Raw genomic sequence first — 142149 nt, forward strand, 5'->3', positions numbered from 1 at the left:
TTAAAAAAAAATGAGTTAGTGTGCAAAACTCTTAGCACCGAACCCTGCACTTGTCAATAAATGTCCACCATCACCATCATCATTATCCTCAGTGTCAGTGTCTGTGGCTGTGACGCTGCCCCCAAAGGACCTGGCTGATTGTTTGTTTGTTTCCTGAAAGCCAGGAAACTTCTGTGCTATCACCCACTGGCTGTTCTTTGAAGTAGGGCGGCGTGCTCCGCCGGACGGAGGGAGCCATGTGTTACGGTCCTGAAACATATAGATCTTCCCCCGCAGATCATTAGGCTCACGTTTGTCACATTTATTTTAAGGAAACTGGTAGGCAGAGGGTGGGTGAGGTTAATTGCTCTGTGGATCCTGGGCGGCCCTGTTCTCCAGATGGGGGAGGTTCAACAAAGCCTGGAGTGACCCCAGAGGCATGGCCAGGGCCCCGGGCCTTCGGCCCGACCAAGCAGAAACAAGACCCAGCCTGGAGAGGGGTGGCTGGGATCTAAGCCCGCACCCCTGGGACACCCGGCTAAGCAGGAACCCCGAACGGTTTGGCTGTAGTGCTTACCAAAGCCTGGGAAGGTACCAGCCTTACTTCAGCCACAGCGAGGCAGGCGGGACCCCTGGGCCAAAATCCCAGGGCCAGGCAAGGGCCATTCAGTTGGAATTCTTTTCTGGCCTGAATCATTTCATAGGGCGGGGACGAAATGGCATGGGGCCTTTTGGGGTCTGACTGCTCGCCTTTTAGGTGGCAGACGGCTCCCCAAGACAGAGCAGCGAGGATGTCTTTTCCTTCCATTGCCAAGGTTCAGGCTTTCCACGTTTATGACACACCTACTGTGTGCCAGGCCATGCAAGGCTGATCTTCCTAGAGCCGCGTGACTCTGGGACACCGACCACCTCCCCCAGCCTCCATTTATTCATCGGCAAAACGAGGAAAATAACAGTTCGCGCCTCACAGACGTTTTTGAAGAATTAAAGCACATAAGCGCTCGATATGATGAATTTTTCAGACCATGTAAGGGCCAACAGTAGTTTTCTCCTGAGAACCTTTCGTATCTCTTAAGCCCTCCATTTTCCGAAAGAGAAAACAAAACAATCCATTAAACGGTATGCCTCAGCCCTTCCAGAAAATAATCAGGAGCACACAGCAGCCCCGGATAAATTGGTAGAAAACTCCCGGTGATTATAGGGACAGGCACTATGTCTACTCGATGGTGATTTTCTGACCACCAAAATATTCCTTATTACGGACTTGCTGGCGTTCTGTGGATTAACAGCTCCGGCCGCACTCGGGCACTCATTGCCCCCACCCCGGCAAAGCTCCCCAGGCCCCGAGAAGGTGTGACTTCAGACATAATGGTAAGGATGGGGGGGCGGGGGCGGAATGTAGGCCTGTGTGTGAGGTGATTGTAACCAGAAACACCTCGGCAGGCATCTCGCTGCTGTCCTGAGCGCCGCTGGCAGGCAGCCGGGCCCCCGGAGCCGGGAGCCGGCCAGAGGTGCCCTGGCTCGCCGCTGACCGCCCCTCCTGGGCCCGGCCGGCCGATAGCTTATCGGGCCCACTCGGGGGGCGCCCGGTGCTACAACCGGAAACGCAGCTGGAGGCCAGTGGATGCTGGATGGAGAGCTTTGCGCCAGGGTGCGCGCAAGTCCGCCCTTAGGCTGCCGGAGCAGGCCCCCGTGCATCCGGCGACCAGGTAAGGCACCAGGGGGGTGGGGAGCGACTGCCGTGCCTGTACCCTCGGGGCAGTGTTCCCTCTGGGCCTGCAAAAGGCTGGCATTTTCTGAGAGCCAGAGGGGTGGGGAGGGGCGTGAAGGGATGGCAGGGGTCTGTGCAACCTGGCAGCCCCGGGCTGCAGGGTAGGGGTGTTGTGAGGGCAGGAAGAGGAGAGGAGGTGTGCACCCCAAGTTGTCGGTAAGGGTGTGCCTGTGAGGTGTGCCCGACCTCTGAGGTGCGTTGTCACTTTCCCACGGCGGGGCTTGACCCTCGTGGGCTCGGCCAGGACCTGCGTGCACTCTCTTCCACTGCGACGTGAGCTCGCATGTTGGGGTGCCTGTGTTGGGGTGGAAGGGCCTGTAGTAAGAAGCTGATTGTGGTGTGTGAGAAAATGACAGGGATTTGAGGTCTGAAGCCCTGAGTTTGACTCCGGACTCTGCAGTTTTTACTGTGCACTCTTGGGCTAGTGGCTTAACTTCTCTGGGCCCATCCTCCTCATCTTGCAGCTACAAATGCTAATAGCGACTAAGTCGCTTGTTGGGGTTTAATAAGGTGATCATTTGAAAAATCGGTTTAAAAATAGAAAGAAAGAGCCTTATTTTGGGTGGTCTATTCTTAGAAACTTCAGGCACTGTCTAGATAGAATCAACCAGCAGCCCAGCTGCCTGGGATGTGCATTCCCCTGGAAGGGGACCCAGGTGGGATCGAGCAGGTTGAACCATGGCCTGCTTCTGCCCTGAGCAGGTGTCCCCAGTCCTGGGGGAAGACGTTTGGGAGGAATAAACCCCGAATCCATGAACTGCAGAAAGGCTTGGCAGACGCCAGCCAAGTGTGCCTCCACAGCCTCTAACTCCAGCACCCCAAAGGATTGCTTGGGAATGGGCCCTGGGAAATCGCGGCCAGATCCGGGCCCCCGGGAAGGCCTCTCCAGGGCGCGCCCTCGCGCTGCTCCAGCGCGCTCCCAGCGTTCTTCCAGTTCACTCGGGACGGCCAGGGACCCGCGGGCAGACGCGCAGACAGACAGACGCCGCGGTGCCGGGCGGTCTCCGGCTGCGGCCCGGGTCTGCGAATCAAAGGAGGGGCGTACTCCTGTCACCCTCTCCCCCTGCTCTGCTCGCCAGGGAGCACTGAGCGGGGCTCGGACTAGTCAGCTTTGCGAGGGGGGGGGGGCGAGCCCCTTCCTAAGGCACTGCTCAGAGTCTGTGCTCTATCTCTTCGCTTTAAGCAGGGGACCTTCACCTGTCCAGGGACTCTGGAAAATTAGATGCAAAATCGACTACCGAAGTGCGTTTTTTCTTCTTTGGTGCAGAGAAGGGCCATCTTTTTATCAGCTTCTTTTTTTTTTAAAGATTTTATTTATTTATTTGACAGAGATAGAGACAGCCAGCGAGAGAGGGAACACAAGCAGGGGGAGTGGGAGAGGAAGAAGCAGGCTCACAGCAGAGGAGCCCGATGTGGGGCTCGATCCCATAACGCCGGGATCACGCCCTGAGCCGAAGACAGATGCTTAACCACTGTGCCACCCAGGCGCCCCTTTATCAGCTTCTCAAAAGGTCTACATTGCCGGAAAGGTTAAGAACCCCCCCTTCCCCACCAGGACCTCAGGGCCTTATCCTTGGCGGGCAAGGTGGAGCGTTCCAGATTGGGGTGTTCTTCTCCTACATCTGCCTTCAAGGCAGCTGGCTGTGAAAGACAGCACATCAGTGCGTAGACATCTCAAAAACGTCCCTTCCAAATGCTTAAAGGGAAACTGAGGCCCCAGGGAAGGGCTGCCATCGCCTCAAGGTCGAGATAGCTAGTTAGAGGCTGAAAGCCAAGCTCAGGCCCCTTGGCTCTTAATCTAATGCTGGTAAGAATCCCCAAGTATCAGGAGTCCAAAATGGGGCCCAAATCGACCTCCAAAACGTCCTAGGTTAAGGTGCTGGCTTCTGGTCATTGTTAGTTTTTAATGACACGTGCTAAGCTGGTTTGAAGGACAAAAACTTGCATAAAGCGGCAGCTGCCAGCAACATGGGGAGGTAAGAGGCCCTGCTTTGCTCCTTCCTTAATTAGGGGGCCTTTAACCTTTTGGATGGCAAGGTATCCACAGACAAGCTGATGAAAACTATGAATTTTCTTCAGGAAAATACACCAAAGTTCCCAATTTCGGGCAGAGCATCCCCTGCTCTGCAGCCCTTTGACGGCCATCCATGTAGATCATACTAAAACCACCTCACTTTAACTGAAGGAAGATCGAGCCCAGGGCAGAGGCTGGTCTGGGGACCGCCTTTGGGTACCGCGTCTCTGGAAGAGGCTGGTCCCCAGGGCTGTGTGGGAGTCTCATCCGCACATGGGTGCGCGCGCGCGCACGCACACGCACGGTCCCTCAGCAGACCCACACCCGCGCACCCCGCCGTTATTGGCGTGGCCTCGCAGAGGCCTGGCTCCGCATCCACAGCCGAGCAGCGGGGTAGCCAGGAGAAAAGTTCAAGTCGCCAGCCCACGCTTAGCTGAAATGCTCTTTAACACCCCAGCCCCTCCAGCCTCATTGTTTATCCATCTGAGCGACTCCCCTTCCCCGGCCCACTCCCACCCCCACTTTTCCGAGGTCGACTATAAAAATAAACTATTTTTCCTTGTTAATAAATCTCCGCCCGGCGCCCTCTTTTAAAGAACTCCAAAAAAAATCACTGCGCCCCGTGCGAGCGAGCAGAGAGATTAATCTCGAAGCAGGATTTATGTGGCGCGGGCATCCTCAAACAATTGGAGTCATAAAGTGAAATGAGATTCGGAGGCGGGTGGGGGAGGGGGAGGACCTCGGGAACCACAAACACATTTGTGTAGCTAAACAATGTGGAAACTCTTAAAGACCCCTTTTTGCAGACATCTTGCAGCAACGGCGCTTCCCTGTCAACCCGCGGGAAAGGGAGAGAGATATATTAACTGAAGACACAATCTAAAATTACTTAGGGGTTTTAAACATGCGGGCAATGGGGGCGGGGGCGCTGATAAACTGTTGTCCATATTTCCTTCTCTCAGTGTATTATTTCCAAGGTATTTCACCCCCGTCACAATGCCCCCTCCCTCCCCACCCCTTCTTTTCTCTCTCCATTCATTACGCTGACTAGCGTGCAGTGGCCGGAGCCTGGCGGGACTGGAGACTGGCGGGCAGGATCTTGGTTTGCGCCAACGCGCCCGGCACAGTTGTGCCAGTGCGTAAAGATGCGGGTGCGGCACACGGCGCGACGGCGCAGGGCCTCAGATGGGTCACATCTGCCTCTGGGTGACCTTTCTCAGGACCCTTTTCGTTGTAACCTGCGGCCACTCTAGGTTCTTCGGGGGCTTTAGGGATTCTGAGCTGTATTTTTATGCGAGGCGTTGGGCCGGAAAGCAGAAAACCCTTTTCTTCTGCCTCAAGAGTTAGAGCGCGGGAACCCAGCAGCCTGAGACGATAGGGGTCCCAGTCCTGATCCAGAAGTTTAGGGCTGGCTACAGCCTCCTTCAAGCGTCTGGGTGTAGTCTGGCTGGACTGATTGGCTCCAGATACAGAACTGGGGGTGAAGCAGATTCTCCCTGCTGTTGGGAGGACTTGTGTAGGGTTGTTTTTAAAGTGTGGAGAAAAATGGGGGGCGACGGCAGTCATCGCACCCTGGACGCGACATCTAGAGCACAGGACTCCCACAGTCATGAATTCGCTCCATGAACCAGGTGGTCTGAGTTGTGTATTGGAGTCCTGCTTGCTCATCTGTAAAATGGGGATATAACAGTATCTACCCCTAAGAATGGTCCGGGGAGTAGATGAACATAAGGCTCCATGAAAAGCATAGGCGGTCCATGAGTGTCAGATGTTTTTGTGGTTATGACTTATTATGACTGAGTCGTGAGAGCCTGGCAGGGGCCACAAGCCTGCCCCCTTACTCTACAGAGGGGACACAGGCCAGGGAGAGACATGCGGAGTCCCAGAGGGGGATTATGATGCAGTTAAGATTGAAAGCCTGATTTCTGGATTCATCCGTTGATTCAATAAATATTCCATTGTTTTCAGGCACCGTGCTGGGCTCTGAGGACCCAGCTGTTACCGGGACGGTCCTCTGCCCTGAGCAGCCCGTCCATCACTGGGGGGAGACCGGTGTTGAAAATAACAGCGCCTCGTTCGGTGCCAAACTTTTGCCTGCGCGGTTCCGTAACGCCTTTCTGGTCACAGCTGGGGCGCTGCAGACGGAGCCCTGCCCCCAGGGGGCACACACATGGGGAGGGCACTGAAGAAGGAGAAGGGAAAAAAGGCCAGCGCGGAGAAGGACACAGTGGCCGCCGCTCAGCGCCTGCCTGTGACCAGCGGCGCAGCCTTGCCTGGGCTGCCGGCTGCGGCTGTCGCCCTTGCGGGGCGGGCGGCCAGCAAAACATTTCCAAACGTGTCTGGGCCCGATTCCGGAGTGTGAGGCAATCCCTCTGGCCCACACTGCCGGCGGACCCTTTATTTAGGCGCGTTTCAGCCGGGCAGCGCTCGTCAGCGCCACTTATGTCATCTTTTCTGGGTCCGCGCGGGTAAATCTGCTCTGAGCGCACCCAGCGACCCTCCCCTCCGAGTGGCCCCGTCTCCCGCTCCTCCGACCCAGGGATTTGCTCCAGGGGGGCTTAGCCGCCACCGCCGGGCTGTTCTCAGTGCCCCGCCAGTGTGGCCGAGGGGAAAATGCCAGCCCCGACCGCGCATTTTGAAATGAGACAAAACGAAAAACGCCACTGAGCTTTTTACTGAAATCGCCACCTTGTTACAAATTCCCCCGTCCCATGCCTCTGGCATTATACGGGCGGAATTGCCAAGTATCTGGATGTTAATATTGAATTGTCCAGAATTTCTTGGATTTGCCAACCGGTCAAAATCTGCTCTTATGGGGACAACTGTCCAGATTGGATTAGCAAGAGTGAAATATTGCGTCCCTGACTCCGAAGGATATACCGGCTCCCAAAATTTCCAGATACTTGTGATGTTTTTTCTTCCCTTTGACAAATTTTCCTCTGCCCCGAGGCTGGGATGGAGGGAGGAGAGAGGGGTCTGGTGAAGACGGTGGTGAGAAGGATGGTCAGCTGGGCTTCCTCTCAATGGAAGTGTCAAGCCGATTTCTTGGCCTAGGGAAGAGCCTCAAATTCGGCCCCAGGTTTCCCACATGGAGGCACTCGTAGACTCCCCCCGCCAACTCCCCACCATACACTCAGAAATAGAAAAATTAAAGAGCTCCTTCTAATCATGCAGACACTCGAACTCCAAACTTTCCCCAAATATCCAGATCGTTAAGTATATATAGGGGAGGGGAAGCTAAGCCCCAAATGTCTGGCTCATTGTCTAATTTTTTCAGCCCCATTTACCCAAGGAAGGTATAGATACACATTTTATCTTGAAAGGCAAACACAACACAACAAAACAAAAAATCCTGTATTCGTGTGTTCGGTGCAAACAACCCCCTCCCCGCCCTTGGCCGCGGTGTGCCCCTTCAACCCAGCGGAGGCAGTGGGCAGCAGGGACAGTCGGGCCGGGCTGGGGACAATTCTGTCGAATTTTTTTCAGCTTCGGAAGTGTCTGTCAGATCTCAGCTTCCAGTGGATACTGTTTTGTGGCAAAGGCGCCAATTTCTGACCCTTTCGTTTCCTGGAAGGCCCCTCTGGGGGAGAGGGTTTCTCTGGCATCATGTCTCTGGCAGAGCCTAAGGATAAAGGCCCATTTTACACTTACAAAGCCCAGTGAATTCGCGCGCGAAATTTCCCCAACCATTTGGGTATTTGGAAAGGAAACCCGGCCGGCCGGCCAGGGGCCAGGGGTCGAATCATCCAGGCAGGCTGGGTCCGAATTCCTTTCCCGGTCCTTCCCTTCCCGGGTGTAGAGCTCTGCTTGGCAGCAGGAAGGTCTGAAAAGCCAGGCGGAAAAGTCCCCTCCCCCAGGCGCTCCCTGAAGACCTAGGCAGGTTACGGTCCTCTGGTCCTGGGGGACATTTGTGAGGGCACAGTGACCCCTTGGCTTTCACAACTGGAGGGAGGGGATGAAACGGTGTCCTCCAGCAGCACACAAAGAGGAGGGGAGGTTAGGGTACATGAAGGATCAATCCATCCTCTGCTCCGTTGTCCCCCCCTCCCCAGGAAGCCTGCGGAACAGTAACCGAGTCACAGGTGAGGTCCTGGACCCCAGTCATGGTTCCAAAGGCTTGACTTAGGGTTCATGGACCTCCTTCCTCTTGGAGAGGAGATCCAGAGTTTTTATTGCCTCTAACCAATCCTCTCACTAAAGCCTGCTCTCCACCAGCCGGCTTCCACCTACCCTTAGACTCCGATTAAACCAGGATGCTTTGGGGTGGGGCTGGGAACGTAGTAAACAAAATCAAAATCGTTCTGGAGTCTGAATGCCTGACCGGAAACTCTCCCCTCATTTGCTGAGAGGCGTTGGGCAAACTATCTAACCTCTCTGAACTTCCTCCTCATCTGTGAACCAGGAGGATAACACACCTTCCCTCGAAGGGTTGTTAGGAGAAGCAAGCCATGTCTGCCCTGGGTTCTCAGCCAGAGGGCTGTGGAACACAGCCTGGCAGCCGCTGGTCTCACCCACCCGGTGCCAATACAATAAAATACATCTATATTTTTGGTCTCGTCCAGAAACAGCAGCACGGAGTGTAGGATATCTTCCTACCCAGCTGTGAGGGGGGAATGTCTGCTTCTCACCCCTACGGCTAGTCTTCAGGTTCTGGGTTCCAATCCAAGCCCTGCCCCTTTCTAGCTGGGTTATAATGCTGGGCAAACGCTTCTCCTCTCCGTACCTCCAATGCGCAGAGGGAGAAATGAGTCCCGCCTCCAGGGTCTTTGCGGGGATCAAATAAGCCAGTAGGTGCGCGGCACATGGTAGTGAGATTGAGAGATACAATATCACAGCACGTCGTAACAAACACATAAGCACAGCCTAACACAATATACACATCCTAATGGAAGGTAAACGCGGTATAATATCCGATATTACGATGTGTTATATTGTATTATAATTCTGGGCACACGTGTGCGCACTGGGAGGGACTGACTGCCTTAGCCAGGGCAGGCTTCGCCATTGCAGTGCCCGTGGGGGACACATGGGCTTGCTATCCCCACTTTTCCCCCAGTGGTTGCCGACCGGCGTTTGCAGCGCGCATCGAGCCCTTGGCAAAACGCGAGGACTTTCGCTTTCTCCCGGTGGCGCTGCTCTGGGCTGGATGCAACAGGCCCGGGGAAGTTTTAGGAGGCTCCCGGACACTGGGAAACCTTGGTAGGGTGTGGGCGCTCTGTGGCGGCAGCCAGTTACCCGTGGACACCTAGGAGACCGTGCGTCCGAGGGAATTCGCGAGGCGCAGCGCAGGGCTGTGCAAACGCACGCCGCTGCTGGAACGCACGGACCCCGCGGAGCGGCAAGTTTGGGGGAGGCAAAGAGAGGACCGGAACACACCCACCCTCTCCGCTTTCCCTTCGGCTCGGGGAGCAGGCAGCGCCCGCGGGGGAAGCAAGGCAATTTTTCTTTTACGCGCTGTTTCTCGGGACTTGGGCAGTCCCGAAGATGTGCAGTCTAACCCACCACCGAGAAACGATTTTTTGGAGCCCTTTCTTTGGCTCTGCATGGGCATCACACATCAGCACAGTTGTTTGCAGCGGCAGACTCATGGGCGCGAACACTAAATCACTTGCCCAAGGGACAATTTGCCCAAAGAATTATGTGCACACAGAGGTAGGAGCCCACCCCACCTAGCTGGCACGTCGGAATTATTTGCACATCAAGAACCGTTTGCGTATGCTGTTTGCACTTTCCGCGCCGCGGCTGATTTGCGCAATATTATCTGTAGACAGAATCATCTTTGCGCACACACGGTTATTTGCACGCGCGTTAGTGAGTACGCACTTCAGTATATACACGCAAATGAGGGCACACCGCCGCCATTGTACTTGTGCACAGCTTTGGCACGCACCCACACGCTCAGACCTCGGGGTGTTAAGAGGAGCGTGAGGTTGGGATCTCCTAATCGGGAAAGCCCCGGAGTTGAGAGGGAAAAACTCTCTCCAGTTCATGCTGGGTCTTTCTCATCGTTGTTCTTTTTTCCGGACGGAGGTCGGAAGCCAGACGATTTTCGCGCTAGGAGAGGCGGCGGGACAAAGGCCGGCCAGAGGGACGCGGGTTTTGAATAGAGGTCCAGGAAGGGTTCTAGGGTTCCGGGCAGCGCTCTGAGCGCAGAGCTCTCGGCGCGCCCTCCCCTCCTCCCCCCAGGCCCCAGAGCCAGGTGGGGCCGGGAGGGACCCAAGGCCTGCGCTCAGAGGCCCGGGAGTTGTGTTTATTTTCGAGTTATTCTTGGCCGCCGTCCACGCGATTATTTGGAGAGCGCAGGGACCTTCGGAGAGAGCTGGGGCCTTGGGGGTGGGGTGGGGGTCCCTTTGCCAGGCCCCACGAGTTTTATGGCGTCGGAGCTCGGGGGGGGGGGCGAAATTACAGGCGGAATCAAAATGTGTAAATTATAGGTTTGTGTTGTAAAGAGGCCTAAGCGCGCCCGCCGGAGAAAGGCGCTTGTGGGTTCCTAGCGGACCCGAGCCAGCTCCGCGCGCGCCCCTGCGCGCCGGGCGTTCGCGGGCTCCGTCCCCAGGCGCGGGCAGCGGGGGCGCCGGGAAGCAAGGCCGCGACGCAGGCCTGGGACTCTGTCCCACAGTGCGTGGCCTCGCCAGCCGGAGAGAAAGGGACCAGGCCCGAGGACCAGCGGCCAGGACGGCGGGAGCTGGGGCCGCTGTCGCCGCCCCCGGCCGTCACCGCCGCGATGGCCTTCTGACTGCAGCCCGGTGATGAGGTTTCATCGAAAATGCCGTTCCGTGCCCAGACATGAGAGGAGCGAAAGCTCATGTAAAAGTTGAGATGTCGGTGCCGCCACGAAAGCGGGTGGTAGCAGCGTGTTGGAAAGAGTTTCAGAAACATCGCCGTTCAAAGCTCTTCGGACTTAATTTTCCATCATTTGGCTTTTCCTGGGTCTTTCCCGCTTTCTCTTCTGTCTTATCTCTTCTTTCCCCCCTTTCATCACGTTTTCCCTAACTGTCGCTTCCTTTCCCCTCTCCCCTCCCGGGCCAGCCTGCCTGCCTGCCTGGCAGCCTTCCCTCCTGGATTCCCTCTTTCCCATTAGATGCTCAAATTTTTTTCTTCTTTCCTTTCTTTTTCTCCTCACAGTTGCAGGATTTCAACGCCCCCCCCCACCCCCCCCCCCCCCGGTCTTTCCGGTGTCTTTCTCCTTATTTACACCATTTTGCATCCCCTCCCCCACCCCTGTTTTCCTCCTCCCCTCCTCTTCGGCACCCCCCTCCCTTGTTCCTTTCTACTTTAGCTTCTGGGCTTAGAATGTGCTGCTGTTTAACTTAAACGTTCTTGACTATGGAAAACCCAACTGCAGCAGGTTGCATTGGCCTGGAGAAAATTTAGGAAGGGGAGAAGGACATTTTAAGAACCATCCAGAAGTCCTGCATTGGGTTAGCGCCAGCCTTTCCAGGACTGGCGTGTGTTGGAGAGGAGGAGGGGCTGCAAGATTACGAAGAGCTCAAAAGTTCCACAGTCAACTGGACTGTCCACTGGGACGGTTGGCATATCCAGTTACCAGCCCGTCCACCCCGTGGGTTACTGCCCATGCATGCATACCAGGCTCTGCACAGGCCCTCTGCCCATTTGATCCCCACCTTTGTTCTGAGAGCCCAGGAGAAAGCCTTGCCAACAGTTAGCAAGGGTTTCAAGAAGACAAACCATCCAACGTTAAAATCCTTCCTAAAACCACCTAGCTCCCTTCCTGGATGACAGATTTCTATTCCCCGCCCCCTGAGCCCACGCCTCCCCCTTTGCAACAGCTGTTCATCCATTGTTCTATTTATTAGGTAAATAGAAATCCCATAAATACACCTGAATGAAAAGCGTCATGTTCCATAATTCGCCGTTCAGAGCTACCAACATTCATCTTCCAACCGTTTCACTTCTTTGGTTTGACAAAGAGGGTAGGAATTCCACACTCTTGCCCCTTTCCTTAAGTGATGAGAATATTAACATCTGACCACACTGCCCCCATAAGTAGCCTCCACCCCATCTACATTTCCAAAGCTTCCTTATTAATAAGAGGTCATTTCCTCCCCAGGCCTTAAACTCTGCCTGCAGTGCAGACCAGAAAGGGAGAAAACGACATCTCTGAGCCTGTGGCAATACCAGGGTGATGGTAGCCTCCTGCGGGGAGAGGCTGGCTGGGGACCCATGCGGGGCACTTCTGCTTCTAGAAGCGGGAGAAACAGGTGCTCCTGTGTGGAGATCAGGGAGGGGCCTTCAGGAAAGAAATACTGGTAGCACACAGTTCATTTCCCAGAGCACTTGCTTTTTATGTCTGGCTTTCTGGAATGACCCAAGCAGCTGGCTGATGAGTCCTATTTCTTTAAGTCATGATTGCCTGGCTTTCTTAAAGCTTAGAAACCAGTAAGATTGGTAAAGATAAACATGTTTAATCAACACATGGTGCTGGCGAGGGTGTGGGAAACAGGCACTCTCAAAAGTCATGAGTGGGGAGAAGGTAGATGGTTGCAACCAACGGGGGGGGGAGTGGAATTTGGGATAGCCCCCCAAAACTGGAGAGCAGAGCACTTTGACTCAGCAATTCCACCCCTCCCCCCCAGATAGCGACTCTACAGGTATAATCAATTCTTCATATGCAAAATGACAGATGTATAAAGATATTCGATGCAGCACTGCTTTGATAGCAAAAAAAAATATTGATAGATTGATCGGTTTTAATGGCTAATTGCTAGATTGATCGGTTTAATGATCGGTTTTAATAATCTAATCTGATTAGATGAACTATGGTAAAAGGAACAGTAAAATACTATGCATCTGTAGAGAAGACTTGGGGGGGGGGGCGCCTGGGTGGCACAGTCGTTAAGCGTCTGCCTTGGGCTCAGGGCGTAATCCCAGCGTTCTGGGATCGAGCCCCACATCAGGCTCCTCTGCTGGGAGCCTGCTTCTTCCTCTCCCACTCGCCCTGCTTGTGTTCCCTTTCTCGCTGGCTGTCTCTGTCAAACAAACAAACAAACAAACAAATAAATAAATAAATAAATAAAAGAAGACTGGGGGGCTTCTGTCTGTATGTGAGAAGAGATCTCTGAGATATAAGTAAAAAAAAAATAAAAGCAAAGGGCAGAACGGTTTGTACAGCGTGTTCCTGTTTGTGGGAGGAAATGCGGTCATGTGGGCTAACGCGTAGACGGTTATACGAGACACTGTGACCCTGCCTCCAGTCTTACTTCTAGAGGCTAACTGGATGGGCAGGAGGGGGAGAATTCCTTTGACTCTATACTCCTTTGTACTTTTGCCCTTGTTTTGCCCTTTGCATGTCTTGCCTATGCCAGGAACAATTTTTTTTTTCTTTTAGATTTTATTTTTAAGTCATCTCTATACCCAACATGGGGCTCAGACTCACAACCCTGAGATTAAGAGTTGCATGCTCTGCGGACTGAGCCAGCAAGGGCTCCGGAAGTCATTTTTTTAAAAGATTTTATTTATTTATTTGAGAGAGAGATAGTGAGAGAGAGCAAGAGCAGGAAGGAGAGGGAGAAGCCGGACATGGGGCTCGATCCCAGGACCCTGAGATCATGACCTGAGCCAAAGGCAGACGCTTAGCCAACTGAGCCACCCAGGTGTCCTGCCCCAGAAGTTTTAAATGAATTGATAAAATATTAGAAAACGGTTGTTGTTCTTGTGGTTCCTTCTACTTCTTCTTTTTTTTTTAAAAAAAGATTTATTTAGTTGAGAGAAAGAATGTGGGGGTGGGGGTGCAGAGGGAGAGGGAGAGGAAATCCCAAGCAGACTCTAAGTGCAGGACCTGGTGTGAGGCTGGATCTCAAGACTCTGAGATCATGACCTGAGCTGAAACCAAGAGTCAGATGCTTAACCGACTGAGCCACCCAGGTGCCTTTAAAAAAAAAAAAAACCGATTTATTTATCTAGCGGTTCTTTTCTTAACAGCACCCCACCCCCATCATCACCTTCCCTGCCCCCCTAGCTTCAACATAGTAGTCCCCATCTGATGAACACTCACCACGGGCAGAGTCCTTTAAAAACATCTCATTTCAGGGGTGGCTGGGTGGCTCAGTTGGTTAAGCGTCTGCCTTCCGCTCAGGTCATGATTCCAGGGCCCTGGGATTAAGCCCTGGGATGGAGCCCTGCCTCTGGATCCTTGCTCCTCTGCCCCTTCCCCTGCTCCTGCTCTCTCTCACTGTCTCTCTCAAATAGGTAAATAAAATCTTTTTTAAAAGGCATCTCATTTCATCCCCACATCAGTTGTGCCAGAGAGACATCCTTAGCCCCATTTTACAGGTGGTTAAACTGAGGCTCTAGGGACACTCCTGCCCAGTCACATACTTCGTAGGATGCTCTCATATCCAGATCATCTGTTTCTGAAGCCTGATAAGATCCCTGCTTCAGCTCCCTCCTCCTCTTCCACCTTTTTCCTTTTCCCAATTGCTCAAGTCCCTCTCCAACCCCTTAATTTCCAGCCTACCCCCCCACCACCACTCACAATCAGTAAATGAAAATAAAATGCTTGCAAGAGGACAGCTAAGTCCAGACCAAAGTGAATCAACGGGTTCTACCGTGAATTCAAAGACGATTGGCTAGAACACACGGTGGCAGATGGCATTGAAGTCGATTTGACAGACAGAAGTCAGTCAGGCACACCCCTTAGCTGTTCACAGGAAACCCACCCGTGGACTCGGTGCTTCAAAAGGATTTGGTCCTGAGCCTGCCCTTCTTCCCTGCAGTTCCCATAAATCCTAGCAGGCCTCCATTCCCGGAGCCAGTGCTAAGCCCTGAAAGGTAATGGGGTGTGAGAATATGGCTTTGAAAATTGCTTGGTTAAGATCCGGATGTGGGGCTAAGATTCCTGTGGGGATCCCTTAAACATAGGAGCTGGGGCTGTTACCGAAATTCCTCTTATCTGAGGTTCGGGCTTCTGCCGTGTGATGCCTTCAAACTTCAAATGCATTCCTTCGCTACCAGAGCAACGCCCCAGGAAGATACCAGGAATCTTAGTTTTTTGGCAGGTGGGACTAACTCAAGGCCAGGTCAGCAAATAGCTCTTGAGAGCCCAAGATGTCCAAGCCGCTGCACACCCAGGATGCTGGAGTGTGTGTTAGTTTCACATACGCTTGTATATTGTACAGATGACATCTCAGCTCTTCAAAAAGTTATATAATGAGGGGTGCCTGGGGTTGAGCGCCTGACTCTTGGTTTTGGCTCAGGTCATGATCTCAGGGGCCTGAGATCCAGCCCCGTGTGGCACTCAGCATGGAGTCTGCTTGTCCCTCTCCCTCTGCTCCTCCCCTTGCTCGCTCTCTCTAATAAATAAATAAATAAATAAATAAATAAATAAATAAATAAAATCTTAAAAAAAATTTATATAATGAAACTATGTCTCCTGCTCCACTCCTCCCCCCACAGTCCAGTTTCCTTCTTCCCAGGCATTTCCAGCTGTGACCTCTCTTTGGTCTATTTTCTGGATACAATTTATGCACAGTTAATGTCTTCTGATTTGAATGGTAACCTTTCATACTTAACATATAGCCATGGCTTAGGGGGTGAGAGCCCAGGTGCCTGAATCCATATCTTGAGCCCCGACCTTTTTAGGTCTGTGTCCTTGAGCAAGTTCCTGAACTTCTCTGCCTGGGTTTTTCCCATCTTTAAAATGGAATTGATATTAGGACCCACCTTAAAGGTTTCCTATGAGGATCAAATGTGACAAAACACGCCAATACCCAGGATTTTGCCTGACACCTGGAAAACATGCAGGGACGATTAGCTTTTAATGTTTGCTACTAATATCAGAATTAATAATAAATAGTCATGCTCTATTCACTCTGCGTTGCTAGACCATTCTCCTTTGCCAGGTTCTTTCCTGATGTAGGTCATGGTGTCTTCTCCCATTGCTAGAAAAATAACTGAGGAATGCTTTTTATGGAAGAAGCTTACAACCTGTAACCTTTGAAAAAGGAGAAAGACACTAAAATTCTCTAATCCTGGCTTTCTCCAAAAGGATAGATGGGGGTAATGGCGTACAAGTAGAAGTGGTATTTCTGTGACTACTGTGTGTGTGTGTGTGTGTGTGTGAGAGAGAGAGAGAGAGAGAGAGAGAGAGAGAGAGATTGACAGTGGAAGCAAATGCCTAAACCCAGAATTCGGCCACTCCGAATGTGGGCAGACCTCAATAAGGAAGGAAGTTTGCATTAAACTTGAAAATGTTTGTGGTCATATTAAAAAGTAAGGTGGCATTTACAAATTTAAGGCTACTGCACGAACTATAAAAGGTCTATTGACTTTTGAAATGAACTTTTCTGGCTAAACACCCATTCCCTTTTATAAGTGCGTTGGAGCATTGTTTATTTAAATTAATCTTATCTTGGCAGAAACTATGGGTGTGGCCTTCGACAAAGGTATTTTCTCTGCGTTCCTTTGAGAGAGCTGCAGGTTGGCAAAGGAGAGGGGGCTGTGCGGTTCAGGGAGTGGTCGAAGGTCTCTATACCTTATGGAGACAACCTTGATCGCTGGGTTCTTCCCTGGAGATGTGTTTTGAAAGTGACTTCCTAGTTCTTTGCAAAGTTCATCATACTTTTGGACAGAGACTAATGCTTTTCTTTTTTGGTCATTAGCAAGTAAAATCCATCCCTCCTCCCCACCAGGAAAGAAGCCAAAGAAACAGGAGGATAGCAAGGAAAATCGCAAATATGCTGAGTGTGAGCTTCTCATAGCAACATAAACAGAGACTTTGTGGGCCCTTTCTTTACACTTGGAACAAATTCTGTAAATACAGAAAAGTGCACAGGTTATTACATCTAATGCCCGTGTGTTTAACACCCAGAAAGAAAACACTAATTAACCTGTGGTCATATCTGCTTCAAATCCTTTTTTAAATAACGGAAGTAAAATATTATAAAGCTGAAGTGCTTTTCCCTTTTCTGATACCATCGTCTTCTTGCTTCCACTCCTTAAATGTAACCACTATCGTGATTTTGGCAAATATCTGCAGTTGCATTTTTATACTTTCATAAAATATGCACTTCTCCAAGAGTGATATAAAAATGGAGTTTGTGTTTTTTCTTAGTTTGCATGAATCTCATATTGCGTATACGGTTCTACAATTCGCTATTTTCCCCTTCCACATATTTCTGAAAATTGTATTTCATTAGTACTGGTAAATAGATAAAATATATAATTGCAGGTATCATAAACAGGTTTTGCTCGTCCTAATCACTACCCCGCAAGTTATTATATAATAATAATTGCAGCTAAGGCATGCGTAGCGCTTTCCAGGTGCCAAGCAGTTTATTTAATGAATTTATGAAGTGCATTTATTTAATGAATTCTCACACCTATGAAAGAGTTGCTATTGTTACCTCATTATTCAGATGAGTAAACTGAGGCATACAGGAGTGCCTTGGCTGGCTTAGTCAGTGGAGAGTGCAACTCTTGATCTCGGGGTTGTGAGTTCCAGCCCCACGCTGGGTATAGAGATTACTTAAAATAATTTTTAAAAAAAATACAACCTGGGGCACCATTCGGCTAAGTGTCTACTCTTGGTTTCTGCTCAGGTCCTGATCTCGGGGTCCTGAGATCCAGTCCTGCAACAGGCTCCCTGCTGAGCCCAGAGTCAGCTAAAGTTTCTCTCTCCCTCTCCCTCTGCCCCTCCCTGCGTCATGCTCTCTCTCTCTCTCTCAAATAAATAAATAACTCTTGAAAAAAAAAACCTGAGGCATACAGAATTAAGTAACTAGCCCAAGGTCACTTTCTCTCTTGATGGGTATCTAGATTGTTTCCTTTTTTTTTTTTTTAATCATTGTAAACAACAATAGAGTAAACATCTTTATACCTGCTTCTTCATATATGCTGGTTACTACTCTCTGTGCAAGAGTTTCTATCAGGTAGAAGCCCCAGAGAAGTGCTGCCATTTAGAGAGGACGCCCTGCAGATTTTACTAAACATTTTCAATGCCATATTTGCATGTGTGACCTTGGGCAGCCTTGACCTTGGGCAGCCTTGACCTTGCCGATCCTCAGTTCCTTTGTTTGTCGAATGGGGACATACAGGCTGGCTTGCAAAGGTTGAGATGGAGATTGAAAGGGATGTCACATGGCACAGCTAGTCGTGGAGTGATACCCGTAGTACTGATAGCTGTTAGAGTCACCAATGAGAATATTACTGTTGCATTACGCTACGGCCACATTGGCCAGACTTTGGTCAAGGATACAAAGTCCAAAGTTGAAAAGTGGCTGTGAGGACCGAAAAGAAAAACTCTACTTAGTTACTGTCTCATTTTATAGGATTGAAAATAAGCCATAGGAACTTCCGGTAAATGTTTCTAGCAAACCACACCAAACACCCTCGAGGGTGTAAAATGAAGCAGAGACTTGAAAAACAGAAATGGGCCATTCTGGGCCAGCTGGTGGCTGCTGTGTGACCCTGGGCAGACCACTCGACCTCTCTGTGTGTCTAGTTCTCCAGATCTCAAGGAAAAAGAATTACGCTTTCTCGCCTTGCAACATAAGGCTGCTGTGAACGAGCAGAAATGGGCAGGTGAGGGCTGGTGGATTGAATGAATCCTTTTTGAATTATTGAAAATAAAAGATTTGGCGTATATTTATGTTTTAAAAGATTTTATTTATTTATTTGAGAAAGAGAGAAAGAAAGCATGAGCAGGGGGGAGGGGCAGAGGGAGAGGGAGAAGACGACTCCCCACTGAGCACGGAGCCTGAATACGGGCTTGATCCCAGGACCCCAGGACCCCAGCATCCTGGCCTGAGTGGAAGGCAGATGCCCAACTGCCTGAGCCATTCAGGCACCCCCAATCTGGCGTATACTTAAAGATATAATTTTCTGTACCTTAGACTCTGTGTACATATTTACAACATTCCAGAAAATTCTATCCTAACTTTTGAAATTGGTTTTCCTTCGGCGATAAAGAGAACACTTTCTATTAGTGTGTTATGGGATTTTTCTTGTTACTCTGCCGACTTCCGGTTCATGAAAATATTAAGGCTTTGTGTTCCTACATAACCCGAGGTAGCAGAAAGGTGGGAGGGAGGGGAAATACACAGACACGACTCAATCGAACAGTCGTTTTGCAAACAATTGGTTACTTGACGGAACTCTATTAGTTGCTTTCAAAACCTCGTGGCTGACCGAATTCAGTGTCTTTATCTATCTGCCACCAGTGCCAAGATGTTAACCACCCCCCCAACTAGTTGTGTTTAAGATTTCTTCAATCAGTTATCAGCTAAATTCAGCTTCTTTTTATGTCAAAAATAGCTCACTGGTCGCTTGAGTCAAGCCAGTTGGCATCTCTTCAAACTGGTTCGTCTGAGCCTTGGAGCGGCAGGAAATGCTCCGGTCCTGCTCCTAGCTGAGACCTCATTGATGTCAGTTGGAATGGGGCCATTTTCATTTGCTAATAAAGCCCCACAATCCACGGGGAAGAACCGATGAAAGACGCTGGCTGCTGCGGGTTACAGGGAAACAATACAGCAGATCCTCTGGGGAAGGGGGACGGTCAGAAGGAGACTGAACCGGTCATCCAAACCTCTCTTCCAGCCAAGTCCTGATGGTATCCTGGCTACCTTACTCCTCCGCACGCACATGGTGTGGGAAAAATCGGACTGGAGACAGGGCGTGGGTAAGGGGGAGAGAGAGTGAGGGAGATTGAAAGCAAGGAGGAGGATGGAATAGAAGTGTTCTGTTTGGGTAAATCAGCCAGGAGAAGACTGCGGAATGCATATCACTCAAACGCAGAAGAGAGAGCGTTGGTGCTCTCTGGCATGGAAAGTTCTAGAGCAACATCAGTTGTTCGTATGGTGGTTGTGCCATGTCAGGCAGAAGTAGGACCTTGTTACTGTTGCGTGGTGGGCATTAGATATGTTTTCAGGAGACGTGTGTCCGGGTGGGAAGCTGACAAGGCGTGGCTGTGGTGGCTTTGTGATATGTTTGTATGGAGTTGAATGTTACGGAAGTCACTCCTCCCCCAAGTTCAGTCATTGTCAAGTGAACTCCGGCATTTTTGCCATCCGCAAGACTTGCCCGCTCAATGGTCCTTTTTTCCACTCACCTTCCTAAACCTGAAAATCCACTTTGGACTCATCCTAAGCACTCATGAGTTTGGCGGATGAGTTTACTTTTCCATAACAATCATTCAAATGATTGTACAAGTGTTAATCTCGTTTTCCAAAGTTCATCTTGTGACACCGAAAATCATCTCAAGCATGGCCACGTTAGGGGAGACATTTCAGGGTGAGGGTAAAAACACAGGGTTTGGTGTCAGCCAGACGAGAGTGACACCCTGGGTCTTACACTGAGCCGCTAGGTAACTTTGTTCAATTTATTCAACCACTTTGAGCCTCAGTCTCCCCATCAGTAGAATGGAACTAATAGTGCCATCTTTCTTTTTCTAAGATTTTATTTATTTATTTGAGGGAGAGAGAGAGCATGTGCACAAGCAGGGGGGAGGGGCAGAGGGAGAGGGAGAAGAAGACTCTCCGATGAGCAGGGAGCCCAACGCGGGGCTCTATCTCAGGACATGGAGATCATGACCTGAGCTGAAGGCAGACGCGTAAGTGACTGAGCCACCCAGGCGCCCCAATAGTGCCATCCTTATGGGGCTCTCGGGAAAATGAAATGAGATGGGGGCATGTATAGTGTTTGCCGGGTACAGAATGACTCTAACGAGTCAGGAAAAGCCTGTCACCAGCTGAATTGTGTCCTCCCAAAATTCATATGCTGAACTTCTAACCCTTGGAAGCTCCGAAGGTGCCCTAGTTGGAGATAAGGCTTTTAAAGAGGTCATTAAGGTAAAACGAGGGTATTCAGGTGGGCCCTCCTGCGTGACACCTGGTGTCCTCACGGAAGAGGAGATTAGGACGCAGACAGAAACACACACAGAAGGAAAGACTGCATGAAGACCCAGGGAGAGGGAGGCCATCTGGAAGCCAAGGCGTGAGGACTCAGAAGAAACCAGCCCTGCCAACACCTTGGCCTTGGCTTCCAGCTTCCAGAGCTGTGAGAAAATAAATGTCTGTTGTTTAAGCCCACAGCCCGTGGTATGCGGGCTCAGGCAAAGAAGTATCAAGCAGATAGAATATAGGTGCCCAGGAGACTCCAGCTTACAGGCCTGGTGATGAGCCAGCTACAGACTGGGCCTGTTTAGATTCAAGACGCAGCTCGTGTTGTTAGATGTTTCTAACGTTCTCTCAGGCCTGAGAAATGAACGTTCATCAAAGAACGTGTTTCAGGCTACTCTCTCTTGGCACAATGCCACTGACCCCCCACCTCACCCCCACACGCCCTGCCAGTCACCAGCCAGACTATTCATATGACTTAATGAATTCCAAAAACACGGACTAATTATTATCACGTACCGGCGTGAACACACTTCACTCCCCACAAGCTGTGAGTGCCGTTGGCAAGGTAGGGCATGCAGTGTCTTACACCCCTCCTCACGTAAGTGGGTGCTTGATGGTTTGATCCCCATGGAAACAGCGGTCAATGAAGGAGGGTGAACTTGGCCCCTTCAGGCCAGGGTGAGATGAGAATTTGGATGGTGGAAAAAAGAGGAGAGGCTATTTCAAGCAAGGAGGAGAGGTTGAGGAAAATCAGATGGAATTGGATTGTAACTGTTACGTGTCCATCTCTTTATGAGACTGTGGTGAGACCATTACGAGTAGGGACAGGGACTCCCTCCTCGGTGGACACGGGTTGTGGCTCGCGGTGCCTGTAGCATAATGGTCATGCAGGAGAAGGTAGCAATAATCGTCAGGACCCTTGCAATCCTCCACATAGCTCACTTCATTGACGGAAACACAACTCAACCTGGTTGAGGCAAAAACACTTAAGAGGGGCGTGTTTTATTGGCTCGTGAAATTGGGAAGTCTAAGGGTGCCTTGGCTTCAGGCATGTTTGGCTCAAGGACCTCAACAATGGGTCAGTGCGCAAATAGTTTTCCGTTTCCTGAGCCATGCATTTGGACGTGGGTACAGACCTCTAGTTACCCCTCCATGGGGGTAGAACCCACCATTTGCTTTGAAAATAAGGACCTGCCTGGTCCTTTCCAGAACAGCACCTGAGAGAAAGCTAGGCATGATGCAATTGACCTTGACTTGCGCAAGCGCCTTATTCGGTCCTGGCTGAGTGCCAGGGTATTAGAACGTGAGCTGCTTGAGGGCAGAGATGATTATTGATTTGAGGCCCTGCTGTAACCTCAGCTCCAGGAACAGCGCTGGGCACACAGTAGACGCTCGGCCGATATTTATTTAAATTACAAGTCCCCGCTTGGTGGCCTTGGAAGTTGATTTTAGAATCATGTGGGGGTGGGGCGCCTGGGCGGTTCAGACGGTGAAGCGTCTGCCTTCAGCTCAGGTCAGGATCCCAGGGTCCTGGGAGTGAGCCCCGCGTCGGGGCTCCCCTGTTTCTCCCTCTGCCCCTGCCTGCCACTGCTCCCTGCTTGTGCTCTCTCTCCCTTTCTCTCTTGGTCAAATGAATAAATCCAATATTTTTTAAAAAAAGAATAATGGGTGATGCAGTCGGTTGAGCGTCTGACTCTTGGTTTTAGCCTCAGGTTGCGATCTCGGGGTCATGAGACTGAGCCCCTCGTCAGGCTCTGCGCTCAGCAAGGAGTCTGCTCGAGATTTTCTCTCCCTCTTCCTCTCCTCTGCCCTTCCTGCCCTGGACCCCCACACACTCTCTCTCTTCCTAAAATAAATAAATAAATCTAAAAACATTTTTTACGGAAGAATAACGTGGGGTTAGATCATTAAATGAATTCCAGGTATAGCTCAGATCTACATCTATGAAATGGCTTTGGGTTGGTCCAGAGAAATGGACGGAAAGACGCTCTCGGTCTTAGAACTGCGGGGCGGTAACTGAATGCCAGCCTTTGAGCTGAAGGGGGGGCGGTGTTAAAGGGGAATAACAGTGAACTAAGTCTTAGTAAATGCAGTCCTGTGGAGTCCTTGGTCTGATTCGCCACTTAGGATTGCAGTCCTACCCCACTGCTAGCGATCGGGCTTCTCCGCTGTGCCAGGCTTTCCACAGCCTTACCTGTCACCCCCGCCCTAGCCCTACAAGGTGGATGTTCCCTGTTTCATCTTTTCAGATAAAGAGGCTAGACACCAACTTTTCACATTGGTTTTCTCTTCCTATTAAAGGCCAGAACACGCTGTCGTGGGTTGAGGGAAGCACGTTCTCACAGTTCTACACACGGACCACAGAGAGGAAGAAGGGTAATTTCGCTACATCTGGTAGCCCTGGCAGTGGTGTGTTAAGTGTTATACATGGATTTCTTATTTAATCCTCTTGGCAATCCCAGAAGGGTGGTGTTAGCGTGTCCGTTTTGCAAAAGAGGAAACTGAGGCACAGAGAAGTTTAGTAACTCACCCATGGTCGCCCAAGTCTGCCTGTCTGTGCTCTGTGCCGTGACACGCGAATGCCCTTCACGGGGCGTCTGACTCCTGAGCTCTCTTGAAAACATGCTTTGGCATTGAGAATCCCTTGCCCACCCCTGCCAGCCTCCAATAAGCCCTTGGCCGAGAAGTCTTGGGTTGTTTTCCTATCACACTGGAGACCATCCCTCTTCCTCCATGTCGATGAAATGAGACATTAGATAGTGCGCGGAAGCATTGCCGTAATGCTCAGGAAATGTCCACTGAACCCAGGAGTGGCCCCATGAAGGAACCCTTCTGGGCAACTGTCCAGACAGGGGCTCCTGAGATGTGGCAATCGGGCTGTGGCTGCGGTGAGTGACTACCGGCTCGACCCTCTGGCCCTCCAAGCAGGTAGGAATGACGGTCAGTCGGCTCTGAGCAAGACTGGTCCCCTTACTGCTTACTAACCTCCTGGGGGTCCCTGGGCAAATTCCATCCTTGCACTGTGCTTTCTTTTTAGGGGTGTGGGAGGGGTATAAGGCTTTCCTATAAACAAACAGAGACTAGTATTCTGGGGCAAAGAAGACATGGTCCTTGTGACCCATGCAGGCTGAACAAACATCTTCTTTCATGAAAATGGAAGTGGTTCCAAGTAAATTACTGATGTTTCCTACGACATGGGTCAACACACAGTCACCCACTGTCTCTTCATATAAATCGAGGCATGGCTACCTGTTGAGTTATGAGGACGGGGGTGGGTCGGTGATAGAAAGACTCTACCAGACAGGGTATAGCTGTGCTGTCATGAAACGCGCCTAGATCTTTCCAGGTGTTTGAACCGACACCCTTGCTTTCGGGTTTTGGGCGGCTGAAGACATTTTACAATCTCAGCCTCGCTTATGGTCACTTTACAGACACTTCCGTGGGGAATGCAGCCTGAGCTGGTGTCTCATCTGGAAGTTTCCTCTTTCCGAAGAATGTGTCCAACCTTTCCCCGGAGACTTGAGTCGAGTGGTCTGCAGCCGAAATTTTGGGTCATTTGTCTTGTTCGAGGGGGCTCAGCTCCGAGGACGTGTACTTCAGCCGTTCTTCAAAATTGGGGTGAAAGCAAGGAGCAAGGCTAAAACTGGGGCGAGGGGAGTCACTAACAGTTACTGAGTGCTCCGTGGGTTGCAAGAACGTATGTGATGCGTGTCATTTAGGTGTATGTAGGTGACACATACTATTCAGATAGTCATTTAACTAACTCCCTAATATGATAAGGCGAGTTCTGAAATTATTTTGATTTTAGACATGAAGAAGCCGAGGCTCAGAGTTTGTTAATCTACCTAGGCCACGTAGTCTGTAACTGTCAGAGGCTGGACTTGAACCCAGATCGTCACATTGTTCACCAGCAACGTGCCAGGCACCTTCGTTTCCCCCCAGTCACTTCCTTTAATTCTTGCAGCATCTTCCCTCTACCACCAAGCTCATGTGACAGGTGAAGAAGGTGAAACTCAGAGAGAATAAGAAATTCATCCAGGGGCTCATGGCCAACGACAGGATCCAGGTCCAAAGCAGCTGCTCCCTCTTTGCTTTTCCAGAATGCCCGCCTCGGAGGCACTGCCCTCGTGATGTCCCTCTGACCCACCATGGCCGCGGATGTTACTTATCCAGACGCTGGAAATGTTCCTGTGGGTCTGGACGTGCGCTGTGGGTGATCACAGATGGTACCACCCCCTTGCTACAAGTTGAATTGTGTACCCCCTCCCATTCCTGCATTCAAGTCCTAACTCCCAGGACCTCAGAATGTAACTTTATTTGGAGAGATGTCTTTGGGGTGGTAATTAAGTTAAAAGAGGTCATTAGGATGGGGCCTAATCCAATACAGCACATATCCATATAAAAAGGGGAAATTTGGACACAGAGATGAAGCGAGAACACCATTGCCGCCACCTTGATTGCAGACTAGCTTCCAGAACGGCGCAATGAGAAATGTCTGTTGTTTGAGCCACTCTGTCTGTGGCCCTAGGAAACCAATCCAGCCCTGGAGGAAGGGAGACATGGAGGATGACCCTGAGAATGAACTTGATCCGAACTCCACTGATGCTCATTGCCCGCAGGAGCTCCTGCAGGGGCCACGTCTGTGCCTTTGGTGACCACAGAGCGTTCAGGGCGGCTCATTTCAAACTACCCTCTCTAGGGCAAGCCTTAGGACATGCCTGATTAGGGTCAGGAATCTCTTTTTTTTTTTTTTTAAAGATTTTATTTATTTATTCGACAGAGATAGAGACAGCCAGTGAGAGAGGGAACACAAGCAGGGGGAGTGGGAGAAGAAGAAGCAGGCTCATAGCAGAAGAGCCTGATGTGGGGCTCGATCCCATAACGCCGGGATCACGCTCTGAGCCGAAGGCAGACGCTTAACCGCTGTGCCACCCAGGCGCCCCAAAGGGTCAGGATTCTCTTTGCTTGGAAAGACCGGCTTGCATTTTTACTGGCGCATCTGGGAGCACATGCCCTCGGATATGTTTACCGGTGTCCATGTGCACATGGAAAGCATCAGAGAGACACTTCCAGATATCTGCTCATTTTGAGTTACTGGTTAAATGTCAGAGACTGATCTAGCCCAGTGATTGTGCCAAATGATTCACAATAGCTAACATTTATGGATCGCTCGCCTGGTACTTTTCATTGATTATCTCATGAAACCCTCACCACAATTCCATAAGGGGATGCAATTATTATCCTCTTTTCACACGTGAGAAAACGGAGTCCTAGAGATGCCAGAGCCCTTGCCCATTTGGGCAGGCTCTTCCCCATTGGTGAGGAATAGGCTTCCATCCTCCACTATTTCTGGAGAAAGTCCCCCAGGAATCTCTGATTGGATAGAATTTGGATAAATGCCCATTGTTGAACCAACCACTGTGGTTGGTGGATGGAAAAAGCTAGTGGCCATCTCCCGGCTAAGAAGAGTGAAAAGGGGGTTATTTCCCAGAGAACACCAGGGCGCTGTGGCCAAGGGAGGAAAAGGTTGTGGTCCTCTGTGGCATGGCCCCTTGTGTTAGGGAAAACCTGCCATTGTTCTTCTCAGGAGTTCACGTGTCCTGTCTCACTAAACCCAGGTCTGTGTGTTTTCCATGAACCAGGAAATTGGTTCAGTTAGACCTGGCCTTACGGGAATGATCCCTCACTTCTTGTCCACACTAGTTTCCATGGTTTGAAGCTAGAAGCCCCAATCTATTTCTTTTATTTTTATTTTATTTTATATGTTTTTAGTTTAAATTCAATTCAGAGCTAGAGTTCAGTATTTATCAGTCTTATATAACACCCCGTGCTCATTACGAGTGCCCTCCTTAATGTCCATCACCCAGTGACCCCATCCCTCCACTCCCCTCCCCTCCAGCAACCCTCAGTTTGTTTCCTAGGATTAAGAGTCTCTTAGGGTTTGTCTCCCTCTCTGGTTTCATTTTGTTTTATTTTTTTTCCCTCCCTTTCCCTATGCTCCTCTGTTTTGTTTCTTAAATTCCACATATCAGTGAGATCATATGATCATTGTCTTTCTCTGATTGACTTATTTTGCTTAGCATGATACCCTCTAGTTCCATCCACGTCATTGCAAATGGCAACAGTTCAATTTTTTGATGGCTGAGTAGTATTTCACCCCAATCTATTTCTGATGCTTTAAAAACCAACCGTGGAAAGCGAACCCAGGGCCTGAATAATTGTGCAGCTGGAACCTTAGAACTCCTTTCCTTGGCAAAAATGGGAAGGTAGGGATAGTCAGGGCTGGATTCAGATCAGGGCTGTGTATTAGTTATCTACTGCCACGGTAATGCCACGTAACATGTAACCACCACACCCGTGGCTTCAACAATCATGCTTCTTTTTGCTCATGTGACTGGTTTAGCCGGCTGGGTCTGCCAGGTGAGGCTTACTCGGGTGTCTGTGGTCAGCGGCAGCTAACTAGGTGGCTTTCCTGGTCTGGGCTGAGTTGTCTTACTTATCTGGGGTCTTGACTGGGACAACTGGTTGACTCAGCTCTGTGTCCCATCTTCCATCAGGCTGGCCCCACCTTTGCATGGGGATGACAGAGGGACAAGAGAGTAGATACCTACAAGGTGTCGGGTTATTACCGTGCCATTGGCCACAGCAAGTTGCAGAGGCCAAATCCAGAGTCAGTGTGGGCAGCGGCCATGCAAAGGCGTGAGTAAATTGGGTCATTAAATGCAATCAAGCTTCCATAGGCCCCCAATCTATTCCTCAAGTTTCCTGATGAAGGCGCACCCAGGAAGTGAGATACCCCAGCTAGCAGGGAAACGGGATCCTCTCACTCCCAGCCCTGGACCCTGGCCTCGTGGACATGTAGACCCAGGACCACAAAGCCAGAGGAAGGGCCTGGCTCCATTCGGCCATTCACAGTGAACGTTTCTTCAGGGGCTGGGGGCTGGGGGATGACCGGAAGGGCTGTCTCCTCGGGGAACCGGGCCTGGAAGTTGATCAATGGTAATAGCTTAGGTTCTTAGCGGGGGTACAGGAGGTGCTGTCACAGCACGGGGGGGGGGGCAGCCCCACGATCCTGAAGTTACAAAAGAATGGCTGCTCTCCCTCCCCCCACCCCCCCGGGAAATGAGGCCAAGGCTCGCTGGGCCCTTCCAGCCTCATTCTCCTGCCCTTGCTCTGCCTCCTGGGCCCCGAACCCTTGGTCAGAGGAGACTTGGCTCCTCCTCCCAGACACTGGAAGCTGGTACTACTGCTCTCCAGGGCCCAGGCTCTGACCTCTTCTCCCTCCTCTTCCAGCCCAGGGCCGCACTTCCAGGCTGCCTCCACTCACAGGGAGAGGATCCGCGTTCTTCAGCACCGAGCGTTTCTCATTGTATGCCTCGTGCCTCAATCGTTCTCTTGTTACTCTAAGTCAGGGCCAGACGTTTAAATATATCATTTCTTTTTCCCTCATGATAACCACCGAGCCTGGCATTCTTAGGAGACCCATTGTATAGATGGAGACATCGAGGCTGGGGGAGGCAAAGAGGTTTGCTCAGGTCACACGGCTCTGAAGGGACAGGGGTGGGACCTGAGCCCGTGATAATGCCTAGGAGCTGACGAACCAACCTTGCGGGATTCTTCTCTTCTGCTGGAGACCTTTCCCACCCCAGGTCTCTGCTCACTCCTCAATTCCCAGTCCCTGATCCTCTTTGTACTGTAACACGAGAAAGTCCTTCTCCAGGAGCCCAAGAGAGAAATGGAGGGATTGGTCTGGAAACAGCGGTTTGAGAAAAGCTCCGCAAATGCTCCTTAGGACATTTCCCTCAGCTTCCTAACTCTGTCCCACAAGGAACCCAGTTCTCCCCCTTCCTGCCCCCAGGAGTCTCCACCCGGGGAAATGGGAGGTCACAGGGTGGGCGACAGGCCAGCAAGATCAGCTAGAAACAGTTCTTTCTTTTCTACCAGTGACGGGGTCCACACCCTGGCTACATAAATCCTTTCTTTTATTTTTATTATTATTATAGCCCAGGGTCTAGCATGGGCCATAAACGGATTTAAGAGGCTGCTAGAGTATAGAATTTAATATATTTGGCATCATTAAATAGTGGCGTAGCAAACCCACTTGGAGAAGGCCGGACCCCTCCCCCAACACCACCCCTCTTCCCCATCTCCTCTCACCCCTCCATCCCACAATTCCTCCTGGCAAAGGTTTCCTGTGGGGCAGCCCTCACTGGAGGGAAGGGTGGCAGGGAACAGAGCAGAGGCAAGAAGGCAGGGAGGGTGGAGAGGACATTGGGCAAATGACCAATTAGGGACACTTGGGGGAAACGGGACAAAGCTTTCTAGATAAGCGTGGTTTTTATCAGTCTATAAAAATACCGCTTTCACTAATCTCCTGGCTCCTTCTCCAGGCTCCTGGGACCAGATAGAAGGGGTGGACAGAAGGAAGGCAGAGGACAAGGGAGGGGTCCTCGGGGAGGGGGGGCACTTGGCACAGGGAGAGAGGAAGCATTTCAGGGCTTCGAGGCTCAGAAAGCCGAAACTATGCTGTGAGTTTCATCCCGCCTCTACACTTCCACCATTCAGACTTCAATCCTTATTTTATTGCGCGGAGCAGGTAGCCCTGTGCGTTTCAGTGATTCCTTATATATGTTCTATGTCGCCATATCTTTGAGTCCATCTGTCTGACACCTTCACATACTTCATTCAACAAGCATTTATCTAGCATCGACTATGGGAGGGGTGCCATGATCTCTGTCCTCAGGAGCTTAGAGTCTAAGCTGAAGACAGATACTAAACAAGCACATAGCAAAAATGATAGGAGGCACGGCCATGAGGAGAGCTGGCGGGTGGGCAGCCGGAATAGAATATGCAAAGGCCCTGGGGTGGGAACAAAGTTTGGTGCAAATGGGAAACAGAGAGGAAGGCTGATGGAATGTGGAGGCAGAAATGGGGCAAGAGATGCGGTGAGAGTGGTGGGCAGGGGCCAGTTCATACAAGGCCTTAAGTATATGAGAAGGAGTTGAGATTCTATCCTAAGACTTCAGAGGTGCCATTTGGAGGGCTGTAAGTAAGCAGGCATGGGACGTGATCTGATGCCTCATTTTTGCTTAGGGGCGGATAGCTCACTCTGGGGCTGCACGAGGCCAGTGAGTGGAAGGGCGATGGTGGCAGTGTGGGGGCAGTGTCCTATAATCTCTCAGCGTGGGTGGCACTGGGGACAGAAGACGGGGGTCCCAGTCCCAGCTCTGCTCCAAAGTCCCGAGGAGGTTTGGCAATTCTCTTTCTGATCTCGGCACCTCTAGACCTCAGTCTCCCCACATGTGAAATGAGAGCGGGACTAGTTAGAGCTCAGGGCCCACTATAGGGTCCCTCCCTCCGGGACGGGTCTGTGTCAAAGCCCTGGGGCCTCTGCAGGGGTTGGCAGGGGGCTGGGAACGAGGTGGGCTGTAGGGTGAGGGTTTGTCTGGGGATGGGCTTCCTCCTCCTGGACTGGTGTTGTCCAGCGTGGGGGGAGCCGGCACTGTTGAATCTAGAGGTCTGTCCGGGGAACCTCCCCAGGCCTTCAAGAATGATCCCTGGCAGTGCCCACCCAAGTCCCTCTGCCAGGCTGGGGGCAGCCTCTGAGGGCTCCTGCGGGCATGACCGCAGCGGAGGAGATGTGGGGGTCCAGGCTGAGAGGAACGTGGGGTGGACTGTGGACGTGGGGGCTGAGTGTGGATCATGAACGCACAGATGTAAACGCAGCCGTGCGTGAGAGCGCGCATGCCCCCGCACACGGCCTGGTGACTCGGGGGAGGGCTTGTAATTGTGTGTGTGTGGCTTTTCGTGCGTGGCCGTGGGCTGGTGTGACAGTTTGTGATCGTCTGTGTGGCTGAGTTCATGTCCACCTATGTGTGTGACCACGATTGTGTGTGTGTGTGTGTCTGACTCGGTGTGTCAATGGGATGTGGCTGTGTCTTGGTGTGGCAGTGAGGAGGGAACTGTGTGTGTATGTGACCGAAACAGGAGTGTACTTGTGGATATTGCCTGTGTGAGGTTGCGTGAGACTGAGGACAGGTGTGTGTGTGTGCGCGCACTCACGTGTGCACAGGCTGGCTGGCTGTGCACGGCTGTGTCTGCTCGAAGTGACTCCCAAATGGCCGGGTCTGGGGCATCTTGCTGCTTGACCTCTTGAAGACAGAGTGTCCTGCCAGCCGTGTCCGCGAGGGGCGGGCTCAGGATAGCGGCTTCCTCCCGGCACCAGGGGACACAAGTGACTGAGGCTAGAGGCCGAGTTCAGGGGCGCAAGGGGCTGGGAGAGGGACTGGCTCAGCAGCCCAGGTAAGCGCCGTGCCCCCTCCCTGGCTCCAGGAGGATTTGGGCAAACTCCCTGCCACCCCTTCACAGCCTTTCCCTGGCGTCTGTCTGCGGGGCGAGAGGGAGCAGCAGATCCATCAGGGAGGGAGCCCTCCAGGCCCCCCGGACCTGGGGGACAAGGTCAAAAGCTGCCTGGAGTGAGGCACTTGGGGGCAGCCAGGCTGAGCACCGGATCCCTTGGGAACAGACTTCCAACATGCAAACGCGGTTACGATTTAGAGTCAACTCTGTCCCTCTGGGATTGGGGAGGGCCCTGGAGGTGTGCCCAGGGAGTGTGTGCATCGGGCAGCAAGATGGGCCCAGGGGTGGGCTGTGCTTGTGTGTTAACTCCCCGACATCCTTCGCTCTGCCTGCGGAGGAAGGAACCGGGCTCCACTGACCGTCTAGGTGTCTATCGGGGTCCACTTCGTGCACCTGACATTTCCAACCTGCCGAGGGCCTGGGGCTTCCCCTGAGCACAGTGGGGGCGGGCAGGGGGTTCCATTAACGACACGGGCCCCCTCCACTCCCAGGCACCTCTCACCCAGTTCCCAGGAAGTGAGTGTGGAATTTGTTTCCATATATAGACCGCGGTGGCCCAGCCGCCTGCGGACAGCCCCTCTGGCCTCCCGGGTGAACGCAGAGCCGCAGCTGCCTTCCAGGGGGCCCAGGCCTGCAGGCCTCCACTTGGAGTTGTGGGTAAAAATAATAATCATAAAAGCGGTCAATAAAAATGGAGGGGAGCTGAGTGCTGGGTTATGAGCCCAGGACACCACTTGACCTGTGGTGATATTTGGCTGGTGGCTGCCCTGCGGGGGCTACGCACACAGAGCCTTACACACCCACACCCACACAGGCTGGCAGCACTCACACTCGGGCGTGTGCACCGCTGACTCACAGGTGTTTTCACGTAAGGAGGTATGCAGAAAAAATAGATCTATAAAAGACACGATGACACATACACACACACACACCATGGCAGAGAGACCCACAAATGACACACGGCCATGCAGAGAGACTCAAGGATAATGTCAGACCCAGTCACACAGAAGGAGACACACGGCCCATGCCTCCAGGCAGAGAGCAGTTCCTCCAGCTTTGTTACAGGAGATGCAGCCTGGGAAAGAGGTTGGGGACGTAGCAGGACCCATCCTGCCTGCACTCTGATTTAGGCATTCAGGGGTCAAGCCCTCCCTCCTGCGTCCTGGGGACTCACCAAGATGCACCGGGAGCCAGCACATGGGGCCCTCAGGGAAGCTGATGGTGGTGAGGAGCTGGCGTTTTAGAGGTCTGGGAGGAACCCCAGAACCACCCAGCTTGGCATGGTCTGCCAGCAACCGGAGGGAGAGGGGTGTGGGAGATCGGGGGTCTGGAAAGGTGGCAGCCTCCCAGAAAGCGCATTTCTCATGGGGCAGGAAGAATCATTCCCTGGAAGGCCAAGGGACTGGCAGGTCCCCGGTGGAGGGAACTGAAGAGTGGCTGCTGGAAAGGGGGGGACCCCTTGGGCCTCTTTGGGGTGCTCCTCTCAGGCTTTGGATCTCGGAGTCCCCACCTTCTAGAGAAGTCCTTCTCTTCCTAACTAGTGGCAGCCAGGGCTGCACCAGGGGCTAGCCTGGGAAGGGCAGGGGCAAAAGGGGGCAGGAAAAAGGGTCTAGAATCAGGAAAGTGAACGGTCACACCTGGGGAGGCCTCAGGAGTCACATCAGGCCTCTGGGTCTGGGATCTGGAGCTCGCAAAAGGCTTGGGACCTTCCCGAGACCCGCCAATGGGACCTGGAGAGCACAGGGTCCATGCACACCCTGAGTGCAGTGGGTCTGGACCAGAGACAGAAGGGTCACCCTGAGAGCAGGGCATCTGGGAGGGGAACACCAGGGACCGCAGATTTCGGCCTCTGTGCCTCCAAGGGGGGGGGGGGCGCCCTCAGCAGGCTGAGCCCACAGCCACCTGTGGGAAGTGGCTAAGGTTCCCTTTCAGGCTGTCCCTAAAGTTGCAGAGCCCAAGGAATGGCAAGGAGCTGGGTGCATTTCAGCAGAGGCTGTGTGACCCAGGCAAGTCTTCACCCTCTCTGAGCCTGATTATTTGTTTTTAAAAAATGGAGCCGGGGGCATCTCCTCCCGCCTCCCCTCTATCCCACCCACCCCCCTTTCCCTCCTGCCAGGGGACAGTGTGTGCTGGGGTTGAGGCTGTGATGACTGTGGGCCAAGGTCTGGGAACAGAACGGGGCTGGGAACAGAAGGCTGAGGTTTAGAGAGGGGAATGTCAGCCCCTCTGCACCCTCTCTCCCATCCTGCCAAGCTCTCCTGAATCTGGGTCTGCATGCTCACCCAGGCCCTCTCCTGCTTCCTCGGTGGGAGCGAGAGGAGGGGATGGAGAAACGACAGAGAGATCTGAGCCCTTAATCCAACTGCTAGGCTTCCAGCAACTGCCTCCGTTTGACTGAATGCACTTTTATTTTATTTTTATTATTTTATTTTTTTTAAAGATTTTATTTATTTATTTGACAGAGATAGAGACAGCCAGGGAGAGAGGGAACACAAGCAGGGGGAGTGGGAGAGGAAGAAGCAGGCTCATAGCGGAGGAGCCTGATGTGGGGCTCGATCCCATAACGCCGGGATCACGCCCTGAGCCGAAGGCAGACACTTAACCGCTGTGCCACCCAGGCACCCCTAAATGCACTTTTAGATGCTTATAATGTGCCCATTTGCACTCATCCAGTTTAACAGGCCTCCTCCCATCCCCCTTCCCTTCCCTGGCGTGGTCCAGAAGCCTCGCCCGCCCGTGTACAAGAGTTACTCCTGGCTTCTGGAGTCAGACTGCCTGGGTTCAAATCCCACCAGAGGGTGACTGTGGCCAGAGCCCCAGGAGCCATCTCCTCCTCTAGCTATTGAGCTAAATGAGTGAGGGAAACCGTGGACCAACAGCTCCTAGCCTGCCGTAAATGTTAGCTATCATCACACCTCCACACGAGCAGATTTTTGAGCCTGGAATATCCGCATTTCTCTCTTCATGGCTGTAGAGACTCAAGTAGGGTGCTTCTGAAAATATTAATGGAAAATGCTGGGAGGAGAGACGATGGGGGCTGCCTCGGCTGGCTGCCTGGGGCTCAGACCGGAAAGGAGTGGATGGGGACAATGCGAGCCAGTTGGGAGCTTTTGGGGACATTAGATGCCCCAGTGGAAGCTGTCTTTCCTGACCAGCTCGGAGATGGATGGTGTCCCCTGCAGAGAGTGAAACAAGAGGGGAGGAGGACCCCAGAGGAAGAGTCACCCCAAACCCCAAACCCGCAGCCATGGGTCTCCGACCCACACACAGGCCTGCACCCCTTCTCTCTGAGGCCCTCTCTCTGGCTCCCTCGAGGGCCTCTAAGCTGGTCAGCGCCCTGGCTCTTTCTCGGAGCTTGCTGCCCCCAGAATGGAAACAGAGAAGTCGGCCTGTATTGTGTACTGCCCACCCCCAGAAAAAAAGAGGGGTATTTCGCTTTGCAGGTTCAAGAAGAAAGCAACGGAACCCCAACATCCAATTTTAATGTTGGTTATAGTACACCCACAATGGAAAATGTTTTCTCTAAAAGGCGTATAATGTATTCTTTCTCTCTGTAAGGCCTTCCAGACATGAAAGCCACAATTTCACGTTCCTGACTTTTCTCGTTCCATTTAGAAGTTAGCCCAGGCAGGGAGCCTCGCCAGCGGACTGGGGTGAATAGTATGCGTGAAGACACCCAGCAGTCCTTGGGTCCCAGGTCCCTGGCTGGGATTTTGGGGCTCGGGCTTGGGTGGAAGCATCCCGTCTGACCGCCGCCTGAGCGCCGCCTCTGAGGTCACAGCTGTCAGCTCCAAGCCAGGGCTTTTGCTCCAGACCTGAACCCACCCGGCAGAGATGCCACTATATTTCGATTTTTCTCCTCCGTTTCGAAAAGGGGGTAGTTTGTCAGTCCCTGCCGCGTTGAACCCATGCAGGACACTCGGGAAAGCCCAGAGCGACGGGCAGAAGTAGAGCCTTGCAGGCCTCGGAACTCTCCGGGAAAGCACGACGGTCCTGCGGACGCCCCATTGTTGCAAGCGACCGAGGGGACTCCTGCGTTGTCATGGTGACCAGGAAAACAAGGGCCCCTGCGGAAATGGTCGCCGGGGAACTTTTCTTTGCCACCAACCTGTCAGGGGCACCCCACGATAAGGCTCGGTCAGTTTCACCCCAGGGTTTTCCGGGTGCGATTGTGCACCGCAGCGGGGCGTCTGGGGTCCCCGCTTCCGGACCCTTCCGTCGGGGCTGCCCCCAAAGGCCAGAAACCCAGCACCGGGAGGCCAGGAAGTCTGGGGGGGGGCGGGGAGCGGATCCGCTGCGGAGCTCCAGGCCCCAGGCTGAAAGGGAAGAAAAATTAGAGGTCTTGACCAAGCAATCGTTTTGGTGACGGATCCTTCCAGTTTGGGGTCTGGCCGCCCTCGTCACCCGCACCCCCACACACGTCCCTTCACCTCCTCAAGGTCATTACTAGAGTTTTCACTCGCAGCTCCGGGTGGGGAGGCCACTCCGTCCTCCACCCCCACTTCCCCTGCACCCGTGTAGGGCTCCTGCGGCGGCTGGGGCCTGGAGCCGTCCTGGCAAGTTTCTCCCCGAAAGAGAGAAGCAAGGGGTGCGGGGCCGTGGCCGTGCTAAGGATTAAGCTGGCTGTCCCAGCGGTAGCAGAGCTGTTTAGGTTCTCTTGACCCAGGCAGGTTCGTGATCTTGGTCAGACCTTGGGAATTTCCAAAATCACTGGCCTGGCTCATTTGGGCTATAAAGTCGATGTTACCTGAATCATTGGCTTGACCAGGAGGGCTCAAGATGAAGTTTCTTAAAGGGGGAGGGGGAAGTACGGTCACCACTCCTCTCCCCTTTGTTTGCTTTGCTTCAGACTGTCCGTCTGCGGACTCCCTGCGGCACAGACAGGAACCCTGTCCCTTGCCCCTTTGAGAAAGCGCTTTATGAAACATCAGATCGGGTTCTCTCCGGTGTGGACGTCTTGCTCTGTGAGGCCTAGGCTGGCTGGAAGGAGGCCCACGGGCAGCCAGAACTGGAGTCGCGGTTTCGTCTCTGGTTTTGAATCCGGCCCTTTGAGCAAGCTTAACACGTGTGGATTTAATTTCCCTTTCTTTCTCGCTTTCTTTTCTCCCCCCACCCTTGTGAGGGAACAAGAAAAATAGTCTGCCGTGTCGACAGCGCGACACCGTTCCCTTTGCCAAAGAAAATTTGTCTTTCCAGAGCCCCGGAGAGCAGTGGGTTCCCGAATTTCCACTGCACCCTCCAGTTGAGGGAGGGGTACCCAGACAGGCTCCCCGCCCGATCTGGAGGTATTAGCCCAAGTCTCCCTCGTACTGGGTCAGAGCCCTGGAATTCAGTATATTTTCCTCCCACATCTTTTGGGGGCTGTGGGGACAGGCTGACTACAAGGGAGGCCTTTCTGCGGGTTGGAGCGCTCAGGCTCATGCAGCCCACGGGGTAAAATGTGGCTCCAGGTTCTCCGTTCAAGACCCTCACCCTTCTCCTCCAGGGAGGACTCCCTGAATTGGAGGGGCAAGAACAGAGAAGCTCCTTCGCGGCCAGAGCGCTGCTCCTTACCACCTTCTCTGCTCTTGGGGTGCTTGCAAATCTCTAGCCTCGAGATCTCAGCTGGGCCTCTAGAATGATGCTCCCACTTCCATTTCTCATTTTATGACCCTGATGGAGAGGGGAGGGAGCCTCAACCGCCAAACTTGGGGGAGCAGGGAGGGATATTTCCAAAGCACAAGGAAGAACACCGATGTGAACAAGAATAGTAGCAATAAGAATTCTCCGTGAAAAGACTGGAGGAGAATATTGGATATTAAAATAATAGCAATCGCCAGTATTCTTCCCAGATGCTTCCGGTCCAAAGGGAAGAAACTAGGAATGGAATAAAACATTGGGAAGGGAGATACCACGGTTCTGGAAAAAAAAATAACAGAGCCTGATTTAACTGGGCAGGAGGGGAAGTGACCCCCTGAGAAACGAGAGAATTTCTCTCCCTTAGTCTGACTCCCTCTTTTGCAAAAGGAGTTGGTCCAAGTTTGGTTTGGTTATATCTATTGTTATAATTCTTATTCGCTTTCCCAGGCCCTTCTGCTCTCCTCCCTACTTCTTGCCTGCAAGAGAGACCCAAGTCAGGCAGGGACGCATTGGAAAAGATCCCCAAAGAGGGTGTCTTCTTAAGCCAGATCTTTTTTGGGAGGAAAGAAAGAAGGTGGTTTGGGACTCGACTTTCCTAGAAACAGAGGCAGGAGTGAAGCATCAACAGTGGTCTCCACTTGCCTTTGCCTGGTTTGGTTTTGTACTTTTTATGAGGGAACCTCACTCTTCTACCCAAGGTGATATTAAAATCATTAAAATCAGGGCTGGAATTTTGTAAAATGAGGAAAATGCGTTTCGGGGGCAAACCCAGCTGGGGGGCAGGTCGCGGAACGCGGAGATCCTCCCGAAGAAGGAGGGGAGGCTGCATGTTGCCGCCTCGCTTTGGAACTAACTGCCCAATGACTGGGGTAAGGAATGGAGATGCTCAACACGGGTTGAGGTCTTTCATTTATTCGGCCCGTGGTCCGGCCCCCGGAGCGTCCGGAACAGGAGGTCCGGGAAGCTGGGGCTGCGGAATCCTCTGCGAGCCGGTCCAGGGGGTGGCGGGGCCCGCGCCGGGGATGAGAGAGAAGGGAAGCAAACGGAAAGGAACTCGCCCCGCTCGCTCGGAGTTTCGCCTTCCCTTTCCAGCGCCGGCGGGGCCCGGGCCTCCGTTTCCGGCCCACCTCGGCCCAGGGGTCACACGGGAACCCAACTCGAGGCCTCGGGCGAAGGATTTCGGCTTGCACTCCTGGCATCTGGGAGCAGACGCTGCACCCAACGGGCCTCGGATTGGGGAAAAGATAATTGTGAATAACTTGGGAAACGAAAGAGAATTTGGGGGCACAGTCACCGCGACCTGGCCGGGCGGAGGGACGCGCGCGGGTCCTGCTTGCTGGAAGCGGCAGAGTCTGCGGCCCGGCTGGCCCGGGCGCCCGCGTCCGGCGCTGGAAACCACTGCCCGTTCTCCCCGCGGGCCTGACCTTGGCTCCTGGGGCTGCTCGGTCGGCTGCGTTCCTGACTTTTCGCGGCCGCTCCGGCCCCAGACGTCCCGGGCCTGCAGCCAGGGCCTGCTTCGGAAAGCCCTGGAGGTTAGGGGCGAGCGAAACCCGGGATGGAACCCCGAAGCCGGGGGCAAGGCCAGATTCCGATGTCCGCTTCCCTCTCGACCCCTTGGCGGGAAGCTTACCCTTGCGGAAGGCCGGGCGCTCGCTTGCTCACTCCCGGGCCGGCCTAGCTCTTCCCTCGGCGCCGCCGGGGGCGTCTACGCAGTACGTTTCGCAACAGCACCCAGCGCGTTTCCAGCTGTGCGCAAAAGCTCGAGCGCATCCGCCACGGGGCGCTTAGAAGTTATGCCCATTGGTGAGACAAAAAATAATGCTAATCCTTATTACAAAACCAAATAGAGCGTCTCACCCAGTGCAGGCCCGGTCGCTGTAATTTTTCTCTGCAGAAATTTCCCCCCTCTTACCCCCCACCCCACGACTCACTCGCACCCCGCCCCCGCCGGGCCAAGCTGGGACGAGTTGCATCCCGGACCCAGCCAGAGGAGCTCTCACAGAATGGACTTTTTTCTCAGCAAGAACTTTGCGGACGACTCTCTTTCTTCCCTTCCACGCCTCGATCTCATTTCCCCCGCGCGATAACCCGGTAATTACTTCTACGCAGGTCTGCAAGCCGGCGCTGACTTATCGCGTCCCACACAGAACCAGCTCTGAGCGGCGCCTCGATATTCGTTTGCCGAGAGCTCCTCCTCGGAAAAAAGTAATTTTTTTAAATAATAAAAGGGCTCCCGCGCCTCCTCCGAGGGACCTCGTTCCACTCCAGAACAATTTGATTTCTTCCCAATCGTGGGCCGACGTGGGCTCCCACCTCCCTTCGCCAAGAGCCCCCTCCCCCTCCCCAAGAAAATCGATCTTGGCTCTATTTGTGCCTGATGTTCGCCACCCCCATTTCCCCAGAGAGCGCTGGGTTTGTTTATTTCTTTATTTATTCCCGTGGCCGAGGCGTCTGGGACTTGTGGCTACGCAGACCCGGGACTGATAGGCGAAGACGGACAGAAATTAACCTCCTGCCGCTGCCCCCCAGTCGAGCGTGACAGCGCGCGGGCCGGTTGCGTGACTCGTGACGTCTCCAAGTCCTATAGGTGCAGCGACTGGTGAGATAGTCGGTATCGCCTGGTTGCCTCTTTATTTTATTGGGGTATGCCTGGTAATAGTAATATTTAATTTGTCGAAGACCACAAACCAGCCTCGAGCTGGGAGGTACATACTACTCTTGACAGACGCTGGAAGAAGGCTTGGCCTAAAAGGGGTCTCTTTTGGGGGCCCTTTGCAAATTCTTCACTTGAACCCCCACTCCCCAGCAAGGCGCCACTGCTGGCTTCTGCACTGGAGAGAAGAGGTGGGATTTTTGGAGGTGAGTGTCCCCCTGGACAGCTATGGGGGGGGGATAGGTTTCGCTCAGCACTTTGCCTGGCTTCCGGCCCCAACTTGGTCCTGCTGGATACCCCCTCCCAGAGATGCTGTTTTTCACCATGGAAATAAGAATGCACTCTCTTGCATTTCGCCGTGAAGTGTCACCTGGCAAGAAGAGATTCCCGCTGGAGGTTTCAAAACCCCAGTTTCACTTGGGGGCCAGCGCAGCCTGCGCTCTGCAGACCAAGTGAATCTGGCCAGGCGGTTACTTGGGGGAGTTCAGATTTGCCCTCCCGGGAGGGGCCCGCAAATTATTTATGGGAATCTATTTTATCCGCAAATCTCTGCGAATTTAAAGGGATTGGAGAAGTCTTTCTGGATTTCCCCTTCCTTTCGCCAGAGACGCAGAGATACAAGCTCATCCCGAAGCCATGTTTGTTTCTAGTTTTTGGCCCTGGGTCGCCTCCTTAGCAAGCCCGACGTCCTCTGAGCGGACACTCTGGAAGGGAGAGGGTGTTTTCACACAAGTAAACTGCGGTGGTGGAAGGTTGTTTGCAAACCAACCTGGAAGTTGGAGTGAGAACCGTAGCAGATGCGGGGCTTGCTTTCCCCCCTGGTCGCCCCACTTTCTGGGATGGACAGTCCATTTTGTAATTCTCCAACGGATGGGATGTGTTACAGCCAGCTGGCTACTGATCTCCAGCACATTTCTCCTCTCTCCATCCCTTGGCCTGCAGGCCCAAGTCTCTAATCAGAGCCCCAGAAAACAATAGGGTGAAGGGGTCCAGGAGACACGGGTGGGAAACCGAAGGGAACCCTGACATTTATTCCAGGCACCAGTACTCGGTGCTCCAAACTGGGTCTGTTCAGGCTAAGACCTACTCACTGTGTTTATGCTTCTATTGACCTCTTCAACCCGCAAAATAATACATTTCAGAGACGGGGAGGGCAGGGAGAGGGGCCCAGGGGAGATGAAAACCCCAGCCAGTCTCCCATGACTGTTTGATTATTTTAATAAAACTGGGTACTGCCTGGGGTACAGCTCCAGCCCCGGAGGTCTAGTGGCCCTGGGGGTGGGAGCCCCTCGGCAGTTTCTGGGCATCTTTGATCTGGGCCCCCAATCCCAATGCATCTTTACCCTGCCTTCACCCTGGAGTAGCTGGGAGTTGGGGTGGTGAGTGGAGAGGGGGAGAGATGTCAGGGCGGCCGTCCGCGGCCAGTCGGGCCAGGCGGGGTCACGCAGCTCTGTCTTGAGGTCAGCGTTGGAGGGAGAACGTGGGCCAGGCTTCAGAGGAGGCTCGAGGCGTGTGCATGCAGCACAGTGCATTCAGACCCCATTCTCTGCACAGCCGTGTCGCCGAGATTACTTCCCGGGCAGGAGCCGGCAGGGTTTGCGATGATTTGCGCAGGATTTTTTGCAGCCACTGAGCCGAGCTCAGAGCAACAGAGATGGATGGAGGTTGGGAAGGGGGTGGAGAGGAGGGGTGATCTCAAGGTCTGGGTTTGAGAGTAGTGCTGTGATTTGAGTGTTCGGGAAATCTAATGGAAAAGGTGGTTGGGGGAGGGAGTGAGAAGAAAGAGGGAGGGAGGGAGGGAGGGAGGAGGGGGGCGGGAAAGAGGCAGAGGCAGGCTGTGTGCAGTGGGAGTTAGTTGGATAGGCAATTTCAGTACTTTGTAAGCATCAAGGCAGCCCAACGTCACTGAGCTCAGCTGAGTAGGCTTGTATTTCTGCGAGAGAGAGAGAGAGAGAGAGAGAGAGACTGACTCTCTTTCCTCGGATTCCAGAACTTTAACCCTGAAAGCGGCACCCAGAAAGAACCCTGACCATTCCCACAGCTGCCTCCTGTCTCCCAGCTTCCCCTCCCGAGGGGTGCAAGTGAGGAGCAGAGCCCCCGAGGTTCTAACGTGGAGCGTGCTCCCAGACGCTGCCGCTTGCTTTCCTTGGAGCCGTTCTGGCGCCTGACAACGTGCAAGTCTTTAGGGAGAGCAAGCAAGCGAGCGCAAAGCGGACGAGGTGCGTGCTGGAGGTGGGCAGTCGCTGCCGAGGCTCCAGCCGTGGGTGATCCTTTGTAGGCAGCGGTAGTGGCTAGTCTGGGCGAGCAGTCCCCGGCATAAGCCCCGGAGCCACCATGCCCGCGCCCCCGCCTCGCTGCCGGCTTCCCTGCTAGGAGCAAGAAGGGATGTGGTGAATGCACCGGCTTCGCCCAGCGAGGTAACCGCCCCCGCCGTTGGCCCGGGAGGCTCGGGGAGGGAGCCCCTCCGGGCCGAGTCGGCTCCGGGAGGCGCGGATGGCGGGACTCGAGCCCTGCCCGGGATCCTGCAGAGCCCGGCTTGCAGAGAGCTTCTGGCGCGTGGAGCCAGCCGGGGAGGCGCGCGGCCCCGGAGCGGCGTGGAGGTTTGCAGGACGCGCGGCCTGGTTCTGTCAAACCGCATCTAGCTCGCCCCCGCCAGCCCCGAGCTGCCGCCGACCCCGACCGGGGCGCGGGATGTGATTGTCCCCGCGGCCGGTGGCCGAGGCGAGCGCACGTGGGGGACGCCAGCCCCGGGTTCTTTTGTTGCAAGCCGGCTGCGGGGGGCTCCCATCACCGCCTCTCCCGAACCCCGAGGGTGTGGTGAGGGAAGCTGCCTGGGAGTCGGCCTCGGAAGCCGGCCCGCTCGGCCCCACTCTGGATCTGAAGCCCCCGCAGCCCTGGGTGGGATCCAGCCTCTTGCCGAAGCGGCTGTTAAGCTTTGGGGGGCCATCCTTGGCACTCCCTTCCCAGTCTAACCGGGTTCGGAGGGAGGAAATCCTTACTTGGAAACGTGGAGGAGATTGGAAAGGGATCAGAGCGAGAGGCAGGCTCCTCGGGGCTCGAACAGTTCTGCAGCTGTTACTTTTCGTGTTCCCACCTCCTAAGCCTGCAAGCCGGGCCATTCGACCCCTTGCGCCCGACCTAGGAGGCCGATCCAGCGTCTGAAGCCCAGAATTGATCTGGGACCCATCAGATCCTCGCTGCCCCCCCCCCCCAAGCCTGGGCCTGCACTTCCAGCGAGCCAGGCCCGGCTGAAGCTCGGAGAAACTCCCCTCGGCCTGGCCGCTAGTCAAAATGCCCGTCCCGGGCTGGAGAGCCGGGAAAGCCGGGAGAACGCACGGCTGGCCGGGGCAGGCGGCAGAGTGCGGGCCGCCGGCACCCAGGAGCGCGCCTCCCTCCGCACTGCCCCAGCACCGCTTTCCTGCCCTTTCCGTTTGGCTCCTTTTCATTTTTTTACCGTTGCTAAAAGTTGGGGGAAAGAGGGAGGACTCTTACTGTTGAAGGACTTTTAATTTTAAGGCCTGTGACTGATAAAGGATGAAGGTGAATTCTCCTGCGGACCTGGTCTCTCCATGTGCAAATCTTTCCCCTCCTCTGTTTTTGGTTTTGCAAGAGACGGGTTATTGCAGACATTTTGCCTGCTGCGGCAAAATATGCCTCTTGCGAGTTTTAATAAACAGAGCTGTGATGTCCTTCTGTGAATTTGACGAAGAAAAACAATTCTCAAAAGGACATTAGGTTTTTGTTTTGTTTTTGGTTCGTACCCAATGGCTTCCAAAAATACCCAGGCCTTATCTTTATTGGCTCTTCCAGAAGTCCAGACAAATTTGACGGGCAGCTGGCTTATCGTGGGGAGCCTGCGCAGGGGAGATGCGGGCCTCGCCTCCTCCGGGTCTGACCCGGGTCTTTCGCAAGAGGTTGTGCGTGGTCATAAAGTAGTAATAATGATAATAATAAAGGGACCTCCTGCAGCCTCCTTCAGCTGGGAACAGAGGTGCTGGGAGCTGCACACTGGGGGCCCAGCTGCTCCCTCCTGTCGCTAGAACAGCGTTTCCAACCTTCTTTTCTCTCTCTGCCTCTCTCTCTCTCTCTCTGTCTGCTTCCTGTCCTCAGAGCAGGACCCTGCGCGGGCACAGGGCGCCGGGCACACCATGGCCGACGCAGACGAGGGCTTTGGCCTGGCACACACACCCCTGCAAACTGAATCAAAGGATCTACCCTGCGACTCCAAGCCCGAGAGCGCGCTGGGGGCCCCCAGCAAGTCCCCGGCGTCCCCGCAGGCCGCCTTCACCCAGCAGGTAAGAAGACCTCCAGCCTCTCAGCCCTTTTGCAGAAACCGAAGGCCCCCCTGTGGGGGAGGGGCAGAGGGGTGGGTTATCCGTTGTCTGCAATGGTCCCCTTTCCTTTCTATCCGCACTCATTCCACCGTGCTGTGCCCTGCGTCCCCAAATACCAGTATACTCCCATTCACTTTATTGTGACGATAATCTTTACGGCCAAGAGGATTTTGGAAATACACTGAAGTTGTTAGAGAAGTCTTAATTATCTGGCTATTTGGGGCCAGCTAACAATAGCCCAGATCATTCCTTTGCTGCTGCACTAGGTGTAGACTCAGCCCCAAGCACCTCATTAAGGGCTGGGTCAGCGGCCTCTTCAGGCCGGCGTGAGCGATGGCTTGACCCCTCTTCAGATCTTCCCTAGCCTTCCCCTCCGCCCGCCTCCTCTGTGCGGCCGCCCAGACCCGGGAGTTGCACTGTTGGTCTTGGACCGGGCTCTGGAGGGCTGGCTCACCCGGGCCGGTGGCGGGAAGCACAGGGCTGTGCCGGGAGGTTGCAGGGAGCCACAGACTCCCCTGGCTGGAAGCTGGGCCCGAGTAGAGGGTGAGGCCTCCGCGCACTCTCTGTGTCCTATTCCCCGGGCACTCGGGATGCTCAGGGCGGCCCGTGTAGCTCTGGATGATTTTAATAGGGTGTCAGATGGTGCAAAGCGGGGTGCCTTGACCAGAAGAGATATTTGGATGTAGCCAAAACCTTTCTTTGGGATTTCGATCGATCGATGTCCTTCCTGGCTATTTTATCACCTGTCTCTTTGCCTTTCCCATCTCAGGAAAACACATGGATGGTTGGTTATAGAGAACAGAGGGCGGTGGGCCCAGAGTTTGGGAAACTCACACTGTTTTTCTTTTTGGAAAAGCAAATCCATTTATGACACAGTTACGGATTATTGCAAAACAAAGATTTTTGTATATGTATTTTTCGCATCGGTTTTGTAAAATAGCTTTGAGTTGAAAGCTGGAATGTTGAATAGTTTCGGCTGTGCCCAGAATCAAAACAGCTCGCAGTGAACGAAGTTGGGTGTGGGGAGAACCTAGAAGGTTTGCTAAGATAGACATTTGAGAATTAATTTTTTTGGACTGTGGGAACCTATTATAATATCGAAACATTTTAAAATTGAGATTTTTCGCGTATGTCTCTGCACGCCATGGTGAGACTAAAGGCATGTTACGCACGGGATCCGCGTGTTTGTGTGTGCCCATCTGGGTGTCTATAGGAGGGTGTTCTGAGTGGGCTTTTTGAGATCGAGTGTGTTTGTTTTTGCTTTTGCTTTTTAGCTGCATCTTGGCTGAAAAGGATTGAGATTGGTTCCCCCCCTTTTCTTTGGCCTCAGTCTGTCCTCTGATGGGCTGATATTTGGGGACTTTTCTCTAGCCTTGTGGTGGTGACATTAGGAGACAGCAGTGCACTGCGGGCGGGTGCACGGGGCACGCACAGGGATTCCTGGGCAGGACTACCCTGTGCTCCAGAGTCCACGAAGCCCAGCCTTAGGCCGGGGGCAGTTCTCAGCCTCGGAGCCCAGAGGCTCTGGAGGGAAGGAGACGTCCGTGTTTGGGGGGAGTTTGGGGAGGGAAGGCCCACTGCTCCTGGGGCTTGTCTGTGTGACTTTTCTCTCTTTCCTGTAGGGCATGGAAGGGATCAAAGTGTTTCTCCACGAAAGAGAACTGTGGCTGAAATTTCACGAAGTAGGCACGGAGATGATCATAACCAAGGCTGGGAGGTGAGCCGGCTACCTCCGTGAGGGGCCTGGGGAAATCCTGTCGGAGACGAGGAGGAAAGGCGGCTCAGAGACCCGAGAGACCGAGATCCAGAGAAGGCAGAGGGGCAGAGAAAGGCGAGAACAGAATAGAGCAGAGAGAGAGAGAATGAATGTATTTTGTTCAACCCGTCTTGGGTTAAAGATGCCTGGAGAACTCCGCCAGTGACCTCCATCCCTGATGGGGGGAAATGCCTGCAAGACAGAGCATTTCTCCTGCTTCCTATAGAAGAAGAATCGAGAGCTTGTGGGGCGGGGGGGGGGGGGGGGCTGCGCTCAGTGGAACGATTGGTAATGGGAGAAAGTGGGACGAGGGGGAGAGAGAACGGGAAGCCAGAGAGGTGCGGAGTCGGCACAGAGATGAGACCCGCTTCCAGCCTGGACTCCTGGCCCCCACCCTCCTTCCTACCCTCCCTGACCTTGGAGCGAGTCCAGAGTCCCACCCGATTGCCAAACTCTGAATCTTTGAATGTATTCGCTACCTCTTTCATTGTTTATAGAAAGGAGGGAAAGGCTTTGAAACTGAACCGGGGCTCGGCCGGGCTCTATATACAGACACCGATAAACACGGCACTTTCGGCAGTTTCGCCAAGACACTCACCCCAGCGTTCCCCTTAAAAGCTTGCGGTTTTTAGCTAGAAATGCTAGACGGCAGGGGGAGGCTGGGGGAGGGTGGTGCAGCCCTGTATCTCAGGGTGCCAGTGTGCCCAGGCCTAGGGACATCCTCACCGCATGCTTCCCGGTGCTGGACTGGCCCTCCGCGTCCCGAAGGGCAGAAAGCCCCGAGTCAGCCCCCAGCAGGCGTGTGAAGCCGGCGTGTGAAGCCGGCGAGGCCAGTAGGCCCGAGCCACCGAGTGTGTGAAGGGGGAGGGCGGAGCTGCCCCGCCAGACGCCCCCCGGTTCTCTAGCCGAAGCCTCCCGCAATAAACTGACAACAGTGACATTTATTATTATTTGAAATTAAACAACGTCTGCTCCCCCGCTCGGCCTGAGTGAACTAGGAGGCGCGGTCTGTTTATACTGAAGAACTGAGCTCTTCTTCCCATTCTGCCGAGGAAGGAAAGACACGGCCGGGCCCCCTCTGCCCCCAGCCCGTGCAGAGGGGATTTAACTATAAAAGGCCTGGGAGGCCTCCCGCGCTCCCGCCTGCAGGCACACGCGCTCAGCCAGATAAACACCACTAGCCTTGGGCTCCAAGGCCTCCCTTCACTCACCCCTTCCCGCCATCCCTGGGTGAGCCAGGATCCGGCAGCTTGTCCTTGCTGGCTTTCCGGGGCTCACGCCACCCCCCTCCACGGGAGGGCTGGGAATTTGGAGCGCGCCCCAGAGCGCAGAGGGAGTGGGTACAGCGCCTGCAGGGCCGCATCCCGGTTCCGGCCCCGGTCTTTCCGAAACCAAACCCACCTGGGTTTTGCGTTTCTTTGCCGAGGGCCAAAGGGTTCAGACTCTGCAAGAAGAGTGCCAGGCGCCTTGGAGAAGCTGGGGGGCATTTAGGAATACATTTTGGCTAGAGGCTTCTGGCAGAGGCCACCAGCTGAGCTCTACTCTGGGGACGGCGGACCGCAGCCAGGACAGGAAGTGTATGGGCACCCATGGGTGTGCGGTCCCGAGGGCGCACACAGCCCGGTGTCCTCCTGCAGCGGCAGCCATGGGCTCAGTGGCTGGAGCATCTGCCTGGGCGCGGGAGGCCGGCTTTTCCCCTAACAGGGCTCCTTCTGCCCCTAAATTAAAAAACAGGTTTCTGGCTCCGAAAAAAGCATTTACAAAGAGCAGAATTGGGGGTTCCAAGCAGGGCCTTCTTCATAACTGGTTCTTTCTAGAAGCCTTGGCCTCCAGGTTTCTATTTTCCTCCTGGTTACAAATAGCCACCAGCCTCCCGCTCACCTCTAGGCCTATCTCCTCCCCAAAACTTCAAGGGAAACCTGGAATGGATCTTGCCAAGAGCGGAGCGGGGGCTGCTTTTCTCCTGCGTGCTCCTCCAGGAGGAGTTGCTTCTTCCATTAAGATGTGTAGACCTGCTCTTTACAGTATTGGCATTAAAATTCTCTCTCTGTGTCTTTCTCTCTCTCCCCTCCCCCTTCCCTTTCTCCGGCTTCCTGCCTTCTCCGTCTTCCTCCCTTCCTCCCCTTCTCTCCCAGGCGGATGTTTCCCAGTTACAAAGTGAAGGTGACCGGCCTTAATCCCAAAACGAAATACATTCTCCTCATGGACATCGTTCCGGCCGATGACCACAGATACAAGTTCGCAGATAATAAATGGTAGGCACCGCCCGGCGTGGGCAGGTGGGGAGGGCAAGGGGGAGAGTGGAAAGCCAGACTCCCCTCCCCCTGCATTAAACCGAGAAGCAGTTTTTGAATTCCCAACTGTGTGGGAGTGCCAGAGGCTTTTGCTGCTATCCCCGACCACCCTGAGAGGAATAAATAGCAGCCATTAGCCCCCATTTTATAGACAAGAAAACTGAGGCTCTGTGGAAGTGAAGGGCCTGTGTCTGTTGCTACACCCGCGGGGTGTGGATTTTAAAAAGGGGATTGTTTCCAAGCGCTGGAGGTATTTCTGGGGGCATAAAACCATTTACAGTTATTTTTTATGAGTTACTTGCTTTGAACATGCCTTTTTATGAAATTGCAAAGTCGGGCCGTGGTATTTGAGTTAAACAGGCAAGAGAGGAGAGGTCCATTCCTTGTTTGCTCGTGTGGCTGCCAAGCGTGCAGAGGCTGGAAGAGGAAGGCCCATTTGAAAGCCCTCAAGGACTTTGCTTAGACTTTTTTGTCCAGGTTTCCAGAACCTACTGATGATGGTCCATAGGCAGCAAGAGGCCACGAGGCCCGGCAGTGGCGCCCCTGGTGCAGGGGGAGGAGTGAGGTGGAAGAAGAAAGAGCCGGGTGGGGGATTCGCCTGGACACTGGCCACAGGCCTTCTGGGCACCTGGGCTTGCAGATGCCCAGGCGAGGCCCGAGGGTCAGGCCATTTCCAGAACATTCTCCTGTATTCAGCAGCCCTTGCCTGGCCCGGCACAGGACCCCGCCAGCACGACAGGGCGCTAAGTCTGGGCGGGTTTCGCCCCTCCTTGGTCCAGGTCTGTGACGGGCAAAGCGGAGCCCGCCATGCCGGGCCGTCTCTACGTGCACCCGGATTCGCCGGCCACCGGAGCGCACTGGATGCGGCAACTGGTCTCCTTCCAGAAACTCAAGCTCACCAACAACCACCTGGACCCATTTGGGCACGTAAGTACCTGGTGCAGCCTGCTTTCAGTCTCTGTCCGTCCTTCCGTCTGTTTTGTCCTCTCTCCTCTCCCTCTGCTGGCTCCTGAGTTTCTCTCGGCTCCTCACACACCCGTTTCTCCTTTCTTTGCCCCACTCCACCAGCCTGGGTCTTTTCTTCTCTCGGCCTCCCTGGTCCGGACTTCTTCCCTTCCAGCTCCACTGCTCTCCTGTGCAGTCCTCTGTGTGGGCCACGGTCCCATCCTCTGGGGCCGCCTTTCCCGGGGAGCAAGAGACCCGAGGCCTGGGGGAGACTGAAGTGCACATCCCTGCTTCAGACCTCAGTCCCATCGGTGATGAGGGGTGGAGGGTTGTGTGTTTCAGATCTCAGAAAACCGGGTCCTTCTAGCCCAGTGGGGACTCAGCACAGGCTGTCCAGGGCTGGACCCTGGTGGGAGCCATAGATACCTTTCCTGCTCACTTCTAAATCCTGCCTTATTATTGAGATGGTCCAGCTGACAGGGAGACCCCAGGCCACCTGCTCCCTCTTTTAAAGATGGGGAAACCAACCTGCCAGAGGCCAACCTTGGTACCTCTTTTTAGCTGGTATCTTGGGTTTATCTGTTTTTTCCTCCCAAGGTCCAGCTTCTCCCCTACTCGCGCTGCGCCCGGAGCAGGCAAACCTGGACCAGAGTTCTAAACCTGGAGTCCGCATGCCCCCTCCCCACAGAGCGGCCTGGTTAACCCCCTGAATCTGCAGGCAGGACATTGAGTGTGCTCCCCCCACCTTCCAGGAGAATGTGTAACGTTTAGTAGATTCGCTGGCTTTAAGTAGATTCTTTTCCTCAACGAAAAACAAATGAAGAACAAAACATTGATTTGGGGAAAAATGTCTCTAGATCTTTTCATTGGCAATAATTGATCAGCAGGACAGAACACAGTCTCTGAATTCAGTGTGTTCAGAACCCTTGGCTTTAATGAGCTCCTTTGTCTTTGGGCACTTGGCCCTCATAGCAGCCTAGAAAGGAGAACAGAAATGCGTAGCCTTTATAAATAGGAGTCCAGGGGCGGGGAGGAGACTCGCCCAAGGTCATGCAGCTTGAATTTGGGAGCAGGGATTTGATCTCTCTCTTTCCAAGAGGGCTCTCTGTCCTGCCCTGTGGTCTCTTTAGGGAACATCAACAAACACATGGTCCTCAGTTGAGGCAACTGGGTTTGAATGGATTTGATCTGGAGGAGGGACAGTTTGTGAAGGTCCAAAGAGAGAATCTTCTCCTGTGGGGCCTTGGGGCTAAAACCCTGAACCCGCAGGATCTGTGGTGGGGAGGGGACAGTGATGCAGGCCACGGCAGCCTCTGCACGTGGTCCAGGCGAGCTTGAACTGCTGGCGGCTGGGGAAGAGAGAAGGCGGGCCGGTTCCCTTCCTGCGCGCCGTGGGGAAGGAGCAGAGGGTGCCGATGGGGCGCTTCAGGGCAAAACGCCCGGCCTCCTTCCCGTTTCAACCAGGCAGTTTGCCGGCAGCGTCCCGTGGGCGGGAGCATCCCCGGGCAGAATGCCCTCCAGCTTGCGGGGCGTCGGCTGGCCGGGGTGACCCGTACCTGCGGGGGCAGAACCCAGACTCTAGGGTAAGCGCCTGGGAGAAATGGGACGGTTTTCCCGCCTGGCTGGCGGCCTCCTGGAGGCTGGGTGGTACCCTTTCGTGGGGGACTCTGTGGAACCTTGGTGCCGGGCAGCGGGACTCTCCTCCAGCCCCACTCGCGCCTAGCTTTCCCCCTGCAGCCCCGGCAGTGCCCTTTGGGGTCTCGTCGGGGTGGGCGCCTGGGGAAGGCTCGCGGCCCCGCAACCAGGCTCCGCACTCTCGAGAATTTCCAGTCCTCCCGAGCCCGCGGAAGAGGGAGGGTGCTCGGGGCGGCCTCGGGCTCCCCCGCTGCCACGCAGCCCTGCCCCCCAACTTCGGACTCGGAGTCCAGAGCCGCCCTAATGAAATTAGGAGCCATTAGATCGCCCTCGCGCTGATGTCTCCACACTGTCCCTGGCCGTCAAAGCAATTTGGCTAAGCCGGGACGATGGCCGCGCCGGCCGGGGGCTGCGGCGGCCCGCGGGGCCCCACTGCGTCTATCTGTCGCCACGCCGCCCCGGCCGGCGTCGCTATCGGCCAGGGAGGCGGCCCGGCCGCGGCGGCCGGAGATTAGAGCCGCGCGGCCGGGGTCGGGAGCCGCGGGGCCCCGGGTTCTCGCCACTCCCCGCCTCCCCTCCCCCTCCTCCAGGCGGGTCTCTAGGGTTGGCCCAAGGACCCTGCCCCAGGGTCATCAACGCAAATAATCAAAGACACCGGGACAGCCTCCGCCGCTCCAGTTGGCGGTCCTGGGGAAAAAGCAGGCCGGAGTGTCAGCGCGTTAAGCGCGGCGATTGGCCCATTCGGTGGGTACACATCCGAACGCCTTGATAAATGTTCGCATTCGCAGCTTCCCGCAATCATCAAAAGCCAGGCGTCCTCCAAACAGCGAAGACCGTTTTGTTAGCAAGATGCTCATCTCCTAGGACTAGCCCTGCTCCGCAGAGAGGGTGTGGGGTCTGGAGCCTTCCTCCCCCTGGATACTGATTGTAGAGTAGTCGTATTAAAGGTGCAGCTGCAGCAGGAGGACCCCACTTGTCTCTGGGAGCACCCCAAACACGGAGGCAGTAGAAAGGAAAGAGAAAGAGCGCATTCCCAAAAAAGCGATGCAGGGGTTCTGTCCGGGGCCAAGTCTGGAGATAATTCCGACTGTGGGTCCTGAAACGTTGATAAAGTCTTAGAAAGGGAACCTGGAGAGAAGCAGGTCCTCCTCTGGTGGTGGTGGGATGGGGGGTGCTTCTTCCCCCTAATCTCACCATCCTTGGAGTTCCACTGGCCATCCCATTATCTTCTTTTTTTTTCATTGACTCTACTTTGCACGTTCTCCTAACAACGGGCCAAACCTGTGATTTCTATTTTAGTTCTGCAAACACTGGTGTTTTCCTTTTCCGTCTTAGAGGGTTTTTGGGGGGATGTTTGTTTGTTTGTTTGTGTCTTCTCCCCTTTCATTGCAAAATTGATGCTTAAACTTCCCCCTCGGGCACCAGTTCCTTGCTGCAGACTCCAGACTCTCTCTCGTTGGGGGGGGGGGGAGTACCCTATGCAGGAGTTAATTTATTAAGCAAACTTTATTAAGAATTCTGATTTACTGCCGTGTGTGCTTTGGGTAGATTCCTGGAATATTACCCTGGCTTTTTGGGTTGGAAATTGTCATTTTTGAAATGTTTCTTTTTAATGAAATCACTGGCCCCTTTTCAAAACAGGAGAAAAAAAAATCAGACCTTTTTTTTTTTGTTGTTAAGAGCCTGTATAAAGAGGTGAATTTTAGGGGTGGGGAGAGGGCATTTATCTGGAAACAAAGGGGTTTTGATTTTTCTTACAATCTCATTTTCCTTATTATTTTTAGATTATTCTAAATTCCATGCACAAATACCAGCCCAGATTACACATCGTGAAGGCGGATGAAAATAATGGATTTGGCTCAAAAAATACTGCGTTCTGCACCCACGTCTTTCCTGAGACAGCCTTTATCGCCGTGACTTCCTACCAGAACCACAAGGTAAGCGCGAGGCCCGGGAACCAGCGTGCTGGGGCCGCCTGTGCCTTTGCAGGAAGATGCAGGGGTCTCCTGCGGAAACTTTTAAGCTTTAAGGGTCGCCATTCCCTCACAGCAGGCACCAGTTTCTACCCCAGGGGGCTGGGGCAGGGACCAAGCTACAGCCTGAAGGTTGCCTATGTTTGTACTATATTCATGGGTTTTGTGGGACTCTCTCTCTGTCCCTCTGTCTCTCCTTGTCTCTCTGTCTCTATCTCTCTCTGTCTTTTGCACACACACCAGTTAGAAACAAACTTGTCCAGTCATAGGTGACGCCACATTCAAATACAGGAAGGCATCTCTCTGCACTCACGAAGCGATCGCCCGGAGGAAGAAAGGTCCTTTTATTGCAGGGCTCTGTGCTCTTGGGTGGGGGCCTGGTGCCACCTTTGTGGACCCTCTTTTTCGGGTGAGGGTCTCTGCTCCAGTTTGCCTTTTGGATGCATTTCAACTTGACCTGGGGCAGGTGGCAAAGTTGCCAGAAGCCTTGGGCTTGGATGTGCAAGATGCTTTCCTCATTGTGTCCGTGGTTGCTGGTCCCGGATCACAGTGAGGCCGGGTTGGCATTGTTGAAAACAAGAACGCAAACCAAAGCGACCTGTGCCCCCACTCCCCCAGCAGCTCCCAGGAGCTAGAGCAGACCACAGCAAAACCACAGCTTGCGGAGGGGCGGGGATGCCTGTCTGCCAGAAAGAGGCTGCAGTGTGGTGTAGACAGGAAGGTACAGCTCCATCCTGTCAACGTCAGACCCCATGCTGTTCAAAAATCCAGGCCCTGATTTCGGCATTTCCAAGCTGGACAATGATGCTGGAATAGGGTACCCCATCACTGCAGGTTGGGGGGGTATCTCTTCTTTTTTCCCAGGAGAAAGGGCTCCTCTTGACTTTTCATGGTTCACTTCTGTTCCTTCGAAACTTAAGTGCCCCTGGATTCATTTTCTTGGTGGGTGGGCGGGATTGAGGGATTCTTAATCCTGGTTCTGAAAAGACATAGGATCTGGCAAGGCAAGATACAGGGTGGGGGGCACTGTGGGGGTGCAGGTTGTTAGCTTTAAGTAGTGTGATCTGGGTTGGAGGACGGTGGAAGGGGAATGTAGGGGCTTCCATATGGGATCAGTGAGGGCGGGTCACTGGGGCAACAGAAGGAGATAGACATGGAGATGGTGACGCCCTTCGTCCTCCACAGCTCCTGTCCCCACCTGCAAGATAAGGGCAGGGTGGCGGGAAGTTACAGGGGCTGTGTAGCCAGATGGGAGAGCCCGGGGCAGGGGTGAGGGGTGGGTTTAGCACCCTATAGCCTCCTGCCTACAGGCCCAGGTGTCAGATAACACCCCCCCTCCCCCCCAGCGAAGCCAGGGCAGTTACACGATGGTAAGCTCCAAATTCGGATTGTCAGTCAGCAGGCCAGGCTCTGATGGATGGTCCCTTCTAGACTGCAAGTCCTGTCTGGGGACCCAAGTCTTGAGAGCGCTTCCCTCCAGAAGAAAACTCGCTCTCTCCAAAATGCAATTATTTTTTAAAGGGGAAGAAGGATTTTTCTGAATTCCATCCCTGACTTGTCAAACCAACAAGAGCAAAAACATTAAGGTCAAATACTCTGAAAATTGCAAAACTATTTCAGGCTAATTTGGGTCTGGCTGCTAGAAACCTGTTTCCTCTATGGCTATTGTAAATCTATGTTTAACTTTGTGGTGACAGTCGCAGGGGAAAAAATTGGAAAAAATAGCAACAAGGACACTCAGTCTCACCACTCCCTCCCTCCCTCCCTCCCTTTCTTATGTATGCATATACATACACACATACGTATATATTTATATATTTATATATTAATACACACACACACGTAGACCTGACAGAGCGTCCAAAGACATATCAGATTTTCTTTTTTTTTTTTCTTTCTTTTCAACTAAGAAAGCCCAGACTCACACAGAAAGGACAGGAAATGGTAGATTCCTGAAAGGGACCTGCTAAAGAAAGATGTGAGTGCTCGGGTCCTTTGGGGGAAATCCCTAAGCTCTCTCTAGGTATGGTCTTAAGGTCCATCAGGCAAGGCTAGATCTGAGAAAGCCTGTACTCTCTCTCTCTCTCTCTCTCTGCTTTTTTATAAAAATATTTTATTTATTTATTTGTCAGAGAGAGCGAGCAAGCACACAAGCAGGGGGAGCAGCAGGCAGGGGGAGAAGCAGGCTCCCTGCTGAGCAAGGAGCCCGAGGTGGGACTCGATCTGATCCCAGGACCCTGGGATCATGACCTGAGCCAAAGGCAGCTGCCCAACCAACTGAGCCACCCAGGCATCCCTCTTTCTTGTCTTTCTCTTTTTTTTTCTTTCTTTCTTTCTTGCTTTTTGAGGCATAACTGTCGTACGATATGCTGCAGTTTTTGAGGTATACAATTTAACGAGTTTGACGTGTATGTAGCCATGAAGCCATCATTGCGACCACTCGTGAATATACCCCACTCCCCCATATTTGTATTTTTTTTAAAAACATGTCCTCCCCAATGAATATATTTAGAGATCCATGCACTTGAAGGAGTGTCGGCGTAATGGGGTGCGTACATGTGAGATTTGAGCACAGTCTAGGGGATTGTGTGTCTAAACGCTCATGGGTCCAAATATGTGTGTCTCCAAACCCACGTCTGGATAGACGTGTGTCTGATGACCACACAAAGGGCTCACAGATGGGAATTTGGGTATTGTTTTGTTTTGTTTTTGATTGCTTGGGCCATAAAGTTTTTTTTAGCCAGCCTGACATCCGGAAGAGGGATTTCATAGGAGACAACTTTCCGTCAGTCTTCCCCCCACCCCATGTTTTAGTTGTGAAATACCAAAGGCGCCTATGTTCTCTGTCAGGAGGTCGTCTAAAGCAGTACGTTTTTCCAGCCCAGTCCAGGGCCCCTGTAGGCGTTCCTCGCGTGGATATAGGACGTGTGACTTAATTACTCAGGCCAAGCAGAGTGTGGTTTGTGGACTCTGGTCCCTTTATTGTCCCACCTGGGCGAGGTGTTGCGACTCTTGACGTCGTGGGCAGAAGCCACCTGCACTCTTACTTACCCTGGCCTAGGGTTCAGGTGGGACTCTGGAGGCAGAGTCCTAGGTTTAAATCCATTTGGCTTGGGCAAGTTACTGGACTCAGTTTTCCTCATCTGTTAAATGGGGATGATACAAGAATTGTGTGTTGGTCATCGTGAGGACTAAACGAGGTAATCCTTGGGCAATGTGGAACGCCGAGCATTACACACATTCCCACACGGAGGGTGAATGATGATGCCCTTGATTGACGGCCCAACCGATCCACTTATAACAGGACAGCTCCACCCAAAACGCAGGCCCTGGGAAACTCTTTGCCTTCCCTGATTACTTGGGAATCAGAAGACCTGAGCTTTTACCTAAGTTCTTCTTACCATGTTTGATAGACATCTACAAGTGTCGGTCTTTGTGGGTGAGTTCGTTCACCCCCTGAACATGCCATCAATTCAGGGACTCTTTGCCTCTCGTGATGCTTTGGATGCACGAGCGAGGACAGAACCGCAATGCACGGGATTAAATTGCCAGGACAATTTGGGACACTCGTGTTTGGTGTAAAGGGCCCGATGCCTTCAGAATGCTCTTTTTCTGCTCGGATGCCCGTAGGCCAGGTGGAGGCAGGTACGTGGCGGGCTTCATGTGTTAGGCTGGGGTCCCGCACCCCTCCGCCATGGGGCTCCTAATGACACGACGTGTTTCCTCAGCCCAGCTGTGATCCCGAGCTGGATTTAGGAGTTATTTCCCCAGATGGCTGACAGCTTGAAAAAGATATTTAAAAAACTCGACTCTTCCGCAGCAATGCCGTTTGCTCTGTGAAACACGTTTTTGTAAGGTTTTCACTGAGGCTGTCAGCAGCGCCCAGAACAAGCCCTAGAAATATTTAGGTGTTAAAAAAAGATCACGTGGGCATTTCATTTCTCTGCTCTTGCAACAATGGCTGTGTATGCAAGCATGTCTATCCCCCGATATTAACTTACTTTGCCATTAAAAGGCATTTTTTTCCTCCTGCTTAAATCATTGTGTAAGGAGTCTGTATTTATGAGGTATGAGCTTTCTGGTTGGGACCAGGAAATGAACCCCTAATAGAGAGACATAATTAAGATTTTTGGCTCTCGTGAGGGTTTTTTTTTTTTTTTCAAAAGCAAGAATTCACAACAATTATTCTCATTAATTTTTACAACCTCTGTCTCACTGGTGGGAGCTGGTATTTATATTTGTTTTAGCTCCCGCCCCCCACCCTCCCCCGGATATCCGGTTTTATGCTGATCTTGGAGGGAGTACGTTCGTTCGTGTGACGAGTGCAAGTCGGTTTCAGTGGAGCCGGTTAGTAGAACTCAGACACCCGAGCGTGTCATGTGCCCGTGAGCGAGCGAGCCAATGTGCGGCATGTTCGGAAGGGAATTCCAGAGCCGGGGTTGTAGGGAATCCGGCGGACATTTTCACCTAACATTTCTCAACGGGAATAATCCTCATATATGTACTCAGTCTACGAACAAGACATACGTAAGATCAACATGCCTCAGTGTCTATGTAGCAAACTGTGCTTGTCCCGTGCAATCCTATTTCGGCAGCTCAGACATCAGGTAGTGGTAGGACCTGTTTGAGGTGCAAGGAATAGTTTCGAGCAAAGGATTTTTGCAGATAAAAATACCAAAACCCACCTCGCCTCCTTTTTTTTTTTTTTTTCCCCTCATGGTAATTGTTTGTCCCGAGCTCTTGGTGGAACAGTGACATCATGGACTAGGCATTAATTCAGCCCAGATACCACACCCGTGTTGCCTACAAAACTCACAGGGAGTGCAGCGAGGATTCCCTCCACCCCTTTTTGAATGATCTGATTTTTACTTCACATTTTGCAAATGCCTCCCCACCCCCCACCTTTAAAGAAAAGCATGATTTGTGGTCAGTTGGGTTGCACTTTTTTTTTTTTTTTAAAATGACAAAGCCTGAGTGGGGAAAAAAGTTCCACTAGGTGATGGGCTGTTGGACTCAAAATAGAAGTGGATTCGGGAGTGTACATTTTAAAGACCATTTTCCTAAGAGATTTTTACAGACTTTCGACTCATTCTGAAGGGTCAAGTCAAAATCAGAGAGTTGCAGGAGCAGGTCCAGTTTTTTTTAAAAAAAGAGGCAGGAGGGAACGAGTGGGCACATAAAGACCCACACCTATTTTAAAAGTTTTAAAATAGGTCTTATTTTTTTAGAGTAGTTTTAGGGCGACAGCAAGGTTAAGTGGAAAAGTACAGAGAGTTCTCTTCGACCCCCGGTCCCTCCGTCCTCCACAAAGGCTCCCCCACCATCAACATCGCCCACCGGAGGGGGGCATTTATTTATTTATTTTTAAAGATTTTATGTATTTATTCGACAGAGAGAGAGACAGCCAGCGAGAGAGGGAACACAAGCAGGGGGAGTGGGAGAGGAGGAAGCAGGCTCCCAGAGGAGGAGCCTGATGTGGGGCTCGATCCCAGAACTCAGGGATCACGCCCTGAGCCGAAGGCAGAGGCTTAACCGCTGTGCCACCCAGGCGCCCCGGAGGGGGGCATTTATTACAATCGATGAACCTACACTGAGACGTCGTTATCACCCAGAATCTACATGAGAGCTCACTCTTGGGGTCGTCGATTCTGTGGGTGTCCATAACTATGGATGCGTATCGACCGTTACATCATCATACAGAAGAGTTTTCCTTAAAGTCCTCTGTGCTCTGCCTATGCACCCCTTCCTCCTCGCCCAGCCTCTGGCAACCACTGATCCCTTTTTACTGTCTCTATAGTTTTGCCTTTTCCCAAACGTCGTATGGTTGGAATCATATAACATATTTTTAAAACATTAATTTTACCTATATTTTTTATTGCAAGCACACACACATACACGTGTGTAATCTACTAATCTCATGTTCATTATAGAGTCTTGGAGTTAGAAGGAAACCTTATCAGGCCATCTCTTCTGGAAAAGAGAACATACCCGAATGCCTGCCCCAAAATGGATGAATTATGGGTGCATTCAGTCGTTAGGACTCCTGGTTTCTCAAAGAAACTTGCTCAGTTTCTCAAAGTCTGGAACTCTACTACTGGGGGTAGCTGGGGTGGTTTTTGTAGGTACTTGCGTATGATGGGATCACAGAAAATTGTTCTCCTTTCGATTACCTTTCTATTCACCTATCAGGGAGAGAGTTCAGTACCAGTGTGTGTCAAATACGTCTCTAAAAGTGTCTCGTTCCCCCTTGCCACAAAGTGAGGGCAGGCCTTGGGTTTAGAACTTTCTGCGGGGGCCAGTAGAGAGAATTTGATACGATAGTTTTCCTTTTATTGAATAGCTCATGATTCTAGTTTGAGGTAGAGAGAAGTGATATTCTATTTTTTAATAAAATACATGTAAAGCGAAAGTGGTTAGATTTAAACCAAAATACTGAGCAGAGACCAGTGTACAGGTAGATATGATTATTATAGATATGACTTTATATTATACATATAAATAATATATATTATATACTATTATATAATAATAGGATCTGTGAGTCTGCGCTCACGCTTATAGACCATGTGTTGATGGTGTCCGTGAACGTTCTGACCATCGAACCCAAGATCCCGTTCTGTTGCTAAGTTTTGTGCATGGCAACGAACATGTCCAAGAAAAGGGCTCTCTCTTCTTTCTCTAGCAAACTGAAGGGCTCAGGAGCTGATAGACCGCTATCGTGCATGTCGCAATTCTCTCTATGGGTGTTTATTTAATTTGGCGCCCTCTCCCACCTGTGCCAGCTAACTTTGTGACACTGAAACGAACAAGGCATGAGGCACAGCAGAATTCTGAAAGCAGGGGCGCCTGCGTGGCTCAGTCCTTAAGCATCTGCCTTCAGCTCGGGGCGTGATCCCGGAGTCCTGGGATCGAGCCCCGCATCAGGCTCCTCCGCTAGGAGCCTGCTTCTTCCTCTCCCACTCCCCCTGCTTGTGTTCCCTCTCTTGCTGGCTGTCTCTCTGTCAAATAAATAAATCTTAAAAAAAACAAAATTCTGAAAGCAACCACGTTTCTCCAAATGGCGATCCCCACGCTGCAGGACGAGCGACCCCACTCACCATGCCCAACTTTCCGAGGGGGAGGGGGGCGCCAAGCGCTGAGGCCTCGATTGTGTTTGAAACACAACATGCTAGGATTAAAAAACAAACCAATCCAGCTGGCGTGAGGCAGAGTATGACTCCAATTAACGGGCAAACCGAAACCAGGTTTTTTTCCCCTTTTAAAAGCGGTCTGATCTAGGGCATTTTTCAAAGCCTCCTCTCTGAATGAAGTGGTGGGTCCCACTGACGTGACTGACTTAATTTGCTTCTTTTGGTCGCCAGAGGCTGAGTTTCCAGCCATCAAGTGAAAACCGACTCTCTCGGTCTCTCTCCTTCCCGCAGATCACCCAATTAAAGATTGAGAATAATCCCTTCGCCAAAGGATTCCGGGGCAGCGATGACATGGAACTGCACAGAATGTCAAGAATGCAAAGGTAAGAAGCTGGAGTGCTGGGCTCCTTTCTCTTCACGTCCCCCCCGCCTCAACACCCCCCAGGAACCCAGAAAAGCCAGCAGCAGCCCAGCGCCTCCCTCCTTCCGCCTTCCTGCCTGCAGAGGCCCAGGCCTGTTGGCCACCGAGGAAAAGGAGAGATGGCCACCTTTAGTCCCAGCATCTGATAACCCCCACATTACTCGGTGGGACAGCCCTGGGCAGTGGTGGGGCGGGGAGGTGGGGAATGTGTCCTCTGGGGATGGGAGGGGGGCGAAGGCACCAGGGAACTTGGTGTTCTCCATCTGCCCAGGGCAACCAAAGCTCCCAACTTTCCCTTTTCTTTGCCTTCTCTCTCCTTCTCGTGAAATCAGTCCTTTCTCTCTCTCTTCCCATAAGTCACAGCCGATGAATGATTTTCTTTTTGGCAACAGCTCTTGGTAAATGAAAGGGAAGTTAATGACTCGATTTCCTGGGGGTGAAATGCAGACAAATTTGACACCACGTGGTGGTCCGGGGCACCGGGGGATTGGAAGCTGGTGATAAAAATTGCTCGGTATTTTTACATATCCTGTGGTCACAGTCGCTGATATGATGAATAGAAGGGTCTGTAGCAAGCACGCACAGTGGGAATTTGGTCTGATTTGAAAGGATTGTACGAGCATTGCCAATTTTGTCCAACATTCTCTCTACCTCTTGATATGCTTCCAAAATAACTTACCATATGGCAAGAGAATTAGAAATACATCTTGATTCCTTTGACCAAGAAAGTGTTCCCCTCCCCCCCTTTGGTGCGTTTCGTGATTCAAAATAAAATGAGGTCACGTGGGAAGCTTTCCTTTATCCTTTCTGGAAGACATGAGAAGGGTGAGTCTGGCAGGTGGACTTACCCATTCAAAGAAAGATAAGGGATCTAAGAGAGGAACGGAGAAAAGCCACCGTATTGTCGTTTTCACACTGGTTTGGAAATTCATGCCATGGAAATTGTGTTTAGTGAGTGGGCTTTCCCGATCTAATTTTGTGTGCTTTTATTTATTTTCATTTATTATTGTTTTTTAGAAGCACTTTTTTTTCTTTTTTAAGATTTTATTTATTGATTTGACAGAGAGAGAGACAGCCAGCGAGAGAGGGAACACAAGCAGGGGGAATGGGGGAGGAAGAAGCAGGCTCCCAGCAGAGGAGCCTGATGTGGGGCTCGATCCCAGAACGCAGGGATTACGCCTTGAGCTGAAGGCAGACGCTTAATGACTGAGCCACCCAGGCGCCCCTAGAAGCACTTAAAAAAAAAGAGATTTTATGTATTTGACAGAGTCGGGGCGGGGGGGAGAGCACACAAGCAGAGAGAAGCTGGCTCCCCGCAGAGCAAGAAGCCCCATGCGGCACTCGATCCCAGGACCCTGGGATCATGACCTGAGCCGAAGGCAGACGCTTAACTGACTGAGCACCCAGGCATCCCAAATTTTGCATGCTTTTAAAAAAGAAATACATTGTGACCTTTAGGGGTGCACATCTCTGCCCCACTCATCTGCTTTTCTGCATTTATAATCGGTTTTCTTCCCCATCACAGATTAATAAGATGCTTTTTGTGGCTCAAAGAACCAAGTTCTTAAATTATTATTGTTAAAAAATAGCAATTGGCTTTTTCAATGTCTGCATTTTGAAATTGGAGTTGGATTGAGTCTATGGTCCGTGGAAAAGTTGACAACAGGTATCAGGGAAAGCTGGTCGGGGCGGGGGAGGGGTCAACCTGTTTGCAGCCCTGGGCTCACAGTGCCGAGCTGGCATGGCCGCGGCGGTCATACTCCCATGCCCTTCTGACCGCTAGCTGTCACTAAGGGATTTTAGGCTTTGACAGAGTCTCACCTCCATCCTCCTGCGGGTGAGGGTCGAGGCCGTGCAGGTAGGGACTGAAGGCAAGTCATCCCCGTTCCAACCTGCAAACCAAGGGTTTTCCCTCCTTCCCACAAGGTCAAGAGCAGGTGAGATCATGGATTTGAGGTGTTAACAGTCATCAGGTCCTGTTGATTCTGCCTTCCTAACATATGTCTGAATTCAACCCCTTTCTCCTGCCAGGCTGTCCCCATATTCTTGCCTGCCACAGCCTCCTGAATTACTTAGACCGACCCTTCCAGGACCTTCTCCAGGCAGCTGCCAGAGACATCTTTGTAAAACACACCGATCAGACAAGGTTACTCCAGAGTGTAGGACACGCCCAGGCTTCCTGTTGCCCTAGTGTAAGGTCCAAACTCCTCCCCGTGGTGGGCCATGCCTTTCCCGTCTGACCGGGCCGCTGCCCTTCACCTTGTCCCCCACCAGTGTCCTCTCTCTGTCTCCATCACAGTGAAGGGGCCGCTCCCCGCCTCTATCCTTCCCACCATTTTTGGCCCTTGGAACAGCATGTCTGGTCTGCCTCGGGCTTTCTCCCCTCCTCCTCACTCAGCCACCTCCTGCCCATCACTAGGTGTCCTTGGCGCTGTCCCTTCTTCCAAGAAGCGTCCCCTGACCACAGACTGTGGATGTCTATCCCCAGCACTCCTTGCTGCTTTTCTGTGTCAGGCCCAGGCCCTGCATGTTGGAAGCTGATGGGATAGATGATAGACACGGAGGAGAGACAGGTGGGGGAGTGCAGGTGTCTGAGAACTGAAATGTCAGGACCCCGGGGACTCTCCCCGAAAGTTCTAAACACTGCCAACGGTTAGGTATTTAGGCGGATGACTCTACTTTGGTCTGAATTGGCTGTCCCGATTGTACAGACTGGCTGAGGGGTCATCTAGGTGTCCTGTTTGGGTAAGCACTTGCAGAAAAAGGCCAGAAAGCGTGTCAGGTAGTCAATAGGCACTCCGTAATTGACATGTTGGGTCAAAACCTGCAGCCTAAGAACCACGTGTGTCTTTGTGGCCATGTTAGCAGTTGCGTTGGGGAGCCAGAGGGCTGACCTAAGCACTGACTGGGCTGGGAGCGCGGACCGGGTCATCTGCCAGTCCTGTGCACGTGGCCCCTGGGAAGGAGACAGAGTAAGGCAGAGTGGCTCCAACAGAAGGCTTTGGGACTCAGACAAACCTGGGTTCCATCCTTGCTCAGCATTTACCAGCATGTGACCTTGGGCAAGTGACTTTAACCTCCTAGAGCCTCAGTATCTTCATCTGTAGAATGGGCATAAATGATAGCCTCCACTTTCCAGGGTTCTTATAAGAATTATATGAGAAAATGTCTATAGGGTGCCTGGTTCCTAGTCCATGCACAATATAAGGTATCTGATTTGGGGGAAGACTCCCCGTTACTCCCAATCTTGCCCTCGTTTGGCATTTATTTTGGGCTGTCGTCCCAACTCCCAGTGACAAGTGGGGAAGATGGCTGTCCAGCATCGGCCGTGATAACGGCCAGGCCGGAACGGCAGGCTCCCTGTTCGTCTTGTAATCCTGTTTCCTGTCCCCCACACACCCGGTGACAGCTGGCCCGCGGGGGGGAAAAAGCAGGAGGAATGACATTTCCTCTAATTCCAACAGTTGGAAGAAGGGAAGAGGGCCGGACATGGACCCGTGGTTCGCCCACATAAATAACGTCTGGATTAGCTTGGCAAATGTCTGGGCGCTCGCCCTGCTATCTCTCCGAGCCCCGCTCTCTGCCTTTGGAAAATGCAGATGGTGTCTTAGTTATTTTTCCACTGTTCATTTATGGGCTCTGGTTACAGAAACAAGAGCTGCTTATTATAAAAATGGGCGAGCTTTGGATAAAGCACAGGGAAGAAGATCAAATTATTTTAAAATCCTGTCTCTAGCTGACCGATTAGAATATGTGCCAAGGTTTTTGCAAAAGGTTAATCTGCAGCTTAAGAAAACATGTTCTCCTAAAAAGCCAGTATTTCCCAAATTGTAGGACCTCTACCCTGGTGACAGATAGGATAATTTTAGAAGGTGTACAGACACGGGCACGTCAGGGTGATTTTATAGACAGTATTGCTGGGAATGAGATTGACTTCTAAAGAAGGAAGGGGAGAGGGAGGGAGGGGGGAGAGGTAAGGCTGATTATTTAAGGGAAAATATTAATTAAATAAGAGTAGAACTGCTATAAAGGTTTCGTGAACTTGTCAAGGTGATATGCAAATGAGAGAAATTTGGAAAATACCCCTAAATGCTCATCCTAACAAGAAAGGTGGGGGAGCTTTCCTGCTGCTTAAAATGACCTAGGCCCTGGTTTTTCATGGAACATTGCTTTCTTTGACCTTTGCTTCAGTCTTTAAGATGTTTTCAGGCAAGTTGGGAACTTCCTAAGGGTCAAGGGTGCTGGGGGCCAAGGCTAGGGCCCCTGGGGGTAGGATGGGGATGAAGGGGGAGGGAAGATGGAGGAAGGAGTGGGGGAGAGGGTGGGAGCGAGGCCTTGTGGGAAGAGTGGGATTTGTGTGTGTCGGGAAGAAGGGTTTTGTGGGTTGGGTCAGGGTAGAATTGGGCAGGGATCTACAAGTCTTGGGGTCTGGAGTAGGGGTCACATTCTGAAGCTCTCCGAAAGCCCGCTGGGGTGGCACAGTGATGTGGTGGTATGGGGGAGGGAGAGTTGCTCGGAGAACATGGCTTTCTGGAGACAGAAGGGCCTGCAGGAGACAGCATCTCTTCCAGTTTTGCAGAAGGAGAAACTGAGGGCAGGAGAGTCCCTCATTTCTCTAGTGCGTGATTTGTCGATTTGCTCTTCGGGGAACGCATTTATGAAGTGCTCACGCGATGCCAGGTCTTGAGGCTGCAAAGGCGAATCAGGACCCAGAGGAGCAGGGTCCACTGGTGGAAAGCTCCAGAGTTGGGCTCCCCCGACTCCACCGAGCCTCTACTTCCTCATCTGTGAAACGGGGAGTAGTTATGGAACCCACCTCCAGGGCTGGTGCGTGGGCGGAATGAGGTAATGCGTGTGTCCTGACGACTGTTGCATCAGGTTGAGAATGACAGATTATTCTCGGGCTGCCCTGGGCCTGGCTGGGAAGCCCTGGGCCGCAAGCTAGGCCATCCTCTCTCTGTGTGTGACAGTAAACCCTGGACAGCCAAAGCTCTAGAGACCACTCACCCTGTGTGCCTCCACCGCCCGCTAAAGGGACCCAGAAGTGCAGGCGACCTCAGTCCTTCATGAGGCCCTCGGAGGCCGTCCGAGCGCCCCGAATCTCACCCAGGTGCAATCTGCTAGCCCTCGCTCGGTAATGCTTATCAGTATTACTGATGGTGAAAAGTCCAGGCATTGCTTGTCGCCACTGTATGCAAGAAGTAACAGAGAAGCACCTTTATTTTGTTCATGCTTTGTGGGTCAGGAGCTTGGAAAGGGCTCATCTGGGCCGTTCTTGCCTGCCACCAGGTGTTGGCTGGGGGGGCAGGTGGCCGAAGGCACCAGGCCGGACGTGTGGGAGGGCTCGCTGCCGTAATCCACAGTCAGTGCTGGCTTTCGGCTGGATCTCAGCGGGGCTGTCCCCTGGAGCATGTACACCAGGCCCCGGGGGAGTCAGACTCCTTCCACGGCTGCTGGCTGCCCCCGAGATCGCCAGGAGGAAGCCGCGAGACTGTTTCCCAGGCCTTGAAAAATGTAGTGTCCCTTCTGTTGCATTCTGTTGGTAGAACAGGACTTACTGAGGGGGTGCCCCGATTCCAGAGGCAGGGATCCCTCCTCTAGGCAGAAGGAGAGTCAAAGAGCGTGTCTCTGTGTTTTAACACCACCCCCACACGCGCGAAAGCACCGGGCCCGGTATCAGGCCCAGACTGATGCCGGGTTGACGTTAGGCGTTGAGACAGGTCCGTGCCCTCGGGAAGCCAAAGGCCAGGTTGACGTGCCCAGGGCTGCACAGCTGGTCAGGGTGCGGAGGCCTGGCTTGAGCTTGGTTTCTTCAGCGTGGAGAGAGTCTGGTTTTACTGCCCTCTTCCTCCAGGGTTGGGGTCTGAATCAGGGTCCCTTTTGAAAATCCAGTGAAATCCAGGGACTGTCTGAAAATCTCACAAGATATAAATAGACAAAAATTTCAAACCATTTGAAGGGATTCAGGGGTCTGGGGCCCCTAAAAGGTTAAAAGCTTTTCATTGGCACCTTCCCTCCTTCTCCAGGCCTGGCTTCCTGATTTTAAATTAATGTTCAGCTCCTTAACCTCAAATGGTCACTTTTCAAAGGGCTTAGCACTCTTGTATTCCCACGTTGCGGTGAGAGGTAATCGGAACACCCGGTTAATGAGGAGTGATTTCCAAGACAACATTCTGGAGATGGCATTAACTCCCTACTTCTTGCTGTACTTTTGGCTAGCCACACGGCTTCCCCCAGAGAAGTGTGAATTTATGGAAAACAAGACGGGGTTGTGTTTGGGAAGCCAAGCCAGCCTGAGTTGTGAGATTGAGGTTTGTCCCAAGGGGTCCCACGTTGGCTCGTGGTTGTCCGTTGAGGACACGGATGCTCAGAACAGCCCCCTATCCCCCGCCCCGACCTCTTCCCGTTCATCTGCAGCACTGTCCCCACCCTCTCCTCCCCCACCCTCTGCCCCTTCATACCTGCTCTTCAGGCCCAGTGTCTGTGGGCAAATCACTCATTCACATGGAAGCAGTGTTTCTCAGACTTTTGGCAAACATCGAAATTACCTGGGGGTGGGGGGAGCTTATTAAGAAAAGCAGATTTCTGGGTCTCATCCTTGGAGGTTCTGAGTCAGTGGCTCTAGGGAGGGCTCAGAAACTGCCCTTTGACAGGTTTTCTGATGGAGGGGACCCCCGCTTGCACCTGCATAGTCCCTTGGCTCTGCAGAACGAGCAGGGGCATCCGGGTAAATGTGTGAAACAGATCTGGAAATAGATCCCATGTGCTGGACTGTTTTATAAAAAGAACCCTTTGCTCTAAGTGCTCAACTTTGGCTGAACATGAGAAGTACCTGCAGTGCTCCCCCAATGTTTTATTATGAAAAGGGTGAGACATATTGTTTTATTATGAAAAGGGTAAGACATATAGAAAATACGGAAGAATTGTACAGTGAGCACCCACATACCCACTGCTTAGGTACTGCAGTTAATATTTTGTTATATATTTGCCCTGCCGTCCGTCCATCCATCCATCCATCCATCTGTCCATCCATCCGTCCATCCATCCATCCATCCATCCACCAATCCATCCATCCACCAATCCATCCATCCATCCATCCGTCCATCCGTCCATCCATCCGTCCGTCCGTCCATCCACCCATCCATCCATCCACCCATCCATCCAGCCATCCACCCACTTATCCATCCATTTGTCCTTCATCCACCTGTCCATCCATCCACCAGTCCATCCATCCATCCATATCCATCCATCCATCCACCTGTCCATCCATCCACCAGTCCATCCATCCACCAGTCCATCCATCCATCCATCCATCCATCCATCCATATCCACCTGTCCATCCATCCACCTGTCCATCCATCCACCAGTCCATCCATCCATCCATCCATATCCATCCATCCATCCACCTGTCCATCCATCCACCTGTCCATCCATCCACCAGTCCGTCCATCCATCCATCCATCCATCCATCCATCCATCCATCCACCTATCCATCCATCCGTCCACTGACCCATCCATCCATGTGTCTGTCCATCCACCCAGACATTCACAATCCATCCATCTATCCATTCATCTTATTTTTTTATGCATTTCATACTGAGTGGCAGACATGAGTACATTCCACTCCTCTGTACTTCTGCATGCATGTCATTAACTAAGATTCAATTTTTGCTCACGAATCTCTATTTTAGGTAAAATTACATACAGTGAACTGCACAAATCTTAAGTGCACCGTTCACTTTTTGACAAATGCACATTCCTATGAAACCCAAGCCCCTGTGGTAATATAGAACATTCCCTCACCCCAGACATTTCCCTCATGCCCCACCCCAGTTAATTCCTGCCTCCACCTCCCCACCAGAAGCAAGTCGTGTTTCAGCTTTTTTTTTTTTAAACTGTAAGTTAGTTTTGTCTGTTCAGAATTTTGTGTAAATGGATTCTTACAGTGAGTCCTTTTTTACATAAGGCTTTTTTCTCCTGGGGAGCTTTAAAAGAGCCTCGAAGGGCGCCTGGGTGGCACAGCGGTTAAGCCTCTGCCTTCGGCTCAGGGCGTGATCCCGGCGTTATGGGATCGAGCCCCACATCAGGCTCCTCCGCTATGAGCCTGCTTCTTCCTCTCCCACTCCCCCTGCTTGTGTTCCCTCTCTCGCTGGCTGTTTCTGTCTCTGTCTAATAAATAAAATCTTTAAAAAAAAATAAATAAAAGAGCCTCAAATCCGGGCTGTACCACAGAACAATGGCATCAAACTCTTGAGGTGCGAGTGGGCTTAGGAGTCAGTATTTTTTTCTTTTTCTTTCTTTTTTTTTAAAGATTTTATTTATTTGTTTATTTGAGGGAGAGAGAGAGTGAGTGAGTGGGGGGAGGAACACAAGAGGGACAAGCAGACTCCATGTTAAGCGGGGAGCCCCATGCCAGGCTCGATCCCACGACCCCGAGATCATGACCTGAGCCAAACTCAAGAGTCAGACGCCCGACTCACTGAGCCACCCAGGCACCTTGGTATTTTTTTTCTTTGCAGAAATTCTTTCTTTTTTAAAGTGAAGGATAATTAACGTACAGTGTTCTATTAGTTTCAGGGGTCCTGTAGTATGATTTAACACTTTTTTACATTGCTCAGCGCTCATCAAACTACTTCTGTGCTTAATCCCTTTTACCGATTTCACAGGATTCAGCCTTTTTTTTTTAATTCCCCAGATGCAATGCACTCTTACAGCCGAGCTTGAAACCCACTCCTGTCTCTCTAGCCGTCCCCACCCTCAGCCCTGTATCTCAGCCACCCCGTCCCAGTAATGTTCTCACTTTAGAAGCTCGTTTCCCTGGAGACCCACTCCCTCATAGATGCGTGTGCTCGTTTTTAGGGGGAGAGACAGATTTTTGTGTTAGCACGCAGGCCGCTTAGCATTCCTACAGAAGCGGTTGCTTTAGGGTGACTCCACCAAGGTCGTCATGTGAGCTAAAGGTCACTGGGAGCTGCTTGACTTCCTTCTGCATGACCTGGAAGCCCCCAGGGGGTGCTCCTCAGAACCAGGGCCTCAAGACCGTCCCCTTCAGTATGGGAGGCAGCTTGAGAAAGAGCTGTTAGTCCGGGCCTTTCCAGTTTTCTGGCTTCCAGAAAGACCCAGGCCGAACCTCGGAAAGTCCTCTCTCCACCTTCCCATCCTCCCTCCAAAATCATTAAAACAAACCAACAAGCAAAAAGCAAACGACTAAGACAACGGCAGGGTTAGACTTGTCAAAATTGCTAGTTTTAGGAGACGGAACCGAAATGTCGAGTTCCTGTCCATAGCATCACATCCTGGCTCTTGCTTTGGGGGCTCGCAACCAGGACGTGTGACGTGGGCCCTGTGACTCCCATTCTGTGCGTGAAGAGACTGAGGCAAAGGCTGGCGTCATCCGTGGTCCGTGCAACTACCCCGGGCTTCCTCCGCGATCCCTGCCTCTGTAGTGTTGCTCAAAAGCTTTTTTGGAACCATGGACTTCCTTTGAGTAAGTGATATGAGTCTGGACCTCTCCCTAGAAAAGCCAACAAGTTCTAAATATCTGCTATTTGGTGGGGGGGGGGGCGCATTTAGAGCCTTTGCAAGGTAAGAACTTCTGCTTCAGAATAGAATCCTGTGCGGTTTGTAAGCTGGTGTATATCGAGCCACGTGTCCCAAACAGACGCTAAGCCTTTCCTTGCATCGTATTCTTTCACAATCCCGAGAGGCAGGAGTCTTAGCATTCCCATTTTACAGACAGAAGACAGGCTCAGGGAAAGGTGGAACCTTCTGATTTGAGGCCAGGTACCGAAGTGAGGCACGTCCACGCAGCCTGACTTAAGAGCCCCGACTTGATACGAGCACCCTGATGGTAAATTACCTAGAGATTTAGCAAGGGAGCCCCGGGTTCTCAAACCAAAGTTGCCATATGTGAGGGGTGCTCAAGGCCGGAGAGGGAGTCATCTTGGAATTTCTTGGTGCCCCTCGCATCCTCCAGCCCTGCCGGGATCAGCGTGGGGAAAAGTGTGCGGCTTCTCTGTGCGCCCCGTTCTCACCATGCCCTTCTCCAGCTTTGCCGGCTGGTGTGAACTGAGTAATAGAACGGCCCTAAAGCACTTTGTAGGCATGGGGGAGACAGCGACGATGACTTGTCGCGAGCTCAGTCCTGCCTGCGCGTCCCCGCCGGTTAGATCAGAATAATGTCCCCCGAGCATATTAGAACGTTAATAAGTCGTGAGAGCTCTTGTGGGATTGTGGGGCCCCTTTCTGAATTTTAATCGCAGATCAGGGTGCTGGCCAGAGGAGGCATTCGCTCCGGGAGGACGGCGATCCTGCAGTGCTAGCCTTGCCTGGCGCGCTGCTCTCTCTGGACCTTTGAGAAGGGCTGCCCACACTGGAGTGAGCCCCCCCCCCCTCAGCACCCCGGTGCCCCTGCCACCTGCTCCCGTGAAAAGACCAATTCAGTTGGCCGCAGTGGAAAACGTTCTCGGGGGCGTTCGTTAGCTGGCGGCGGGCTACGGATGCAGTTTGGCCGCGGATTTCAGTGTTCCCTTGTAATGTTTTACAACCCAGACCCGGCGACAATGGCGTCATTCACTGCACTCGCTCACGTGGAACAGAACGTGAGAGGGGGCCCGAGCCGGGGAGAAGCTGGTCTGCGGGCTCCGACACCCGGGGCAGAGCCGAGGTGCTGGGAGCCTCCGGCTGGTGTCGGCGGGGACGTGGCCGGGGGCAGATAGAACAGTGCCGTTGGACAGCCGGTGTACAAAAGGTGGCTCACACAGGAGGACGGACAGATTGACCAGTAGAACCTGACATTGCCCTGTGCAGCCCGTGGCCAGCCGTTAGCACCAGGCTGCCCTTCTGTCGCCCTGTCGCCCTGTGTGCCCGGTTGGTGTGAAAGCAGCCGTTTCCTATGATCAAGTAGAAGTTCTCTGGCAAGGGCTTGGGAATAGCACTGACCTGTGGCCAGACTCGACTCTTATCTTCTTCTTAGCTGTGCAGTCTGGGGCAAGGTGCTCAACCTCTCTGAGCCTCGATGTCTTTACCTCTAAAGTGTATTGCATCCGACCGATGAAGTGGGTGTGTTGCCTGAATCAAAGGAGGGAACGCGCGTAAGGCACCAGGAGGGCGGGTGAAGCGTTAAGAGGCACCAAAGAACAAGGTTGATGAGTTGGGGGGGGACGAGGATGAGGAGCGGGCTGAAAAAAAGAGGCCTTTCTCCTGCCCCTCTTCCCAGACACACAGGGGCTTTTCAGCTTTTCCTTTACTTCCTTTGTGTCCTGGGCTCCTCACCAATGCTCTCGAGCTGCAGGGGAAGAGAGTCGGTCTTCCCACCGCGAGGACGGCCAACAGCGGGTCGTGTTGCCACGGACCGTGTTCCTTCGGTGCATCGAGGAGCCCGGTGAAAACGCCCGCAGCTTGTGTGATTGCGATGTGTTTTTCCCTTTGCCTCTGAACTCCCACGCTGATGGAGAAGGCCCTTCACCCTTGCACGCTCCCGTTTTGACACCTGTCAGATGGCCCTGGGGACGTGGATTGCAGGCACCGAGAGCCGTGTTCGTGATTGACGGTGGGGAGGAGGTTTCAAGCACCCTGGAGGAAAACAAGCTGCGAGGGACGAGTGGTTATTGGGATAATATGGCTTTCCCACTTCTGTGAGTGTTAGTAATCAAAAGCAGGATTTGGCCTTTCCAGAGAGTAATTTTGCAATTTGGCAGCGTTGGAAGGGAGAATTCCATGGAGTCCACTGATACATTCTCTTGTAAAATCCCTCAGCCAACATTTTTTTGGGGGGGGAGGAGTTGTTTTCTTTAATTAAAAAAAAATAACCATCCCCATTAAGAATATAAAAACTAAAAAGAGATTTCCCCCTTCCTGTTGGAGCTCTGGCAGCTCGGTTCTTGAACGAAGCAGACCTAAATAGATTTGCCAGTGAGATTTGACAACTTTTATAATGTTTTATTATTATTATAATTTTCCTTCTTCTTTTTCTTCTTCTTCTTTTTTTCCATTACGTAGCTGGAGCCGCAAAGAGAGGACTGTAAAGCTAACTTCATTCCTTTCAGACTTCTAGCCCCGGGGGAGATTCCGAGTGGCGTGGCTGCTCGTGATGGCTCCAGCTTTGGCTCGGAGGGGGTACACGCCACGGGAAGGCTCGGCCAGGGGACCCCTGGGTGTCGTGAGGGCTCTGTAGCCTCATGGAAACTTGGCACACACTCCATGTCCCCTGCCTGGCTACTCTGATGTGCTTTCACATGACAAACAAAGTCAGGGGCCAGGGTGGGTATCGTTGCACCCCGGAGGGGTGTGAGAAGCGGGAGAGGAATCTTGGGCCCTAAGCCCCCTGCTCCTTTAAAAGTCTATTGCGTCCTAAAAATGGAAGGAAATCACAAGGTCCTGTCTAGGTGTAGCAAGGGGACGGTTGGGTTCAAATCCTGGTTGTGTCTCTTTCTAGCTCTGTGCCCATGGGCGAGTTGCTTGGCCTCCCATAGGCTTTGGGGGCCTCATCCCAGAAAGTGGGGACAAAATCAGTACCAACTTCATAGGGTCACAGAGAGGATGGAAGGGGCCGGTGCAGCGTCCTTCGTGCTGTGTGAGATGTAACGTTCTTGGTATCTGACCTGACGTCAGGTGGACTCTTAAGATGTAAAAGAATAGTTGGTTTCTGGCAAAAGTCACAACTAAGTTGGGGATTTACTGATACGTATTTCTTCTAGGGAGGAGTTTTTTGTTTTTTGTGTTTTTTTAAAAGATTTTTATTTATTTATTTGACACACACACACAGAGAGAGCACAAGCAGGGGGAGCGGCAGGCAGAGGGAGAGGGAGAAGCAGGCTTTCTTCTGAGCGGGGAGCCGGATGTGGGGCTTGACCCCAGGACCCTGGGATCATGACCCGAGCCAAAGGCAGATGCTTCACTGACGGAGCCACCCAGGCGCTCCTAGGGAGGAGTTCTTAGCCCGTTTGGTGCCATGGGCCTCTCTGCTGTTCTGGTGAAACGTGTGGGTCACACTTCTCAGAAGAATATGATTAAATGCGTCCTATCGAATGCGTAGATTGCAAAAAGAAAACCAGTTATCCTGAAACGTACTTATCAACATATTTTTAAATGGCGCTATGGAATCACGTGCGCTTTATAAATGTCTTATCCAGTAGCAGGTCTAAAACAACTGTAATTCTGAAGCCGCGATAAGCACAGATTGTATCTTGAGGCATCCGCAGCAGCTGCGGTGGAAATGAAATTATTTCATTTTCTGTTGATGACAGTCGCTAGGGCTGCTAATACAACCGTGGCTTGTTGCCTACATTTGTAACAGAAAGGAATGCTAAATTTCAATTCAAGATTAGTGAAAATAAAGACGTCATCTTAAAAATCCAAATTTAGACCCTTAAGTTTCCCCCTGAGTAAAGGCCTCCCAAGTGAAGGAGACAGGCGTATGGAGCCTGCTTCCTCCTGAGAAATTCTGTGGGCTGAAAGCATGAGTCATTTTGAGAAGGCATAACAGAAGTTTCTATTACGTGCCAGGTATTTTCTCGGGCATATGGTGGGATCTTTTCAACAGTCTCATGAGGCTCAGAAAGGTTAAGTGCCTCACCCAAGGCCACACAGCATTAGATGGCAAATCTTTTAGAGAACACATATCTTTCCGAATCCAACTCCTTTGTTCTTTCCACTATATCCAGATTCTTAAATATCTAAATAAAAATCAGGGTCCAGTGGGTTCTCCAGGCATAGGAAGGTGTCGAGGAGGCTCAGGGTAGAACGCTGTGGTTTCTCCACGTCATCTCTGTGTTCTCCTCATTTTCACAGTTGACGAAACTAAGACTTAGCAAGGCGACCTGCTTTATCTGAGCCCACAGAGTTAGCAAGGACATTGGGCTGGGTGTGCCACAGGCTTGGCGGGGGGGCTGGAGGACTCTCTCTGGGGGTTTTATGAAGACTGGGCATTTCCTGGGAAGTAGCAGCTTTCCTTTTATTTATTGTTTTTAAGATTTAATTATTTATTTGACAGAGACATAGCGAGAGAGGGAGCACAAGCAAGGGGGGGGTGGGAGAGGGAGAAGCAGGCTTCCCACTGAGCAGGAAGCCTGATGCGGGGCTCGATCCCAGGATCCCAGGGTCATGACCCGAGCTGAAGGCAGACGCTTCACAGACTGAGCCACCCAGGTGCCCCTGACTTGAACAACTTCTTAGGAAAATGCATAGTCATTGGATTGCTACAGCTACGTTGTCGTATGCTTTTAAGAAAAGGGGTGCTATCCAGTTGCCTGCCAGAAAGGAGACGCTGGATCACCCCTCCACCAGCCTGCACAGTGTCATTGTGATTCTCCTGCTGGCAATTTCCTCTCCCGGCCCCACACGTTGGCAGCCCCCTCCCCTGCGTGGATGAGCCCGTGTTCCAGGTCAGGCCATTCTCTTACGCGTGCGTGCGGAAGCTTCTCTCCATTCTACCTCTGATCTTAGAGCCACCCCTCCTCCCAGCTCCTTTGCAGACTCCCCCTCTGACCCTCCCTTACCCACCTGGCTTCCTGTGGGGCTCCCAGGGCTGCTGAGCCCACCTCCCTCCTTCCCGGGGGGGGGGGCGGTTCTGTTGATGTCTGCACGCTCTCGTGAGGCAGAGAATGGGCGTACTGGTATGAAAGCTCAAGGCAAGGGCATGTGGACGGTGTATCCTAAGAGGGTGAGGAACCACATTTTGAGCCTTTGGAAGGATGCTCTTCATAGGATGTCACTGGATTTTATTCTGCTTGGCTTACCCGTGTGACCACTGAGGCTCCGAAGGGCACATAGGCTGTAAGTGATGGGGATGGGGCGTGAGTCTGGATCTGCCTCATCTTAGATCCCATGCTCTGTTTCCTTTGTCCTTGCTCTTCCTTCTCCCTTCCTTCCTCTCTCTCCCTCTCTTTCTCTCTCCTTTTACTCTCTCAGAGCAATGGCGGTAGTGATGATGCTTGCTGTTCGTGGAGCACTTGCTGTGTTCAGCCTTTCACAACTGGTAACTCATTTCTTCTCTCAGCAGCGCTTTGAACTGGGGATTTTTACTAGCCCTATTTCACAGATGGGAAAACCGAGGCATGGAGGTGAAATTAAATATTATGTCAGTGGCGACAAGTACAGCCGCTCAAAAGGAAATTCGAAGGCACAGGCAGCAAACTACTCAGGTTAGGGGGACCGAGGATCATACCTGACTATCCTAGGTGGTCAAAGACTTCTTTACTAATGTTGGACGACGACCTCAGCCCTGTTTTAAAGTTGGAAACCCAGAAGTTCAGTCTAGGTGACCGCTCAGCTCTTCCAGCTTTTGAATTAGGGAATTCAAAGACATATACATAAGATTGATACTATGGACTATGAGAAACAAACTGAGGGCTACAGAGGGGAGGGGGGTGGGGGAATGGGATAGACCGGTGATGGGTAGTAAGGAGGGCACATATTGCATGGTGCACTGGGTGTTATACACAACTAATGAATCATCGAGCCTTACATCGGAAACCGGGGATGTACTGTATGGTGACTAACATAATATAATAAAAAATCATTATTAAAAAAAAAAAAAGACATATACATAAGATTGAAATATTTCAAAATGCCATGTGAAGAGGGGTTCCTCATGGGGGATGCTTATTTACCTTTTGGCATACACGTAGAACTATTCATAAACCTACTCGCCTAACATATAAGGCATGAAAAGTTCGTGCATGGATATATGTGTCTGTGGCATTTGATGGACTTGGGTATAACTAGATCACTGTCCTCATCAAAGACTCCTTTGTTTATTATTCTGCGATGCATTTCTGGTAGATTCTTTGACCCTGTGGTTCAGCCAGTGGGGGGAAATCTGTATCGGGGCACTGATCAATGTTGTTTCCCATCTTTTCTCTTTCAGTAAAGAATATCCCGTGGTTCCCAGGAGCACCGTAAGACAAAAAGTAGCCTCCAACCACAGTCCTTTCAGCAGTGAGCCTCGAGCTCTCTCTGCCTCATCCAACTTGGGGTCCCAGTACCAGTGCGAGAATGGTGTGTCCGGCCCCTCCCAGGACCTCCTGCCCCCACCCAACCCATACCCACTGCCCCAGGAGCACGGTCAGATTTACCATTGCACCAAGAGGAAAGGTGAGTGTGATGACCCCTTTCTGGTTTTCCTTCCTTTCCTTGGGAAAGAAAACAAAGTACACATAACTACATTTATTTATTTAAAAAATGTAAGCAATATAAAAATCCATGGAAATTGTAAAAAATTCAAACTCTATCAGTAAAAGTGAAGAACCTCCCTTGACACGTCTCCTCCAGTTCTGGCCCCTTCCTTGGGGAAAGCTTATTTGAACCGTCCAGTCCTATTTAATTGATTTACACGTGCACACGCGCGCCTCTGTGTGCAGAGACACATAAAAATAGTTTTGTTTTTACTTTTAACGGTTCACATTAGTCTGTCTGTATTTTGCAACTGGCATTTCTCAGCCTCGAGAATATGTTGTCGATGATCTTTTCATGAACCTAGAGCTGCCTCGTGCTTTTAGCTGCTGAAGAGAAAATATTGCCTCTAAAAGGATGAAGCAGAGTTTATTTTTCACTCCCACGAGTGAACGGTGTGGCTGGTTCTAGCGTTTCTGGTTGTATTACAAGCCGGGCTGCAGGGATCCTACTTGTGGGTGGGTGTGCTTTGGTCTATGTGGTAGGGTTTCTCTTGGGTGGATTCTGAGCTCTTTCCAGATCAAAATCAAAAAAAAAAAAAAAAAAAAGAAAAGAAAAAAATCACAACTGATCTTCTCTCTTTTGCATTGTCTTTAAATCTAGTTTAAATTCGGCCTGAGACCCTTCATTGTTTTCTTTGCCAAATGAGAAACGGGTGACTTTTCCTACGTCCTCTGAGTCGAGGGCTGTAATACAAAAGAAAATTTCCGGTGGCACATTTTTTGAGCCAGAGTCGAAGCAGGTGTGGTTGAGTTCAGCTTAATAGAACGTTTGCTTGTGTGAACGGCAGACCAGCATGGTGGGGACGGCATGGGCGACAGCACCAGACGACACAGGCTCGAGTCTCAACTCCGCCACCAGCTTCTTGTGTGGCCTCAGCCAGCTGTCCTGGCCTCTCTGTGCCTCAGTTTCCCACCTTGTAAATGGTACCTGAGTTCCCCAGAGCACCTGATAGTCAGAGCGTGCCCAGCAGGTGTTAGGTCTGATTTTGTGAGTGGCAGGTACGGCTCCCTCTATGAGCAACCATAGAGGAAGAGAAGGGAAGCTGCTTCTCTGGGTGAAGTTTCGAGAAAGCAGATATGGGGTGGGGGGCAGGAACCACGTACAATTGGGATGAATCCCACCTTTGCCATTTGCAGATTTTTATGATTCGGGTCAAGTTCCTTAACTGCTCTAAGCCTTATTTTTTTCTAATCTGTAGATGTGGTCTCATGATTGGACCTGTCCCCTAGGCACGGTATGACGATGTCATCAAAGTGCGCTTGCCGTATTTAGCACAGGGTTGACCCAACAAGCAGTCCCTGGTTTGCTCCAGCAGCCCCAGATCTTGGTCTTCGAGAGTGGCCTGTCATACCTCCCAGCCTCAGTGGCCATCTCGATGCCTTTAGAAGTCCAGCGCCCAGTATCTGGAACAACTGCTTCCTCCTCCTCCTCCTCCTCCTCCTCCTCCTCCTTCTCCTTCTTCTTCTAAATCAACTCCCTAACAAGAACGGATGGAAACGGATGCCTTGGCAGGCTTCTCTGAGCTGAGGTTACTTGGGGAAAGTAACACAGTTTGACTCTTTGACATTTACTGATCTCGCGTTTTGAAGGAGAGAAGGGCTGTCATTGGTTCAAGCCTGGGGCTGGGGAGCTGACCTGGGCGAGGCTGAGTTTCCAGACTTAACCTGAAGCCCATCCAAGCTCCTTGGATCTCAAAGGCCTGAACAATTATATCACCCCAACAGGCCCCCTGGCCCGTCTCCCAGCGTGTCCATGGTCGCCTGGGCTGGAGCCCAGACGCCTGCAAACATGTCAGCCTCTTCAGGCACGAGCAGGGGTTAAGGACGTCCCCTGGGGCACAGGTACCCGCATGAAGTTTCTGGTCTATGTCCTATGGAAGGGAAGCCCTGCCTAGGTTCTATGCCATAGCCTTTCGACAACACTATAAAGTACGTGCTATTATTCACCCACTTTACAAACAGGGAAACTGAGGCTCAGAAAGGTAAAATCATGTGTTCATGGTTCCGGAAGGTGGGAGCTCTGCCTGAGCTCTGAGTCACACTGTAGACGGTCCTCATTACCTTTGCTTCACAGCCACAACCTCAAAATGCCATCTTTCACCAGAGATCGGTCTTGAGACTGAGTCAGACGTACTGATTAGAGCTCACCGGGTTTGAATTAGGGAGTTCTGCTGATTAAATGAATGCCAGGCCGAAACAAGGGGAGGAAGAAGTTAGAAAGCATCCAGGTACTTTTTTAGGCTCCCTATGTACAGCGGCATCCTTGTAAGGTGGTGTGAGAAGGCTTTGAATGCAAGGGGATCGACCCCTCCGTTGACGTGAGCAGATGACCCGCACACACAGGGTGTTTGGAGGGATCCTCAGGTGAGCTCAGGGTCAACTTGAGGTGGCCGCTGGGGAAGCCGGACTTGGTGGCTGGTCTGCCACAGGACATCACAGCCTCTGATGCTTTCCAGCAGTGGGGCCACGGGCAAGCTGCTTGCTTTCTCAGCCTCAACTCCCTTTTCTGCAAAATGAGGCTTACAGTAGCACCTCCCCCGTGGGGCCGTGATGAGATGGAATGAGGGGGTCCCTGCGAAGTGCCTGGAACCGCGCCCGACACACAAGTGCTCCGTGCGAGGTAGCGGGGCCACCGCTCTGCTCTCAGGATGCTCACGGTTGCAGGCGGGTCAGATGTGTAATTATTCATGGTGACATAATTGTCTGATTAAAATGGCGATCTGATGCTATGAAGGAGACGGGCAACGTCCGTTGCGTGTGCTGTGGGGGTATGACGCGGGAGGGGAGTCGGGGGATTTAAGCCAAGGTCTGCATAGCAGGGTCTGGGTGGAAAAAGAGGGTAGATAGGTGGGGATCCAGGCAGAGAGAAGGGGAGCCAGCCCCCACTGGGGAGCGCACCCAGGGCCAGTGTGGCTGGAGCGCAGTGAGGGGAAGTGGAGGCAGACGAACAACAGAGAAAGGCAGGAGCCAGCACGCTGCCAGCCCTTGTAAGCCATTTTAAGGACTTTAGATTTTTTTAAAAAAGATTATATTTATTTATGAGAGAGACTGAGAGAGAAAGAGAGAGAGAGAAAGTGAACGCACGAGGAGGGGTAGGAGCAGAGGGAGAAGGACAAGCAGACGCCATGCTGGGCAGGGAGTCCGATGCGGGGCTCGATCCCAGGACCCTGAGATCATAACCTGAGCCAAAATCAAGAATCAGAGACTCAAACAACAGAGCCACCCAGGGGCCCCAGGACTTTAGATTTTATCCTGACCCCAACGGGCAGCCATCAGAGGGGTTTCGACCTGGGAGGGACGTGATGAGGTTGTGTTTCGAAGCAGGTGCTTTGCTGTGACTGGGGGGAACGAGGATTGGCTGCAGAGCTCTGCCGCGAGCCTGTTGCAGGCTACGAGGCGGGAAATGACGGTGCTCAGCCCCCGGGGCGGGCACGAGAGCTGCGGGCGCGGGTACAGTCAGGCCCCGGGGGACCCGATGCCAATAACAAGGTGAAGAATGACCCCCTTTCCACAGATGCAGAAACAGGCTCAGAGAGATTGAGTGACTTGTCCAGCGTCACCCGGCTCATGAGTGGTCCTGCCCCAAGTTCACGCCACGGTCCGTGCATTTGGGGCGCATGGGACGTGCACCCTGCAGGACCCCTTTCACCTTGCCACAAACCTCTGCCCTTCTCACCTCCCTCCACCCCCAAAAGGGAGCTCCTGGGGACAGGGAACATTCCAGCTGAGCTCTGTCTGTCCCGTGTGACAAAAGCAATTCATCATCAGCCTCCATTGTAAGGTGATAAGGACTCAGCAAGGTTTCCTTCAGTTTGGGATTCCCGTGAAGCGATAGCTCCATGGGTGGCTCCCCCCCCCCCCCCCCCCGCCCCTGCCTGCCCCACTATCTGACTTCCCTTCATTGTCTGTCTCCTTTCCAATGAGCCCAGGAGGCAGGCCCAACAAAATGTCAAAGGGCCAGGCCGGCCAGAGGGTTTCTTGTGTTTGGACCCAGCTGTCTCCAAACTATCTCTCCCGATGGATGGAGCCGAAAGAGCCGGGAAGGTCTTTTATCAATGCCACTCAATCAAATCCAGGGCCCCGTGGCCCGGGAGAGCACTTGTCTGTCTTTCTTTCCCCCTCCCACCCTGATAACTGCCCCCCCCCCCCCCCCGCCCAACCTTAGAAATCAGAGGCAACCCAAATAAAGATTTGAGCAAAGCCATTGACTGCCCTGGCTATTCAAAGGGAAGTGGGGGGTGGGGGCAGGGAGGAGGAAGGGGATATAGTAAAGGGCTCTGTGGGGTGCTTTTTGTTTTAGAGTAATTTCCAGTCGTTTCCTTCACTGGATCCTCATTCTAGCCCCTGAGCTGGGGTTGGGAGGCAGTGGTGGTGCCCTCCCTCCTCATTTTGCAGGCATAACAAGGGACTAGGAGGTTCAATTAGCTTCTCAAGGTCATGTGGCTCGTGAGTGGCAGATCTGGGATGCATTCGTGAAATAAATATTGGTTGAGCCTTTCTTTTCTACCGGACGCTGTCCCGAGTACGTGGGATAAGGGGAGAGCAAGGGGGCAAAGGTCCCTGCTCTCCCGAAACTTGTATTCTCATCGGGGAGACAGATAATAAGCAAATAAGTAAATGTCATGATTTTCAGGCAGTGGTTCAGCGAGGGTTGGACCCGAGTCTTTTGATTCCCAATTGAGAATCTTCTCACAATACCGATTCAATCTGTCCCACTTTGAGCTAAGAACTAACATTACGGGGACACACACACACCATCCGTCCGTCTGTCCATCCATCTATCCATCCCTCCATCCAACAGGTCAAGGTTACCATCTTTTCATATTTTCTGGACACAGCAAGTTTCATGAAAGCCGAAAGGCTAGGCTGTCTCTCAGCGAGAGCACTATGTTGTGACTCAGAAGGCCTGTATCGTAGTTCCCTTTCTGACTTGCTGAAGGTCCCCCAGCCGAGGAATGGCGGTTCACCAGGATCTTTTATCTGAATGAACCCAATCAGCAAAAGAAATGACCCACTTGGGAATAGTGACAATATTTGCTTAATGGGATGAGCAATTTAAAAGCAGCCTTGTGAGTTTTCTTGCTCTGGAATCCACCCAGACACCTTGAAGCATTGGACAGCGGCCACAGAGCCGTCTGTCCGATCTTCTAAGAGGGAAAAGAGAGGAAACCCGTGTTCCTTGGGCAGATAAGATTTGAACACTTTATTATCATCTCCTGCAAGAATTTTAAGCATTATCCCCCTACGTCGTGAAGAACGGAGATTGGGATATGGTGCAGTGGTCTGCCCAAGGTCACATAGCCAGGGAGAGTCAGAGACGTGCCGTATAAAAACTGTCCTCTGGAATGATCATTAAAGCCACCTATCCAGACTCAGAACCCACTTGAAAAAATGCAGGGGGCGGGATATTTCACAGCGCTAGGTGGTGATGGGGCTCAGAATCAGGAAGGGCTTTCCTGTTATGCAAGAGACTCAGTTGGGTTTGGGACAGGTAGAATATAATTGACCGCTCTGACTACACACCGTTCTGAAACTGAGCTCTGGACCTGTCTTCTGCAAGACCTGATGCTTGACTACCCATTCCGTGGCCGTGGAAGGGAGACACGACTCGGCTGGGCAAGAGGTCTTTGCTGTTGACCGGTTATCAGGCTCCCAATAAAGAGAAAGAAATCAAACCATGACCCAAACAAACTCAGGGATTGTATCCCCACCACTGATCACCACCGACCTGAAAATTGGATCTGTGCTTTGGAATTTCTTTGCAACGTGATGAGGTCCAAGAGGAATTTGAGAACGCTCGGGACCCGCTTTCATGAATAAGCCAGCCTTTTGCTTTTCTTAGGACTCTGCATCAGATCTTTGGGTTATTAAAGACTGGAATGTGTAATTTTATGATTTTCCAAAATGTGCTCCGGCCTTTTTCATATTATTCTTCCTTTTTTTGCTTGTAACAAATCTGGAAGGGGATCAGAAACTCGGGAATGGTTCGTTTGCCTTGTTTTTTTTCTCTTGCCAAGGGCACCCTGCAGCTGTACTCTTGATTATTGAAAAGGGGAACGCCCTGGTTAAATGGAAAACCCAAAGGTTATGATTCTAGCAACAATGGGAACATTCAGATTTATGGATCCGGGGCGGGGGGGGGGGGAAGTTGAGGGGTGGGTTGGAAGGAAGCATGGAGGCACGAGGGAGGAGGTGGGGAGGACAGAACAAGTCGAGTGTAACCATGTCTTCAAGACTCCAAAGACAAATGCCCCGTTGAAGGGTGAGAAAAGTGGCCACCGGCTCATCTGGATGTCTTCAAACATCTGGGTGGTTGGCATGATGCAGATAAAGCACCTGGAAGAGAGGCCGCATTTTTGGCTTTTATTTTGGACAAATGTTTGGGCGTCCTATGGGGCCCAGATGTGTCCCAGAAAGAGTCTAGCTAAAAATAAATGTGGTGGCGGGGAGGTGGGTACAATCCCAGCGTAGATGGGTTTTGATGGGGCAGGGTTTTTATCCACCTGTGGGTGTCACGCCCACGGAAGCGTTCGGCAGAATCCAAACCCAAGCTATCCTGCTCGATTTGGGGAGCTGTTTTAAAATCCGGTGCAAAACCAAAGGACCCCTTGTGGTGTGAAGCTTTATATGCAAGGACCACTTCCCATTCACCGAGTATCAGCCTTCCGTGGTCACTGCTCAGGGTGGGATGGAGAGGGTCCCCCCTCTCCTCCAAAGTACACTGAGCAGGACCCTGGCTATGTATTGACGGCTCGATGCCCAGCCCCTGGCGCTTGGTAGCGGCTCAGTACATCTCTGCTGGATGACTAGGTGAGTGGCGTTGGGTGTGAGAAATGGAGAGAGCTGGAAGCAAGGTGTGGTTGGCAAGGAAGCCAGATGTGGCTTCGATTCCAGCCCCTTCCTAGTTCCGTGACCTTGGGGAAGCTCTCTTCTCTGAGTTGTTTCTGCCTCTGTGACAGGCCTGAGAGGGGCCCCCTGGAGGAATTCCTGTGAGATCAGGGAAAGGTCGCTTAGTAGGTGCTCAATACATAATAACGACCATCTCCTGCCTTTATCTGGTTCCACGTCCTGCCCCCAGGCCCCCGACCATCACAGAGAGGTGCAGGAATGCCCCAGTGTTTCCTTTCTCTTCACGCCCCCCCCCCCCCAACAGACTCTTTTTCTTAACACGTATTGATTTGAAAGAGATTGGAAGATGAGGACGGAAAAATCTGCAGGTTGGGGGATAAAATTCCAGCGAAGGAATGAATCTGGGTTGAGGTTTACACCTTGGTCGAAACTCTCAAGCGTTGCTTCCCCGAAGGAAACACCTGGAGGTGTGTTAATCTGTATTAGGTCTGCCCAGAGACTGACTGGTGGTGTTTCCCTTGCAGCAAGAGCTGCTCTTGATGACAGATATCAGATTTACGTGCTTGATTTATTGAATTCTTAGCGGCCAGGTGAGGTAAGTATTACTAACTCTGATTTAGACATGCAGAGCGTGGGTCTCAGGGCACATGCCCTGCTGCTGGCCCACAGACAGGAAGTAGGAGAACCAGATCGAAACTCAGCTACGTCTGTGCTTCTTAACTTGGGATCTGGATTTTAGGGGATCCCTCAGCTCCCAAAATGTGTGCAACGCTGTGCGAGGCACACAGGCGGTTTTCAAGACGTTGTGTTTTTCTCGGAGAGAGCCCAGCCCTTGTGATCGTTCCTGAAAGAGGCAGCGACCCCAAAGTAGCTACGGAAAACCCTCTTTCAGAGACAGAATGATCTCCACAACACTACGCTGGGGACTAGCTGGTGTCTGGGGGCAGGGAAGTGACTTTTTCAATAAGGAAACGGTGACCCGTTAAGTTGTACCGACTCTAACAGATACTAACTGGGACTTGCCAACAGAGGTGTCAGGGAAGGATCTGGGGATTCGCCGAAGCTCCCGTCCATCTGTGCACTTGTCCATCTGTCCTTCCGTCTGTTGCACAGATACTCAGTGCATGCCTTCCTGCGTAGCATGGTCCCAAAGTGCGGAGACTTGTAATTCTAACTCCCCCCCGCCCCACTGTTTAGCAGCCGTGTAAGTCAGACCTCGAGCGAGTTGCTTGACCTCTCTGGGCTTCTGTTTTGTGAGCTGCACAACGGGGATCCTCACAGAGCCCACCCCATGGGGTTGCTGGGCAGGCTGCATGGGGTCCCTTCCGGTTAGCACTCCGAACAGCACCAGGCAGAGTATAAAAGCCGTTTGTGTGCGTTCATGCTGTTATCTTGGACGGTATTATCATTATTTTGGTTCCGAGGTACGTTCTGGATTCTGGGGGCACAGACAATGTCCCGCCTTTGGGAATGTTCATGCCAGGGCAGAGGGAAGATAATAGTCATTGTTACTTACTGGGTGTTTTCTGCTACGAAGGCCTGGACTCAGTGTTCCATCTGTATTCTCCCATCCCTCCGTCCACACTCCCCCTCGGTAGAAAAGCACCATTATCGTCCTTTTCGTGTTAGAGATGAAACCGAGCTCAGAAAGGTCAAAGTGTTGGCTCCGGGCCTCCACCATTACGGTCCCCCCTCTTCTGATCGGAATGGGGAGGCTGGTGCTTAGGGATCCTTGAGGCCTGTGGCCACGTCTGCCTTCGGTCCCGGCCTCACCGGTCTCTCCCCTCCTGTCTCTGCAGATGAAGAATGTTCCACCACGGACCATCCCTACAAGAAGCCCTACATGGAGACATCGCCCAGCGAGGAGGACCCTTTCTACCGCTCGGGCTACCCCCAGCAGCAGGGCCTGAGCGCCTCCTACCGGACAGAGTCCGCGCAGCGGCAGGCCTGCATGTACGCCAGCGCGCCTCCCAGCGAGCCGGTGCCCAGCCTGGAGGACATCAGCTGCAACACGTGGCCCAGCATGCCGCCCTACAGCAGCTGCACGGTCACCACGGTGCAGCCCGTGGACCGGCTCCCCTATCAGCACTTCTCGGCCCACTTCACCTCGGGGCCCCTGGTCCCCCGGCTGGCCGGCATGGCCAACCACGGCTCCCCGCAGCTCGGGGACGGAATGTTCCAGCACCAGACCTCCGTGGCCCACCAGCCTGTGGTCAGGCAGTGTGGGCCTCAGACTGGCCTGCAGTCCCCCGGTGGCCTGCAGCCCTCTGAGTTCCTCTATTCTCACGGCGTGCCAAGGACCCTGTCCCCACACCAGTACCACTCCGTGCACGGCGTTGGCATGGTGCCAGAGTGGAGTGAGAACAGCTAAAGAGAGGCTTGCTTCCTCATAGACAGTTGCTAGAGAGAGAGGAGAGAGAGAACGAGAGAGAGAGAGAATGTACGGGAGAGGAGGAGAGAGACAGTAGCAGAGAGAACCCCACGGACGACATTTTTCATTTCAGTGTTCACGTCTGCACTCGAGAGCCCCGGGCGCTGATCTAATCAGCCGCTTGAAACCACGATTCAAAAAATGTGACTTTGTTGTTTGTCTGAAAACCAACCGAGAAAAAATGAGCCCCCACCTGCCACGACCACCACCCTCATCGGCCGGCCATGTTCACACCACCTCCAGATGTCCTCCGTGATTCCTTCTTTTGGTCTCCAGAAAGCCTTGCCTTATCGAGTGTTTTAGCCGAATGGCGTAGTCAGAGTCTTCCCTGTCTTGGTGTTAATGTTGACATTGTTATATTAATAAATAATAATATATTTTTTTTCTTTCAATTTTCTTAATGGGACCCAGTCCCTTATTTTTGGGGGAGGTCTGAGGCAAGTGTGTTTCAAAATATGTACTTGTGGGGTTCCCCCTCAAATATACCACCCCTGAAACCTAAATTTGCCACCCTGCCCTTGACTAAGGAATGACCTACCTCTGTTCTGTGACGTTCCCGAAAAGTTCCCTACGTCCCGGCTTTTGTCCGATTTTTCCTCCCTTGCCCATCATAACGGAGCCCAGTGTGGCCCTCTCCTTATAACGTTGGCCTCCATCGGGCCTCCTATCTCCCTCGGCCCTCCCGTCTTCCCAGCTCTGTGTCTTTCCAGCCGTCTGTCGCTGAAACGTGGCCTATAGCTTCCCGACCGGAAAGCTTGCTTTGAAAAACTTGAAAAGCCCTGGTTTACATGTGGGCAGAACTGTGATAAAGCAGGGAGCAAATTCTGTGCTGACAAGCGTTGCAAAAAGGCCAAAATAAATATTGGTCCTGATAAAACACAAAGCCAGCCCCAAGCTTCCAAACCTCCATCACCGACGACCCGCCCCGGATGCCCAGCGAAGCCCCACCATTCCTCCAGAAGAGGCCAGACGTGCTCGCCGATTGGTTCTCTCCAAAGAAATCACACCGACACCAGATGCCGACACAAAACTGTGGTTATTGAAAGCAGAAAACAGTATAAAAAAATAAGCGTGTAAGTAAAATGTTATTGCAGGGTTCTTCAGATGTAATATTTTACTGGTACTATTTATTTATAAATAGGAGTTCTAATTAAGTAATAACATGAAATGAAATCCAGCATGGGAGCTGGCCAAGAGCTTTTAATTTTATTAATACTCAAAACCAAGTTTGCGTTTGTTTTTTTTTTTCCTTTCGAATGTGCTTTGCTTTCTTGATTAAAAAAAAAAATTTTTTTTTAACTGACCCTAATAAAGAGAACAGGGTAATATGTGAGGCTAAGTATGTCCCAGTACGTGCGAGTGTGTGAGTATGTTTGTACGTGAATGTCTTCATGCGATTATGTCTTTTTATGTTGCTAAGGGGTGGGGTGAGGATTAAGTACTCGTTTCGTATATTTGTGTGACAATTAATGCTAATAAATACCATAAGCTTAAAACAGTACAAGGGATTTGAATACCCTTTTTTTTTTTTCCCTGTTCTTTCTACTGACTAAAGAGAGGGGAAATTAGGTGGAGGACATAGGAAGAAGTTGTCTTGCAGGTGCAATTTTTTACCCCAGCTTCTTTCTCCTGCTGGTCTCAGGGAGTATTTGGAAACCCGTACTTGCGTGTGATGGAGCTGAATATATTTATCTCCTGGCTTATATCCCTGGTACGGAGTTATTTGCTTTCATTGCATTTGTGTCAGCTTTGGAAAAGAAAAATCATCAGGAGTCTCAACCGACCAAAAAATATTGGTCATACTTTCTATAACACCTAGTACTTGATTTTCTGAAGGATCTCTTTCTTTGAACAAATTGCTGGAGTCACATGTTTTGGAGGTCCCAACGCAAGCAACCTTAGGGACCTTCGATGGTTGTTTATTTAAAACCCCCAAATTTAAGATTTGTGGGTTTGTCCTGTATAATACATACAGGGCAGAGCAGAGCAGCAGGGTGGTGAGAAAATTCATGCTGCGGTTTTTAAAAATTATTGTAATTTCAGTGCCCTCACCTTTCAAATGATCAAGAAGCGTCAGGTATATCACACCCCCTTGAAAACCAGCACAACTGGATTGTTGATTACAAATTATTCATTTAATCAGATCCCCCTGGAACCCTTTCTTAGGCAAAGAACTCCCAAGACGTGTGAATTAATTATAAAGAAATGACAATTCAGCTTCTTGTAGGTACAGTGGAGAAACTAGGTCAGTGGCATTCTTGTCCCTGCAGAGAATGAATCAGTAAAGTTTCACTGAATGAATTCGGACCGTACCCTAAATAAGTATTTATTCTGATGGGTTTAAAAAAAAAAAGAAGAAGAAGAAAAAAGATTGCGTTTGAGAAAATTACCTCCCAAAACACATCTACCAGCTATACAAGGTAGTCAGTCTTATTTTTTCACTAGGACATCACAAGAATACTGAATTAACACCCCTCGGGCGCAGCACTCAAACAGTTCCTGCTGTTGGAAAATCACTAAAAACGTGCTCACGGCAAGTTTCGTAGATCAGAAAAGGGACATCTCGTTCCACGACAGATGCAAGTTAACTTCTTTGGGTTCCAAACAAGGGCTACAAAGGATGTTTTCACTAAATTGGTAGGATTAAGGGTGTCACATGCAAATGTTCATGTAGTCTTATTACTGTTCAGATAGCAAGAGACATGGTGTAAATTGCTATTTCCTGTAGTATATTTAGTGGATATTTCTGGGCCGGACATGTGTAAATGCCGAGGACACAGCAGTGAACGAGGTGGTAGAAGTTGTATCCTTCTGGAGTGTATGGTTTAGTGAGAGAAATAGCCCTTAGGTAATCTGCATGAGCAAGCTGCCCAGATGGATTGCAAAGGCAAGACCTATGAAGGCAGCATGCATGATGTCATAAAGGGGTAAGACAAGGAGTCCTAGCTTGATCTGGAGGACATGTCTTCTGAGCTGAGCCCTGAATGCTGAGTAGGAATTAGCCAGATGAAAAGTTGGGAGGAAAAGCACTTCAGGCAGAGGCAACAGCTTGTGCAAAGGTCCTGAGGCAAAAATGGTGGTGAAGGAATGAGCTGTAGGCTTCATGAATGGGTAGTAATGATCTATTCTGCATTCATGCATTTATTCAATAAGTGTGCGTTAAGCTCCCAGCCTCTGTGGTAGACACCCTGACTTGTTGAGCACCTACTAATTGCGTTAGGCTCTTTTCCAGTTAGTTCCCATGACTGCAGAGAACTGGATCTGTGAGCTGGTAGGCTTCTTTGTACTTGAGAGAGGAGTGTTACAGTCCCTCCTGGCTTCCTGGTCCAACATTGAGCACTCGAGTCTGGGACTCAAAGTTATGGGATCACCAGAAGGATCACGGGAACTTTCAGAGACTCAGATCATTAGTATTCTTGAGCTCAGAGAGGTTGGGAGCACTCCCCAACATCACACAGCTGGTGTATGGCAGAGCTCAGCATGGAACCTCGGTTTGCCCAAGCCTTAGCTTCCTTGTTCCTTAAAAGGAGTGTACCTGCTTCAAAGGACAATAGTCCTTTGAAATTTAAGTGAATAATATCTGTAGAAATGTACCATAAAGTACCTACCACAGTACATGCTCCATTAAATGCCTGAAAAGACAGGCTTATCAATGAAACGCAAGGTAAGCCTAACTTGTATGCTTTGACTTAGCAAATGCATAGTCAAGTAATCACGATACCTATTGCTAACAAGAAAATAAATCCCGGAAGCTGTTGGCTGGAATGAAAATAGAAAAACCTTTTAAGAGAAGAATTTGGCAAAAGATACCAGCAGCCTTAAAATTGTACTAATCAGTTCATTTGGTAATTCCACTCGGAGGAATTGGTCCTAAGGAAATAATCAGGGATGTGCATCATACTAATTTTCTGGGAATTTCATCATGATTTTTAAAATCATTCAAAACTGGAGACAGCCTTATTATCCACTAATATGGTGCTGGTTAAATAAATTAGTATACACCCATGCAATGGAATACCACATGGCTTATTAAAAAATACATTTGTGAAGACAATTGGAAAAGGATATTTAAGATACATTGTAACTAAAAGACGCTGATTACAAGCAGCGTGCATGGCGGCTTCTCGGTCTTATTAAATGCAACTGCATTCATTCCAGCTTGCAGGGAAAACCACTGTTCATCTGTCGAACACAATAATAACAGTGGCAGGACTGTGAGTGTTTACATGTTCTTTGTGTTTGGGGGTATTTCTCAATTTTTTTTGTGATGAAGATGAATTATCTTCATAATTAGGAATAGAATTAGGAAAATAAAATCTAGTGTATGCTTTGGCCATTGTCAAATGGAGTTTGTGAGAAAGGTGGTGCCCCTGGGTCGGCTTTGAGGACAAAGGGGATGCAGATCCAGTAAAGAGTGCCGTTGGCCCGGGGACCGGGCAGAGCTGGGTACCGGTACCAGCCCGCCCACTGTTAATCGCAGAACATTCTACCGCAGAAACACAGAGACACCCAGATGCTTCCCTGTCTCCACTTTCTGGGATTGCCCCTTGCTGGCTTCTCCTCTTGGTGGCTCAGGCTATTGTCCTGGGGCGGACTCTCTCTTGTTGACAAATCCAACACACACAGAGGTACGTGCACACAGACTCACACACACACACACACACACACACACACACACACACACACACACACACACGTGTTGGCTCAGGCGGTTTTAAGAATCTCACCTTTGTTCTCTACCTGACCTGGCTTATGAAATTCACTTTGCCACTTACAGCTTCTGTGACCTTGGGCAAGTCACTTAACCTCTTTGACCCTTCTGTGACCTTGGGCAAGTCACTTAACCTCTTTGACCCTTCTGTGACCTTGGGCAAGTCACTTAACCTCTTTGACCCTCCCTGTAATCATCCATGGAATGAGGATAATAAGAGAACTCCCCCCTGGGGGCACGCAGGGAGCCAGGAAGTGTGAAGTTCTGAACACAGTGCCTGGTCTAGGGCAATAACTGTTGGCTGATAAGAAGATGAATCAGTATTAATTTTTATTGCTATTCATCCCTCCCTCCTCCTCCCCTCCTTCTCCCTCTCCTACCCCTCCCTCCCCCTCCTTTGCTGGTTGGGAAATTCACCCCTGTGATCTGCTATTATTTTTATAATGGACCTCAGCTCAGCGAGGGTCAGGAAAACATCCCCATCATCGTCATCACCATCATCATCACTTTGAACAATAATTAAAACACAGCTTTTCCACACAGGCACCATCTCAAGGATGATTTTTTTTTTTTTTAAGACTTTACTTATTTGTCAGAGAGAGAGAGAGAGCACAAGCAGGGGGAGCAGCAGGCAGAGGGAGAAGCAGGCTCGCTGCTGAACAAGGAGCTTGATGTGGGACTTGATCCCAGGAGCTTGGGATCATGACCTGAGCCAAAGACAGATGCTTAACCCACTGAGCTACCCAGGCATCCCTCAAGGATGATTTGAATAGCTGGCTTTGTAAGTGACTACCAACCCTGTGGCAACAAAGAGGGACTAGAAATTTCTACAACCCCAAAAGTTCACAACCCAGCACCATCTCTTTTCTGACCTCAGAATGCCTTTTTCTGCCTCTTAAAAAAGCAGTCATACATGTGAATCCTGCCAGATATATGAATTTAAGAACACCTGCTCCCTGTTCCTAGAGCGGCGAGTGCTGGGGGCTGGGAGTGCCCGGAGGGCAGGCGGAGGCTCTTCCTGGCCGAGCTTCAATGTTTGGCTGACGTCCCCTGCTTTTGCTGTTAGGAGCGGCAAAGTAATAAAGAGCAGCTTTCATCTCCCGACCACACACCCGACCAGCAATGGTCCCCACACCAAGCCGCACACCTCCACAGTCCCTTTATTGGGAGGTAGGCATCAGTCTTATTCCCACTTTATAGAGGGGGAAGCACCCAAGCAGAGAGTGTCTGTGACATGTCCAAGGTCACTCTGCTTATGAGTGGCTTGGCCACTATCACGTGCTGCTGGCTCCGGAATGTGAGGGACAGATCTGTGTCATCTCTGCCCTTCCCATGGGCCCAGAGGAGAGAGGGAGGGACAGGGTGGCTGGAGTGTGCCAGGGCAACGTTCCGGACCTTCAGCCTCAGGGAAGGTAGAGGAAGTTGTGCGATTTTGCAGCTGGAAGCGGGGCAAGGCCCCACTGGCTCCCTGGTCTTGGACGCCCAGCTAGCCCCTGGTGTGCGAGCTGCTTAGTCACTTCCCCGAGCCTCTGTCTCCACGGCTGAGAAATGGGGGTGATAAGATCTGCCTTGCAGACAGGGATTACATGGGAGCCCTTATGGAATGTGTTCTGCAGGGCAGCTGGCCCCTCTGCGCCTTTAATAGAGAGGCCTAAAGACAGATCTTAGTTCAGCCCTGACGTCCTCCAGGAAGGCTTTGCTGTACCCAAGATGAGTCAGGAGAGCCTTCCTCTTTCCCGAACATTCATCGCCATTCACCCTTCTTACTCGCGTCATTTCGTATCTTCTCTCCTGGGGTCGGGAGGGCTTCGTGAGGGCCGGAATGTTCAGTCTTGCCTGCTTGTATTTTCATTTCGAAGGTGTTCCCCAACTATGCCATGAATGAATTCATAAGTGGCTCAAGAGATGTGCTGCTCGGAGAGCAGGGCTCCGCGAGGAGTCAAGGACTCTGTGCCAGGTGACTTATGCCTAGTTGGCGTCGTCTTTGTCTGCCTCGGATGTGAGGCGTAAAGGGGGACAGTGCAGTGCACGCTGACAGCATCCCCCGACCTCAAGCATCCAGCCGGCCACGGTCTGGAGCCACAACGGGGGGCTCCGAGATGGCCCAGCGCAAAGCCTCGGAGGCATGTGTCAATTACCATGCAGCGTTGCGCACGCGCAAAACGAGCAGCTGGGTGGTTTCGTTGTTGAATCGACCCCGCGGTTCTGCGGACCAGGGCCGAGTTCACCTGCGCTCGGCTGGGCTCCGGTGCCGGCGATAGGCTGATGATGCGCTGGGGGCAGGCGGTTCCCAGAGGCCTTTGCATGCGACGACTTCGTTCCGCCCCACGTGACCTCTCCTCTTCCACCGGGTCCTGTATCACACGGACGTTCAGACCAGGCCGCGTGTGGCGTGTAGGTAAGTCATACGCAAGCCTTTTCTTTCTTTTTTTTAAAAGATTTTATTTATTTATTCGACAGAGATAGAGACAGCCAGGGAGAGAGGGAACACAAGCAGGGGGAGCAGGAGAGAAAGAAGCAGGCTCATAGCGGAAGAGCCTGATGTGGGGCTCGATCCTGTAACGCCAGGACCACGCCCTGAGCCGAAGGCAGACGCTTTAACCGCTGTGCCACCCAGGCGCCCCTACGCAAGCCTTTTCTTAAGGCGTTTTCTCAGCCCGGCTTCCAGCCGGGCAAATACAGTAAGATTTACTGCAGGGGATTGGCTCATGTGGTGTGGGGGCCGGCAGGTGAGTGTGAACTCCGTCGCGCAGGCCGTGAGGAAGGGTAGCGCCCCCGCCTGCTTCGCCGCGCCGGGAACAAACACCACAGACAGCACAGCCAACCAACAGAAATGTATGTCCTCCCAGTTCCGGCAGCTGGCAAGTCCAAGATCAAGGTGGCCTCAGGGTTGGTTTCTGAGGAGAGCTGTCTTTCTGGCTTGTACGTGGCCACCTTCTTGCCGCGTCCTCACCTGGCCTTTCCTCTGTGTGCGCCCGTGGAGGGAGCGAGACGGAGGGAGAGTGAGCTCTGGCGCCTCTTTCTTAGGAGGGTACCGGTCCTACTAGACTAGGCCCAGGAATCAGGCCTGGGCACTCACGGCACCTGCTTATACCCACCAAAACGACCCACGGTGAGGGAGAGAGAAACCCCACCAAAACATTGGGGTGCCCTTTCCAAGCAAGGAGAAATGGACGCAAGGAGGTCGAAAAATATTGAATACCCATCACACGAGGAATCCCGAACAAATAGAGTTTCACGCGGGGGTTTGGCCCACCTCTGCCACTAAATAGCCCCACGGCCTTGAGTGAGCCACGGCCCCCTTCCCTTCCGGTCTCACTGCTCTCTCGCTCTCTCCCAGACAGACCACTGCTCCCAAATCCTTGTTGCAGGCTCTGCGTTGGGGAGGTCCTAAAGTAAGAGAGTGGAACTGCTAACCCAAAGCTCCCCACCCCCTTCGACCAGCGAGTAGGAGTGCTTGACCCAAGAAAGGCTCATTGTCTCTGTCTCTATCTCTCCCAGAGAGAATCTTTGTATTGTATTTTATTTTTTTAAACATGGGGCTTGAACTCACAACCCCGAGATCAAGACCAGAACTGAAATCAAGAGTCGAACACTTGACTGACTGAGCCACCCAGGAACCCCACCAGAGAGAGAATCTTGAGTGGAGAAATAAACAGACTGACACTGCTAGTACTCGCTCACTCTGGGCCCTGACTAAACTCTCTTTTAGTTCCTTTCACCTGGATCCCCAAGATTGTCCTTTTCTTATAATTGTGGTTTTCCAATCATCCCTTCACTTCCGTGAATTCCTTTCAAAGCTGTCACCCACAGTTGTATGGGTTGAGCATGGCATAACCCTCAGAGCATAGCCTTCGCAATGACAGTCTATCTGAACAATGCCTCTTGGAGTTGTGGCAGTGCACAGCCTGCCCAACTGTTCATGGCCGCTCTGTACCACTAATACTCTCAATACATTCTTTTCTTTAAGGCTGTACCATAGCTGATAAAAATCTTGATATGGAAATCACATAGAGATCTTCTGTTCTAGCCGTCTGATAAGTCAATGTCTAAACCATGGGTATGAGGTAGTTGCAGTATACTTCAGTTCTGCTAAAACACAATTCAGGTATTCTTCAGGTTGAACTTTGTTCTTAAAATAAAAATCTAAAGGAGAAAAAAGTCAGCTATCACAAGGGAAGCTTGGGGCAGAAGAGCTGACTTGGCTTTCTCAATACCAGTTGTATACAGGGGGCGAGGCTTATTTCCTGTTATGTTTGTATGCTTGAAGTAACTCAACCAGCTGGAAGCCCAGCCATTGGCAGTGGCCTTGTCCAACTCTCTCTGCTACCTGCCTCCTTTCCCTAGAGAAAAATGCAATAGAAGGGAAAGGGGAAAGAAAGGAGAGAGAGAGAGAGGTCAGGAAGACCTTTACGTTGCTCTAATTTCTGAAACATAAAAGCTATTCTTTTAGAGTAAATCCATTTTTTCCCTGTGGCATTAAGGACAGAGAAATTCCTATGAAAATAATTTGTCAAGTCCCGACTGATCAAAGATACATATGAAAGGACCCCACTTTTTTTCTTCCCAAAGCAAAAACCAGCCCCCATCACAGCTCAGAATGAATTGGCAATTCATTTACTGACTGTCAGATAAAGTAGCACGATCCCCATCACATCTTTAACTGGGATGGGACCAGAAGGAAGCAATTCTATGCCCACCGAGTGTACAAGCTGGGGGTATGTTAGTGATTAAGGGATCCTGGCCTGGGGGAGGCAGAGAGATATGACTCAGATTCACAAATGCACCATAAATCTCCCTCTTTTATTCAAAATGTGTGTTTTATAGTCGTTTCCTGGCCAATTGCTGCCTTGAATAAATATATAACATATCTGGACTTAGCGTTTAGGCCTAGAGCTGGGGTTTGTCTTGAGGGCCAAGTATTCTTGATATTTCCAAGAGCTAGCAAAAAGCAAATAATGAAGCTCCCCTTTCTTCCTGACTCACCAGCCACATTCTACATGGAAAAGAAAAGTAGAGGTTGGTGCTAATCAGGCCAACAGAGAGCAAGCAACGCCTGGTCTGTTGAGCTAATGTCTTCGATTCTTCAGATGGGGCTGCTGTTCCATCTTCTCCCCCTGCGCCCCTCAACCGGGCACCCACCAATGAAGCTGCAAACCTCTGACGGTCGTCGACCACGTTTGCTTAGATTCACTAACTCACACACTGGCCAAAGGGCTTGGCTTAAAGGATCAAGGGTTTACCAAAAAAAAAAAAAAAAAAAAAAGAATGTGGGAGATTTCTGTTTGTTCCTGAAGCAACCAGGTCCCCCGGATTGTATCCCATTGCATCGAGGCTGCTACCTGCAGAGGTGAGAAAGCCAGAAGACCAATGACCTTATCTACTCTTTTCCTCCCTCTTGCCATCAACCTAGTTGAGCTTAGATCCAGCCCCAGAGAGATCCAGCTTCCAGAGCCCTGTGTATTGAGGGTTGATTGTGTGCTGAGCCTTCTGCGTGATGATCACGCACAGGCCCCACACCTGCCTTTGAGCTTTTTAGAAATTACAAGATTTCCCATACAGCCCTGTGAGTTTTGCAGAGACTGTTCATATCCCCATTTTGCAGGTGAGCAAGTGGAGGCTCAGAGAGGTGGTCACTCATCCAAAGGCTTCATTGCTTCCACCTTCTCCATTCACGATGCTAGGTGCTCACCGAGTGCCCAGCTACAAAGCCAAAACGGCAAGGTCCCTGCCTTCAAACGCATCTCGGTCCAGTGTGACGTTAAATGTCTTGTGTCTGGATTCCTGAGAGTTAGCTCAGGGCCTGGCAGGAAGTGGGTGCTCAGGGACTCTGCCAAATTCCCCAACTCCCCACAGGCTGGCTGATCTAAGTTGGAGAGAATGTTAATCTTGATATATATGCAGAGGTCAATGAATACTCTGTCATTTCTCAGAGAAAGTCGCGCCTAAGAACACTTGGGGGTCGGAGAAGATATTTGGGGGAAGGAAGGGCTAGTCTTTGTGTTACAATATCAGGTCAGGAGCCTGGTGCTCAGTGAGGCTCCAAGGACGAGAATGCAAGTGTAGGCGGGGGACCCTACCTGGGGCAGAGCTGCATCTGGCCGCCCAGGATGGAACCCCTCGTCTGCCTCTTCGCCTTGCCGGATCTGGTGGACTTCGTCAGCTTCCTGCGCTCTGGTTTCTTTACTTGTAAAATACTGATAAGTGGATTGTTTGTGAATTAAACCAGTGAAGGAGAAGGAAGGATCGATTTGCACGGCGCCAAACATACAAAAAGCACTCGGAAAACAGAGCTGATGAAGCTGTTGTCTCTCTGCTGCCTATTTCCGTAAAGAATCTCAAGCTGCAACATACATGCCATTCACAGATGACAGTTAATAAGATGACAAAGCCAGGCGTCATGAGCACAAATCAATGGACTCTCTTTGGTCCCCTGTGGCAGACTGTATTTTCCCAAAGTGGCCACAGCAACAATTTTATCCCTCATTGTCTTCCAGAACTGTGTGGCTTCTCCTATCAAGACGTGCAGCCCAATTTTCGTCTTGATTATGAGCTGGACCTGGTGGCTTACTTCTGGCAAATAGACGGTGGTGGGGTTGACGCTGCCTAGCACAAAGGGCTGAGTTAAAAACAGGTCAGGTCAAGGGTAAGGGACAGGGAGTGGGCTCCTCGGTCGCGAAACCTTCCAAGGTGAGGTCATACACAGTGAGACCACTTCTGCCTTATGTCTGCACCGGGATACTCACTCTCGAGCCCCAGTCGCCATGCTGGAAGACATGTAAGCTAGCCCACGGGGAGAGCCCACAAGGAGAGGTCCACGTGCAGGGAGGCTGAAGCCTCCAGCCTGCCAGCATGTGAACAAAGAGCCTGCAGCTCATTCTGCTCCCGGCTCCTGACATGGGAGTCCAGTCTCAGTGGGCCTGCCCTACGCTGTCTGAATCACTGACCCACAGAATCCAGGAGCATCCAAAAGCGTAGTCTTAATGCCACTACATTTTAGGGTATTTTACTTCTCATGTTTCGGAGCTGGAACTTCTTGTGTAGTTAATAGAAATGTATTTGGCTCTGAATGTCCCAGCTGCCAAAACAAGGAGAGAGTTATAGTTCGTTACAATAGTCCGAGAGTTTGTACAAGACAAACAAATCGAGATGTTTGCTAAAAACCAGGAGAGAGTTTTCCTTTGGGTTCTTGTAAAGACGATGTAGTGCTACGTGACATTTGGTGATGTTTTTGAGGATACTGTCATGTTAAGCCCAACAGCAAATATTATAGGACTGTTTCTCCTGGATTCTCTCGATGGGCTACAAAACCCCAGATCACAGTCTGGCAAAATCAAGCGGTCCAGAGGCCAAACCAAGGTCTCAGCAGGTCTGGCTTAATCTAAGGGGATATTTTCTGGAGATCAGGAAGCAATTGAGGCCGTGCCTTTATCACCAGCACCCAGAGTAGGTCCTGGCACAGAGACGATGCTTCAAAAGTATTTGTTGAATGAATAAAGAATAAATGGCTGTACATTATGTAATTCAGACAATCCTTCGTCCACCTGACCTCTCATAACAGAAGAGTGCAAGGAGTACCCTGGTTAAAGAGCTAAGAAATCAGCGTTGGAATCGAGAGAAATCTGGGTTCAAATCTCATGGATGTCTCTGATTGGCTGTGTGACCGTAGGAGAGTTACTCAACGTCTCTGGCTCTGATTTCCTTGCTTCTGGGACAGCGAGGAGACTAGCACTCATTTCCCAGTGTAGTAGGAGCCACGGTGAGTTTTTAAAGGATCCTGGGGCAGAGCTGAGGTCAGTTGGAGCCACAGACCTTTCCCTTTTGCTCACTCTCTCCTTCCTACGTTTCACACTCCCCTGGCCACTTGAGAACAACAAGCTTTGGTTTCAAGTGGTTCCCCTGGGAATGGGGCCCCAGGTAGGGAGCCAGGGCAGGACCATCTCCCCAGCACTCAGGGCTGATCTAAAAACAGGCGCGGGGGAGGGGGTGACCTCCTCACTCTGCACACCCGTCCCTGCTCTTTGGGGAAGCAGGCCAGCCAGGGCGCCCTGTCCTAAATGCCTCCCTTTCTCCCCTCCCCCCGCACCCCCATGTCAGGCTTCTCCTCTCGAGGAGGGAACTGTAAGTACTTTAGACAACAGGCTGATAGTGTCAAAGAGATGGATGGGACAGGCAGCTTATCTCGCTTAAAGAGACATGACCGGCTGGGCCTGTGGCTTCCCCCCTCCTCTTCCTTCCCCAGCCTGTGAATTTAATTTTCTTTCAGACACAAGCACAGATGCACACAGACCTGGGAAGCCTCTTTCTGTTTCTCTCGGCCGCTTACCATGCCTTCCTCTCTCTCGTTCACTGTGCTCACTGCCTATAAAACTCAGACAGCAACCAGAATACAGGTTGTACCCCTAAGGAGATGGATTCTGGAAATTTCCAGCGTTGGGGGGGTAGGATGAGGGAAGTATCCTCCTCTCCCCTCAGTGGAATGAACTTTTAAAAAAAAAAAAGGAAAGAAAGAAAGAGGAAAACCAGAAAGAACTCGGCTCCACCTCACCCTTATTCCTAGTCCTGACCTTTAGGCACACATTCTAGATTCTGGATTCTAGAATTGTATTCCCAGGCATGGCAGCAGCATGCCCAAGCTTCGGGGCTGCAGGCAGCAGTGTGAAAAGTGAGGTGCTTGAGGGTGTGGCCCCAAGTCTAAGTCTAAGTCCAGACACGCAGCGACGAAGGGATGGCACGTTTGCCTGCACGATATTCCCAGAAAATGAGGGACGATTCTGGGAAAAAACGTGCCCCCTTCTAATACAGCCAGTTTCCTTTGGGGCTCCAACCCCTGTTTTCAACCAGGTGCGATTGTGCTCCCCGGAATCTAGCCATGTCTGGACACATTTTTTTTAAGATTATTTATTTATTTATGTATTTGAGAGAGTGAGCATGAGCAGGGGGAAAGGGCAGAGGGAGAGGGAGAAGCAGACTCCCTGCTGAGCAGGGACACCCCCCCCCGCCCCGCCCGACGCGGGACTCGATCCCAGGACCCCGGGATCATGACCTGAGCCAAAAGCAGACGCTTCACCAACTGAGCCACCCAGGCACCTTTGGAGACTTTTTTGTTTTTTAATTGACATACAACTGATATACAATATCCTATCAGTTTCAGGCATACAACGTAGTGATTCAATATGTTTATACCCTACAACATGATCCCCATGATAACTTCCATGGAAAGGGATCATGCAGCCCTGAATGTCAACAGTGCCCAGGTTGAGAGACCCCCGACACCCCCCCCCGCCCCCCAGGAAATCCCAGCGCAGATGCCCCAGGAAGAATGCAGAAAGGACTCAGGAGGATTTTTTTTTTTTTTTTAAACAGAAAAGACTTGGAAACAGCTTAATATGCACGACTAGGAGACTGACTCCATGAATACCTCTTGACCCTGGTTGCAAGGTGAAATCACTAGGAATTCTAGCATCTGATGCCTAGAGCCTTCTCTCAGAGGTCATTCAGTTTGCACACAGAGGGACCCAGACATCCCTATTTTATGAAGGACCCTCCTAACACCTGCACCTTGGCATTTTAATATGCAGTCAGAGTGGAATAAACTAGCTTCTGTCTACCTTCAGCAATGCCGTGTAGCTGTGGAAAGACCCAGGTGGATCTGCGTGCACCTCTACAGCAAGATCCCCTGACATCGTCCAGTGGAAGAAACCAGTTACAGAATCGTATGTTCAAGGGGATACCGTTTGGAAAAGACAAAACCAATCAACCCACCCCACCGGGAAAGTCTGAATACCGATAGCTACACGGGCCAATTAGCTGTCTAATGTGTGCAGTACAGTGTGTCAAGTGTAAAATGGACTCTAGAAAGATAACCCCACCCCCAACGTGCTGTCAGTGGTTACTTCCTGGGAGATGTTGCGGGGACCAAGATGGGGCTGGGGTCTCTGGGGCCTTATTGGCAAGGTTAATTTTTTTTAAGCAAGGAGAGCTTATTCATGATTTTATAAGTAAAATTTACTTACAGTGGGAGAACAGGAGACAATTGGGGATATGGTCAGTTAAAATTCAGTGCGGTGGGACATCGCCTGGGGCACCAGGGCTTTCTCTGCTGAGGCCTGGGCTTATTTATGTATTTAATATCTGGAGGCAGCGACTTCTTGCTCGCTCCCCTCCCACAGCCCCAGCTACGGGGCTGCCCCGACCCTCCACGTGTGCCCCGAGCGACGGACAACTGATTGGAGCAGAGGCTGACAGCCGCTCGTTTCATTAATAAGTGTCATGTCCAGGGAGCTTAAAGCACCACATTTTTCTCTCGCGCTCTGTCTTCCCAGAAGTCTCCTGTTAGTGATCAAAGCTGCTCTGTGTCTCTGGGCAAGGTGGGGGAGAGCAGAGGGGCCGGGGAGGCTGTCCCACCACCAGGGGCTGGAGAGCCCCACCTGGACCGGAGAAAGAAGGGAAAGGCTGGGAGCAAGAGGGATGGGCGGGGGACTCTCTAGGGAGCCTGTTCAGTTACTCTCCATTTCTTGCACACCTGTTATGCGCCAGGTCCTGTGTCAGGTGGTGACAAGCTCACTTGGGCTGCAGTGAGCGGGGGCGTGGGGGATTTCAGGACAGTAAATGCAAAGGATGGGACAGAAGGAGGGGATCAACGCAGCCAGAGAAAGCAAGTGGTCAGAATCTCCTTTGTCTTATGCACATTCCCTTCCCACCTCTGATTCCTCTCTGCTACGTTCCTCTAGCCGCGGCCCAAAGAGCCCCACCCGCTCCGCGCTCGGGCATTCTGTTTGTCCTGCTTTCTGATATGTGCCTGCAGGTGCCCTCGAATTGTTTCAGGCGTGGCTGTCTTGCCCTCGGAGATCGGATGCCTGCCCACCTTTGAGGCCTCTCAGGCAGATCTCATCGGTTCCTGCCCTCATCACGTCCTTTTGGCCTTGCCCTGCTCAAGGCAGCAATATGCCCATGGCAAGCCCATTCCTTTTATTTGGTCAAGTACTTGCTTGTCGTTGGAAGCAGCCAGGTGCGGGGCGCCTGGGTGGTGCAGTTGGTTGAGCATCTGACCCTTGGTTTCTGCTCAGGTCGTGATCTCAGGGTCACGAGATTGAGTCCCGCGTCAGGCTCCATGCTCAGCAGGGAAGTCTGCTTGAGACTCTCTTTCCCTCTCCCTCTGCCCCTCCCCACCACCCTCTCTGTCTCTCTCACTCTCTCTCTAAAAAAATAAATACATAAATCTTAAAAAAAAAAAAAGTGGCCATGTGATACATGGCCAAAGAATCATGAGGAATCCCATTGTGGGGGGGCTTCTAGGAAAAATTCTCCTTCTTGTTAAAAGGGAGAACCTTTTTCTTGACCCTCTTCTCCTGGATTTGGACACGGGAGTGAAGTGTGATTTTGGTGCTCTGGCAGCTATCATGTGACCATGAGACAACAAGGATAAGATTGGAAGCCAACATGTTAAATATAGTGAAGAGGAAGGATTAACAAAAATCTGCACTTTGGGGCGCCTGGGTAGCGCAGTCGTTAAGCGTCTGCCTTCGGCTCAGGGTGTGATCCTGGCGTTCCAGGATCGAGTCCCACATCGGGCTCCTCTGCTGGGAGCCTGCTTCTTCCTCTCCCACTCCCCTGCTGTGTTCCCTCTCTCGCTGGCTGTCTCTCTGTCACATAAATAAATAAAATCTTTAAAAAAAAAAATCTGCACTTTGATAAATTTGTGGAGCAGTTGCAGCAACAGATCGGAAATTTTTACTCTCAGACTTTTGTTAAGTCATATATTAATGTACAATCTATTTTAATATTGTTATGTTTGTTTGACTGTTACTTTTTGAAAAAGATTTATTTATTCATTTTTGAGAGACAGGGAGAGAGAAAGAGAGGGAGACAGCAGGGGAAGGGACAGAGGGAGAGAATATCCAAGCAGACTCCCACTGAGTGCAGAGCCCAACATGGGGCTCAATTCCATGACCCATCAGGACCTGAGCTGAAACCAAGAGTTGGACACTTAACCGACTGAGCCTCCCAGGTGCCCCTTGACTGTTACCTGTAACAGAACACATCCTAAATGACAGATCATGACAAGGAGAATGGCAGGTCCAAAGACCATTTCATTCAATCCCCATCTTGGACAGATGATGAAACTGAAGCTCAGAGAGGGAGGGGCTGGTGCAAGGTCACACAGGAAGTCACTGGCAGAGCTTCTGCCTCGCTGGTCCAAATGGGAACCTAGGATATCCTAGTCTGGCACTCCTGTCTGTGATTCCATGGGAAGGTCTCAGTAGATTACAGGAACAGTCATGAAAAGCACATTTTCACTTTGTTTCCCATTTACAGAGATGTCAGACACATTAGGGAAGAAGCCAGAGAGGTCTCAGATTTCTTGTTGCCATTGACATAAAGGAAATAAAAAGGCCTTAAAGAAACCAAATATATTCACTAGGCCTTGTGGGCTAGGGTTTGAGAAACATCAGACTTGGCTATAAAGGCATCAACTGGCAAAGAAGGAAGTATTGTCATACACTGATCCATCCATCTGCCCACCCACTCACCTGCCCACCAGTCCATCCATCCATCCATTCATCCATCCAACCATCCACCCACCTGTCCATCCATCCATCCATTCATCTGTCATCCATCCATCCATCTGTCATCCATCCATCCATTCACCCACCTATCCATCCGTCATCCATCCATCCGTCATCCATCCATCCATCCACCTATCCATCCATCCGTCATCCATCCATCCATCCATCCATCCACCTATCCATCCATCCATTCATCCATCCAACCAACCATCCACCCACCTGTCCATCCATCCATCCATTCATCTGTCATCCATCCATCCGTCATCCATCCATCCATCCATCCATTCACCCACCTATCCATCCGTCATCCATCCATCCATCCATCCATCCACCTATCATCCATCCATCTGTCCATCCACCCACCTATCCATCCATCCATCCACCCACCCACCTGTCCATCCATCCATCTGTCCATCCACCCACCTATCCATCCATCCATCCATCCACCTGTCATCTGTCCATCCATCCATCTAATCATTCATTAAAACAAGACTTACCAGGGACACCTGGGTGGCTCAGTGGGTTAGGCATCTTCCTTCAGCTCAGGTCATGATCACACGGTTCCTAGATCAAGCCCTGCATAGGGCTCCCTGCTCAGCAGGGAGTCTGCTTCTCCCTCTCCCTCTGCCTCTCCCCCTGGCTCATGCTTTCTCCCTCCCTCTCTCTCTCTCTTTCAGATAAATAAATAAACAAAATCTTAAAAAAATACTTACCAAGTATCACTTTGAGCCAGACACTGTGCTAGGCACTAGGGGTGAACGATGAGCAGCACACTACAGCAACTGCTATGCCCACCATTTGTTGAATGCTAATTCCTCACTAAGCTCATCTGTGTTAGTCTGAATCCTTTGGGAAGACACTAAGATGAGACAGAACCTTCAAGAGGGTTATTGAGGGAAACATCTTGGAGGGCAAGTGCAGAAGGAGATGGAGGAAGCTGAAGAATTGTTAGATCTGATGCAGGTCTGTCCCTTGTGAAGGAGGGGGAAGGAAGAAAGGAAGGAAGAAAGGAAGGGAGGAAGGGAGGGAGGGGAAGGGAAGGGAAGAAGGGAAGGAGGAAGGTTGGGTAGGGAGAGTCTCAGACTGCAGTGCAGTTCTAAGGAAGGTTCAGCAAGGCCAGTGGCAAGTCCTTATGCCAAACTCATCATCAGAGGAATCCCATGTCTCCCAGGAACACACCCATCTTAGTATCCCTGCTCTGCTGAGCCCTTGGCTAGAAGCAGCCCAAGGGAAGTGTGGCCTCAACTTGGTGATGGATTTCACACGGCAGCCACTGGAGCGCTTGGTCAGTCACTCCTCCCATAGTGGCCGGGTCCTGCGAGGTGCATTTCACGGCGAATACAGCATCCTTGTATTCAATTCTCCCAACCACCCTGTGGAGCGGCCGCCTAAACTGATTCAGTCAGCGTGCATTCAGCTGCCCTGCGGACCATTTGTGTCCCACAGCAGTCTCGAGGCAGGGCGGCACCAGGGCTGATGAATTCCGCAGTGCCAATCCGATGAAAGCCCCAGCCCCCTTCCAACCTCTTGCTCCGCTGTCCTGAGCCTTCGGATAAGCTCTCCCCGTGGGTGTCAGCTGACTTCTACCGTTCCAGTTCCTACAATCAGGTCTAGCAATGTTCAGGGGCAATGGAGGGGCTGCCCCTCCTCTGTCTATTTCCCAGAAGCCCCTGACACACACAGCTTCTCCAATCTCCTTGGTCTTGGCTCTGGAGCCTCTTCCTAAAAGGCTCCGTGCTAGAAGAAAGGGATTACTATGGGATTTGCATAATAGGTTGTAGTCTAGTATGGACTCAGCCCAGGGGTGGCACCTGCCTCTCTGTCTAAGCACAGAGTCACTTTGAGGAGGATGGAGCAGAGGTTCATCAGGGAAGTGGAGAAGGAACAAGTGGATGTTGGACGTGGGTCCCAGGTTGGGTTCTCTGAGAAGCACACCCGGAGGTGGAGTTCAGTGCTCTAGGGGTTTAGCAGTGAGTGCTCGTGGGACCGACAGCCATGGGAGGGAAGGAAAGGAAGCAGATCGGGCAGAGGGAGGAGCGGGGCTGGGATGAAGTCTTTTAAAACTTTTTAAAATTTCATTTTAATTTCAGTATAGTTAACGTACAGTGTTATATTCGTTTCGGGTGGACAATAGAGTGATTCAACACTTCTATACCTCACCCAGGGCTCTGTGATGAAGTCTTAAGGAAGGTTGCAGCCGACCCCACAGAAAGCCTGGTATTAGTCATTACAAATTTAGCCGCTTAAAATAGCACACATTTGGTATCTCACGGTTCCTGCAGGTAAAGAGTCCAGGCATAGCCTCACTTGTCCTCTGATTCAGGGTCAAGTGCCAGACAGAGCTACGGTCTCAGCTCAAGGCGCAAGTGGGGAGTGATCTATTTCTAAGCCCTTGTGGCTGTTGGCAGAATTCAGTTTCTTACCGGTTGTAGGACTGAGGACCGTGGTTTCGTGGTGGCTGTTGGCAGAGGGCCACTGGTTCTTTGCCATATGGCTGGCCGCTTGCTTCGTCAATGCCAGCAAGGGAGACAGTGCGATAGCAAGACAGACGTGACAGTCTTACACGCTATAATCATGGAAGTGACATTCCCTCACCTTCGCCGTGTTCATTCGTTAGAGGCAAGTTACAGGTACAAGGCGCGTTCACAGGGAGGGGATTATACGAGGGTGCAAGAATCAAGAGGCGGGGATAATCGGCAATCCTCTAAGAGTCTGTCTGGGATGACCCTTCAGAATTGTCCCAAGTTGTGTCAAGGGGGTCAGGCCTTTATGCCTCCTCATCCACCCATCACCGGATGCGTGCTGTCTCGGGGAAGGCTTGTGACCTTGGGTGACCTTGCAGGAATGTCCAGCATTTTCTCTGCCACACCCACCAATGTATCCAAAAGGGGGGCAGGCAACGTGGAATGACAATTCTTTAGATTGAACCAATATTTTTCTCCCCCTTAGGTAGCAAAATTTTTTTTTGGTACTTAAAATTGTTTTCTAATTTAAATTCAATGAATTAACATATAGTGTATTATTAGTTTCAAAAGTAGAGTTCAGTCTTATATAACACCCCGTGCTCATTACACCACATGCCCTCCTTAATGTCCATCAAGCAGTTACCCCAACCCCCTACCCACCTCCCCTCCAGCAGCCCTCTGTTTGTTTCCTATGATTCAGAGTCTCTTATGGTTTGTCTCCCTCTCTGGTTTCGTCTTGTTTTATTTTTCCCTCCTTTCCCCTATGCTCGTCTGTTTTGTTTCTTAAATTCCACATATGAGTAAGACCATATGATAATAGTCTTTCTCTGATTGACTTATTTCACTTAGCATGATACCCTCTGGTTCCATCCACTCAGTGCAAATGGCAAGATTTCATTTTTTCGATGGCTGAGTAGTGTTCCATTGTATATATATATCCCACACCTTCTTTATCCATTCATTTGTCAATGAACATCTGGGCTCTTCCATAGTTTGGCTATTGTGGACATTGCGTTATAAACACTGGGGTGCAGGTGCCCCTTCAGGTCACTATATTTGTATCTTTGGGGTAAATACCTAGCAGCGCAATTGCTGAATTGTAGGGCAGCTCTATTTTCAGCTTTCTGAGGAACCTCCATACCACTTTCCAGAGTGGCTACACCAGCTTGCATTCCCACTAACAATGTGAGAGGGTTGCCCTTTCTCCGCATCCTCGCCAACATCTGTCTAAAACGAACCAGTGTTAACAGTTGCGTTTGGAAGACAGCACTTTGAGCTTCAAGCACCGGCTTTGGAGTTAAGATCCCCCGTGTGGAATATCTGCTGGTGGAAAGAATCAAATGGCCCATACTTACAAGCCTTTGGGCACTGAGAAAAACCATAGTCTCCTGCCGCAGGGTACAGCTGAGCCTCTGCTGGGTTTCTTGGAGCCCTCTGCAATCTGTGGATCCTGGGGGTCTCCAGCCTGAACCAAGAGACCCTGAGAAGGAAGGGAAGCTATCTGGCTTTAAACTGTTCCCAGACGACGGGGCTCTTAGCGCCTAAGCCTCGAGGGGAGAGACGCTCGCCTTGCGAGACTGTCTAAGCCAACACCTGGAAGAGATTGATTGAGAGACAGTTAGTATGGCTGTGTGATTTATGACGACGAGATACTGTAGCCAAGGTGCGGGGCCGGGGGGGGGGTGGCGGGGGGGTGGCGGGAAGGGTGAGCACAGGCGATGGGAGGTACTTACTGCCATGCAGGAAACACTCGATAAGGGTCCACAGCGAGCTCAGTTGCTGGGGGACGAGGGGGAAGGGCCAGCAGACGGCCTTGGGCTTGCTGGCTCCAAATCCAGGTGCGGAGGGGGCTGTGGGGTGTAGAGCGCGTCTCCCAGGGATGCTGGTTTCGCTGGGACCCGGGGCTCAGCCGCGCTGCCTCGCTGCCTCACATCCATCATGCGGATGAAGGGTCCCGTGTGAAACATTGCATCTGTCAGGAGCCCTCCTTGCTGGCGTCCCTCGCATCAGCTCCAGCTCCTGTCCACCCAGCGTCTGCTTGGTGCCAAGTGCTTAATTCACACACGCGTCCGAAACCAGACTTCTTGGGGAGGGCGAGTGTTCCTTGGGCATGCTGCTTTCTGAACCTCGCTCTCTTTTTCTGAATTAACAAGAACACTCACTTTCAGGAGCTTGGCTGATCTTTGTGCCCTATGTGTGGACATATGAGTGACTTCTTGTGAATTTCCTGTCCACCGTCCATACCTCTGCAAAGTGGGCATGAGCAGGTCTTCTTTCTCTGCCTGATGTGCAAGAATGCAAGCATGATACTAGTTAAATGCTTAAGATCAAGGGTTTTAGGAACCAAACAGACATAGATTGGAGCCCTGGCTCCACTCCCTGCTAGCTGTGTAGTCTTAAGCAAGTTACTTAACCTCTCTGAGAGAGACTCAGCTTGCTCACCTAGGAAATGAGTGCCAGCTGCCTCTTCATGTCAGAAGGAATTAATGTGATGATGTAGGGAAGGTGCTCGCCTTAGGGGCTGGCACACGGCATGAACTCACGGACGAGACATAAAATAATGACTACTGACTATAATAATATTAAGGATGAGTAAAAAGCATGCACAAGGGGCACCTGGGTGGCTCAGTTGGTTAAGCGTCTGCCTTTGGCTCAGGTCATGATCCCGGGGATCCTGGGATCAAGTCCCACATCGGGCTCCCTGCTCAGCGGGGAGTCTGCTTCTCTCTCTCCCTCTGCTCCTCCCTCCGCTCATGCCCTCTCTCTCTCTAATAGATAAACAAAATCTTTTAAAAAAGCACGCCCCAAATTTACAAACATAAGCCATTGTTACCATTGATTACACTCCAGGGAATCACTCCCAGCTCTGTCAAGGAGAGAAGTTCTAGAATCCCCACTAACCTTTCTAATGCTTCCTTTAGCCAGTTTCATACACCTTGGCCAGACTTCTATCAGCCAGTTGGAGAATGAGCCTGCATAAATTCATATTTAGTTTCTACCATCTGAAGAACATTCTTCCGGAAAGCTCCATCCTGTCTATCTTCATAGGGTCAGCAGTGAAGCCATTTAAATAAACTAAGAGAGGAAAATATAGTCTGATAAGGACACCGCCTGGACTCGGTACAGTGGGGGACCGAGGTAACCTGGAAAGGAGTGATCCCAGGATCATTTTCTGGAGTGACCCAATAAGGAATTCTCGGAGGTTGTGACAAGGACGATTCCCGAAGAGGCAGGCAGCTACGAGCCATCTGCTGCAGCAGTCCTGGCAGGTGAGGGAACGAATCCTTCGGTCCTAAGGGGGAGTCTGGGCTGCACAGCACATGATCCACTACAGGGGGGACCCACTCTTCACCTCCCAGCGGCCCAGGCTGTGCCTTTCTCGTGGGATGTGTCCTGCACACTCGGCTTTGCCCATTCTGTCGATGTCGGGCCTGGGAGTTGAAGCGCATGGGAGAAAGGAAAGCCCGTGAGGAAAGCACGGGAGGAGGCAGACAGCTCCAAGAGGGAGTCAGGTTCTCAGACAGGAGAAGGTACCAGCTGGCTGCACGAAGGTCCCATGAGGGCAGGACACTGTTCCTCTGTCCACTGAGCTGTCCCTGGTCCCTAGTGTGGGACAGTAGGTGCTCGAGAAACATGTGCAACCTTCCTGAAACCAATAGGACCCTTGCTAATTACCATGGAATTATGCAGTCCCACGTAGAACTCTCATACTGGACCTGCCAGGCGGCTGGAGTGGCTGGGTCTCTCTTTGCAAATAGAAATTAAAGAGACAGGTTAGCAGAGTCAGGATTCGAACCCCTGTCTGTCTGACTTTGAAGAGCTTGCGGTGCAGCCCTGTCATACGGATGCCTACTGTGGACCCTTCGGTAAGGAAAGGAGCATGTTTGAGAAAAAAAAATAGAAATAGAGCCACTGGAGACCAAGTGCTCAGAGGAGAAAGGGGTACGGTGGGAACAAGACGGAGAGAGACAAAAGCATTCATTTTTAACAATGTATTTATTCAGCAGATCTTAAAAAATAATACATTTAAGGCTAAAACAGTTAATAGCCATACATTTTAAACATGAAAACAGTTCATAACGATATATTTAAAACATTAAAATACTTAACAGTAAGAATAATACATCTAAAACACTCAAACATTTCAAAATAATACATTCAAAGCATTTATATAATATTTATACATATTAAAACACTTAGTAATAATACATTTAAGATGTTAAAACATTTGGTGATGATAATTAGAATTCTAATTATCGAGCTTGGCCTAGACTACACACAGCTGTCTCATTTAATGCTCAATTGTTCTTTGAAGAAAATTCTATTATGACTCATGTGTGCTGATGAGGAAACTGAGCTTTCGAGAACACAAGTGAATTGTCCGAAATCCGAGTCTGCTGCCGCAGCCTGTTCCCTCCCCACGAGGCATCCGGGCCTGGGCAGCCCTTGGGGACAGACGCCAAATGAGACAAGGCCCCTTCTTGCCAGGAGCTACGGGTCAGGAGCATTGACTGCCCAGTAGGCACAGGGAAAAGGGCCAGAGGTGGGTGCAAGGAAGCAGAGAGGGTTCCAGAAGCCCGCGGGACTGCTGGCTTGTCTATTTGGCTTTGCCGTCACTAGCCCTTCCTCTTCTCAAACGTCGAATGGAAACAGGTGCTTATCCTCCATCTCTTGTTCAGTCATTTGTTCATTTGTTGAATTCATTCATTCATTCATTCATTCAATCAACAGATTTTGTTTACAAGCTAAGTGTTGTTCTAGACTCTGGAAACACAGCCGTAAACAAGAAAGAAAAAGAATCTGCCCTCTGGTGGCTTATATTCTAGTGAGGGGGGCACTGGCACAAAGCTATCCAACAACCAAACAGAGAAGGTAATTTCTCCTTGTGAGTAGGAATCAATTGGGTGATGTAATAGAGCCTACTCTAGGTCAGTGGTCAGGAAAGGCTTCCTGGAGGAGGTCACAACTGGGTTGAGATTTGATGTTGAGAGGAGGCATGTATGTCAAGGTCTGGTGGAGACTTCTGGCTGCAAGGCCACCCATTTGCCATGTCTTCCTTGAGGAGAGAAAGATGAAGGAGTCAGGCTCCTGGCCCCAAGCTGAACAGACTAAGGGTAGAGACTTTACGAACCCAAGGACACACGGAATCGGATCTACCCAGTAAGGGCTCTGGGGAGCTCTTTCCAGCTGGACATTTGAAGTCTGTCAGCTGGTTCTTCCAGAGGCCAGGCTGTAGCTTCCCGGAGGACCTTGGGGACCCATCAGCCCCAGAGCCAAGGTCGGAGGCAACCCATGCCCACCCTGCACTAGGAGGAAGAGAATTAACTCACCCGCTGCTCACCCCCGGGGTCTTTCACACAGGGACGGCCAACCCAGGCTGGATCCCAAGAGGGCTACCATAAGCTATTCCTTGCCTGCAGATAATGAAGACAGCTGCTTTAAAACCAATTTGGCTTCTCTGTTTTTATAGGGGAATGAGCTTGCTCATAGCTCCAAGGGACTGGAAGGTCACGGAAAGGCGCAGATGCTGGATTATTAGTTCTTGGGTGAGGCTGACGATAACACGTATTGAGTCCTGGTTACCGCCTGTTTGGGCTGCGGGGGCTGGGAGTTACCAGGGTAATCAGATCTTATAAAAAAAAATAATAGAAGGAAAAGACAAACCCCATCCCGCCCAGTTGTGCTGGTCCTGCTCCATGGGTTTTTCTTACTGGATTCTCTATCGCTATAGAAACAGCTCTGAGTGGTGGTTTGTTGGGATGATTAAGAATTTGAGTCCCATTGACCTAAGTTCAAATCCTGGCTCCACCCTTTACTACCATAGAACCTCAATTAGACTTGTGCTGCCTGTCTGGACCTCTGTTTCCTCATCTGAGAAATGGGGATGGTCATGATGGCCCACATCTCATGGAGTTATTGGAGATACGAAAGAGGCAAGACAGCACGGTGCCTGGAACATCAGTGATTGGGATTTGTTGTTACTTTCAGTATTACTATTATTGGTAGTAATAGTCTTATTATTAGCGCTCTTCATTAGTAGAATTAGTAGCAGTAGGTCGAGCCGCCACTCCAGATGAGGACACTGAGGCCCTGAACGATCAGGTGACTCGCTTCAGGCAAACCCGCCCAGCTTCCGTGTTAATAATGGGCTTTACAGATGCGAAGAGTGGGATTTAAAAAGTCTTCCCCATAAATAAGGGGCCGGAAAGCAATCTCCTGGCTCTGTAGACAATTTCCTAGCGAGGATAAGCCAGTAAGATATTTACGATGCAGCCTCAATGGAAGGATATTGTTCTGGGTGGACGGAGCATCTAAGACGCCCCCCACTGTTTTTGTGCCCGGGCTGTCTTTTTCATAAAGAAAGATCTCACTGCCTCACAGAGGGGCCACTGGGATCATTCCAGGGGGGTAGCGTGGCTCCGGGAAAACCCCAGGAGAGTATCTCAAGCGAGGAAGGATTTGGGAGCGAGCAAGATGAATGACCCGCTCTGGTTCGCAAAGAAAGGAGAGGAAAACATAAAAATGGAATCAAGGTGAGCGAGGGGAATCAGCCAAAGGTCTCTGGGGGATGCGGTCGTAACAGGAACAGCAAAGAATTTGCGGGCTTGGAGCACCTACTGTGTGCGCTCATGGGTGCTTGATTTTCACTTTCCCTTAAAGGCTCCTTAAAACACCCTGGTCAGAAAGATCACAATTTGGGTTTTTTTGTTTTTTGTTTTTTTTTTTTTACGTTTTGTAGAGGAGCCCAGAGAGAGTCAGAGCTAGAGAAGTAAAGGCATTCTCGACTGAGCCCTGGATTCCAGTTCCAGCCTGGCTGGCTGCGCTCAAAGCCCGTGCCCCCGCTTGCTGTCAAAGCGCCAAGCCAGATAACACATGGGGGGCCCGGGGATCCACCCTGGCGGGCCGGCTGGGGGGCGGGGGGCGCATGGGGGGCTCATCCCCAGGGGCTGGCCTCCTTGCCGGCAGGAGACATCCTGGCTTCTGCCCACGGGGCCCTCCTTCCTTGCCAAGAGCCAGAGGCCGGAGCCCCGCTCACCGCTCCCAGCGCCCCCCAACCGGCCCTGGGGTCCCTTCCAAGGGTGGAGAGGCCTTTGAAGTCCGCAGTGACGCCGTGGAAGGCGAGGCGTCAGGGAACTGTGGACGAGGTGAACACGGGGCCACGAGATAAGCAACCTAAACAACCCCGGGCGCCCTCCCCGTCACAGAAGGAGGAATTTCCGACAGCGCGTCCTCGCCTGGGTTTTGCTTAGTCTAGTTTTTGGAGTTGTGAAGGATGACATTCTCAAACGCGGCTAAGCCAGAGGCAAAGGCAGCATGAGTGCAGCGTTTCGTTTGCACCCGTTTCCGGCCGAGCTGGGGCTCTGGGCTCTCTCGTCCCCTGAGCCTGGCTCGCCCGCAGCTTCCCCCCCTCCCAGCCTCCGAATGCATCACCTGGGGCTCACAGAGTTCCCGAAGGTGCACTGGGCGTGGACATGCATTTTTCTCTTGAGAGGGTCCATAGCTTGTATCAGACTCTCTGGGATCCCTCCCTGGAAAGAGTAAACGTTTTCATGATAAATGCATAAAAAAATGCAAGCAGTTACCGAGTAGGTAGAGAATATTGACTGGTTTGTTGTTGTTGTTTCTAATATTCATCTGTTGTCTTAGGTAGAGTCACCCTCAGAAGTAGACAAGGATCTGAACGCCAGGAATTTTTGTTTTGTTCTGTTCTGCTTTTGGAGGTGGTCCCAGCAAGCACCAGTGAGCACCTGGAAGGAAAGCAGCCGGTACAGAATGTGTTCACGGGCAGGTTACTGCTGGGGAAACTGAGGCTCAGTCCTGCCGGGGGCCTCTAAGAGATAATACAGAGCACGCTGTGGGGTTGACAAAAGCTGGGGTATGTGTCCTCCAAATCTGATCTGTCACTGTCTGAGGGCTACCTCGGGAGGTGCGAGCTCCCAGGACTGCGGGGTCACCCTGCGAGCAAAGGCCAGGGGGAACGCTCAGGTGAAATGGCAAAGGCGGACACCAGGAATCCCTCCAAATGCATAGAAAGGATGTGTACTGAGAGCATATGGGTGAGCTCCCCACGGTATCTGCTGCACCCATAAATTCCCGTTTCCTTGTTTCATCGCTGAGTTCAATTTCTCCCCATGGGAGACAAAGTTCTACAGATGACAACCTTGGCGTTTGTAGTAAATTAGGAACAGGTCTCATGTAATATTTATAATCTAAGTGTTTATATAAAGGTGGAGGGCTTATAGGTGAGCTTCTGGGCCACAGCATCATAAAACATTTCATTGCATTGAAAATAAATATTTGTGAATGTGGCAGAAGTACTCCGGGAAATGTGAAATGGAGGGACGTTCAAGTCAAATGAGCTTTCTCTAGCTGGCCCAAAGGTTAAGAGCCAGGGTCAGGATTCAGAGAGTTCGAGTCGTACGTCTGACACAGAGGACTGTATGACCTCCAACAAGTTTAACCTCTGAGCTTTCGTTTTTGTCTTTCTTCCCCCCGTGTCAAATGATGACTCGTTTCGAATTTTTTTTAACCTGTCCAATGATATAAATATTGCATTCAGCTGTCGTGAGAATTAGAGGCGGTCGTGCACACAGACGGTAGTTATCGACTGTATTGTTTGTTTGGAATCCTTTCTTTCTTCTCCACCCTTGCTATGGCTTACTGTGGTGGGGATATACGTCCTTATTCCATGGACGGTAGGTCTAGCCACGTGGTTTACTTTGGCCATTGGACATAACATGTGCTCCATCCGGGACTTTAAATGTGCTAGTATATAGTTTTGGGTTTTTCTTATGTGCTCCTGCCTGGAACCCTGAGAATAGCAACCCTGGGGTAGTTGTTGAAGCTTTAACTGGGGTCCCAGACATATAGACACAAAGAGCGGAATTGAATTCAATCCACAGCCTGAAGCGGAGGCACATGAGCTCATCACAGGCCAGTGAGTGAGAAAGAATGTTATTTGTATAAGCCCGGGAGATGTGAGGGGCTGTTCATTATGCAACATTATTTCAATATTAGCTGACCGTTACACAATGTGTAACATTTAGCATGAGATCTAACACATTGTAAGTAAATAAATCTCTATCGCTATTACTGTTATTACTATTAAAAAAGGGGGTTGTTAGGCAACTACATCTGGCACACTGTACACTGTATGTGATACCCCCTCCCCACCATGAAAGATTAAGAAATATCATTAGCATATGAAAGGCTCTGACAAGCCCTGTAGTTAAAAAAAATGGAAAATGTTTCTGTAATAAACGCGCATTTATATTCTTCAGAGCATTATGCAGGCTTCACGTTCCAGGTCAGAAATTGGTTTCTCCCCATCACTTGTGCAGCGGAACGTGAGAAGCCTCACGGCCTACTGGCTACAGCAGCTGTTCACACTTTCCAGCATCCTGTTAGGGAGTGAGGGGATCCCCTTCTTTCTCACTGCTCTTCTCAGGCCGAGGCTCTGCCAGCCCCACGTGTTCCTGGCAGGGAGGAGGGCCGGCTGCTCTGTAGCACTCGGAGCTATCATTCTGTGGGTTCTTGTCATGTACCAAGAATTTTACACGTTCCATCCTCCCGCAGCTGTACAAGGCGAGAATTTCGTCAGTCTCACTTTACAGAGGAGGAAACTGAGGTGCAGAGAAATCGAATAGACTTGCCAGAGCCTACGCAGCTAATAAGGATGGTGCCAACCCTCGGCTGCGAGTCTGTCTGTTACTAATTGGCTGTTAGCATTCGACTGTATCGCCTGTTGCCGGAGAATGCTGAAGGCGAATGCTTCGTTGTCCTTTCTTCCAGCCCTGCTGCACCAAGGGGACGGGCAGTAGTGGAACTAACCGTTCCAGAAGTATGCCAGGACCTAGACGTAGTCGGGCACGAGGTAAATCAGCATAGGGAAGGCTGTCGGGGAGCCACAGAATCAGCAGTGCGTTGCCCAAGGTCACCTAGCCAACTAGGGTCCAAGAGGAGACTAGACCCCGGGCCTTGTGACTCCCAGTCAGTCCTTCGCTGAGGCAGGGCCAATAACCATTTTCTCTTTATTCTCTGGTAAAAGTCCCCTGGTTGTTGGAAGCAGCATGATGTCGGGTCAAAAAGAAATGATCGTTTGAAGCATCCCGTGCAGATAGGAGTGCTAAATGAGATGGATGTAAGCAGAAGGTAGCGAGTGCTGCTTCCAGAGAGTTCTTGTCCTTCTTTTGGTCCTTCCCCTTCCCGGTATGATGGCGGGAGCTCCAGCGGCCACCTGTGATCATGGGCGCAACCGCGAGGATGAAAGGCAATGCTAAGGATCCGAGAGCAGAAAGACAGGAGCCAGAGGTAGTGGTGACGTCACAGTCACCGCTCAGCCCTCGTTGCTTGCCTCCAGGGGGCGCCACTCCCAGATGATGCTGCATATGGTGGTCTTTGCGGTAACAGGACATGGTGGTCCTAGCGGCTCCGGGAGTATTTTTCCGAGAGACAGAGCGAGGGACAAATCTCTCTCTTGCTTATTCTGTGTCTCTTTGATGAGCAGCGGATTGCAATTCAATTGGGTATGTCGTTCCGCTAGGTTTCTGTGCCAGGAGTCTTCCTGGGTTCCTCCAGGCCCATGCTCCACCCTGCTCCCCCTAAGAGGCTGAGCTGCGTAGACTCCATCAGTAGACTCCCCGTCTCTGGCTTCCAGCTGGATTCCGACAACGGGAGACACCAGCAGGAGATGCCAGGGATGGAGGGCAGTGCCGTTGGAGTCTCTCTTTCCTGGGCTCCTTCCCAGCTAGGTGGTCTAGGGCGGGTGGTGTCTGCACCAAAAGCCCCCACTTTCAATAGGAGACTCCCCCTTCTCTCGCTTTCTCTGTACTCCGATGATACTCCCTCCTTTTGCTCCTTCGGGACTGGTGATAGTAACAGCTCCCCGATGTCACTAGTCCCTAGGTGCTTCCCAACCCACCCCTTGCTGTTTTCCTTAATCCTGCCCTCATCTTTATAAATCACACCGTTAGTAAACTGTCGCTTACCCCCCATGAGTGCGCCATCTGTTCCCTGCCAGGGACTGTCCTCGGAATGCTGACTGCTACAGACACCCAGCCCATCGTGGCTTTCCCTTCCTCCCTTTCCCTTCTCTGGCAGCTTCTCTCCCCAGGTAGATGTTTTTGTCTGCTTCCCCTCACTATGATTCTAGAACATTTCTCCTCCTATACACTCCTATACTGCCCAGATTCACTTTTATGATTTCCAGCAGCACCTGCTGCGAGTGCTTACGACATGACAGGTGCCACATGGGGTGCTTTACGGGCACTGTCTTGTTTAATCCCTGCAGCAGCCTGGTGAAGCGGGTTCCATACCCATGCTGTAGATGGGCAAGCGACTCACCCCCTGTCGCACAGCTGAGGGAGTGGGGGAGCTGGGGTTTGAACCCAGGATCGTCCGACTCGGATGCTGGTGTTAATGTTCGGCGTGACTCTGTCTTGTCTCTGGTTTGAATATAAATAGAGCCAGGACCCTAGTTGTCACGGTCCGCTCGTGTACCTTAGGACGTTCCCAGAAGAGGGTGTCACATGTTCAAGGACGTGTAGGAGACCAATAACATTTCCTAAGGGTGTGAAGACCTGCCTCTTTTACTCTAAATTGTGAACATGAATCTGCCATAAACTCAAACATGTTCACACACACACACACACACACACACGCACGCTCACGCACACCTCTCCGTGTCTGAGCAGCCCCAGAGCCACCCTGGGCATCCTTGGCAGAGGAAGTCGCCCAAGCTCGAGTCTGTGACAGGTGAGAACATTTCTGCTCAAGGCTCTTTTTTGACTTATGACTTAAAAATAACCTCACCAGCTTTAGGCACCTTGGCTCCACCAGTTTCCCCAAAGTTCACATCTGATGAGTTCCAAAGAAAACTTCACCAGGGCCCAGGGAAGCCAGAACACCTGCCTTGTCAACAGTGGGGCCAACAGAGACGTCCCCCGGGGGTTTTGCTGAAACTGTCGTGTCTGAGACCTTGGTTGGCACCTGCCTGCGTCCCAGGTAAGAAAGCAGAGTTGAGGTGTGACAGATCCTTTCCCTTTCCTCAGGCCTGGCTGGGCGTCAGAGTAATGAACCTATTAACATCGACCGTGTGGAGTGGGGCTAAGGAAGGGCTAAGAATCCGATGGGCAAGACCGAGGGCATATTGCTCTCAAAACCCACGCTTTGAATCAGATCCACCTAGAATCAACTCCAGCACTCAAGTTGGGTCCCCTGGGCATGTCACTTACCTGTGAAAGGGTCAATTTCCTGATCAGTTCATGGGGAGAGTGATAGCATCGTCTTACGGTTTCTGCGGGCATTAACTGAGACGATGCACCTAAAAAGTTGAGCCCAGGGTCTGCCACAGAGCAAGTTCTTATGGGAAAAGGGGAATTTATTTCTCAAAGGAAACAGACAAGACAGGAACTCAGAGTCCTAAGCACAGATTGTCCATGGCTTTAATCTCGCCGAGACCTGGAGCTAGCCACGAGAGATGGCAAATCTCCGTGCACAGCTGTTGTGCGAATTCTGCCAGGGGGGCCCTGCGAAGCTGCTGTGGGTGTGAGAAGGACGGGTCTGACCAGCTGTGCAGTCGGAGTGATGCAGGTCGGGAAATCGATGCTCAGGGACCACATTGCAGGATCTCCCAGCGGCCCTGCTTAGCAGTGGCCAACTCAGGAATGACGGCATATTGCCTTATCTCAAAGTTGGTCTGTTGGAATCAAACTGGGGAATCTCTCTTCAAACTGTCTGCATTCAAATTGTTTGACTCTCTGCTGGCGGTTAGATGAGGGAACAGGGGTGAGTTACTTTCCCTGTCTGTGCCCCAGTTTCTTCATCTGTGAAAGAAGCACGATATTCTCTACCTGACAGGGGAAATGGGGGGAAACGCCCAGCACAGTGTCTGGCACGTAAAGGGTCCTCAATGAGTAGGTCCCATTCGTGTAAAAGTGGCTTTGGATTACAGGAAAAACTTGGAGAAGGTGTTTGTATGTTATAAAGATTCTCTCTGGGTGCCTGAGGACTCAGTTGGTTGAGTGTGCGACTCTTGGTTTTGGCTCAGGTCATGCTCTTGGGGTTGTGGGATCGAGCCCCGTGTCGGGCTCCATGCTGAGTGTGGGCCTGCTTGAGATTCCCTCTCTCCCTCTGCCTCTGCCTCTCCCACCCCTGCTTGTATGCTCTCTCTCTCTCTAAAAAGAGAGAGAGAGAGTAGATTCTCTCTGAATGTCTAAAGAAGTACACTCTTTGTGGACTTGGTCAGAGGTCTCCAAACTTTTATAATTATGCATTCCCATCCATCTAAGAAAGTTAGGATGGATTTTATATATATATATAGCAAAGGTCTCAGACACAACAGTTCCAGCAAAAACACCCAGGGGACGTCTCCGTTGGCCCCACTGTTGACAAAGCACGCATTCTGGCTTCTCTGGGCCTCGGTCAAGTTTTCTTTGGAACCCATCAGATGTGAACTTTGGGGAGACTGGCAAGGCCAAGGTGCCTAAAGCTGGTGGGGTTATTTTTAAGTCATAAGTCAACAAGAGCCTTGAGCAGATCGATCTATCTAGCTATGTCCATACACTATACATACATATGTATCCATAGGTAGCCACATAGATACTGTATAGACACAGAGACATGCATTCGTGTGCTGTTAGGTTAATGTATTATAAATACTCCACGTGCAAAGATTAGAAATGAGAGGGGTGAGCTACGAAATGAGTAGTAATAGAAGTTCTGATATGCTCCCCCAAATCCCAAAGGATGAGTCCATGTACCCCGCTTCGCATGCCACAGTCTAGGTCCCTGCTATTCCAAGTGTGTTGCCGGGACCACTAGCTCGTAGGGCCTGCTTGGCACACAGAAAGTCGGAGCTCACCCCAGACCTGCTGAATCAGCATCGGCATTTCAACAGGACGCCCAGAGGACTGAACACACCCCCAAGTTTGGGACCCACTGGTCTCCGGAACGTAACTGGGGGAACCCCGCCGTTTTCACCTTCTTCCTCTGTCTCGTACCTTCTTATTACCTGAGGTCCAGTGAGTTCCTCTGATTGTCTTCGACCAGCATCTGGGGAAGAAGCTGGGCCCCCGTGGCCTTGCACCAAGTTCTGTAACCCTGCCCTCGGGAGAGAGTGTGCCAGGCCAGCCTTGCTGACTGTTTTCATTTAGCCTATATTGCGTGGTGCCAGCCAATTTGGAGACATCCCCAAAGAAAGGGCTCCTGGTCTCCATAGTTTGAAATGTGATTGCTGAGCCATTCCATAAATCTGCTTCGAGAAGGCCGTGCGATTTTTTTGGAGGTAAAAAGCTAACAAAACTAATCCCTCGCTGTTCCTTGAAGTGGACTCAGATGGAAATAAAATCTTTCCACAAAGTGAGCTTTGGCCCCACTTCCTCATTTCAGGTCCAAAAATGACTTTCAGAGAGCATGTTAGCAAGAGCTCTGGCTGGAGCTCGGGAAGGCAGGCCCGCGGCGGGGACGTGGAGGGGGCTCCGTCACCAGGGAAGCACGCTAATGGGCCGGGCTGCACAAACATTAGCTTTTAATTCTGAGGGTAGAAGGAACTGTTAGAGAATTCATCAAACTCCAGACAGGAACAGGCCTTGGGTTTCTGCTGCCCTGGCACTGCCCAGAGCTCTGAGTGGAGTTGAGGCTCCTACAGTTATTTGGGTCCCAGCCAAAGCCAGGCCTTACCAGCAGACCTGGTGGACTTTATGGGAGGAGAAGGAGGGGAGCGGTGGCCAGGCCATTGGCCCGGACTGAAGACTGTAAAAAGAGCCACATGGAGACTGGCGGAAGGCAGGATGTGCTGGGCAGCACAATGGCAGAATGTGTCTGTTTCTCTCCTCCACCCAGTTTGCCCCTTTGGATGCCATGTTGGAAACCAAGAAGGGTGTTAAGCGAGACAGATCATACAGACGGCCCACTCATCCCTTTTGTGCCAGTCACTTCTGTTAGCACATGGCCGACTGTCGCAAACTACAATTCCCAGTGTCCCTTGCCTCTGGCTAGGGTCAGCCAATGGGAGCCTCCTGTGGGAGGGACACTGGTGGATCGGAGGATGGGATGATGGGAGATGCTAAAGTCACTCTCCCACACTCGTGCTCTCTCTGACTTGAGGGGCCTCTCTGGGCGGTGGCTATATTTCCTACGTGGGCGGCTCTAGCTTTCTCGGGGTCCCTTCAAGGTCCCAGCTCCCCCCTGGGAAAGCCCCAGCTACTGGGTTCTGGTGACACCACCTCCTCCCTTGGTCTCACCTGTCCTGGAGTAGAAGTGGTTTCCCACTCTTGCTGATCTCTGAGTTGTCTCCCATGCCTGTTCGACTCGAAATCTCTTCCAACACCTTTGTAACTAATGACCTATATTAAATCCTTTCTCTCGGACTCCATGGGGGAGTGGCTTTGTCTACCATAGTAGAGACTGAGTAGTAAAGATTTAGGCTCCGTAGCTGCAGCTTGAATGGCATCAAATGAGTAAGTACGTAGGGAGCACGCTCCATCAGTCAATGACTCGGGCTAACCTAACCAATTTATTACAAGGACACAGGTTATTCTAGTGATTTGAAAGGGAAACTGAACAGACCAAGAAGAAGTAGAAAGCAGGAAGCTTCCAATATCTAGATAGCAAGAGCTAATGAGGCAGTCTCCTTAGGGTATAGCCTCTCAGATGCATTGGTTCCAACTGCTTTCGTGTGTGTCCCATGTACAGGCATAACCTCATTTTATCGTGCTTTGCTTTACAGAACTTTGCAGATCATGCGGCTTTTTACAAATTGAAGGTTTGTGGCAACCCTGCATTGACAGTCTATGGGTGCCATTTTTTCCAGTAGCATTTGCTTGCTTGTGTCTCTCTGTCACTTTTTGATCATTCTTGCAATATTTCAAACTTTTTCATTATTGTTATATTTGGTGTGGTGACCTGTGATCGGTGATTACGACTCACTGAGAGCTTGGATGATGGTTAGCATTTTTTAGCAAGAAAGTATTTTTTAATTACAGTTAATGTCCCTTGTTTTTCAGGCAAAATGCTGTCACACGCTTAATAGACTACAGTATAAACATAACTTTTAGACGCACTGGGAAACCGGAAAATGTGCTTGACTCACTTTATTGTGATATTTGCTTTATTGTGGTGGCTGGGAATGGAACCTACAATATCTCTGAAGTTTGCCTACATTCATGGTTCAGTTTTTGGAAGAGAGAGGCTGTCATGGCTTTATCTTGGGTCCCAAGGCCACTGGTTACCCAGAAATCACAGGGCACCTTGACTGACAGTCCCACCAAAACCGCAGACATCTGGGAAAGGAGCTTGGGTTAGAGAACAGTGTAATGTGTGTGGGCAGAGGCATATCCAGTCCAGACCAGTTCCCTTGCTTAATTAATTTAATAAGAAGGGCGTCCTGTAGGAAACTGCAAACCCAGACCACTTCGAACATAGCAGGTGCTGTTGGTGGGCTGTGTTGATTTGAGTGTCTACCCTCTTCAGCTAGCTGCACCTTGATTTTCCTCTGAATAACGGCTGTGTTAGACTGCTGGCTTACCTCCAGTAACTGTTCCTCTCCTTCCTCCACAGTAAGGAAACAAGTAAGTCCGTAAGAAATCAGTAGTTATGGAAAACAGAGAGAAAAGAAGAGCAAGGAAAATCGAGGATGACCAGGTGCGGTCAAGGGCAGTCTCTTAAGAAGGTGAATTTGAGCAAAGACCTGAATGAAGTGAATGAGCCACCCAGATAGCTGGAGCAGAGCATACAGGCAGAGCAAACAGCAAGTGCAAAGGCCTTGGGGCAGGAGCATGGTTTGCATGCTGGAGGAGCAGGAGAGGCCGGTATTCCTGGAGTAGAGGGAAGGAGTGTGAGATCAGTAGGAGCCAAGGAGGAGATGCCAGCATGAAGCAGCTCCCATGGAGGCTGAGGATTGTGATTAGGGCTCTGGATTTTACTCTGAGTGAGTTGGAAGCCCCCGGAGGTTTTGAGTAGAAGAGGAATGGGATCAGATATGTTTTCCATCAGACCCCGCAGCTAGAGAATCAGTGAATGTTAGAAGGCAAAAAAAAAAAAAAAAAAAAAAAAAGAATGGCTATTGAATGTTAAGCAAAAAGAGATTTCAGGAAGAATTCAAGACAAGATTAGCCGGGTCACTCAAGTGCGTGCGTGATTCACCACCAGTGTAGGGACACAGACAGGATTTACCCCGGGAAATCCGAGGTGGGAGCACAGGCTTCATCCTGGGGAGAGAAAGAAAGGTGCTATGCAGGAGGTGGGGTCTGAGCAGGGCTTGAAGGATGAGGTGGGCAGCTCTAGTCCGTGCCACCACAGGAATTCTACATAAGCAGAGGGAAAGCATGAGCCAGACGGGTCTACCAGTTAGTTTCAGGCCAACCAGGATTATTAATCCATCCTGCTGTCACGGGTAGGAGAGTGATGGATGGCTCTTGGCTCCATTAGCACTGGCTGGGTCTCTGTGTCTTCCTCTGAAGGCTCTGGATTCCAGCCTCTCTGGCTGGCAGAGGCTGGACTTCTAAGTGGAAAGCGAGTGGGTGAGGTAGAGGGGTCTACAGTGATGAATAAAACACACAAGCTGCCTCCCCAAGGAGCTTACAGATAAGTGGGAGAGTGAGGTATTAAACAAGTAAAAAGGAGAAATATATCATTACCAACAGTGGTAGATGTTATGATGGAAAACATCAGAGCTGGGGAGGAAAAGGGTAGAGGGAAGTCCTTCTGGGGTGAAGTGACATTTGGGTGGAGACCTGAAGAAGTCCCAGGTTTTGTTCAAAATTGGAGGGAAAAGCATTGGTGGCAGAGGGAACAGCAGATGCTAAGAGTTCAGGGCTAGAAAGGCCATCCTGGATTCAAGGAAAGAAATGCAAGAAGACAAGTGTGGTGGGAACAGAAGGTGCAAAAGGAATTGTATACGTACAATAAAGACTCTCCAGGTAGTCTTTATTTTCCATTTATTTGGAGGAAACGCAGAGAAGGATGTATAGGCAGGAACATGGAGTTTCAGGGGGGCTTATTTATTGCAAATAATGATTTCCTCTATCTGGACTCATACAGGGTGGAGGTGTGAGTGGCTGACCATCAATAATGATGGTCACTGTACTGATTTCCAGGGTTCTCCTCCAGAAGTCATAACGTCCCAGCCTAAGTCACGATGTCCACTTTAAAACTTTATTTTGCCGAGCACAGAGTTTGGCCTTCCTGGCTCCATGGTGTGGCTTGTCTATGTCGAGGAGTGGTTTGTGCCCCAGGCTTCGGTGGTCTAGACTTCACTGCTTTATAGCTGCTGTGCTGGGACTTCAGCTATCCGGTCTTTCGAAGATGCCAGGGAGCTGCCCTCCAGCCTAGTCCAGGTGGCCAGTCCCAATCCCAAGGACGCACCAGGAGACGCCTGCTGTCACAGCAGCCTACGCATGGGGTGAGCTCGAGAACATGCCTTCAAGGAGTTTAAAAACCATTTGTTTTAGGTAGTGCAGCTGACTCCTCCATTCCTTAGCCAGTTCACATTCCACAGGGCTCAGATTCATTTGCACCCAGCTCATCAGAATCCGCACGCCATGGTTTGGTACCCAAAAAAACCTCACGATCTGTGCAGCCTCCCCAAACGGTGTTGTTCCATCCGTTCTGAACAGGATCCAGAGGGGGTTTAGAGCCCAGCAGGCAGAAGTTCTGTGAGTCATGGGCCACTGACTTCTTCCTTTTTTACTTTGTGTCCAATATGAGAAGAGGCTTAGTCCCTGACAGTGTTTTAAAAACGTTCCTCTCACCGTCTCCTTTCTCCGTGACAAGAATGAGCGCTCATTCATTCAACCGCTGTTTCGTGAGCACTTGCTGCATTCCAGGCGCTGAGCTAGAGCGGGGGCCATGCTGTGCAGCATGGGGAGGATTCATGCCCCCCTCCGTGGAATCCCTAAATGGCATCTGCAGTCCAGGGAAGGAGACGGACCATCATGACACTGCCATGACACACGGAGTGATTTAATTGCCAACGCAATTGTTCAGCGATCAACAAATGTCTACGGAGCATCTGGGTGTGTGCTCAACACCATTCTGGGCCCTGGAAGTATGCAGGAAACAAAACAGACGCAGCCAAACTGGGAGATTAATAGCACCGAGGCAGAAATGAGATAATGCACACACCACCCTGAGCTCAGGGACTGTTATTAGAAGTTTTTTTTCCCTCGCTCTAAATCTTCGATGGCTCCCCAGTGCTCAGAGGGTGATAACGTTCCATCTCTTTGGGTTATGAACAGCTTCGCCAAATTGGTCCAGTTTGGCTGTTCCCACTGCCCTGCTGTGCTGCTGTGGGTGAGTTGCCCATGCTTTTCTGAGCCTCAGTTCCCTTTCCTGCACACCGGGGACAACAGCCACATCTGCCACAGGGGATGGTCACAAGGATTAAAAGAACCGTACCCAGCACAAGACTAAACACTCAATGGATGTCAGCTATTATTATTATTATTATTATGTGTATTGTTCTAAAAATTATTGCTACTTGTGGCAGAGTCTTAATGATTTAATTCCTCCGTTTCACAGTAGTCATAGAATCTTTTGCTGGATACGTGGTGACTCAGCATAACCATCCATTTCCCAGACTCCTTTGCACTTAAATGTGGCCAAATGTGATTGAGTCCTGGCTGATGGAAGCACGAGCAGAAGCGATTTGTGCCATTTTCATGTTGTGCCCTTAAAGGGGAGGGATGTGCCCTAATTTGGCACCTACTGGCTGCTAGGGACCGTTTTGGGCTCTTTGGATCCAAAGGAGAAGAATATATGGGATCTATTTTCAAAGAGCTCTCAATCCTTCATCTGGGATTTCACTCAACAAACACTTTGTGGACCTACTGTGTGCAGGGCACTGGACAAGACTCTGGGAATTCAATGGTGACCAGAACAGAGAAGGTCTCTGCCCTTAACGAACTTACGTTCTGGTTCAGGAAAGGGATAGACAATAAGCACATTATGCGATAGAGTAATATGATACGAAGTAAAGGGGGGTTTTAGTCTAGAAATGATCATCACAGAAGGCTTCTCTGAGGAGCTGACATTGGAGTTTAGACATAAAGGATGAGAGGAATCGTTTGTGGGTAGATCTGGGAATGCATGTCCTAGGCTGAGGAAACAGCAAGTGCAAAGGCCCTGAGGCAGGGTTTTGAACAATTGCAAGAAGGGCAGTGGATTGGAGCAAAACGAATAAGGCCTATGGTGCTGATTGTTAATCTCAATATAATGAGAGTTAGTATTTGCAGAGGACTAATATTCTATGCCAGGCACTGTGCTGGACACTTCGTCTTTACAGTCTCAAGTCAACCCTATGATGACCCTTTAAGGTAGATTTTTATTGTTACCCCCGATTTCACAGTGGAGGAAACTGAAGCTCAGAGAGCCAAGGGAAACGGTCCCTGATCACACAGCCTGTAAATGGCAACATCAGACAACCAAGCTTTGCACACCTCCACCCCCAGGCTCTGGGTTTCTTAAACAAGAAAGTTTCGGGGGGAGGGGGTGGTGAGGTTGGTTAACCCATCTTTCTTAAACAAGAAAATAGGAATAAATGGGTGTGCTGCAGAAGTCCTGGGCCCGTCCTATACAGGCTTTCTCACTAGCTGTGTGCCCTTGGGTGAGTGACTCCCCCGCTCTGCTCTCTCACCTGAGGTAGTGTCTGTAAACCTTGCTAGGTTGGGGTGAAGAGACTGTCCCAGACCACGGGGACACGTTCATGTATGTTCCTCTGCTGGCTGAGGGTGTGATGGATAATCTGTGGTCAGACACGTCTGCTCTCCACTTAATGACTGTGTGGCCTTGGGAGAGTTACTTGACCTCTCTGAGCTTCACTCGTAAAATGGGACAATAATGAGAACATCTATTTTGGTAGGTTGCTGGAAGGGTTGAAGGTGCGCTGGTTATTATCACTGTTATCCTACAAGGACAGGTTCAAGGTTAATAAGATGGAAGACAGGCTACTTCAAAGACCTCTTTTAAAAGTTACAAAAGGAAGCAACTGAATTCATCTCAGCATGAACTGTTGGTACTTTAGGCATCCTCTTGACCTGCCCCTCCCTCTACGATCCCCTTCCCTTCTTGTGATCTGATGATGCTGAACCCTGCGATTTTGGTCTGGGAGTCAGAAGGCAGGCGGTGCTTTGGAACTATAAGAGTTAAGCATCGTCCAGCTCACAGACGTGGAAAAACTCCACAAAGACGCGGGGGAAATATTTCCATCTCTGATAAGGAGTGAAAACGGAGCAACTCATTCCATATGGGTTGGCCCACGGGGCAGGAAGGAGCGGGCAGTGTCTGCAGCCTGCGTGGCCTTGGTAGGGGGAGTGAGAGGACCGGAGTCCTGGATGGGGAGGGGGCATTGCAGGGGTGCACCCAGGCTTTCTGATGGGTGGCAGCAAGAATGTGTGTCAACATCTGTCGTTTTGGAAGAAATTGCAGCTTTAACGAGAGCGGGCTGTGGGAAGGGTGGTTTTCGTTGCATTTCGGCTTTGAGTCCATCTGGGTAAGATCCGGATGGATTTTAGAGGAAAATCACACAGTCCATCTTGGTGGGCTGGTTGGCAAGACCGGAGAATGTTATTTCCCTTAAAGTCTGTGCCTGAAAAATAAATTAAATACGGCTCGAGTCGAATGTGATTAACCGGCCGTTTGGCTGGCTTCAGCCCACTGATGTGGGTTACATTCCGTGCTATTCTGATCCTGTCCTCCGGGCTATAACCCAGGCTGTGCCTTCTGCCCGGAGGACTCTTTCTCCTCATTTTTTACTGGGACACTTACTAACACTTACCTAATAGTGTTTCCTGGCCAGGCATTTTCTAAGTGCTTTCTAAAACATTAACTTCTCCGTAATCCTTCCAATAAAGCTATAGGGTCGGTTCTATTATTATCTCCGATCTGCTAAAGGGGACGCCGAAGTGACCCATCCACGCCACGCAGGTAGAGGGTAGCGGAGGTGGGATCGGAACTCAGGTGACATGGCCCCACATTCTAGGCAGTTGACCACCCTACTGTATACTTCCCTGACTCTCCCAGTGCCTTCTGGCCTCCGCTTAGATTTCCTGGCTGGGGATGCTGTGTTAGTCTTAAGAGTCAAGTGGCCTGACTCTCCTCTGATCTCTTCAGTACCATTTACCTGCCCTCCTTAGGGTATGAGAAAGTCCCAGAGGGGCCCCGTTCAGATTTCCCTTCGCCCAAGAGGTGAGCAGTGTCCTAGCGCACAGCCTCCAGCCGTGCAAAAGGCCCTGGTACTGGGGCCTGGCCATTTTGGTCCAGCGATCTCTGCTCTGGAGGGCCCCTCTGTTGACCGAGACTGTCAGTTGGAGGCCATTCTGCTTCCCCCGGCCCCTCTGTGGGACTTGTCCACATGCCCGTTGTGTGCTAGTCCCAAACTCTGTGCCTGGTAGATGCTCTTTTATTTTTTCACTAAGCGAAATATTTTTTTGGTATGTTGGTATTTACCGTTATGCTTCTGAGTATGCCTGCTCCCCCGTTTGGTCACTCCCTACCCCCATGTGAGCAAGGTCCTTGGTGCCCATTCCTTTAGAGAAGAACTGAGATTGCAGGAAATGAAAGAATATGGCATCTCATCTTGGCTTTTGAAATTCAAAATCCTACAACCTTTAATGGGGGAACTCAAGTCATAGACAATATGTTTGGTTTTGATTATGGAGAAGAGTGAGCTCTCATATCCTGAGTGAGAAAAAAATGCCCAGGCTGGGAGGGAGGGGAAAAGATGGAGAGAACTTGAGGATGGAAAAGAGAAGGGGGCCTAGTGGAGAGGACCAGCCCGAGAGGCTGAACAGACACCAGGGCCTGGATCAGCCTCCTCCTGAAGGCGCCTTCACAAACCAAGTGGGCTCTGAGCAGCACGAAATTGTCCAGTCCTGCTCTAGTGAGTGCTGGAGCCCACACTGGCCATCCTTCCTGGTGCTGTCCAGCTGGGACCTCCTTCCTTCCTTCCTTCCTTCCTTCCTTCCTTCCTTCCTTCCTTCCTTCCTTGCTTTTAAGGTTTTATTTATTTATTTGACAGAGAGAGAGACAGCGAGCGAGAGAGGGAACACAAGCAGGGGGAGCAGCAGAGGGAGAGGAAGAAGCAGGCTCCCAGCAGAGCAGGGAGCCCAGTGCGGGGCTTGATCCCAGGACCCTGGGATCACGCCCTGAGCTGAAGGCAGACGCTTAACGACTGGGCCACCCAGGCGCCCCAGGGATGTCCTTTCAACTGCAGCCAACATGCCACATGTTGAACACCCAGTCTGCAGGGCCCTGAGACTTTGCTGGGTCCCAGGGTGACCTTCCCCTCTGAACAACCTCTCCTTCCATTGTCTCAGACACTTGTAAGATGGAGGGTGATGGAGATGGAGGCTGGGGCCCTGAACACCCCCATGATGTGAAAGCCCCCCATATACTGAGTCGGTGAGACTGAATGGGACCAGCACGAGTTTGCCCCTGAGCTGAGTGATTGAAAAACAGGTTGAAAAGGGTCTATGAGCTTCTAGCTTTATTTAGGTCTTGGCTCAAATGTCACCCTGTGGAAAGTTCTTCCCTGACTTTGGATCAAAGTCTCAGTTATTCACCAACTTATGAGTCTCTTTCTTCCCGTTTATCATCATCAGAAATTGTCTTCCCTGTGTATTTGTTTAGCAGCTCTGTCTGGCTTCAGAGGTGAGCTCCACAACTTTTGGAGCAGGTGGTCTTGTTCATGGCTCCACACCCAGTGCTTGGTCCAGGACGAGCCACATCTGCGTCCTGTAGGAGGCACTCAACACTCTAGAAGGAAAGAATGAAGCTCCTCTTGTCTTCAGAATTAAGTCCAAACACGCAGTGTGTTACTGCCGATGTCTTATTGGCAAAGAGAAAATGGATCCGTTCAGAGGGACATGAAGGGGAGGGGTGGGTCGAGCCCCTGAGAGGCTGGCTGGGGTCAGGCCAGTCATGGGAACAGGGCGAAGACCATCTTAGCCGGAGCCAGGGCCATGTTGGTGAACTCAAGAGGTGGAAATGGTCCAGGAGGACATCTCTTGCTCGAGGTCGCCGATCTGCCCATCACTGTCCTGTTACAGTGAGGTGGACCTTGGCCAAGTTTAACGGTACAACCTCCTCCCCACCTCCTTTCATTTCAATAGGATAAAATTCCTGATCACTTAACTCGCTTTATGCTCCTTTAAAAGCTTCTCTGTCAGAGCCACAAATCCTTCAAGAGCTACCCCAAATGGGGAACACCATCGGCTTGCTCTCTGCACAGGCCCTTGGTGGGCAGTAAATCAGTGTCCTTGGTTCACTCTGTTCTTAGAGCCAGAGGTAGGAGTTGCTTGCCGGAGAGGGTGAACGGGCCAAGGGCTCTCTGGAGAATAGATCCTCCCTGACAAGAGTAGAGGGGGGCTGTTTGGGGGCAGCTCAAGGGGTACACTTGAAAACACTTGATCTGTATTCTCTATTTGATTCTGGGACCCGGGAGTATCTCCAATCCCCAGTAGTCAGTCAAGGGGAGAGAAGAGAGGCAGGTCAGTATTCAGGGACCGCTCTGTCCCGGCAGGCTAGTGAAAGACAAACAGCGTAAGAACTGTGAAGGTGAGTGTAATTAATGAGTATTCAAAAGACCTTGACAAAAATATATTTGGAACTCTATATATTCCTGATGTAATCCGCGTTTTTGAAATAAAAATGAAAGAGCACAGACAAGCCAAGAGAAACAAAAATTATATATATACGGATAATCCCTCTACCTAGACATAACATCATTAATATGTTGTGGTTGAGCCTTCTAATAATTTTATGCATAAGTATATATGCTTTTTATTAAAATGGAGTTGTATAATATATACTGTTGTATGGCCTGTCTTTCTCACTTAGCGTTATGTCAGGACACATTTCCTGGAAAATAAGTGGAGAGCGACATCATCATTTTTGATTGTTATGTAAGATTCCAATGCATGGATGGCCCGTGATGAAGTAGTAATTTAACCTGCTTACTATTGCTGACATTTAGGCCGTTTCTAATTTTTTTGCACTCCCGAATAACACTGCAGTGAGCATCCTTTTTTGTTATCTGTCACCATGAAATGTCTGAATTTTCAACAGATTCTTGGACTGGTGGCTCATCTCCATCAGCTGATTCAACGTTAGCCCTGGTCTCACCCCCAGTAGCCTTTCCAGAGCGACTCCCTTCACTGTACAGCTCCATGAGCTTTCCCGATTCAAACGTGAGCTCCCTCGGCATTTTTACTGTCCCTACAAAGACATCATGGAGGGGATAAAGAGACTGGCAAGCCTTTTCTATGTCTTTTCCTATGCCATCTGGAATGAATCTATTGGCCACTAATTTCAAGTTATTTGTCTGCACCTCTCGGGTCATGATTTCCATCATCTTCTTCCAAATTCGGTGGACCTGTTGGCGCTGAGCTTAAGAGGCCTTCCGAATCTGATCGTTGCATTTTGTAGTAAAACCAACACAAAATCGAGGAAGCAAATAACTATCGGTTGTCTTGACATCAACGTGAGCTTCAGTCATGGTCCGCCATTTTTTGACTGCAGAGCACATTTGGTCACGGGTAGGATCCATGCCATGGAAATTAGCCAGGCAGTGTTTGCCCTGAACAGCCTCAGGAGTGAGCTTGAATTTTCTTTTTCTTTTCTTTTTTTTTTTAAATAATTTTTTATTATGTTATGTTAGTCGCCATACAGTACATCCCTAGTTTTTGATGTAAAGTTCCATGATTCATTACTTGCATATAACACCCAGTGCACCATGCAATACACGCCCTCCTTACTACCCATCACCAGCCTATCCCATTCCCCCACCCCCCTCCCCTCTGAAGCCCTCAGTTTGTTTCCCAGAGTCCATAGTCTCTCATGGTTCATTCCCCTTTCTGTTTACCTCCCCTTCATTCTTCCCTTTCTTCTCCTACCGATCTTCCTACTTCTTATGTTCCATAAATGAGTGAAACCATATGATAATTGTCTTTTTCTGCTTGACTTATTTCGCTTAACATAATCTCCTCCAGACCCGTCCATGTTGCTGCAAATGTTGGGTAATCATTCTTTCTGATGGCTGAGTAATATTCCATTGTGTATATGGACCACAACTTCTTAATCCAGTCATCTGTTGAAGGGTATCTCGGCTCCTTCCACAATTTAGCTATTGTGGACAATGCTGCTATGAACATTGGGGTGCATACGGCCCTTCTCTTCACAGCGTCTGTATCTTTGGGGTAAATACCCAGTATTGCAATGGCTGGGTCATAGGGTAGCTCAATTTTTAACTTTTTGAGGGACCTCCACACTGTTTTCCAAAGTGGCTGTACCAACTTGAATTTCCACCAGCAGTGTAAGAGGGATCCCCTTTTTCCACATCCTCTCCAACATTTGTTGTTTCCTGCCTTGTCTATTTTTGCCATTCTAACTGTAAGGTGGTATCTCAATGTGGTTTTGATTTGAATTTCCCTGATGGCTAATGATTTTGAACATTTTTTCATGTGTCTGTTAGCCATTTGTATGTCATTGGAAAAGTGTCTGTTCATATCTTCTGCCCATTTTTTGATTTGATTATTTGTTTCCCATGTATTGAGTTTGAGAAGTTCTTTGTAGATCTCGGATACTAATCTTTTATCTGTAGTGTCATTTGCAAATATCTTCTCCCATTCCATGGGCTGCCTCTTAGTTTTTTTGACTTTCCTGAGCTTGAATTTTCTAAATGCAACTTCATCATTCTACAGATCAGCAAGGCTCACTTCAAAAACACAACCCTCGAGGCCATCAGAAGTGATTTTGGCTCCTTGAGTTCCCGTGGGTAGTGTTTTTCCAATATTTCTTATATTGAATCTAGTGGTTCATACCAATCTTTCTTAGAAAATGAATCAAGCACTTTCGTCTTGGCTGCCTTTTTGCCGCCTCTCGTGAAGGCCCTGGTTCTTGCCAAACGTCATGGCACTGCTCAGGGAGCCAAGAGGGCTCTGCATATTTCATAATAAATTAATTTAAGTAGAATTTCTGAGCCAAAGGGTATGGGCGTTTTAATGATTTTTTGGGATAAATGTTGCCAAGAAGACTTTCAAAAAATGGGTATCAGTTAAATGCTCACGAGAAGTATTTATGAGAAGCTATCCTGATAGAAATTACTTTAAAAGCAACATGTGCTTGTGACAAGGCAATCAATACAGAACAGTAAAGTGGAAGTTGTTGCTTTAATTTTCCTTCCTAGAGAGGATCATAGTTTGACTGTGCTGATATCAGATCCCAATTTCTATCCAGTCCTGATCCTGCCAGGCTCACTGCACCCTCTTCATAAAATCTGCTTCCAGACTATAAGCTCTGGGAGGGCAGAGGCTATATCTGCTCTGTCCATTTTTGCATACTAGCGCCTATTTCAGGGCCTGGCACACAATGGACGTTTGTCTTGTTAGTAGTTCATTGCTGTGTGACTACTTATCCCCAAATTTAGCTGGTTAAAGCAATACACACTTATCACCTCAGTGTCTGTGGGTCAGAAATCTGGGAGTGGCTTGGCTGGGCAGGTCCGGCTCAGGATCTCTCACATCCCCCCAGGGCTGTGATCTCATCTGAACACTTGGCTGGGGCTGGATGCTCCCCTTCCAAGGTGGTTCCCTCACATGGCTGGCAAGTCATGCTTGCTGCTGGCAAAAGGCCTCAGTTCCTTGTGATGTGGATTTTCTACAAGACTGCTCACAACATGGGGGCTGGCCTCCCCCAGACAAGTGATCCAAAAGACGAGGCAAGATGGAAGCTGTTGGCTCTTTTTTGACCTAGTCTCAAAAGTCACACTCTGTTACCTCCACAATATTTTCCTGGTTACCTAGGTCAGTCCCATTCAGGGTGGGAGGGTCTTCTTAAGGGCATTCATTCCCTCCAGACAGCAGGGATCGTTGGGGACCATTCTGGAGGCTGGCCAACACATTTACTAAAATGAGCTGAGTGAATGATTGAGTGAATGACTCATAGCCCCAGAACTAGAAGAGGCTAACGGTGCTCCCTATGTCTTCCAGGCCGTTCTGTGTACAGATGGGATCATTATCTGAGAGCTGAGTTTGGGTTAAGCGGTGGACTTGCTGTGGAAGCTGCTGGTCTGAACACATTCCTGCGTTGAGTCAGGATGGGCAAGCAAAGGCTTACAACTGCCCAGGATATCTGGGAAATTTCTAGCAGGGGCTGGGGTCTTGTGATTCAGGCCGTAGGCCCAGAGAAAAGCTGGTTCTTGCTGCTCTAAGGAATGCCAGGCCTGCATGTCAATCAAGGTAGGGTGGGTCATTTGGCCAAGGGAGGTCACTCTCATCATTGGAATACTCAGTAGTTTATGACCTCCATAAAGCTATTAGTCCTGGGAGATGAGGGGGAAAGTGGTTGCCAGCACCCTCTGCCTCTCTGGGGCCCATTAGCATCGGGGTTGTAAACTCGGTCTCAGGCCATGGGTGACTGCTTTTATTATCAATCAATTACTCGTGCTTGTCAGCAAGTCTCAAGCCTCCTACGAGCATAGAATGTGGCCAGATAACCATGGGTGACTCTGGGCAATTAAGGTCTATACCTCAGGGCTCAGTTTCCCCATCTGTATGGTAAAAGGGGTGTCCTAGATCAGAGGTCCCCACACATCCCACTTTGGAAGTCTATTTCCTTTCTTCCACTTCTGCTGTGTCTATTTCATGTTTTGCAATTATTTCTAGAGCAATCAGCATTCCTTAAAAACTTCTTTTTCTTCCCCATTAATATCATTAAAGACAAGTGTCTTTATATTAAAAGGAACATGCAACCGACAAGCACAGATCCTGACCGCCACAGGCAGGGCTGCACCCAGGATGTAGGAGGCCCTGGACAAATATTTTTTCAGAGCCCTGTCTATGTAGGTAAGTGGAGTTACCTGAAATCAGCAGGTGTGGACCGTTTTGGTGGCCTGAGTCCATGAAACAAATATCATGCCAGCCTGTGGGGGTGATCTATACCCCAAAGCTGCCCTTCTGGAACTGGGGCTGGCCATGGGGCCCTGTGACAACCGCAGAGGTATGAGTCCTGGAGCTCCTCAAGGCATCTGGTTGGTCTCATGCGTGGGTCAGAGGGTCAGAGCGAGCCACACAGGGGAGTAGCAGGGACCAGGACCTGTATGGGTCCCATCCAGATTCAAGGCACCCTGCTCAGACACCGGGGCCAGCCCTGTGTGGTCCTAGGCATCAGAGGGGACTTAGAACATGTCAAGGAAGGTCGTTCAAAGTATGGGGGGCTGGGCCCGGGTCCCCTCTTGCTCAGATCTAAGGGCCAGACTGATCACTGGATAATTAACATTTTCGTGAGGAGTTGTAGACGTTCTGGCCAAACCCTGAAATGAACATATTTTTGTTCATTTGTAAAGCCAAACCAGTGCTAAAGGAACAATTCTGTCTGTGCACTGGAAATAAGAACAAAAGTTGAGGCTCAGTCTTGGTGCCTTCTAGGACTACGGAGGACCGAACGTTCCCATGGGTATGCTCACTACTCTTCACAGGGCAGCCATTTTGCCCAAGACCTTTTGTGCATACTATTTCTTTGTTTTTTGTTCTTTTTTTTTTTAAGATTTTATTTATTTGAGAGAGAGAGAGCACAAGTGGGGTGGGGAGGAACAGAGGGAGAGGGAGGAGCAGACTCCCCACTGAGCAGGGAGCCCGACACAGGGCTCTACCCCAGGACCCTGGGATCGTGACCTGAGCCGAAGGCAGATGCTTCGCCGGCTGAGCCCCCCGGGTGCCCCTGCACATTACTGTTTCTTAACCTTTATAGGAATCCTGTGAGGGAGTCCCTCTTTAGAGATGCTTGAACTGAGAGTCACAGCACCTTCTTTAGGCAAAGAATTTGCGGGAGTTGTTGGTCTCCAAGAATTGTTCTCTAATAACCGCAGCCCTCATTTCCTGAAGGCTTTCTGTGTTTTGAGCACCATACACGTACCGAGTTCCTCATCCTCACAACTATCCGTTGAGGTAGGAACGACCATCATCCCCATTCTACAGACAAGAGGACCGAGGCTCAGAGAAATTAACTCCTCGCCAAGTTCACGATGAGCTGTGGAACGAGCTGGAACAGAGCAGCACAGCAGCTTTGACTTTTAAAAGCACAAACTCTAAGGGCGCCTGGGGGGCTCAGTCGGTGAAGCGTCTGCCTTCAGCTCAGGTCATGATCCCAGGGTCCTGGGACCAAGCCCCACGTCGGCCCCTTGCTCAGCAAGGAGCCTGCTTCTCCCTCCGCCTGCCGCCCCCCCTGCTTGTGCATGTGTGCTCTTGCTCTCGCTTTCTGACAAATAAATAAATAAAATCTTTTAAAAAAAGAAAATAAAAACACAAACTCTAGAGCCAGATGGCCTGGGTTTGACTGCCAACTGCACCACCTATTTACTGTGTGGCCCTGGACAAGTTATTTAGCCTCTCTGTTCCTCGGCTTCTCATTTGTAAAATGCGGTCGGTCATACGTACGAACCACAGAGAGGTGGTGAGATGCTTAGATGACTTAGCACCTGTGGCATTCTTAGGACAAGAGCGGGCACACAGTGGGTCTTTCGTAAGTGACAGTTCTTGTTATTTTGTGTGAAGATGTTCCTATCACTGATCCCAGAGCTCCCACCCGTTTGAGTCCCACCATGGTGATGAGATAGCATGGTATCCTTTGACCATGGGACACTGGACAGAAGGGTCTGTACATATGTCCCTGGATCTGCTAACTTCGAGGTTTAAAGCTGCCGTTTGTGGCGCTTGTGATTCTGCAAGGTGGGAGATTGTGGCAGGCTCAGCCCGGTGGTGTTCTGGTCTCTCTGGGCTCATGCATGCATCCACTGTTAGCTGCAGGCTGGTTAGGGCGGGCTGGTCTAGAATGCCTCCCGCTGGCTTCTCTGCGCCCTGGGTAGTCTCTACCCAGCCAGCTAGCCGGGACTTGTTCCCACAGTGGCTGGGAGGTTATCCGACGAAGAGAAGAAGCTGCGAGGCATCTTGGGGCCTTGGCTCAGCGCTGGCATAGAATTGCTTCTACCATGTTCTATTGGTTAAAGCGAGTCCCATGGCCAGCTCGGGTTCAAGAGCTGGAGAACAGGCTCTGCCTTCTCCTGGGAAGAGCTGAAAAGCCACATTGCAGAAGAATGGATAGGAGCAACCACGTTTGCAAAGAACCCACCAGTTACTATATAACCTACAGTTGGGGCTGGTCCCAGTTTCAACTTTTCTGCTCCACCGTCATCGGAAACCATGGGCATGTGCTGTAAATACCCACCCTTTGCTGCCCACCTGTATTCATCAGTTTCTCATACTCTCTAATGAAAAAGACTCTCTTTCATTGCATGTGGCCAGAGTGTAGCTAGACATGTCGAACCGCCAGTAGAGTATTTACCGGGCAACTTTGGGGTCTGAGGCCTGGATTCAGATCACACTGCTGTCTGGCTGTGGGCGGACCCCGTCCCCTCTCTGAAACTCAGTTTCTTCATCTGTAAAATGGGTCTCATCACAGTGTCGACGTCTCGGGGCTGTAGGAAGGCTTATGGGAGACAGCAGGTGTGAAGTGCGTGGCACGTGGCCAGGTCACTGGCTGCTCGAGAGCTGGCGTCATTCATCATTATTATTATTGTTGTTACTGTTATCGTTGTTGTTAATCACGTGGTGAGCCATGGACAGCCATTTCAAATCCCATTTCCTCCTGCTTTGAGGATAAAGTAAGGCACCTACGTTCTTGAGGCTGGAAAAACAAGACAGATAAGTAATAACCGAGGGCAGTGTTTAACCTCTCGGTGCCCGTGAGAGGGAAGAGAGGCAGGAAGGAGCCCGAGTCTGGAAGTACGGAGTGAGTGCCCACAAACGCCTCTTTGGCTAGTCTTTTGTTTTCCTTCCCCCACGCCCATCTCAAAAGTGAAAGATCCAGACCAGGGGGTCTCACCACAAGCCACATTTGAAGGTTTTGCTCAGCATTAAACAAAGGGTGATCTGGCCAGAGAAGCTTGTGCCTGGAGGCCTTCCAGCCCAGTTCTGTGGCTCTGGCGTGCGGGAATGTTTCTGATCGACACCCCAGCTTGGAGCCATGCACGCCAGCTCCGGATCGGGGCAGGCACACAGGTCCTGGCAGGGGGCTGGGGCTGGGGGAGGCTGGGGCACAGGTTCCCATCAGCCAAGACTCTTGGGCTCAGCTTGGAAAATGTGCCAGCTCCGAAGAGCCTGCCCGAAATTCCTGATCTGCCCTAATTGGCTCGTTGCTTCTCTTAAGCCCGGAGCGCAGCACGAAGCTCTCTTCTCAAACAGCACCTTTGGGGCCGGGGAACGGATAGAAGGAGTCTGGCATTCTGCGTTGGAAGCATACGCCCTGCGGTGGCTGGGTGTGCGCTCTGAACCCCTCTGCGCCCCATCTGATCCTTTCCATTCCGGCAGGTGGACAGAACAGGCATTATGAGTTCCTTTCGTCGGATGCGGGAGCTGGGACCCACGGCCGGGCTGATGATAACCCATGTTTGCTGAGCGCTGAGCATTTCCTACGTGCCAGGCCACATGCTAAGTGCTTCAGATGCTCGGTCCCCTTCAAGCCCATCCATTTTTTCCATTTTACTAATGAGTTCGCTGAAGCCCAGCAAAGTGGAGCCACATGCCCCAGGCCACACAGCTGGTAAGCAGCACCAGGATCGTGCTATGCTCTTGTTCTTAATCGTGAGCCTTTTTTCTGAACCTTATGCGAGAGAGGTTCAGATTAGCTAATGAGAATGCTATCCCTCCCTCCAATTAGCTGCCCACGTGGCTTTGGCTAGCAAAGTCTCCACGCTTTTTTTTCCCTCTTAAATAAATGGTTCTAGTTACCTATTTCTGCATAAAAAACCACCCCCACGTTTGGTGGGGTTAAACAACCATTCTCTTACTCCCATGATGGTGTAGGGGGGACATACCGTCCTGGCAGAGGAAGGATGGCTCACTCGTGCTCTGCAGTGGCTGAGGCCTCATGGAGTGGGAATGGCTGGGGCGGCTTGCCTGGAGCCATTTGTCTAGGGCCTTGGTTCTGGCTGTCAGCTTGGGGCTTTGTTTCTTCTCCACGTGGCGTCTGTTGGAACTGGGAAATCCAAGATCGCTTCTTCCCGCCATGTGGCGAGGCTAGGAATTCTGGAAGAGCTGGGGACTGTTGCGTTCCTCTCTCTCTCCATGGGCCCTTCCCCATGGCTCACCCGGGCTTCCTCGCAGCGTGGCCGTCTCGGGGTAGCCAGACTTCTTACACAGAAGTGTGGGTCTCCAAGAGTCCATGGTCCTAGAGGTGCCAGCAGAAGCCACAGGGATTCTTACAACCCAGTCTTGAAAATCCCAGAAAGTCAGCCAAGGTGCTCAGTGTAGCCTCCATGGAGGCGTGCGACTTGCAAGGCTCTTAGAATTTGTCATTCAGCTGAGGACAGGCTTCCATGGCAGCCTCTGACCGTGGCACGTTTAGGGTATCCCCTGGGTACCCCAGCCCACAGGGGCCTCCAGCCAAGGGGGCCTCCAGCCAAGGGGACCTCCTGAGGACCGAGCTTGGTGGGGGCTCTAGGGCCTGGCCCTTTCTCCCCAGGGCCAGACTCCGCTAGTGAGCCGTCTTTGCTCTGGAGCACCCCGCGGAGTCCCCAAGGCGATGTCAGATCTACATGGTGCTGTCAGGCTGTCCCTGTCCAGATCTGCTTCCTCTCCCTTCATCTTCCAGGGAGGCTTTCTTACTGCCTGCTCCCCCCTCTCCCAAACGAACCTCTCGCACTCCTAACTCCATCTCACCATCTGTCTCTCAAGAGCTCCAAACCGGCATACTAAGGCCAGATCCAAGGGCAGAGAAGTAGCAAAGGGTGGGCGGCCGTTTTGCGCCAACTCCATCCCCTCTACAGTGTGTAACGTGCGCTTACATGAAGAAAGGGCTCACAGAGCACGAGGGTACAGCCCCATGAACTACCACGAGGTGGACACAGGTATTTACCATCAAGGTGAAGAAATAACCTTTACCAGCCTCCCAAATGCCCTCACTCCCACCAGCCTCCAACCCAGGGATAACCATTACCCTGACTTCTAACATCAAAATTTTAATTTGGCCCGTTTTTGTACTTTATTTGCCTGGAAGCCCAGAGCGCACATGAGTTCGGGTCTGGCCTTGCCCACTTTACACTGTGTTTGAGACTCAGCCGTGTCGTGTCCATGTCAGTGAGTGTGGTGCCATTTATTCATTTTCACACTGTTCCAGCCTACGAGTAGATCACAGCTTGTTTATCTGCCCTATTATTGGTGAATACCCAGACTTTTGGGGGATCGCGCACCTTATCATTGCAGTACATCTTTGAGCATGTGCTGTGTATTTTTTAGGCATCACTGTAGTAATACACTTTGTATGTTGTAAAACACATTCGGCGCCTTGTTGGAAGCAGACGACTGGGGCCGGCTAGCGCACAGGATGCCCTTGCCGGGGGTTTCCTGTGCGGGACCTTCCATCCATCCTGCGGTCTCTCCGCGCCAAGGCTCTCCCCCCACCCCGCCTCCGGCCTCTCCTCCACTGTGCGGTGAGCGGGGGCCCGGTCTCTGGTGGCAGGGGGAGGAAGTCAGAGCAGCCGGGGGAGGCAGGGAATGGAAGGGTGAAGGGCAGAGTGGGGGCGATGTCAGAGACCCCGTGGTTTCATCAACCACCCCTCCGCACACCCACCTAAGAGTGCCCTGCTTCTCCCTCCCTTTCCCCGAGTTATCTGGACGTGGTGTCTAATTGAAATTGAAGACCTGTTGCGCCGTGTGCCTACACAGTCTGATCTCAGATGTGGGCTACCACAAAGTATGTGCTGATGCTCCCCGTTCCCAGGAATCTGACAACGTGATTGATGCCCAGCCGAGCTCTCTCTCCAGAGGCCGGGGGCCAGTCTCTTGCCTCAGCCCTGGAACTGAAGATCCATCTACCACACTGGTCTCGTGTAGACGGAACCTAAGAAGACCGGAGGGAAACGGGTGCCCAGAGAGCCCTGAGAAACGCCTCAAGGCTTGAGTAAAAGCTGGGATCTGTGTTGTCAGGCCGCCTTGCCAATAAGCCTCGAGATTTTACCAGCCCACAAAACTGTAGGAGAAATGAGGCGTTTCTGTGAACCACGGTATGCAGACAGCTCCTCATCTACGGGACCAGGGTAGGTCTGAATTAGGGGACTGTTGTCTCAAAAAAGCAGGGCTTTGCTTCCCCCCCACCCTCACAAATCCCTTGGAAAATCTGGTAAAAGATGTAAATCCTTTAGTCAGGGTGCATAAAATTGCACAAGAAGTTTTCATAACCACAGGGGTTCAAACTTAAAACAGGGCAGGTACTTTCCCTAGTTCTTGCTCATTTAATCCTTACGAAACCTCAGAAGGTAAATACTCTTGTTATGCCTATTTTTTCAACGTTGCTCAGATGCTAAGTAAGGCAGCTGGGACATGAATTCTCTTTTTTTTTTTTTTTTTTAAGATTTTATTTATTGATTTGACAGAGATAGAGACAGCCAGCGAGAGAGGGAACACAAGCAGGGGGAGTGGGAGAGGAAGAAGCAGGCTCATAGTGGAGGAGCCTGATGTGGGGCTCGATCCCATAACGCCGGGATCACGCCCTGAGCCGAAGGCAGACGCTTAACCGCTGTGCCACCCAGGCGCCCCTGGGACATGAATTCTTGAGTCAGATCAGTGGCCCCCTTCCTAACCCCGACCCTAGCCTGCCTTGCAGGGGCCCTGGTGGGAAGTGATCGACTTATAATTCTCTTTGGAACTTGAGGGAGTATGTCACACTTGGTTTTAAAATTCATATGTTACACATTCAGGCAGATGCCTGTTGGTTTGGCCTGTCCCATGTCCTTTCCCGTGTGAGCCACCTCCCTACCCACACCCACCTGCATTTCAGTCCTGGTTGTTCGGATCAGCTGCAACCGCTGTCTCATGGGATGGGCAGGTGGCATTCTAGACCAGGCTAATGACAGCCAACATTCTCCTGGCCACAGAGATTGGTTTTAGAGGTAGGTACACAATCCAAGCAAGACCGATGAAATGCCTGTGAGTGTTAGGGGACTTTTGATGGAGCTAGCAGGAAAGAGAAAGTCTCCTTTCTGCTGAGGTTGCTAAGAGGTACATGTTAACATGTTGGAGTAATCAAAGGAATGAACCCCATTGAGCACAAAAAAAAAAAAAAAAAAAAAAAAAAAAAAAAAAAACCAGATGCCAAACATAAAGAGAGAGTCTAGATGACCATTGTTCAGTTTTCAGATAATCACCTTGATCCACCCATGCCTGATCTCCTCTTGAGACAATATTTGGAGGGGAGTTGTTCTGTTCCGTAACTGAAAGAGTCCAGATAAATACATAGACGTTTTATCATTTTCTTCCTTTCTCTATCTGTAAATACACTCTGTCTCCTTGATACAGATGACACATGGTATAGCATTGAGGAAAGACCGCTCCGCTTCATACAGCACTCACTGGCTATGAAGACTGGAGACACCTTGCCCTCTTAGTTGTTTTTCAGTCCCCTATGGTAGGTGTTAAGTCTCAAATATTTGTTCCCTACATGCTCAGCATGCACAGATTCTTAAACAGTAGGTGCTCCATAATTGCTTACTAGAGTAATGGGATTATATATAAAGCCTTTGCTATCTTAGAACTTGAGCCAAACTTCAAAGCTAAGGATAGCAATGCCTGCTAAGGGCTCACACCTTTTACAGAAAGGGGCTGGACCCTATTTACAGGACAAGCAACAGGAGACCTCACACTGGTTCTTATCACCCACTGGAAGGTGAGGAACGTGGGGGTTGAAACTGGAGTATGGTTTCCTTAAGGAGTTGTGAGACGCTTGTGTCTTTCTCTTTCCGCTGTCCTCTCTTCCAGGATTACCCACCCCCTGTATACAAGTGGCGAACGCAGTATAACAGCTTTGGTGTGTTTGCCTCTAGGGAGCTTTCCGAGGCTTCTGTAGCTAGAGTTGTTGCTCCTGTGCCCTGGCCTTCTTCTCAGAGCCCTTAATACTTAGTGAGTTCTAGTGCTTGAAGATACATACTAATAGTGTACGAGTGTGACATATCAGCTCTCTGTTAGACTAACAGGGCCGGCCTGGCACAGACCTGCTCATCTCTAAACACCTGAGGTGGGGGTGGGGTGGAATTTATGTGGCTGTTTTCCCGCTAAAGGAAGGCCTTCACGTTTCATAAGTTTGGGTATGCACACGTGGGCCGAGAGCTGAGTTTGGGAGTAGAGCCAGAGAGAGCGGATTCCCTCTATAAAACAGAGCACAGAGAATT

General features: G+C 51.1%; 1 protein-coding gene and 1 pseudogene across 4 annotated transcripts; one reads left to right on the forward strand and one right to left on the reverse strand.

Annotated features, from left to right (window-relative positions):
• The first annotated feature begins 1478 nt into the window (after window positions 1–1478).
• On the forward strand, window positions 1479–86695 carry TBX5 (T-box transcription factor 5). Of its 4 annotated transcripts, none has more exons than XM_057306083.1 (9): window positions 1479–1688; window positions 43362–43546; window positions 45208–45302; window positions 47477–47596; window positions 48415–48562; window positions 52000–52152; window positions 59610–59701; window positions 75608–75834; window positions 84563–86695. In XM_057306083.1, the coding sequence occupies exons 1-9, from the start codon at window positions 1604–1606 to the stop codon at window positions 85132–85134; spliced, it is 1677 nt and encodes a 558-aa protein (XP_057162066.1). In that variant the 5' UTR covers window positions 1479–1603; the 3' UTR covers window positions 85135–86695. The 4 variants fall into 4 exon arrangements, with proteins under 4 accessions (XP_057162066.1, XP_057162068.1, XP_057162067.1 ...); XM_057306085.1 differs by lacking the exon at window positions 1479–1688 and adding an exon at window positions 30862–30922; XM_057306084.1 differs by lacking the exon at window positions 1479–1688 and adding an exon at window positions 38562–39457.
• Window positions 86696–129972: 43277 nt separating this feature from the next.
• Window positions 129973–131832, reverse strand: LOC113266815 (40S ribosomal protein S3a-like; annotated as a pseudogene).
• Between the last annotated feature and the right edge of the window lie 10317 nt (window positions 131833–142149).

Source organism: Ursus arctos, unplaced genomic scaffold (assembly GCF_023065955.2).
Source record: "Ursus arctos isolate Adak ecotype North America unplaced genomic scaffold, UrsArc2.0 scaffold_34, whole genome shotgun sequence".
Taxonomy (NCBI): Eukaryota; Metazoa; Chordata; class Mammalia; order Carnivora; family Ursidae; genus Ursus; species Ursus arctos.

Coding starts and splice junctions, on each gene's coding strand:
- TBX5 (XM_057306083.1), top strand. CDS start 1,604: ATGCTGGATGGAGAGCTTTGCGCCAGGGTGCGCGCAAGTCCGCCCTTA. Junction 43,547..45,207: donor AGGCCGCCTTCACCCAGCAG/GTAAGAAGACCT, acceptor TCTTTCCTGTAG/GGCATGGAAGGGATCAAAGT. Junction 75,835..84,562: donor CCATTGCACCAAGAGGAAAG/GTGAGTGTGATG, acceptor CTGTCTCTGCAG/ATGAAGAATGTTCCACCACG.